Below are 144,179 nucleotides of genomic sequence, written 5' to 3' on the forward strand. Positions count from 1 at the left end.
TCCATACCAAAGATATTACTCCTCCCTGAGCACCCCATACACCCCTTTGTGTAGTTAAGCTGATCAAAAGAGATACTATTTGGGAAGTACTTACCAAGATTGAACTTGGTCCATACAAAGCCAGAACTAGAGGTGCTGGGTCACAATTATATACTTATCTTTGAACAAGACTTGGTGCTACATCATCCAAGAAGCCTTCCCCAAGAGTTAGTATTCTCTCTTTCCTAAAATTCCTTCTTTATTTGTGTTCATTTTGGATCTCCCCTTAAACCCTCAGCAAAATAAAGGGAAAAGACTCTTTTTTGGGGTTTCTTTATGTGAGATTCTTGAGATCAGGGACTATCTTTTTTTTTTAACCCTTACCTCCTGTCTTAGAATTGATACTAAGTATTGCTTCCAAAGCAGAAGAGCAGTATGGGCCAGGGAACAGGAGTTAAGCGATTTTTCTAGGGTTACACAACTAGGAAGTATCTCAGGCCAGACTTGAACCTGGAATCTTTCTCCAGGCCTGGTTCTCTAATCATTGTGACAACTAGCTGTCTCTCGGGGACTATCTTTTACCTTTATTGCTATCTCTAGTGCTTATCACAGTGTCTGGCATCTAATAGTCAATGAATAAATGTTCATCTACTAACTAATTGACATAATAAATGCTTATTGAATTGAAAGGACTATTCTATCCTCCCTATCTTTCCACTACTGTGACCAGAGCTGTGGGGTGATAAATAGCTGTTTTGTTATGATAACAATACTGCAAGGACAAACCTTGGGGCTTGTTTTCATTTTAAGTTGTGTAGGGAAATGGGGCTGGAAAACCATAGGATGTAGAAAGCTGGCAGCCTTGGCAGCTCTTGGTTTGAGGCTATTGTGTGATAAGAAGAGAAAGGACAACAATAAGGCTCCAGCTGTCCTCTTCCAGAGCCCTTTCATAGAAGATATAACTTTTTAACCTCTCTAGGGTTTAAATCTCCAAAATTCTCCCCAGGGAATAATAGAATTTAGAGTTGGAAGGATCTTAATAATCATCCAATTCTGGGGCAGCTGGGTAGCTCAGTGGATTGAGAGCCAGGCCTAGAGAAGTGAGGTCCTAGGTTCAAATTTTTCCTCAGACACTTCTCAGCTGTGAGACCCTGGGCAAGTCACTTAACCCCCATTGCCTAGCCCTTACCATTCTTCTGTTTTGGAAGCAATACTTAGTATCAATTCTAAGAGAGGAGGTAAGGCTTAAAAAAAAAATCGTCCAATTTAACCTCTTCAGGGGCAGTATGAATAGTGAATGGGTTGTATTCTGCCCCTGTAATCACAAAGACCTAGGTTCAATTCTAGCCTAGGTCATTTATTGATTGTGTCATCATAGGAAAGTTGCTTGACCTCTAGGTGGCTCAGACAGTTCCCAGGATTTATTGACTATGCCCAATTATCTTATAAAATGCTTTATGACCTCATTTGAAACATTCAACAACCCTTCGATTTTGTTACAAAGATATTTTATTTTACCAATTACATGTAATAAAATTTCCATATAAGTTTTACAAAGTTATATGATCCAAATCATCTCCTTACTTCCCCCCTCCTGGAGTTGGCAAACAATTCAATCTGGGTCATACATGTATTATCATGTAAAACATATTTCCATATTATTCATTTTTATAAGAGAATAATCATATAAAACAAAAACCCCAAAACAAAAACCCAAATAAACTAAAGTGAAAAATCATATTCTTTGAACTGCATTCTGAATCCCAACAGTTCTTTCTCTGGAGGTGAACAGTATTCTTTGTCACAAGTCCCTCAGAGTTGTTGTTGATAGTAGCTAGGTCTATTACAGCTGATCATTCCACAATATTGCTGTTACTGTCTACAATGTTCTCCTGGTTCTGCTTATTTCACTCTGCATCAGTTCCTGTAGGTCTTTTCAGATCTTTCTGAAATCATCTTGTTCATCATTTCTTACAGTTTCACCATCATATACCATAATTTATTTAATCATTCCCCAATTGATGGACATCTCTTCAATTTCTAATTCTTTGCCAACACATAAAAATGCCGCTATAAAAATTTTTGTAAAAGTAGGTCCTTTCCTCCTTTTTTTGATCTCTTTGGGATATAAATCTAGCAGTGACCAGATCAGAGGGTATGCAATGTTTTATAGTCCTTTGGATATAGTTCCAAATTGCTCCACAGAATGGTTCAATCAGTTCACAGCTCCACTAGCAATGCATTAGTATCCCAATTTTGCCTTAACTCCTCCAACACTTATCACTTTCCTTTCCTGTCATATCGATCACTTTGCTAGGCATGAAGTAGTACCTCAGAGTTGTTTTATTTTGCCTTTCTCTGATCAAGATTGATTTAGAACATTTTTTCATATTGATAGCTTTGATTTCTTCATCTGAAAACTCATCCTATGACCATTTGTCAAATGGGGAATGGCTTGTATTCTTGTATATTTGACTTACCTCTGTATGTGTTTAAGAAATGAGACCTTTATCAGATAAATTTGTTATAAAATTTTTTCCAGTTTATTATTTCCCTTTTGATCTTGCCTACATTGGGTTTGTTTGTTTGCAGTCCTTTAAGGTAGATACCATCAAATTTCTCCCAGTTTACAGATAAATAAACAGATCAATTTTACTTGGGGCTTCTCTGACTTCTCCACTATACTGTAAGAAAATCATCATCTTGTAAGATCGCTACAGCCTTGCTACTCTATCTCATCACTACTTTCTGCCTCACTGATGGAACCACGGACTTCTCTGACTGACCACCATTTTTTCCCATGATCAGTTTATGGGGAACCTTCCCCCACCTTTTATTTCCCACTCCCTTCCCCTTATACTTTTTAGTTTCCTTTTGTGTTTTGCCTTCCTGTATTAGACTAAATTCTTTGAGGTCATGGACTGTCTTTTCATATTTATATTCAGTGCTTAGCACAGTGTCTGGCACAATGTCTATTTAATGAATGTTTATTAACTATTCACTGTTGATTACAAGAACAGTATTCTTCTAACACATGCTGTTAGTGCTGGTTAAAGTCACAAAGATGATAGTAATGACAGAATTTGAACTCAGATCTTTAGTTTCAAAATAAAGTATTCTTTCATGCATTACATTGTGTCTCTAATGTTTTATAAGAAATAAATTTTTAAATTTCATTTTGAGGCATCAATGATAAAGGAACCCCAAACAAAATAATTTAATAAACATTTTTGGAAGACATTCTGAACAAAAAGAACCCCATACTGAATGAGGTTATAGGATATTCAGGATGATCTAAATCTAAATCTAAATCTAAATTATATCAATTTTATGTTGGTAAGAATCTGAATGATATAGTACAAAAGTATTTTGTTTTTGAAGACTGAAAAGGTACAATCACTAGAGTAAAACCTATTGGTCAAGTAGAATTTCTGGGACCCTGCAAAGTAGAATAAGAAGGAAAGTAGGAGGGCCTTTTGGGGACTCTTTGGTCCAGAAGAGAGATAGTGAGGAGTGTGTGTGTGTGTGTGTGTGTGTGTGTGTGTGTGTGTGTGTGTGTGTGTGATTTTGAATAGTCAATGGTCCAAAATGTACAAACAGCATTCAGGTCATTGTCATCTTCCTTTTCATACTTGAAGAGAACTAAAATTACATCACAGTGTTGGAGTCAAGGAACAGTGTGTTTGAAGCTGAACAGATCAATACGAGCTCAGAAGACTCTACCACAGATCAGGTATAAATAGTCCATTTGAAGATTTGGGCTGGAGATGTCTCTAAATTTGTGCATCTCATGTTTCTTTTGAGCTGCTATAATTCTGCCTTGCTAATAGTGCCTTCTCTGATACAGTACTTTATGTTGGATGGTCTTGTACCAGTGTCTTCCATGTCTCACAACTGATATAAAAGTTCTTCAGAGAGACCTTGAGAGTGTCTTTGTATCACTTCTTTTGACTTCTGTGTGAGCATTTGCCTTATGTGAGTTCTCTGCAAAATAGTCTTAGATATTTCCCTAATTGAAAAATGGTCAAAGGATACGAACAGGCAATTCTCAGAGGAAGAAATTAAAACAATCCATGGTTATATGAAAAAACATTCCCAATCACTATTGATTCAAGAAATGCAAATTAAAATAACTCTGAGATGCCACCTTGTATCTATCAGATTGGCTAATATGATGAAAAAGGAAAATGATAAATGTTGGAGGGGATGTGGGAAAATTGAAGTACTAATACCTTGGTGGTAGAATTGTGAACTGATACATCTGGAGAACAATATGAACCAGGCTCAAATGACCACAAACCTTTGACCCAGCAATACCATGCCTGTATCTGTATCCCAAAGAGATGAGAGATAAAGGAAAAGGACTTGTCTATACCACAATATTTTTAGCAGCTCTTTTTATAGTAGTAAAGAAGTAGAAACTGAAGGGTTGGCCATCACTTGGGGAAGGGATGAACAAGTTTTAGTATATGGTTGTAACAATACTTTTGTGCCCTAAGAAATGATGAACATGATGATTTTAGAAAAAAAAACACATGGATTTATATCAACTGATACAATATGAAGGGAGCAGAACCAGGAGAACAATATATTTAGTAACAGAGATATATTATATGATGATCATCTGTGAAGGACTAAACCATTATCAGCAAAGCAAGTTTCCAAGACAGCCACAAGGGACTCATGATGAAAATGTTATCCACAGCCAAAGAAGGAACTGCTGGAGTCTGAGGGCATATCAAAGCATACCATCTTACACTATATTTCCTTCATGAAATTTCTATTGTATATGTGATATGCATCTTCTACCATGACACAAGCAATATGGAAATACATATTAAATGAAATATAGGTATAATGCAAATCAGACTAATCACGACCTCAGGAAAAGGAGATGGAGGGGAGAGAGGGAGACAATCTGAATTCTAAAATGTTAAAAAAAATTGTCAAAAATTATGTCTACATATAATTGAAAAAAATGAAAAAATTGGGAAAATAGTCAGGAAAATATACATTTGGCATTTAAAGGCTGTACACATAGGACTGATGGGATTGACATACTTGAAGGTCTACAGAGCCATTGTGCTGACTTCACTTGTATCACTGCAAAACCTGGACAGTCTACCAATGTCCTGCCAGAAAACTGAGCTGCTTCTATTTGAATTGTCTTAGGAAGATTCTGAGAATTACCTGGCAAGATGAAGTACCACATACTGAGGTTCTTTCTTGGGATGAACTGTCAAGCATTCATACTCTACTATAGAGAGTACAATTCTAATGAACTTGAAGTAGGTCAACTGCAATAACCCTATGAGATCCTAGCCTAGACTATTTCCACTCTTCTACTCCCTTCCATTTTCTTAGTTACCTTCTGCTTCTTGGTATCCTCTTTGGGCTCTGTTATTTTAGGGTTTTATTGAGAGGCTAATATTTATGTCCATTCCCAAAGCTTGGGCAAACTAGCCTTAAATATATAATATACTCAGTACAAGGATGGAAATAGCTTTGTCCATGAAGAAAGAATCATTTCAAGATGAGCTCTGTTTAGTATTATCATACTCATTTAACCCTCCATAATTTTTCTTCCCCAAACCCACTATGGGATAACGATGAACATGTGGGAATAGAAAAGAATATAAAATATTCAAGCAAAGAAAATATTACTCAAATAGGTTTATACCCAGAAATACATATTTCCAAATAAAATAACTTTTCCATGTGTCTAAATGCACAAAAAGAGTGCTAGCATATGCTATTTAAAAAGGAAAGAAAATAAACAATTTAGATATAACCTCAGGATAATAAGCATGTTAGCAATGATCACTGGTGTAGAAGAAGCTGCATAAAAGCCTTCTGATATGTACCTAATGTGGAAAAGAAGAATGGGTTCTTGAAATACTAACTGGGCAAGAGGAAACTCTTCAGGATAAATTTTCTTCTCAGGTCTTTGGGGAAAACAGAAAAAAAAAATTACACAGAAGGGTGAGATGGAGGAGGGTTGCAATTTGCAGTGGACATGCCAATAAAAATCATCGATTCATCCCAAGAATAAGCAATTTAGCATAATTACCACTTTGAGTTTCTTACTTTCTTTAATGATTTAAAAACTTCATATCTTTTGTTAAAAAGCTTTACTTAATCTAGATGAAGGCATGATGCAAAATTGCTAGGTGTGCCTAGAGATGATGAAAGACTCTCCTCAAAGATGAATCCTTATTTAGAAAGCTTTAACTGCTTGAGAAGAGCAAAATGTTCAATATCTATTGGGCAAAACATCCAGATGTTGGCTAATTTACTCAGATTTTACCTAGATAGTCAGGCATCACACAGCTTTTATTTTTCAGAGGCAAAGACATTACAAAATGTCAAGGCACAGGACTGTGGTTAAGATGGAAGAGAGAGAACTTGGCAACTCTAAAAGCAATTTCAAATTATTTGATAACAAACTCAACTCAATGATTGTCACAGCTATTAATTTTCTCCATTTGTGTCACAAGAGTTAATTCTCCTTAACTTAGATCATAAAGGATTATATGAACTTGTAATCTTAGTAGTGTAAGAAATCTCAGAGGCCATTTAGGACTCAACCTCATCATTTAAAATATGTTGAAACAAGTTAGAGATGTTCTAATCTCTCCAGAGCTATATCTGTTCTCATGTTGATGTAGTAATTTATTCTGTCCTCATTTCTTTTTAAGATCTTTTCTTTCTTTACATTTTTCCCATGTATGTGGACATGTATATATGAGTGTGCATGTGTGTGTGTTTTTGTGGTGTGTGTGTGTGTGTGTGTGTGTGTGTGTGTGTGAGAGAGAGAGAGAGAGAGAGAGAGAGAGAGAATTAATTTAAACTGCTCTGGCTCAGCCTGAGCCAGGCAGTAGTTAAAGACCTTGGTCAAAGTGGTCTCCCTGAGCCTAAGGGAAAGGGAGTTAGTCTTATCACTCACCATGAGACCATCTCCAAGCTGGGTTCCAGTCCTCCACTGAACTCAATCTCCTGAACTGAGTTCAGAATCCTGAACTGACTTTTAGCCTCCTTTTTTAAAGAGAATTTTCTCTTATGTCACCTCCCCTAAATTTTTATGTCTACCAATCACAGTAGATGCTTTTTTCCAGGACTGCCCATTCTTAGTTCTCACCACTCTTTAGTTCTCACCTTCTCTGGTTAGATTATATCTTTTGAGGTACTTCACACTTCTTTGTTAAGTTTACCTTTTGTTAGTTACTTGACCTTTTTGTGATTAATTTAACCTTTATAGGTACTTAACACCTTTTTGTATTAAATCTAAAAATAGACTTAGCTTAAGTGCTAGCTTCACTATAAGATATTAGTTAAGTACTTTCATTGTTCAATCAGGAGTTTACAACTTTATCTTCCCTAAAGTATGTCTAATTAGGGTGGAGTAGTTTGAAAATTCACCAATGCCACATAGTTGTAATCAGTGGCAGTGTTAGAATGAACACATCCTTTTCCTTTTCTCAGATTACATGACTTTACAATTTTCAGGGATCATTTTCTGACATTTTGAAACCCATGTTGTTTCCCTCTCTCTTACACCTCCCCACCTTCCCAAGAGGGTGGGTAGTGCCATATGGGTTATGCAATACATATTTCCATGTTTATCATGTGAAAGAAAGCACATACCACTCACAGTGGAGAAAAATTCATGGAAGAAATAAAACAAAAAATGGTATGCTCCAATCTGCATTCAGGTTCCATCAATTCCTTCTAGGTTGATAGATAGCCTTTTTTGTTGAGAGTTGTCCTGGATTCTTAGATTGTGGGTTTTTTCCCTTTTTTTTTAAACCTTACCTTCCATCTTGGAATCAATACTGTGTACTGGTTCCAAGGCAGATGAGTGGTAAGGGCTAGGCAATGGGGGTCAAGTGACTTGCCCAGGGTCACACAGCTGGGAAGTGTCTGAGGCCAGGTTTGAGCCTAGGACCTCCAGTCTCTAGGCCTGGTTCTCAATCCACTGAGCTACCCAGCTGCCCCCTTACATTGTTGATAACAGTTAAGTCATTCACAGATGTAGATCCTCCCACCCCCCCAGCTGAGTGCCCTCTCTATTCCAACAGCACCCAATTATCAACTATAAATTGTATTGGTGTTCTAGTCATTATCAGTTATGTCTGATTTAATAATCCTGCTTCCTTGGCAAAGATGACGGGTTGGCCATTTCCTTCTCCAGTTCATTTTATAGATAAGGAAACTTAGGCAAACAGGGAAAGGATATACCTGCCGTCACTCAGCTAGTAAATATCTGAAGCCAAATTTGAACTCAGGCCTTCCTGACTCCAGGGTCTTGTACCACCTCACCACTGTCCACTAGTATGTCACTAGCATTCATTCTAGCCATTGTTTACTCTTACCACAAAGCATTTTGTAAGGAATGGGAAATGAAGAGATGAAATATATGCTTTAAGCAGACAAGTTTCATCACTATTCTTTTCAATGTATCTGTATATTGACATTCCCATTTTTTTGAAAGTGAAAAGAAAACAGTATTGCTAGTGACAGGGTTGCCTTGTTTCAGGGCCTGGTGTTAAAATAGGGTGAGCCCTAATTGCTGTGGAGACAGGCCAAGACTTTGGAAATGTCACTTATTTATGACATTGATATTATTATTTATATATATATTATTTATGACATCTGATTATTTTAATTAATTTATTTATTTTTAACCCTTACCTTCTGTCTTGGAGTCAATACTGTGTATTGGCTCCAAGGCAGAAGAGTGGTAAGGGCTAGGCAATGGGAGTCAAGTGACTTGCCCAGGGTCACACCCTAGATCACTATTGATGGCTAATAGATCAAGATATTTCCTACCATCCACCCACGCCCTCCTGCCTCCCTCCCCCCCCCCCCCCCCCCCCCCCCCCCCGTCCCCGTTAGTCAGCCACCCTTCTAAGTAATTCAAAGGTGAGCTGTGAGGTTGAGAGAAGATATTTTTTCCCTCTTTCTCAGGTAGGGAGGTTTATTGGGAAAAACAGGACTAGGATGGAAATTGAGTCATCTAGGTGAGGATATTTCTTGTGGCAAGATTAGAGCAACTAGACCAAAGAGAGTAACTGACCCACCCAAAGAGTCAGAATGAACCATCTTTATTGCTGAGTCACTTCTATTGTCTCTGTTCATGGAGTTTTTGTTTTTAATTTTTAAATTTTATTTTACTGATCAAGAAAATTTTCCCACAGTTCCATGATTCATTTTCCCTCCTGCCCCCCTCCCACAGCTAACACACAATTCCGCTGGGTTTTACATGTGTCATTGATCAAGATGTAGAGTTTTCTTGACAAAGATCCTGGAGTCCTTTGCCATTTCCCTCTCCATTGATTAACAGAAATGAAGTGACTTACCCATGGTCACACAGCGCGAAGTTTCTAGGCTAGGTGGTCCTGACTTCAAGGCCAGTCTCTAACCACTCTGCCATCAGCTTTCTTTGATCATTATATGACCCAATAAATAAACAGAAATCATGAAATATGAAGGTGTGGAACATCTGATTAAGGAAGGAGCTTGTGCTAGGTATTAGATCATAACTGCTTCTACTCAGAAAATGAGAGTTGGTTATGCCCACAAATACTGTGTTCTCCCCCATACCGAAATCGTGTACAATAACATGACTGGACTATATCTTACTGCATCCAGGCCTTGGAAATGCGTTCTTGCAACAGTTATTTATTAAATACCTACTTAGTATAAGGCAATGAAGGTCATATATGATTATGGATGTAGAACTGGAAGGAACCTCTGAAATCCTCAAGTCCAATCCCTTCATTTTACAGATGAAGGAACTGAGGCCCAGAGAGAGGGGAAATGACTCATCTGGAGTCACACAGTAAGTTTTGATAGGATTTGAAAAAATGTCTTCCTGATTCTATGCCCGTTACAATACTTCCCTGCCTTCTCCTACCTGCCACTCTCCTAGCCTGGATCGGGTCAATCTCCTCTCTACAGAGAGCCTGCTATGTTCTTTGTGATGAGTGAGATAAATACACACGGGAGGATAATATAGTGGAGGGAGTGAAACCTGAAAGGAGGAATCTACGTGTCCAAGGAATATTTGAGGAATGGGAGACTCCCAATACTCGAAGGGATGATAGAAGGTTTCCTGGAGGAGATGGTACCTGAGCTGGGCCTCACAGAAGATAAGTATTCTGAAAAGTTGAGAGGAGGAGGAAATGTATTCTATGCATGGGGAAAGGCCTGTTTGAATTGAGAAAGGCAAGAGATGACATACTGAATTTGGGGAGATGTAGGAGTCCCACTTGGCTCTAATGTCACCTGAAATAAAGCTGGAGAAGACTAAAAACCAGGTTAAGACGTTTACATTTTTTTTAACCCTTTCCTTCCCTCTTAGAATCAATACTGTGTATTGGCTGCAAGGCAGAAGAGCTGTAAGGGCTAGGCAATGGGGGTTAACTGACTTGCTCAGTCAGATTTGAACCTAGAACCTCCCATCTCTGGGCCTGGCTCTCAATCCACTGAGACACCCAGCTGTCCATAGAAGTTTGCATTTGATAATATTAGTAATAGGGGAGCTACTTGAAAGTTTTGAGGTAGGGAAGTGCCAGAGTTAGATCTGTGCTTTAAGAATATCATTTTAATAGTGGTGGTAGAAACAAGACAGATTAATTATATTTTACATATAATTATAATTATATATTATATATATAAATAAATAATAAGAAATAATAATATCATTTATAATATGTATAATATATAATAAATAATAAGAAGCTGTTAAAAACAGTGTAAGTTCTAGGTACTGAGGGCCTGAATAGAGGTGGTGGCCTTGTGAACGGAGAGAAAGTAAAAACTGGAGGGCCATTTAATCTAACCTGAGAATGGTAGCATGGCCTCGTGAAGAAATAGTTCTGAGTTCAAGTATGACTTCTAACCCATTTTGATCCTGAATGAATCACTCAGGGCCTTGGGCAGCTCTCTGACTAAATTGCAGAGCAAGAGCAGCTGTGTATTGGTAGAGAGGGTCTTGCTGTCTGGAGTTCCCTATGCCAATCATATCACAGGTCTGTTAAAAAAAATCTTTCCACTGATAATATTTCTTGCTGTCTTCAAAACTTGGTTAACAACTTGTCAAATTCCAAGACTTCACACACTTGTCCTCTCTGCTCAAACTAAATTTCAACTCCATCTACTTGGGCCAGGTAGGTGACTCCGTGGATTGAGAGCCAGGCTTTCAAGATGGGAGGTCCTGGATTCAAACAGGACTTCAGATACTTCCTAGTTGTGTGACCCTGGACAAGCCGTAGTAGTCTCTCGGTGACCGAGGATGACTATTGTCTTTGTGCAGTTTCATCTACGGTGTACCCTCAGGTGGCTTCTGGAGTCCAAAGGCTGAGGCGCACAGTTTGTGGCACATGGGGCATGGGACGCCAGTTGTTACAGGAGGTGCGGTTGTGGCCTGGTGTCGGCGTTCACGCGCAGCGGCAAGACGTCGACATCGCTCATCTTCAAAGGTGGCGGCGGCATGGTGAATGTGGGTTCGCCAGCTGCTTCTGTCAGAGGCAGCGAGTTCTAGTTGCTTTGGTGTCATGCCAGCCCAGTTCAAGTTGGACTTTAGCTGATCCTTGAATCTTTTCTTTGGTCGGCCTTGTTTCCTGAGTCCAGCTGACAGTTCACCATAGAATACCTGTCTTGGTATTCGCTGTGGGTCCATGCGGATGACGTGTCCAGACCATCGTAGCTGGGTTCTGAGGACCAGGACTTCGATGCTGGTGGAGTTGGCTCTGTCGAGGACTTCCTGATTGGTGATTCGGTCCTGCCATCGGATCCTCATGATTGACCAGAGGGACCGTTGGTGGAATTGCTCCAGCTGTTTCATGTGCTTCCAGTACAGTGTCCATGTCTCACAACCGTACAGGAGCGAGCTGAGGACCACTGCGTTGTACACTTTGAGCTTCGTCGCAGTGCTTACACCTCTGTGTTGGAGGACTTTGCAGCGCAGCCGCCCGAGTGCCTGCCTGGCCTTTTGGATCCTGGCATTGATCTCATGGTCTAGGGACCCGTCGTTGGCGATGGTGCTGCCCAGGTACTTGAAAGTGTTGATGTTAGAAAGCTGCGTGCCGTCGATTGTAATGCACGGCTGGTTCGTTGGCCTCCCTGGTGCGGGTTGGAACAGCACCTCTGTTTTGCTGAGGCTGATAGTCAGGCCAAACAGTTTTGTTGCAGTAGAGAACCTGTCCACAATGGTTTGGAGATGATTTTCTTGGTGGGCCATGAGAGCACAGTCATCTGCAAAGAGAGCTTCCAGGATGAGTCTCTCTGTTGTCTTTGTTTTTGCAGTCAGGCAACGAAGGTCGAATAGTGAGCCATCCAGTCGGTATTTGATGTAGACGCCCAGGTCTAGATCCATCACAGCATGTCGTAATATTTGGGTGAAGGATAGGTTGAATAGCACCGGAGCAAGGACGCAGCCTTGTTTCACGCCATTGGAGATGTTGAAGTGATCGGAAGTCTCTCCACTAGATAGGACTTCCCCTGTCATGTCGAAATGAAAGAGCTGGATCAGTTTGACGAATTTTGCTGGGCAACCGAGCTTGCTGAGGATCACCTACAATGTGTCCTTGTTCACTGCGTCGAACGCCTTTGTCAGGTCTATGAAGACAATGTAGAGACTCAGGTTCTGCTCAAGGCATTTTTCCTGCATTTGCCTCACCATGAAGACCATGTCGATGGTGCTGCAATCTGGTCGGAAGCCACATTGTGATTCAGGCAGGTTCTGCTCTGAAACAGATGACAGGAGTCTGTTGAGTATAACACGAGCGAGGATCTTTCCAGCAGTGGAGAGTAGTGAGATTCCTCTGTAGTTGTCACAGGCTGCTCGTGCACCTTTGTTCTTGTATAGGGCTACGATGGAGGCATCTCTGAGTTCTGGGGGCATGTCTTCCTCTTCCCATATGCTGGTCAGCACTATTTGGAATGCCTGAAGCGCCTTTCCATTTAAGGCCTTGGACACCTCGGTTGGGATCCCGTCTTTACTGGGTGCCTTGCCTGCACTCATTTGTTTAATGGCTTTTTGGACTTCCTTTATTGAAGGAGGGACATCAAGTTGTTCAATGGTGTGGTTTTGGGGGATCTGGTCAAGGGCGCTTTGGTCGACTGAAGAGGGTCGGTTGAGAAGCTGACTGAAGTGTTCTTTCCACCTGTTGCTGATGCCTTTTTTATCTTTTATGAGAGTGTCACCGTCAGAGGATAGCAAGGGAGTGGTGGTGGGTTTTAATGGCCCATAGACAGTCTTGAGGGCACTGAAAAATTGTTTGTAGTTTTTCGTATCAGCAAAGCGCTGGATTTCTTCTGCCTTTTTTTCCCACCATCGGTCTTGCATCTTCCTGATCTCACGCTGTGCCGGTGGCTTGAAGAGACTTGAATGTGTCCTTTTTAGGAGCAGAGTTTGGGTTATTTTGCCACTCCATAAAGGCTGGACAAGTCACTTAACCTTAATTGCCTAGCTCTTACTGCTCTTCTGCCTTGGAACCAATGCTGTAAGGTTTTTTTAAAGTTTAAAATTTAAATTTAAAAAGATTTTAATATTTATGATGTGAGCCTCCATTTATTGGCATGGAGGGAAGAATCAAAGAAGAAACAGTCATAGGTTTATTAGTCATTTTCTAACCCTTTGAAGCACCTTTTGAGTAGGGTGTTTCCTAGTTTATTTAAACACCTTCCCTTCCCTCCACCCCTTCAGCCAGCACAAGGTGTGACTAATGTTCCCCCTACGGGGCAGGTGGGGCCCATTGGGATGACCGTGGGCATTATCAGGCCACATTGAATGCTCCCTCCCCCTCCCCCACTCCCACATGGCTTCAGCAGGCCCTTCCCCCAAAGAGCCTCTCTCCAACTCAGGTACAGGGTGGTCTTGTTAGTTGTCTCAGTGCTGTGAGTGGCAGCGGAATGACCTCATTTGAAGTGGGTGCTGAACTCGGCTCCAGGATCATTGGGGGCGGAGCAGAGCTGGGTATGTCGGGTAATCCTCGGAGTTCTTCCGGAATGGCACAATTGGGTCCAGCTCTGCCTAAGCCTGAGCAGTAACTCCGATGCAGCAGCTGGGCAAAGATGCTATGACTAACGGACTCCCTGGTGCGCTGTGGCTCGCATCTACACAATCAGTCTAGAACATCCCCCACCTTCCCCAGAGAAACCCTTCGCTCCTGCCTTCAAGTTGCATAGCATCCTTTGGTGAGTATTGTTCCTGTTTAAAGCTGCCTCCAGCAGCTGACTCTGTACTGAGTCAGTTCTGCCTTACCAGCCTACTGGAGAAATTTCCTGTCCTGCGAGCTCCCCATTCCCACCTTCCTGGCTCTACCAGTCTCTTTCTGGGGAACAAAAATGAATTTACCAAGGAGAATCTGGCAAGGAACCATGCTTTTTTTTTTTTTAAATAACCTTCCTTTCCACATTAGAATCTAAGGCAGAAGAGTGGTAAGGAGAAGGCCATGGGGGTTAAGTGACTCGCTCAGAGTCATGCCGCTAGGGCGTGTCTGAGAACTTCCCATCTCTAGGTTTGGTTCTCAATCCACTGAAACCACCTGTCCCCAGGGACCATACATTTTAAGGTCTAAACTGACCACTATATAGAACAAGCCCATCTCTAATATGTTACATGTAAATAAAAAGTACTTAGAATAAATAACAAAAACAAAAGAAAACAAAAAAATTAAATAACAAAGTAAATGACAAATATTATGATCCAAGATGGGGGCAGCTGGGTGGCTCAGTGGATGGAGAGCCAGGCCCAGAGATGGGAGGTCATGAGTTCAAATCTGGATTCAGACAGGTTCTAGCTGTGTGACCTTGTGGCAAGTCACTTAACTCCCTTACTGCTCTTCAGCCTTAGAACCAATATACAGTAGTGATTCTAAGGAGGAAGGTAAGGGTTAAAACAGACACTCTCTCTCTCTCTCTCTTTCTCTCTCTCTCTCTCTCTCTCTCTCTCTCTCTCTCTCTCTCTCTCTCTCTCTCTCTCTCTCTCTCTCTCTCTCTCCCTCTCTCTCTCTCTCTCTCCAAGAGAGAAGAATCCCCAAATCCTAAGTTCAAGTTCACAACTCTTCTTGGGCCCTAAGTTGGGGTCCTTGCCTTCATGAAAGGCAGGGGCCAGAGCTATTTAGATGATATTATAGAATTATTAACATATTTCACTAAATTCAGATGGCTCTAGGTCTGTGTTGAACCTATGGCAGGCATGGCAATGGGGGCTGCTCCCTTCCTACTGTAAAGATTAAAATTTAGGGGAACTGAGGCAGGTAGAAATTAGTTTCTGTCTGCAAGGAGTATTATATTTTTTAGAGGCTTATTAAAGGTTGAGAATTTAAGAAAAATACAAGTAAGAAAGGCACGTGCCAGGTGGGCTGAAAGGCTCAATTCAATTTCACTTACATCATGAGATGTGTCTGTTTGCCGGTGGAGACAGGAAGAGAAGAGCGCGGATACCCTTTAAATAATGATTTTGCTCTCAACCCAGGCGAGAATTCAGTGAAATTACAAAGCATTTTGGGGAAGTGGAGCAAGGACTTCTGGGGATTGAAGTCCTGGATTCGAGTCCATTTTTACACTCCTCTCCACCATGCATAAGGACATCACCAGCCCTCTGCCCAGCAGCCCAATGGGAATGCTTTTTCCATCCCCTACTTAGGGGAAGGTGGTGGCTCACATGCAGCTTGAGGGTTGCAGTTTGGGCACTCTGTCTCTAAAAGGTTTGCCACCACTGCTCTAGGTGGTACATACAGTGGGTAGAGTGGAGTCAGGAAAGAACTGAGTTCAAATCCTACACCAGTTACTTATTAGCTATAGGATCCTGGATAAGTCACTTAACCTCTGACTACTTCAGTTGGTAAATCTATAAATTGGGGTTAATAATAACATCTACCTCTTAGGATTATTATATGGATCAAATGATATAGTATTGGTAAAGTGCTTGCAAGCCTTAAAGTGCTATATAAATACTTGCTCTCATATACAGCAGGACCTCATTTTATGCCACCAATAGTTCCAAGATCCTTTGTCTAAATTGAGAATCAGGCATAATAGTGAAACTCGTTATTTAACAAGCATTTCTTAACTGAACATAGCTAGGCACATTATGACTTTTCTTGGGCTTATCAGAGCTCCTAGCATCACTCCTCTAGTACTTTGGGGCTATTATTAATAACTAAATAGTGCTGACAAACCAAAGAGAAGCAGTGCTCTGTGGGGACACTTGTTACAAGAGACAAAGATTGATGTGGGAGCCAGTGTTTGGTGCAAAGTCATGGAATGACTCACATGAATGTTTTTCAGTGAGAATAAGTAGAATTGGGTGAACTACTACTATGAGACTTCATACCGCTTGGGAAAATGGCACAAATTTAACACATAATTAAACATTTATTAATTGTTTTTTATTTATTTTTTAAAAATCCATTACCTTCTGTCTTAGAATTAATACTGTTTATTGGCTCCAAGGCTAGGCAGTGGGGGTTAAGTGACTTGCCCAGGGTCACATAGCTAGGAGGTGTTGTAAGTCAAATTTGAACCCAGGACCTCCCATCTCTAGGCCTGGCTCTCAATCCATTAAGCACCTAGCTTCCCCCAACATTTTTATTTTATAGATTTTTCTGCCTTTATTTTTTTTTCCTATGGCCTATACCTGAATTGGTACTATGGAGTTTACATAAAATGAGGCCTGCTGTATTATAAATATACACATACATATCTATATCTAAATCTAGCTATTGTCATTATATTCAAAGGGGCATTCCTTCTTTCCATTGATTCAGAGATTGAAATCAATTTAATCAAACAAGCATTTATAGGAGTTGCGGATATCAAGACAAAGGAAACTTTATAATACTTATACAATACATAAATAGATCCTTAGATGCAAGTGTAAAAATGGAGATTTGAACTCCGGACTCCATTTCCCAGGAGTCCTTGCTAGCTCCCAGAATGCCCTCTAATCTCACTGAGATTTCCACCTGGACGAGGTTAAAATTTCTATTTAACCTGGCTGTAAAAGCTACTGGGCCCTCTTCCCTACTTCCGCTTCTCTCCACCTAGCAGGCAAGATGTGAGTGGTCGTGAACAGGCTCTCTGGGCCTAGCACATGCCTTCCTTACTTGTATTTTCCTAAATTCCTTATCTTAAATAAACCTCTAAAAATATAATACTGCTTGAGAGAAACTAATTTCTACCTGCCTCAGTTTCCCCAAAATTTTAATCTTTACACAAGATAATTTGAAGAGAGAGATGGGTAGGTAAGGAGGATTGGGGAAAGCTCTATAGAGAATGTGGCACCTGAGCTGAACCTCAACAGAAAATAGATTTCCAGAGGAGATGATAAAGATACGTGGGCAGAGGAAGGACTAGTGGGAGATGCTCTATTCAGGTTTTGGTGATTAATTGTGTCCAACTCTTTGTGACCCCATTTGGAGTTTTCTTGGCAAAGATACTGGAGTGGTTTGCCATTTTCTTCTCCAGCTCATTTTACAGATGAGGACACTGAGGCAAACAGGGTCACACAGCTAGTAAATGTCTGAGGCCAGATTTGACCTCCAGAAGAGGAGTCTTTCTGATTCTAGTCCTGGAACTCTATGCACTGGGCCACCGAGTCACCCCCATGTTCAGGCAACAGACAGTAGTCCAGTTTCTATGGAAAACAGTGTCAAGTATTTGAGAAAAGACTTGAAAGCTACATGCTGGAAGACCTTAAATGCCAAGCTGAGAAGTCTGCATTCGATCCTAGAAGCAATAGGAACCCACTGAAAATTTTTAAGTAGGGGGAAGGGCATAGCGCAAATTGTGTTAACCTGAAGAGTTTGTGTAATATCCTAGAGGCATTTGGGAGCTAAGGAAGGCTTTTGAAGAGTCCAGCAATCCGGACATCCCTGTGCTTTAGGAAGAATATTTCTGCTAGTAAGTGAAGTCTGAATTAGAAAGGGGAAGAGATTGGAATTAGAAGGATTAGGAGGCTAGGATTACTAGTCCAGGTGAGACTAGTGAGAGTGCCTGAACTAAGATGTTCACTGAATGATTGGAGAAGAGGATAAATGTGAGAGAGGTTGTAGAGGTAGAATGGTTTGAGAGGATTCCCAGAGCCAGTCCAGCTTTTGCTGCTACTAGGAGATAGAAAAGGAACAATTAGGTGAGAAGAGAACCAAGCCAGTGTAGTATCATGGGAGCTAAGGAAAGGCAGGAGGTAGTAGTGGTTAACAGTGTCAAAAACATGAAGGTCCAATTCTGGAGGGCAATCTGGGATTATGCCCAAAGCCCTAGAAAACAATGCATATCCTTTGATCCAGTAATACCACTACTAGGTCTGTATCCCAGGTTGTTGTTTTTTTTTTTCAAATGGGAAAGAACTTGCTTGTACCAAAATATTTATAGCTACTCTTTTGTGATGGCAAAGAATTAAAAACTAAAGGGATGTCCCTCAATTGGGGAATGAGCTGAACAAGTGTGGCATATGATGATGATGGAATACTGTTATCCTATAAGGAATGATGAACAGGATGATTTCAGAAAGAACTGCAAAGAACTACATGAGCAGATGCAAAGGGAAATAATCAGTACCAGGAAAACACTGTACACAGTAACTACAATACTGTGGAATGATCAACTGTGATGGACTTAGCTACTAACAGCAATGCAGTGATAGAGAAAAAGAATACTATTCACCTCCAGAGAAAGAATTATTGGGAGTAGGAATGCAGATGGATGAATATGGATTTATCACTTGTTTATTTGGGTATATGTCTTGGGATTTTGGTTGTATAAGATTATTCACTTACAAAAATATTTATCCCACACTAGAAGGCTCTCCTGTTAAGAAATACTCCTGAAATTCAGGAATAATTTCTGCCCCTCCTCGTCTCTATATATAGATGGTATCCACATGTCAAGAATCCCATCCCACAGATCATTCCCATCATCTCTTAATAAAGACTTTTAGGTCTTGCTTTGGAAACTTAGCTACTTCCAAGGAACATTTCTTCCTAGCGACCCTCCTCTCTATTTCTACATTAGAAATTCTGACTTCAGTGAAGTTTTCTCTTACCCTCTGAGGATCTAGATCTTAAGCTCCTTGTTGGCAGGGACTGAATCTCAGGTGATACTCCTGTTCCTTCCACAGGATCACAGAACAGTGTTTTGAAGTAAGGCTACTCAATCCCTATTGATTGATTGGAAATCTGTTAAATAAAAAGCTCCTCTATTGATTCAATAACACATTTTTGTTCTGCATAATGCTATTATCCAGATAATTACACCAATTTCACACTTCATTTTGCCTGTGTAAACCCAGCTTTCCAGGGCCAGCTTCTCTGTGGGAGTCAGTCTGTCATGTAAGTGTGCTGGTAGAAAGAGGCATCAAACAGAGCCCTGGCCCTCTCCTTTTCCCTGTACTCAGCTGGACCTTGGCACCAAATGGCTGATTGGCCTTAGAATACATCTGCCTTTAATTTTTTGGGTCCACCTCCAAGGATATGTAAAAGGCTACAAGGAAAATTGAGAGAAAGTGGAAGTGCTTATGGTAAGAAGAAAAAAGAATGCTTTCTTATGGGTTCCTGGTAGAGGAGGCAGGAAATACTATTTTTTTTTTTAAAAGCTGTAGCTACTAGCAGACTATAAGAGAAACTTCAAGCACTGAAGCCATTTATATTTTGGAAGCTGAAGCAAAAGATTTGAAATTCTTAAAGGAACCTCGAGGGAAAGTTTAAGAGGTGTATGGTAATCTTCCAGATGCTCCTTCCCCCCACCTCCATAATTCTTACATTTCAAAAGTCAAGGTCCAGTGCCAAAATTTGCTTTAATATCCTAATTTGGCTTAATATGCCTTCTTAAAGATTACTTTCCCTCCTAATACCTTGCCAAATTTTTTTTCCCTAAGACCCAAAGGGATTGTGGTGACAACCCTTCCTCCCCCAAATTCCTTCTCTCACCCTAAATTCATTTTCCACTGATTAATTTTGAGTCACATAATGCTCCCTTATGTATAGTATTTGTCGTATTTTAAAGTGCCAGCCTTATTCTCCATGGAGGAAGCTTTCACAGTAGTCAAACAATATCCATTATCATCACACTTAGGGATCCTCTAGCCCAGGGGTTCTTAACCTGGGATCTGTGTAGGTGGCTTGTTTTGTTTACAATATTTTGATCATTGTGTTTCATAACTGGTTTCCTTTGTTATGCTATGAGTTTTAGTTTATGTAATTAAAAACACTAGAGAATAGGTCTGTAGGCTTCCTCAGAATGCCAAAACAATTGAAAACACAAGAAAGGTAAAGAAGCCTTGCTCCAGTTGGGATTTCTTTACACGTGATTTTAAAAAAGAGGCCCAAAGGCCTGGGGTGGGGGGGAGTATCTTAATATGCCACATATAAGGAAAAGTTTTAATATGTTTAATGTTTAATTAAATTAATTTAATGTTTAAAAAGTTTTTATTAAAAAGTCTAATATGAAACCCTTTCTTTCTCTTTTTTTAAAAACCCTTACTTTGTGTCTTATAATCAATACTGTTTATTGGTTCCAAGGAAGAAGGGCAGAAAGGGATAGGCAGTGAGGGTTAAGTGACTTGCCTAAGGCCACACAACTGGGAAGTGTCTGAAGTATTATTAGGTGGTTGTTTCTTTAGATGGATTATGGTAATGTAAGATTGCTGGGCAAACCTTCAGACCAATGAGGTAAGGTGGAATCAGACTGTCTCCCTCCCACTTCACTTAGTCTCTTCCCTTGGAGTCAAACTGGGATTCAGACTGAGTAAGTTGCCTGCATATCTGATAGATAACTCTCTAAAGTTGTTGGAACAAGGATTTGTTTTAAGGAAGGGGAAAGGTAAGGGAAATTGGATAGGAGAGAGGGGTTAAGACTTTCTGAGCTTAAGTAAATCCTGAATTGAGTAATAAATTTATAGTCTTAGATGAGGGATGTGGCTAACAGTTTTAAGGCTCTTCTGAGTAAATTCTTGATAATGTAGAGAGAAAAATCAGTAATCAACAAGGAAAAGATCTTCTCAGTTCTTCCTCCTTCAAGTGCCAGGAGAAAGAGTCCCCCAAAGCAGTTTTGTGTTCCTGTTTAACTGACTTCTCCAGGTCCCATTCTTCCCTGGAATTCTTCCTTGATGGACAGATAGATCTCCAAGCTTCTATTTATTGCATCTGTTTCTCCTGGTTTTCTGCAATCTTATTATTTTACAATCTTTTACACAGAAGCCAGATTTAAACCTAATCCCTTCCCCAGGCCCTGCTACCATTCCACTGAGCCACCCAGCCGCCCACTATACCACCCTTTCTTTTTTTTTTAAACCCTTACCTTCCGTCTGGAATCAATACTGTGTATTGGTTCCAAGGCAGAAGAGTGGTAAGGGCTAGGCAATGGGGGTTAAGTGACTTGCCCAGGGTCACACAGCTGGGAAGTATCTGAGGCCAAATTTGAACCCAGGACTTCCCATCTCTAGGCCTGGTTCTCAATCCACTGAGCTACCCAGCTTCCCCCTCTACCACCCTTTCTGAAGGGTTGTTGAATGTCTGTTGATTTTTATCAGCCCTTCTGAGAGACCCCTAACATGCTTTTTACATAGTGACACAGAGAGAGTCCCATTATTTTGTTTTATTATCTTCTCAAGTACCATGTAACAGAGAACTGTAGGCACAAAACATAACTGATTTATCTGCAGTTCTATGCTTTATTACCTGAGATCTGCATTATTAAAAAAAATAGAAATTTAATTATTGTTGCATATGTCACAGGAGAATTAGGTGTCAGCTCCCCCTACTCCCTCCCTCCCCCAACATTCAGACCTTCTTTTGAAACTTGATTGTATTTTTAGAAAGAAACCAACCAGTAGACAAAGCAAACACCCAACCTGGTGAAAGATATGTGGATTAAAGTGGGGGAGGGCACACACTTAAGTTGAACCACCCCTCAGGTCCCACCCAGAAGGGAGTTAGGAACAATAAACATGGGACACTGAAAGTAAGCTGTTAAAGGTCTTCTATCCTCCCAGAAACCCATCTTGAAGTACAATGTTTCCAGAAAGGCAGGCTGGTGGCTGTCCACAGCAGCAGCAGCAGCACTTCCTTCCATCCTTCCTTTGGTCACTTCTCGTCATCACGTCCATAGTTAATAGTCTGTATTGCCTGAGCTATGAGCATAGCCATTTCCCTGGTACCAGCAGCAACCACTCTGCATGACATGAGATCAAGAGGTCCCCCTGAAGAAAGAAGAAGGGAAAAAAGAGCCTGAAGCTTCCCGGGTCACTCAGCCATGTTGGAACAATGGAAGAACAAACCCTCCCTCCTTCCTCCCTTCCTTCCTCCTTCCCTCCCTTTCTTCCTCCTTCCCTCCCTTCCTTCCTTCCTTCCTTCCTTCCTTCCTTCCTTCCTTCCTTCCTTCCTTCCTTCCTTCCTTCCTTCCTTCCTTCCTTCCTTCCTTCCTTCCTTCCTTCCTTATTTCCTTATTCCCTCCCTCCCTTTCTTTCTCAAACTTTATCTTCCCTGCCTTGAAATCAATACTAAATATCTCTTCCAAAGCAGAAGAGCAGTAAGGGCTAAGCAACTGGGATTAAATGACTTTCCCAGGGTCACATGGCAGAGAAGTACTGGACCAAATTTGAACCCAGGACTCCCCTCTCCAGACCTGATTTTTTTTAATCCACTGAGCCACTTAGCCATCCCTTTGTATTGCTTTCTTAAACCTAAATAATAAATCAAGCTCTGACTTATACTATTTGCTCATTTCTGAGATGTAAATACACACACTGAAAATTCAATAATCATCTTACTCCAGCACATCCCTAAAGTTATCCCTGCCTTCAAGGCACTTGTCTTAATGTCTGACCTGGGATAAGTTTTTTTTGGACAAGAGAGACAAAAATTCACGATTATGAAGTTCAAGCTTTAACTAGAGAAGTTAGTATGAGGGAGGAGAGTGGGGGAAGAGGGATGACCATGTACAAGAACAAGGTGGCTGTGTTGGTCAGGATCAACCCCAGCCTTTGCCTATTTATTACCCCCTATCCAGGATGGAGACCTCCTTTTTCTCTTTTCCTCCCACCAGCCCCTGAGAAGACAGCTTACCCATTTCCTAAAACTAATCCTAACTGGTGACCTGAGGTCATGATCTCCCAGTCTTATTTTGTTAGTTCATGGGGAGAGACCAGGCAGCTGAATCCTGGAGAGGAAGTCAGCTGAGATGGCTCTTTGATGGCAGAGAAGAGCCAGCATGCCCTGTGCAGTGGAGGGGGGAGTGTGGAGTCTTTTCATTTTTTTAAGCATTTTTATCTTGGTTGGGAGAGATATTGGTGGATGCAAGTAAGACTGGATTCTAGCAAAGACACATGACACATTATCTTGATACCATATCTTATCTTTGCTGTTTGCATTGTATATGGTCTGCTGGTATGCTGAGGGGCCTGAAAGGCAGAAGCAGCTAGGCTTGAGAGCCAGACCTAGAGAGGGGAGGTTGAGGGTTTAAGTCTGCCTTTGAGGGTTTAAATCTGCCTTCAGACACTTCCTAGCTATGTGACTCTGGGCAAGTCACTTAACTCCCATTGCCTTGCCCTTACTGTTCTTCTGCCTTAGAACTGCTAATTAGGAACTGATCCAACCATTCTGGAGGGCAACTTGGAACTCTACCTACATCAAAGGGGCCAGTCACTACTCACCTGAAGTGTCTATCACAATACCACCTGCTTCCCTAATTATGACAGTGGCCGCTGCTAAGTCCCAGCAATGCAAGCCAAATTGATAATATGCATCTGCCGCACCAGAGGCTAGGTGGCACAAAGCCAATGTAGAGCTTCCAATCACACGCACCCTGAATCATCATGAGAAGAGATACAGAATTATTTCCAATTCTGGGAATACACACACACAGACAAACCTCATCATTAATGAAAACAAGGTTCAAACTGGATTTTTTCTCAACTAGTTTGTGTTCTGCTTTAATTAGATGCCATCTGTTTTCCTGCAATATGCACCCAATAGTTAAGAATGAGTCATAATATGTCTGTTAATAAGCCCTAGATCATAATGCACTGGGTTTGGAATCAGGAAGTGCCCGCTTCAGTACTATTATTGGCAGCCTGCCAAATTAACTCAGATTTGATTTAGGTATTTTTTTTTAGTATTAGGGTTCTCTGAATATATGTCCGGGCTCCTTGAGGGCAAAAATTGTTTCATTTTTTAATAGGATCCTGGCACACTGTAGGCACTTAATGAATGCTTATTATTATTGAATAATTAATATCTTATACCCTTGGCACTTATGAGCTGTACAACCTAGTTGGTAAGTTATTTTACCCGTTTAAAACCAATTTCTCCATCTGTAAAATGGGACTAATAATACCCTTAGTGTCTATTTCACAGGCTAAAACTGGGGGGGTAATACATGTAAGGTGCTTTGCAAATCTTTAAGTGCTAAATATACACATTAGCTACTATTATTAAAAGTTTGGGGTTTAAAATCAGAATGGAAGAATGGAGAAGAATTCCTTCAACCTCTAAGCTATTTTCCTTAAGTGATCATGAGGTTAATAGTCTGATTAAAATTTAGATCTAGCAATAAATCCCATTTCACAAAACTATGGAAACCAGACCAAGAAGGAAAAGAAATCATCAAATATATCTTCCTTCTGACACTGGGCAGAGATGGCTTAAGTAATCCCTGTCCTTATTTATGGATCTTCAGGGAGAAATCACCTATGCCCCAGTGCTTCTCTGCATTATTCTCGTATAACCCTTTTGTAGTTTTCCCAATGGAAACCTCAGGGAGTTCAGCAAGATTGGGCAACTGGTATCTTTCTGCTAGATCACACAAGGCATTCTAGGAATTAAAAGTTCAGCCCTAGAACTAAAAATTCATACCCATGAGCTTTGGCATGAAGTAACCTCTCCATGTTACTGAAGAACAATTTCAGAGTATCGGGATCACGCTTTGGGCCAATTTCCGTTAAAACCAAGGCCTTTGAGAGATCTGTAATAATAATAATAAAAAAATAAAAATAAAATCATATCTAGATTTAGACAAGCTGATGTAGAATAAAAAATGGACTGATTCAGAAGATTAAAATAAAATGTAAAAAGGATAAAAAAATTTTAAAAACCCTATAATAATTACAACATAAAAAGCAGAACTCTTGAGTAATTGAAAAGCCAATAATGATCCCAGAGTAGAAAATGAAACCATATATTTCTCTTCTGGGCAGAGGTTGGGGACTAGAAAGTCAGGAGATTCCATACTTTGCCAGATGTAATTACTGTATCAGGTTTGTTGATATTATGATATGAGGTTTCAGTTTTAGATTATGGATAATGTATATTCACAAATGGCATCATTAAAACTTCATTTTTTTAAAAGCCCAACCAAATAATTAGAAAAATCATTGAGGACCATGACAATTTCTTCTAAGTGACATTTTTTCTCTTCTTTCTCAAACTTAACCAGCATCTCAAAATTTTCAGCCTCTTATTCTTTGGAAGAATAAATCTCACTCATTCTAGAATAAGAAATTTAGAACCAGGAACTCACTTTCTCCAAGCATCTGTGTCAAGGAAGTTCATCCCCTCCCCCTCCTGAGTAGCCTGACCTGTCCATCAAACATTCCTTACATAACACAGTTGTACCAGGTTTGTGTTCCTGTACATGCTGTACATCAATAAAAGTCAAGGCTCTGGGTTTGGGGGTGGGAGGGAGAAGTGAGAAGAGAAGGGAACAGAGAAGAGACGAGGGAATGGAGAAGGAGAGTAAGGGGGAAGGAGGAAGAGACTCGTAGGCTAGGGACCAGGTGGTCAGGTTACTTATAGGAATGATGAGATTTAAACTGAGTGTCTACCCTTTCTAATAAACTTTATAAAATATATATCTGGGTAGAAATATTATTTCAATTCTTAGAATGGCAACCACTTTGGCTTAAAATGAACCTTTAATTTTCTTCTGATATAAAATGGAGATTGGAACCCTGGACTTCAATCCCCAGAAGTCCTTGGTACTTCCCAGAATTCCCTATAATCTCACCTGAGTCCTCACCTGAGTTCAAGAACACAATTTAGTATTTAAAGGGCTCTCTGCCTCCCAAGAGGTCTCTTCTTTTGCTTCTAAGCACACTCGTCTCTCTACTTGGCATGCAAGATGTAAGTGAATTGTGAATGGATTGATCTGCCCTAGGCATGTGCTTTTTCTTATTTTGTATTTTCTTATTTCTAATAAGCTTTAATAAACCTCATAAAATATAATACTTTTATTACAAGAGACTAATTTAACTGTTACACTGAGAAGTTTTAAATAAATGCTTAGGTCAGCATAGATTAATAGAAACTCAGTTGTGCCTGCCTGCATAAATGAAACTTGCTGAGAAAGAGAAGCAGAACCATCTAAAGCAGCTCTTTGGATGGATTGGTGAGAAAACTCCCTCCCATGTGTTTCCCACTCCTGTTGCTTTACCGTAGTTCAGGGTTGGTCAGTAAAGTCCTGGCCAGAGCACAGGAACCCAACCCAGCTCAGCCCCTGAATTCCCCAGGCAAGCAAAACTGCTGGCACGTACTGCCCCTTTGCTCAGTGAGGTGCTGTGCTGAGCAAGGAGACACCCCTTAAATTAATCCTGGGGGGTCCTTCTGTGCTGTGGATTAGAGTTAGGGGCTCCCTGGGACACTGGGACAGAAGTCCTGGCTTTTTGCCCAAACAGAACTGGGGGGGGCCTTTAGGACCCAGGTGGGGGAGTGGCTTTTCCCTCCCTGATTGTTAAGGACTCTCCCCATGTAGTTACCCACCTCCCACCCCACCTGAACTGTTTTGGACAAGAGTGGGGTGGTAGAGGATGAGGCAGGATCCTGCATGCCCCCTGACAGTATGACTTTCCTAGATGTGAAAAACACAGATTCCTGTTTCTTCCCAGCCTTTGCACTCTCCCCAGGTGCTAAATACAGGGGAAACTGAAAAGGGCTCCCCCCAATCTACCTCTCTACCCTTCCTTAACATCCTACCACTTGTACCCTCCTAACTATGCCCACTTGTACCATCCCTACTTCAATCTTTTTCTGTACCTTCCCTCTCACGCACCTTACTATGACTCCTCTAGATCTCATCCATCCTACTCCTCTCCACCCCCATTCCTTTTTGCCCTGCCCCCAGCTCTGCCCCTGATCTTTTTGCTCTGCCTCCCCACCTGCTGACCAACTCCATTCCACTACCCCAACCCTTTCCCCTACCAGCTTCACTGCAGCCCCCCTCCATTGAACTCCAGAACAGAGGCCAAGCAGCAGTTGCCACAGATGATTCAAATAAAGGTCTTTTCCCTCTAAGAGATGTCCCTACATATAAAAGACGAGGAGATTTAGTGAACATTAGACATCATACACCTTTTTTTTTTCCACAGGACAATGAGAGATTCAAAGAAAAAACACCTCCCTATGAAGCTGAGCCTGTGGTGGTGACAAATAAGTTTGAAATCATTTTTTGCACATATAATCCCACATGACTTGATATAAAAGATTTGCCCCAGGCCTTGCTAACAGAAAGGAAAAGGAATAAGATTCTTTCTCTTGTTAATCAGGCCCAGGAAGAGGGAACAGCTCATTGGCCAGCTGAAGATCCTAAATGGGACCCAAATTCAGAGCAAGATTACTTACAACTATGCCAGCCTAGAAATGCTTTGCTAAAAGCTATGAGAGCCTTTTCTGATAGGTCTGGTACATGGACTAAATTTGAAAAATCTTAAGCAAGAAGACAACGAAAATTCCTCCCAGTTTATGGGTACTTATTGAGCTGGGAGGCAGATATATTGAGCTCAATCTTGATAGAGAATGGGACCTTAGACAAATCAGAATACAATTTGTGAAAAACAGTTGTAAGGTAGTTAGGAATTATTTCATAACTAGCTGTTCAAACTGGCCTAATATGGACCTTGAAGACTTAAAAAGAGTGTCAGTTTATGCTTTTGAGGGTCATAAGGAAAAGGAGAAGAACACTGATTTAGTGGAAACATTAAGGAAGGAAATAAAGGAATTGAATTCTAAAAAGGGTGAGAAGGATAAAGAGAATGCTACTTTTAGTAGAGACATCGATGAAGGAAATAAAAGAATTAACTGAAACAGTTGTAAAGGCAAAGCAAGAAGAGATCATAGCTCCCTTACAAGAATCCACAAAACTTCTAACATATTATTTTTGTGGAAAAGTGGGTCATGTAATTATGAATTGTAAAAAGAGGAATCAGGAAAATAGGAATAGAAAGTTCAGGAATAATGATAATAATAGGAGGAATAGTTATTCAAATGAGGCAAATCAGAACTCACACCCAAATATCTGTACTCAGTGTGGGAACTCCCCTCAGTTTGGGGGACCCCAGAGGTGTGGACAAAGAAGTTGTGATGACTGATGGTACTTGGGAGGGGAAGGAACCTCAAAGAGCCTGGAAGTGAATTTTAAGCCTTTTCAAACTTCATTGCCTTATTGATGTTAACTGTTTCAGTCTGTTCCCTTCCCCAGAATGAAGAAGTCTCTGTAACACAATTCTAAATACAAGATTGTATATAATTTACTGTTAACCACTTCATGAGTTATCAAAATTGAGATTTTCTGTTGTCTTTATTTGTACCTCCCCTATGATTGTACTGAAGAATATCATTGTAAAAAGCCCATAAACAGGATTTTGTTCCTTCATTGCCTTTGTTAATTGTCACAAAAGCTGATGGATGGATTCCATCACATTGGTTTCAATCTGTATACAAGTTTTGGGAAGTTAATTGTCTAATAACTTAATTTGATTTTAATGGGTCTTCAGAAGTGATTTTTAGATATCTGGGAGCATCCCTACCTCTGATCATTTATTTGCTTGCCTCCGAGTTGTTTGAAACAAAAGGTAAGGGTCTATTTGTAGTTGAAGTAAAGCGAAATGGCATTGTTGTATTTTCCCATGTCTGAATTTATTGTAAATGTAACAGATGACATACCTGAAGTGATTTTCGCTTTTTAGTCCTTGGCTCCCCATGAAAATGGGTGGGACATATTGGAGACAATTCTGTTACACTGTTACAGTCTCATATCAAGAGGGAGGGAGGTGCCCAAGTAGCTTAATTACTCTGTGATGTGTTATAATCTCATCTAGGAGGTGGGAATGATTTTTCTTGTGAAGCCTAGTAGCTTTGAAATGGATTTATTATATTTGTAACTTTTCATCAACTGTACAGGTTTTCCTGTATTTCTCTCCTACAAATTTTTGGAATGATGATAATAATAGACTTTGTTAATAATGTCTTTGCCAAGGTTGAAAGATTTCCTAACTCTGTAGAACTTGTGACAAATATCATGATTTCAAAGGTTTTTTAAATGTCATGCAGGAAGTATAGAAACTCATGTAAATCCTAATGATAGTTGGTTTGTTTGCTGTTATCATTAAATGGGCTCTTATAATTGTGGGGATTTTGGTACTTTTTAGAATCTGTATTAGTTGTTGTACTACTGTTTTTAAAAGGCTTTTACCTGGTAAAAAAATTATGTACACTCACACTGTGGGTCCTGGCCAAGTTAAGAGTGATATAAATTTCATTTTTGAGTGAGCACCTTTTGTGTTGTGCCTATGCTTGGCTAACACATTGTCACATGGAATGTGAACTGTGAAATTATGATTTTTTAAAATTATTTTTTTCTCTTTATGTTTGCAATAGGATATTTGATTTTTTTTCTTTCTTTTTTCCTAACCTTGGTGATACTTGAAGTACATGACATCAGAATTAATGTGTTTTTTTTTAACATGAAGGATAAAGTTTACAGTATAAGTTTACAGTATCTATTAGCCCTAGTAACTAGGCATGCCCAAAATGCTTTCGACTATGGCAACCTGCCATTTATTTATAAATGTTATGGGACTTTGTTTAATGATTATGTCTGATTCCAGGAGAAGGGAACATAAGAGCCACTATACAGTACCAAGTAGCACAGTGTCAAAAAGGGCCAAAACCAATCCAGGGAGGATTGTTGAACTTCTGTGCCAATACAAAAGGACTTGAACCTAGTGTGAGAATCAAAGTTGGGGCGCTCCACATATATTAAGATGCAGGACTCCCTTGTACCACACTCCATGTGCAATATTCTGAGTCAAGTACCTCAGGTTGGCTATCATCCTGGTTCCCCTTATCTCTGACAGTGATGGTAAAATCAGAGCAGGGAATGATTTTTTTCCCATTTACTGCTGAAACTTAGTCCTTTCTCTCTTATAGTTTGGCAATTTTCTGTAGTCCTGGCTGCAAATGAGTAAAATGCTGTATTGCTGCTTGTCCTACAGGCTTGTGGGACACAAGTCACTTTACTTGGTCCTTTCTGTGATTCGGGAACCTGTTACAGGTTGATGTTTTTTACTCAGAATTTTATATACATAAGATTTTTTTTTTTATCATTTCTGTACTTTTCATTTTTTTACTCTTATTTGGGATTTTTTTGGGTGGTTTGTTTTTGTTTTGTTTTTCTTTTGACAATTGTTTCATATACCTCATAACTCAGTCATGTATAGCAGTGTGATTCTGGTTTTTGTCAACACCCTCCTCAGAGGGGATTGTTTAATTATCCTAAAAATCCAAGATTTAAAATTTTTTGGAGAAATTTCAGGAAAAGAAACTTGCCAACACCTTGAATTAAAGTAGTGGATCCTTCTGGAGAAGGTGCTGTAAAGATGCCTGAAGAAGCTATGCCTGAAGAAGCCACACACTGCATCAAAGATCCAGAATGAACTTTGGGATATAATGAACTCAATTGAAGGAGGTTGAACATACTTATTCTGAATGTAAACTTTTATGCCAAAGGGGACTGCTCCCTAATTGGCATTTTGTCAATGAGTCTATCAATAAGTTTTTGTATTTTACTCTCGTCTCTAACTATTTTAACTTCCTCTTAGAAAAATGCAATATTGTATGTACTTTTAGCTAGAAGGTATTTAGAGTTATAAGATAGTTATATTTAAATGATCCATCGGGGAGACAGTGTCCCAAAGGATCACTGAGGGAATATTGTGTCAAGGAAGTTCATCCCCTCCCCCTCCTGAGTAGCGTGACCTGTCCATCAAACATTCCTGACATAACACAGTTGCATCAGGTTTGCATCCCTGTACGTGCTGTACATCAATAAAAGTCAAGGCTTTGGGTTTGGGGGTGGGAGGGAGAAGTGAGAAGAGAAGGGAACAGAGAAGAGACGAGGGAATGGAGAAGGAGAGTAAGGGGGAAGGAGGAAGAGACTCGTAGGCTAGGGACCAGGTGGTCAGGTTACTTATAGGAATGATGAGATTTAAACTGATTGTCTACCCTTTCTAGTAAACTTTATAAAATATATATCTGGGTAGAAATATTATTTCAATTCTTACACATCGATATACTTAATTGCCTAGCTTAAGAACATATGAGATATGGTGAGAATAAATGAGATAAGAGAAAAAGCTGCATTTCCTGCATTGTCAGTTTAGTTACTGCCTTCATTATTATTAATGATTTCAAAAGCTGCTTTCTTTTTTTAGATTGCAAGGGCAACTGTTACTGCATTCTTTTCAAGGGATAATAATAGCACCTACCTCCCATGGTTGTCCGGAGGATTAAATGACATAATAATTGCAAAGTGTCTGTGATATAGTAAGTGCTATAAAACATTAGCTTCTTCCTATTATTGTTATTACTACTTCATTTAACAGATTATGAACAAAAATACTGCAAACTTTGACAGTGAATTAAAAAAAAAATCACTCAACTTCCCACCTTGTGAAACTCTGGATGAGCCTGTTCTCCTCACTGGACCTTAATTTCCTTATAGGCAAAAAATGAAAGTTTGGATGAGGGGACCTCTAAATTTAATTTTCTTCTAGTTTGAAATCTATGTTCCTTCTTCTAGATACCCTTTCCTCTTTCTTTTTATGGAACTTGTGGCATGTAGACGAAAAATGATTCCAAACTGGTGTAGAAAATTAATGCTGAATTGTGATATTTTTGTGAAATAATTTTTCCTCATAGTCTTCCCTTCCACCCACCCCCAAAGAAGGCTAAAACAGTCTTGACTCTAAGCTAAGGTTATACCCAGTTTCTCCCCCAGGCTATGAAAACAGGTTGGGATCATTTGTCTGGGTTAAGGATAAAATGATTAATGGCAGGGCTGGTCGACTGTGGTGAACTCTGAGCCAGCTAAAAGACTAAGAGTTGGCCAAGCAACTATGTTGAACTCACTTAGGTACAGTGTGGTCTGGTTATGTGGCAGAGACCCAACCCTTCTGTGATGAAATAATGAGGGAAGAGTTGAGGTCTCCTAAGTCCACCTCCTCAGTGGCTATCCACCAATTAGAGATGTCTTGGGATGCCCAGGGGAGGGACTGAATGGTGAGCTCACAAGAGTTATATATAGACCTGTGCCAAAGGAGTGTGCGCCTCTTTTCTTTTTGGATGGTGGAGACAACTGACCTGATTAAAAAGTCCTGCCCAGTCAATTAATAAATTTAAAGTTAAGAAAAAGTGCCACTTAAGAATCTCAACTGTTACACTGACCAATGTTTGAGCAAATCCTAAGTCCTCACAATGAGGAGAGCTACCTGTAGACTTTCTATTTGCAATGTTCCTGGAGGTGGAAATATCTTTTTTTTAAAAAACCTTACCTTCTTCCATTTTAGAATCCATACTGTGTACTCATTCCAAGGCAGAAGTTGGTAAGGGCTAGGCAATGGAGATTAAGTGACTTGCCCAAGGTCACATGGCTAGGAAGTGTCAGAGGCCAGTTTTGAACCCAGGACCACCCATCTTTAGGCCTGGCTTTCAACCCACTGAGCCACCCAGCTGCTCTAAGAAATGTTGTTTCTCATAGAAAAGGCAGCTTTCTTTCTTCTTGAACACTTTTTTTTTTACAGTCACTTTTTAAGTCAGTGTCCTAATCTAAAATATCTTAAGGCTTACATATTTATATCTAAATTTAAATTATCTTAAGGCTTATATATTTACTCAATATAATTAAATGCAACAAATTCAAGCGACCATTTTTTGGAAAGAGCATGTTTTTGAAGGTTTATATTCAAGATTTGTCCTTCAGATCAGGCAATGACTATAGCCAATCACATTAAGTGCATTTACTCCCTTTAAAAGAAGGGACAGATGCCATCAAGGTTAGAGAGCTGGACTGATAGAAGAGATTGTAGATGGATGGCACCTAAGGTATTACTTGATATGGTTCTGCAGTGATCTGTGAGTATGAAGCCCCCAACCCCTTTTTATGATTATAGTAGTATTAGCCTTTATGTTTATTTTTATAACACAATCATTAGTTTTGAGTCAAATAATCTAGTTTGCTTTATAAAAATTATAAACATTAGCTAAGAAAAATACAGTTTAGGGTGGTATCAAATCTTGTTTACATCTTGACCTTAAGCCTATAACTCAAAAATTTCCATTAATCCTACTATACTCTTCTTGGGTGTATGACAAGATGGTCAGACAATAAGAGGAAGGCTGGTCTAGTGTGTATGACAAGATGGCCAAGAGGAGGTGGAGGGCTACTCTTGTTTGCACATATCCGTTACCCAACTGCTGCTTACTCCTAATATTACACTATAATCTAAGCACCAAGACCCTGACTGAGTATTGCAAAAGCCTTGGAAAGGTCAGCTATAGACATAAGTTGCCACCCATAGTGATCTTTTTTACACTTTCTAGTTTAATCAGCACTTGCATCATTAATTAAGAACTGCCCATGTGAAAGATTTTGCATCCATTCTATTTTAGTTTTGATTGTATTTTCTCTCACTAAGTCACCAGATTTCTTGGCATAAAAAAGGCTATTGCCTAAGGTTCATGGTCTTTGGGTCTGATCTTGACCAGAGTCTGGCTTTATTGTGAGACTAGTCACCTCTCAATAAACCTATCATTCAGCTTGGAAACTGTATTGGTGTGATGAATTTTCGCCACAGATCAAAAAGCAGTTTGTCCTTGGCTTTTCTCAAACCTACACCCAAAAGCAAGGGAATTGAGCACACACTGCAAGTCCCATCATGCCTAATTACTCAGGCACAATGTAGGCTAACCAGGTGTGTGTTTAGATTATAATAAAATTGACTTGCTGCTCCATGAAAAATGAATGCAATTATGCTTAATTTGATAAACTCAATTATATTTCAGCATTACAAAGTAACTCAACAAGGGAGCAGACAAGCCTAAGAAGATCCTCTCAGCCCACCCTGGGATTTTGCTCCCTCTGGAATTTCAGGGACTTCCATTTTCTCAAGCCTTTCTATAAAATGCTTTCTCCTGCCTGAGATGCCAGCTGCCTTCAGGGGCTCTGAGTTATTTAATGCCAGGCACACCCAGAATTTTCTTGGATTCATATTCTGTAAAAATCCAGCTCCAAGAAACCTGGTAGCTCAATCGGCCAATGCAAAAACACACAATAGAAAAGACTAGATCTAGGAGCTGATTTTAATCTTCAAAGGCTCCATCTAGATAGAATCTCAGTTAATTTATAGACACCTCACCCTACACTCACATGGCATGAAGCTATGTTGACATTTTCTTAGAAAAAGGCCTCCTTTCAAATCTCATTCCTCTTTTTTCCTATGGTCCAGTTCAGTTCATGGTTACCTCCACCCCCCCAAGGGCATGGTACTAAGCCCATATTTTTGGTAATGTTTTTAGTCTAAAGCTTGTAAATCAGCTAGACCCATTTCTCCAACTATTCTAGATGATCTTTAATCAACAAGTCTTAGCTCATGTCTTGGCAGGAGTTACTCTAGCTACAGAGGTAGCGGAGTGGCCCTAGGAGAATGAGGGAAGGGAAGATGGGGAAAGAGAGGGATGGGCATTGAAAACCCATTTGGGTCTGCAATAGAACACCAGTGCCATACTGGACATAGAGAACAGGTGCAATGCTTGGTAGAAATATCATGGTTCTACAAATAGGTTCTGTCCAATTTATGCTCAATTTGCAAAAACCGCACTCAGTATATCTGGATGCATATGGCTTCCCTCTTCCTCCATCCTGCTGAGAGAACCCCTAGTATCTTTCCCAACCATTTCTAAATCACTTCTGATAACAGCCCAGATGCCTTGGGCATACAACACAACCTGGGGACTGTAGTAAACTCACATTCTGTGCCCCCCACCCACACATACTGTCTCCTTCTCCATGAAGGAAATGGCATTTGCCAAGATCCTCCCTTTTCCTCTAATGAATTTTGGCTTAGTTAATTCATCCTCAGTCAGTCAATAAGTTTGTTCTTCAGTTTCTCTTTCAGATATACACAAACCTTTTCCCTTTTCTTCCTTTATCCATTTCAATTCTTGGTTAGTTATGTCAGGAAAACCTATTTTTCTCTTCCCTATCTTTCTTCATTCCATTTGTGACCCCCAAATTATCCTAAGCTAAGTGTATAAACAGTTCTAGTGATACAATTTTATCAGGTAAAAGTTGTCATTTTTTAAAAAAACCTTTCTGACTTGGAATCGATAATAAGTATCAGTTTTAAGGCAGAAAAGTGCTAAGGGATAGGCAATTGGGGTTAAGTGACCTGTCCAGGGTCATATAGTTAGTAAATGTCCATCTATCTCTCCGCAAGTCACATATTTTCAAGTTAAATTAGACATTAAAAATGAATGTCCCCAAAGTTTTAGTGCAGTTTTAAGTTATTAAACCTTTAATATAATATTCTAAATTCTTAGAGCTAGAAGAGACCACAGAGGTCACGTAGGCTAGTCTATACCCAAACAGAAATTGTCTACAATGTCCCTGATAAGTAGTCATCCAAATTCTTCTTGAAAGTCTCCAGAGTTGACAGCTAGTTCTACTTTTAAACACTTCTAATTATTAGACATTTATTGCTAGATTCCATCTCTCTATGATAGCCATCTCTTGCTCCCATTCTTGTCCTAATTCCTTATGCCAAATAAAACTAATTTCATACTTTGAGTCAAGAAATCCTGAATTCAAATCTAGTCCCAAGATACTCACTAGCTGTATGACCCTAGACAATTTACTTAACCTCTGCCTCAGTTTCTTAAACTATAAAAAGAGGATAATACCCACCTCTCAGGGTTGATGGAAGTTTCAAATGAGATAATATTATAAAAAAGAGCTTAACAGAGTTCCTGGCACATAGTAGGCACTGAATAAATGCTTGTTCCTTTTACCATCCCTTTATACCTCTTCCAATTAAACAAATATATATTAGGCACCTAGTATGTATGAGATACTGTAATCACTAAGTGCTGAAATGATAGATAAAACTCAAATCCTGATCTTAATGTGTTTATAATCAAATGGGGAGGGATGCAACTTAATATGATTCATGGGAGAGGCAGATCAGTGTCAAAGAGAGGTATAAGCAAAAGTAGCATAAGAAATTTGAGGAGAGAAAGATCTCTAATGCCTGGGGATGGAGAAATAGCAAGTTATCAGAGAACACTAGAGAAATGGTGGTAACACTGAGAGAGAGAAAGAGAGAGAAAGAGAGAGAGAGAGAGAGAGAGAGAGAGAGAGAGAGAGAGAGAGAGAGAGAGAGAGAGAGAGAGAGAGAGAGAGAGCGCGACAGAGTTGAGTGGGGAGAGAGGTAGAAGCATGACAATACAGTGTTGTCATTCAGTAGTTTCAGACATGTCTGACTCTTTGTGATCCCATTTGGGAATTTCTTGGCAGTTACTATAGTGATTTGTCTTTTCCTTCTCCAGTTCACGTTATAGATGAGGAAACTTCGGTACACAGAGTCAAATGACTTGCCCAGGGTCAGGAAGCTGGTATCTAAGGCCAGATTTGAACTCAGAAAGGAGAGTCTTCCTGACTCTAATCCCAGAGCTCTATTCATCATGTCACCTAGCTGCCTTTGATAGTATAATATCAAGTGCAATAAGGAAAGATAGAAGGTCAAGAAGGGGACGCCTACCTCTTTTTCTAGGAATTGAGACCTAGGATAAAAAAGGAGCTGGGTTCTAACACAGTATCAACAGGGTAGCTCCTTCCTTTCTATAGTGGGAGTCATCTCTCTACTTTCCTGAAAAATCAAGATTCGTCAGAGCAGAGGTGTGCTGGAGCCAATAAGCATCTCAAAAATTGGCAAATACTGTAAATCAGGGCTTAATTTTTTGTTTTATTGATTGTCTAGACTTAAAGTGATGGAGGAAATATTAATAATGCAAACTAAACTTTCAAATTTGTCCTGAATACTTTTTTTTGGATGAGCTGTTTGTTAAACTAGGTTCAAATCTGGCCTCAGACATTTCCCAGCTGTGTGACCCTGGGCAAGTCACTTGACCCCCATTGCCTAGCTCTTACCACTCTTCTGCCTTGGAGCCAATACACAGTAACACACAGTGACATTTAGCTGAGATGCCTGACAGAAGAGGAGTTTTAATGTGGTTAGAGTAAAGGGAAAAGCAAGAATAAATGTTTGTTGCTTAGTATCTATAAGAGATATCAGATTTGAGGGGCTGACGTAGTGGATGCTTTTGTACAACCAGGCTAGACAACAGGTATGAGAGTCCTGAGTATGTCTAGGGGAGAGAAAAGAAAATGTGAAGCAGGAGAGGTTAATTAGGCATTCTACTAGCCTTTTTGAAGTTTCTACACTGTGCTAAGCTCTAGGAAATCCAGAAAAGGCAAAATTGATCCATACTCTCAAGGATCTTACAGTCTAATGTGGGAGAAAACATGTAGACAACTATGTACAAATAAGATTCAACATGCAAGAAAAACTGGGGGTAATCTCAGAGGGAAGACCCTAAGATTTAAAGAGGCCTGGGAAAGACTTCTTGGGGAAGGTGGGACTTTTGCTGAGACTTGAAGGAAGCCAAGAGGTGGAAAGATGAGGAAGGAGAGTTCCAAGGTTTGGGGGACAGTCAGGGAAAATGCCTGCAGTCAGGGGTGGAGTCCTGTGTGTAAGGAATATAAAGGAGGAAGTCTGGAAAGGTAGGAATGGGGTGAGTCCCTAGAAAACAGGGTAGTAAGGAATGAAGAAAAGGAATAGGCCCATAAGGGGAATGTGAATCATATCCTAGGCAAGTATGGGAAAGGAAAGGAGTAGTGTTACTACCCTGACATGAAAGGTAGGAAATTCTGCCCTGCAGGAAATGAAAATGAACCAACAAGTATTTATTTACTGCATCAGCAATGGTAGTCTGCTGCTGCTGGTTTAAAGAGAACAGAACACTAATTATCAAAGCTATTTGGGACTGGCTAAGAAATAGAAAAGTAGATCAGTGGAACCAAATAGACCTACAATAAATAGTAGCGATAAGATTCTAGTAACTTTGTGTTTGACAAAAGTCAAGATCCAAGCTCTGGGGATAAGAACACGATTTGGGAAAAAAAATCATTGGGAAAACTGGAAAGCAATACACCTTAAGTCTGTGTTCCCAAGAGATTGGGGAGTTGCATTTGCCTTAAAGTACTTAGGGGGTTGCAGCAGAATGGAAGCTTCTGGATACTCCCTCCCCCCAATATCAGACCAGGGGATCAGGTGTAGCAACCATACACCTAAGTCTCCGGATACAGTCTCCTTAGGAAGGTGGGTGCTAGAAGTTCCTATAGGTATTTCTGCCTGGGGCCGAAGGAAAGAAGAAAACAACAGGAATAAACGAAAAGGTATGGAAATGGAAATGCTGAAAGGGAGAGTGCTTATTTTTATGTAGAATGTCTATAACAAAGAGAAGCCCTAGCTAGCCCCTCTAAGAGCTCCAGGAAAGCAGAGTGTCTAGGACCCCTTTGGACTTTGGATGAAGTCTACAGAGCCCTTTTCCAAATATCATTTTTAAAGCCTGCAAAAAACCATAGGATCACAAAGGAAACCAATTAGGATTGTGGCACAGTCTATGGTCTCCTGCTACGGGTAGGCAGAGGCTGGTGGCTTGCTTGAGACCTGCAGCAGAGTCAAACGTGATCATCAGGTGTCTGCCCTTGGTCCACAATCAATATAGTGAACCCTTGGGAACTGATGGCAATATCATGCTGCCCAAGGATGGGCAAACCAGCCCTGGCTGGAAAAACAGAGCAGGTTAAAACTTCCATGCTGGTCTGCACATGGTCACTGTGTTCTCAGTACTCTCAGACAGAGAGACCCAATCTTAAAAACAATAGCCACAACAAAGAAAACCAATTATATTGAAATATAGTTAGCAAAAAAGCAATTTTTAAAAGCTCATGGACTCCTTGGGAGAGGGGCTGCTAAGCAGCTGAGTGAAGAGGTCTGGAGAGAGGAGGTCCTGACTTCAAATCTCACCTCAAATATTTCCTTAGCTATGTGACCCTGGACAAGTCACTTAACCCCAATTGCCTAAGCCTTTACTGCTCTTCTGCCTTAGAACTGATACATATTACGGATTCCAAGACAGAAGGTAAGGGTTAGGAAAAAAAATAGAACCCTGGGAGAGTAGCTCCATGGAGCTGTGCCCGGAGTGGAGTTCTTTCTGAAATCTTATTTGACCTGCTTATTTCTAGGGTGCCAAGTATGCTGGATCAAAGCTGAAAGATATGGTACTTTGAGATGGTATAGTAAACCCTGGATGATTCTTTGGTCCCTGATAAGAGCATCTAGTGGAGGTAGCTGCTCCAGAGAATTGATCACTAAGCTAGAAAGAACCATCCATTCACTTGACGATATACCCATCCTCTAGACTCGTGATGGTGAACCTATGGCACATGTACCAGAGGGGGGCTGCTCCCTTCCCCCTCTCTATGCAAACCTAAGGACATTTATCTCATCACCCAGTTTTCTGCCTTGCAGCCCAAGGGGAGCACTTCCTCCCTTCCCTGTCTGGGGTAAAGTAGGAGGCTTACATGGAGCATGAGAGTTGTAGTTTGGGCACTTGGTCTCTAAAAAGGTTCACCACCACTGCTCTAGACATTTCTCTCTTCCTATTTGCAGAACATGTTAGGACTCTTCAAGTCTTTCCATGGAGAGGGTGGGAACCTTCCCAAATCCTAGCAGGAATGACAAACTGATCACCCATGATGGCTAGCATATTTAATGGTGGAGGTGAGCCTGAAACTGGATCTCCCAGCCCTAATTGATTCTTTTACTTTGTGTTTCTTTCCTGAGCATAGGGGATTGAATAGCAACCATAAGGTGGACATTTCTAGCCTTGTAGGAAACCCTCTAAGTTAAAGAGGGTGAGAGCACAACTTTATGAGTTCCCACAAAATGTTTCATGGCTTAAAGTTTTAGTCATCCCCCTTGCATAGAGTAACATAGTTATGTTACTACTTCATAGTTTTGTTATTGTGAGTTTGAGGGTTTGTGTTTTTAGCATTTCTTTTGTTTGGAGGAAATAAAATGTTCCCTTGACCTGATTAATATTATAGGGTGAGCACCTTTCCAATCCCTTTTTTGGGAGACTTATCTAGATGATTCGAACCTGAGCTTTTAAAGTGATTCTCTCCAGTTTGGGGTATGGAACATAAAGAGCCAGAAAATAGATAGACGAGAGCTCAGTCTTTCTCGTCAAAGACCAACCTTCTTCAGATTAAACATGGCCCATGTCCCCAAGTCCAGACTGAGAGACCTGCTGGAGAAAGAATGGGTGTTCTAGTCTTTCTGAGCCATAATAGTAGCTCTCTGTGTTCTTACACATGTATATACTACTTTGAGGTTCTAAAGGCAACCTCTCCTTTTAAATAAGTAGAGGCATCCCTTTCACATTGTGGGGGTTAGGGGTGGGCACACCCCTCAATCTAGAGAATCTGAGTATGACTTTTTAGCTTTTGCAGTCTTTTCATAAGTGGAATTTTATGTGGCATAAGAAATGTGGAATGTGCCAGATTCAGAGAAAAGAGAAAAAATTTATATGAACTAATGCAGAGCAAAGTGAACAGAACCAGAATTGGTTCCAGGAAAATCTTAACAATATAAAGGGAAATTACTCTGAAAGATTTCAGAATCTGGATCAAATGAAATAATATTTGTAAACTATGTAACATAGTTTCTGGCATCCAAAAGGTGCTTAATGAATAGCTGTTCCTTCCCTCTCTTCCCTAAAGCAGCCAGTTAATAGTCATGATTTCAGAGGACTGATGATGAAATACATCTTGTATCTCATGACAATGAGATAGAGAAATAGGTGTGTATTCTCAGATATGGCCAATGTTTTGATGTGAGGATCAAATGAGATGTATAAATGGAGATTTTGAACCCTAGACTTCAATCCCCAGAAGTCCTTGATATTTCCCAGAATTCCCTATAATCTCACCTGAGTCTCCACCTGGGAGAGATCACAATTAGTATTTAACTGGCAGTAATGCCTCCCACGCTCTCTCTGCCATTACAATGATGTAGGAAGTATAGTGGTAAGCTAAGCTAAGCACAGGGATTTTGAATGGGCTAATCAGCCATGGGCATGGGTTTTTTATTTGTATCTTCTTTATTTTTTGATTTCTAATAATCCTTAATAAACCTCAAAAAATAATATTTTTATTACTAGAGATAAAGTTAATTTTTACAGATAGTATTTATAAAGTGAGTATGCCTGGCACATAGTAGGCGCTTAATAAAGGCTTACTCTTCCCCCAATAGTGTACTGCTGTTGGAGTGTTAAACTGGATCAACCATTCTGGAAAACAATTTGGAATAATACTGCACATTTTACTAAATTGTTTCCCTTGACTAGATATGTGTGTGTGTGTGTGTGAGATAGGAAAAGGTTTCTACTTGCAGCTAGGTGATGAAGTGGATAGAGTGCCTGAGGTCAAATTCAGCCTCAGACATTTACTAGTTGTATGACCCCGGGCAAGTCACTTAATCCTGTTTGCCTCAGTTTCCTCAGCTATAAAATGAGCTGGAGAAGGAAGTGGCAAACTACTCCAGTATCTTTACCAAGAAACACCAAATGCCATTCTGAAGAGCTGGGCATGATTTAAAAATGACTCAGCAACAAAAAGCTTCTAATTCAAGGAGAGGATTGGAGGGAAGGGGTCAGAAAGAAATCAAAGTAGGTTAGATCCATGTAAAGCCGGTTGGCAAAACTCTATTGAAAATATAGAACTGGCCTGTTCACCAGCTTATCAGAGAAAAGCCAATTCACAAAATAGCTGAACCATCCAGCCACAGAAGAAATTTCAGTTACTATAATGAAGCCCATTTTCTATGAGAGATTTCAAATTAAGCATGTTCTTTCCCATTTTCTCTATCAAAATATAAATTCAATGAACAAAGCCCAGACCTACCTGTCTCTTTGGAGACTCGAAGCCTTTGTTTATTACAAAAGGCCCCCTGACCCCGTCTGCCTGTGTATAATCGCTCTTCAGTGCAATGGTAAATCACTCCAAATTCAAGCTGTGATTTTTTAAAAGAAAAAAAAAGGGAAGGTTAGTCAAATTATATCTTATGAGAATAAGTGGAAAATTAATGATGGTGTTATAAAGATAGGGTTAGAAATAATGCTATGATAAATAAAATACAAACTGGAGCTTTCATAAATGCCAGTAGGGACTCAAAAATTAAGAGGGCAGTCATGGAGACAAAAAAGTTTCTAGAGCTCTTTCACATTTAAAATATTTTATACTCAAATCAGGCCTCACACTTCCTAGCTGTGTGAACCTGGACAAGTCACTTAACCCCCATTTGCCTAGCTCTTACCACTCTTCTGCCTTGAAACTGATACTCCATATTGATTCTAAGACAGAAGGTAAGGGTTTTTTAAAAATGTTTTGCAAAGACAAAATTAGACCACTTTTGGCCTAATCCTCTATTAGACTGAGAGTTCCTTGAAAGCAAGGTCTATTATTTGCCTTTCTTTTTATCCCCGTTGTTTAAGACAGTGCCTGGCACATGGTAGGCGCTTAATAAATATTTCCTGACTTCTAATTGCCAAAATAACCAATAATTGGTAAATAAATTTCTTGCAAAGTTTTCATTCTTCAGAAAGGCCTCAAGTTTTTTTCTTTTAAAAAGAAAATTGCTGACTAGATGCCCTTAGAATTGCTGAAGTGTGAAGAATGTACACCAATGGCCAACCATAACATAGAAAATGTTATTGAAATGCCAACAAAGTCACAGAAGTACAAAGGCAGCTTTATGAAGGTGTTGGGGGTGGGGTGAGAGTAAGGGCAAAGAGGGAGAAGCAAGAAGATACAAATGGCACATCTAGTCAAAGGGCTAAAAATCAAGACATATTTTTAAAAATAAAATTGTACCAATGAGGAAAAACCTGCTGATGATCTGAAAAGAAACAGAAAATGACCAAGAGTTGCATTACAGTTTTCATGCTTTCTGGACATGTTTTCTCCCTTTGTTTTCAAAGTGGAGGCATTGGTAAGGCAAGTGAAAGGGAAGGCAGGAAAGTCTGTCCCACCCTAAGGGGAAACAGGTATGTCTAAGTCTAACGTCTGGTGAGAGGTCAACAGACCCTAGAAGTCTTTCTGGCTTTTGCCCAGTTGTACATGAGAACAAACACTTCTTCTGTCCAAGTCTTGGTTTGGGGTCCCCACAGGAAATCACTTTTATGCTACAGCTACAGTTGATCCATGGAGTTCAATCTAGAGTGGGTCTGACCCAATCCCAGGGGTGCTAAATGTTAGCTGTCGCTCGGTTTTGCACCCCAGCAAACTCCCAAGCACAGATTAAGCCTAGACTTGATTTGGCTTCTTGGGAAACCACTGGAACTTGACTCCAATTCCATGGCTCCTCTGGATCCAAGGAAATGGCTTAGTCATACTATCTGCAGTCAAGCCTGAACAAGATTCATTTAAATATCTCAATACTTTACAATGCTTGATGTGGGGCTTTTTTGGAAAATCATTAACAACTGCTTTCAAAGTCTTTGAGAATATTAAGAAAGTAGCAATGTTTTCTGAAAAATAGCTGTGAAAAGTCATCCATCCGGCAACACTTTCAAGTCTGGGATATTTTCACTGCTCCTCTAACACTTAAATTGTATCATAGCAAAATACTTTTTAATGAATGGCGAGACCTGGCTGACCCCTTGTCTTTACTATGAGTATTTAGTACATCATACTTCATTTTGTTTATTGAAATTGCACACTATGCTGTTTAGTCTCAAGTAGGATCTTTAAAATGCCCATAATTGATTCTATTTTTCTTTTTCGATTTCAATATTGACATTCTTTCTTTTCTTGACAGCATGGCACAGTGAACAGAGAGCCAGTCTTAGACCAGAGAGACCAGAAAGGCTTCCCTCTGAGATATACTCCTTGTAAGAGCTTCACATTTTCAGTTTGTTGCTTTCCTCAAAGAGAGGCTTTTCCTTCCATTCTCATTCTCCTTGACCTCTTTTTTGAAATGCTCTGGATACTATCTACTCTCTGATTTCATGACATTTTTGTCTCTGGGTTATCCTCCTACCTCTGACATGTCTCCTGTGTCTTATTCACAGACTTAAAATTAGAAGGGATCTCACAGAAGCCATTTAGTCTAACCCATACCTTTAACATATTTTTTAATTTAATTAACATTTTTAATTTGAAAAATTATTTAACAGTTTTTAAATTTGAAAATTCTGAATACCTCTATTACACAGACAACAGGGCTTTGTAACCTCTTCTGTGTCACTAACCTCTTAAGCAGTATAATTAAGCCTATGAATCCTTTCTCAGAAATGTTTTTAAATTAACAAGATAAAATCCATAAGCTTATGAAGGAAACCATTTTTTTAAATATAGTGATCAAAATTTTAAAAAATAACTTCATGGGTCCCAAATTAAGAAATATGGATTCAGCCCATGTTTCTTCCAAAGGTTATTGTGCTTTTACTGAAGAGACCTTAAGTAAGGAGGGAAACACCACCTCCTATGCCAGACTAATTCCACTTTAGGATTGTTGAATCTCCCCTTAGATTAGTCTTAAATCCACCTCTCTGTGACTGCTAACCATAAGCTTTTCATTCCACCCTCTAAAGCAAAAAAGATCAAGTGTAATCGTTCTTCTATATGGTTTAGAAATCATTGTTCTTTCAGTACACTAGAGTTATTTAGGATTATATTATTTAAATTGCATAAATCTGAAATCTTCAAATTACCATTTTTTGTTCAGTTTTTGTTGCATTGTGGTCAGTAAAGAATTTCTATTTTCTACAATTATTCATTAATTTTCAAATAACTTTGTACATGGTTGATTTCTATAAATGTACTATGTAAAGTTTAGAAAATGTGTATACTTTGTTTCTTATTCAGAAGTGATCAGAAGTCTGTCGCATGTAACTTTTCTAAAATTTTATTCATATTTTTCTGAATTTATTATTTATGTTTTTATATTCATCTAAATCTGAAAGGGACATATTAGCATCCTCTGCAATTGTTTTTTCCTACTGTACATTTCTCCCTGTAGTTCAACTAATTTTTCATTTAGATATTAACCATTTTGTACACATATTCAATATTGATATTCTTTCATCTATTTTGTGTGCCTTTAAACATAATAATTTCCCTGCTCATCTCTTTTAACCACATCTGTTTTTATTATTACATGGTTGCCACCTATATTTTTGGTTTTACCTGAAGCATAATAAATTCTACTCTACTTTGTTATCTTAACTCCAAATGAATCTTTATGCTTCAGGGATATTTTTGTAAACATATTGTAAATTTTACTTTGGCTCCTTATCTTGACTTCATATGAATATGTTTCAGGTATATTTTTGCAAACCCATATTACAGAGGTGGATTTAGGCTTATCTAAGAGACTAAACAATGCTAACACATTATGGACAAACCTATTTTGCAAACACAAAGGCTCTGCTTCTTCCATTTCATAGGTGAATTTTATGCAATTTATATTCAGAAATGATTATGACATGTTTTTCCTTCCACAATATAATATTACCTTTTCTATTTACTTCTTGCACTTCTCCTTTTACCAAGAAAATGGAGGTAAAAGAAAGGAACTGCAATCAACATTAGTTACCTACAATTAGAGTGGTCTGACCCTATACCTTTTTCATTCATCTCACCTAGCACAGATCTATGTTCCCAGGTCTTAACCTTTCCCCCATATTTATTTTTTTTAAATAAAAAGTTGTAAAACCCTTATCTTCTGAATTAGAATTAATACTAACTATTGGTTCCAAGGTAAAAGAGCAATAAGGGATAGGCACCTGGGGTTAAATGCTTAAGAACTTAATCTTTATTTAGTCACTTCAAACTGACCCAGGCTTCTCTTGTCTCTTGTATTTGCATTTCAACTATTCCACCCAGCTCTCTTTTCTCAACAGAAATGCTTTGAAAATTCTTTATTCTATTTTCTATTCTATTTATATCCATTTTCTCTTGTAGAATTATACTTAGTTTTGCAATGGAAGAATATTATTCTTCATTGTATTTTTCTTTTACCTTTTGTTTATGATAATTGCTACTAAAATGTATATGATCCTGCCTATAGTTCTTTGGTACTTGACATTTTGTGGCATATAAATTTAACATATGTTTTAATTTGAAAATTCTGAATTTCTTGAGCTAAGATATTTCTTAATTTTGAGATTAAATTGAACCAAAAGAAGATGATACTTAAAAATTCCTTGGTCTCTTCCAAGTAAGACAAATAAAACATCACTTCATCAAAGAGAAAGCAATGGCTATACATGTCAAAAAATTTTACTACCATTATAAAACCAAAATTTAACAGAAAGAACACATTTAAAGAAATCAAAATCTAAATGATTCTAGTTTGGGTATACAATTTTTGGATCTTCAAAATGAACTACAACAGATTTGAGGAAGTAAACTGTCAAGATACTATACAATACTAACAAAACAAAGAACTTATCAACCTAAGGTGACTATGCAAAAGATTAATCTTTTCTCATCAGAAAGGAGGCAGAGTATTGATAGGTGTCAGAAAGTGAGTAATGCTCATTTTGGAGTGTGATGAACCTACACAACACTTGTAGCTCTTCAGAATCATAACAAAGATAACACAGCTAATTGAGCAGAAAAATGAAGTAATATAGAAAGATACCAACTTAGTAGCAACCTTGTGCAATTGTCCCAAGATCTCTACTCACTGAAAACATCTTTTGGAAACTAGCAAACTAGGCCATAGAGATGATTTGTTTTTCATTCCAATTCTACATGGTTTTCATTTCTTCTGTTGAGTCTCTATATTTTAAGCTATCTTTTTAATAAATGAAAATCTACCTTTTTATTTCTGCTAATGCCAAGAAAAACAAATCCCCTATTGTAAATCTATAAAATCAAGAAAAAAAAATCCTTCATTAGCCATGTTAAGAAAAATGTCTCAATATGCACTGTGTTCATCACCTATTTGTCAGGAAATGGCATGTTTGATAATGTTTTGAATCCTCTCAAATTGTGGTTGGTCATTACATTGCTCAGAGTTAAAAAGTTAAGAGTTCCAAGTTGCCTGTTTTTATATTATACTTTTCTTTTTTATTATACAAAGTGTTCTCCTGGTTCTGCTCCCTTCACCAATTCAAGGAAAATTTCCTAGGTTTCTCTAAAACAATCCCCTTCATCATTTCTTATGGCATATTAGTATTCTGTTCCATTCACATATTATCCTTATTCAAACATTTCCCAATTAATGGGTACCCAATTAGTTCCTAATTCTATGCTGACAAAAAAGTTGCTGCAAATATATTTATATATATGATTCCTTTTCCTATTTTTCTGATCAATTGGGAGTATAGATCAAGTAGTAGTATTTCTTGGTATTCACAGTTTAATCACTTTTGAGGCATAATTCTAAATTGCTTTCCAGAATGCCTATGCCAATTGATGACTCAACCAAAAGTACATCAATGTACCAGTTGTCCCACAGCTACATTAGTATTTGTTATCTTCTTTCTTTGCCAGTGTTGTTAATCTGACAAGTGTGATGTAGAACTTCAGAGCTGTTTTAATCTGAAATCATGTAATTATTAGTGATTGAGAACATTTTTTTTATGTTACAATTGAGAGCTTAAGATTTCTTTTTCAGAAAAGTAACTATTTAAATCCTTTGACCAGTAATCAGTTGGGGAATGGCTCATTCTTATAAATTTGAATCAGCTTTCATTATACCTTAAAAATGAAAGTCTATATTTTATGTATTAATGCTATATCTGAATGACTGTGGGCAACAACTCTAGTACAGTGATCCCTCACCTATTGTAGGAGTTATGTTCCAGAGACCACCACCCCCAATAGGTGAAATTCTGCAAAGGACCAGGGTTATATTTATTTTATTATTTATATATACTCTAAGGCTTTATAAACCCTTCCCACTCTCCTATAAACCCTTTCCACACTCTTATTAATCTACTGTCACAGAGCCAATCAGCACCCAGGATACAGAACACAGCACTGTGATTGGTCGCCTTTAATTCCATCAGCCAAGAGTGCTGCAATAAGTGTAACTTCACAATACAGAATTAGAGCTGTACAATGAAGCCAAGATAAGTGAAGGATGACGGTAAAGTATGTTTGTTGAATATTAAAGGTAATTTTGAGGTTTGTATTTGCAGTATGGAGATTTGTCACCTCTCATTCCATGAAAGATAGCGAGCTCCTAATGTATAATTGGAACCACAAGATTATGTCTTGCTAAGAATTAAAGGACTAAATCTCTGCTATTTGTAGTATATTTACCATTTCCTTGTATAATTGGTATTGAACAATAAATTCAGACTCCTTAAAGATATATCCTTTATTGTTGGTAGTGATAACTGTGTCCTAAATGACCATCAGAAATCCCTGCATTTCTAAAAATAAATCCATGACAGGTATTTATTCAACCTTCTTTGTTGAAATATTTCATTGAGTTTATGTTTGAATTCATGTGAATATTGCTCATGGTGGACTTTTTGATTCCACTCCAATATCTAAATCTATGAAAGAGCTACGACGTGACAGCCTCTACTATTGCTAAGTGATGCAATAGCTGCTTATTCCAATAGTATTTCTGTGAGGTTTTAAATGGTTTATCACAAGCTTTTAGAAAATTTATCAATCTTCTACTTCCATTTTAGTGAGGAAGTTTTTAATCTTTTGCATAGCCACCTTAGGTTGATGAGTCCTTTGTCTTGTTAATAGTGTATGGCACTGGGGGCAGCTGGGTGGTTCAGTGGATTGAGAGCCAAGCTTAGAGATGGGATTCAAATCTGGCCTGACACTTCCTAGATGTGTGACCCTGGACAAGTCACTTAACCCCCATTTTGCCTAGCCCTTACTGCTCTTCTACCTTGGAACCAATACACAGAATTGATTCTAAGACAGAAGGTGAGGGTGGTATGGGATTTTAATACTACACTTTCTAAATCTGTTATAGTCTATTTTGAAGCTCCAAAAATATATACCTAAAATAGAATCATATAAATGTTAATCTACCTTAAATATGTTCTTTCCATTAAGTTTTGATTTTATGCTGGGAGTAAGTCTCCTGACATATAGCACAGCTTTCTCTGTGACAAAGAGACAATGTATTTGTCTTACCTGGAGGAGACAAATGTGTTTTAAAGTATCACCTAGGTCCTCTGGTTCAATTTAACCTTTAGATTCAAGCTCAGTGAATTCAGAATCTACTTTAGTATACATTAAGAATTTTATACTTGCCAATTCAAAACACATTTTATGTCCAGGGAGAAAGCTTTCACAAGATGAAGAAAATTATTTTTCAGTAGAGCCATATAAATTTAGGACATCTAAGTACAGCAAGTGACTAATAAGATGTTTTGATGTAATGTGATGATTAACAACCATAAAAGAATGCTCTGAATCACTAAATAATGAGAAATGCAAATCAAAACAACTGAGGATTCATTCATTCACTCAGGAAACTGGCAAAGATGACAAATTAAAGAAACAGTCAATGGGAAAATACTAATGTAGTGGTGCTTACTATGTGAATTGGCACAACTATTCTGAAAAGCAATTTGGAGTTATGAAAAGAAAGTGACAAATTTCCACGCCCTTTGATCCAGAAATTCCACTGTTCAGCACATATCCCAAGTAGGTCAACACGTAAAGAAAGGTTTGAAATATACCAAAACTTTTATAGCTATTTTTGTTGTAAAAAAGAACTATAAACACAGAAGATCCTACTGACCGAGGACTGGCTAAACAAGTTGTAATACATATGTGACTGTAATAGAATATTATTGTGCTGTCAAAAAAATGATGAACATGATATATACAGAAACATAGGGGAAGACATAAATTTGTGCAGAGGGAAGCAAACAGGATCAGCAAAACAATACATGCAACTACAGTATAGACTGAAAGAATAAGAACAACAAAACAATTGATACAGAATGCTGTGAAATTATGGTGACCTAGCTTGGTGCCAAAGAAGAGATATGAGAATGCAATCAATCTCCTTCTTTTTATGCCAGCATCTCCTTTTGGGACCATGAATGTGGAACACTCAAGATAATGTCTGTCTTGTTTTATGGGTTGGTTAATTTTGTTGAACTGGTTTCTTTCCCTGCCCCACTCCTCTTTTTTCCCCCTTTATTCTTTGTTTTAAGGCACAGCTTTCTGAGAGGGAAAAGAGAATAGAATTTTTTTTTAAACCCTTACCTTCCATCTTGGAGTCAATATTGACTCCAAAGCAGAAGAGCGTTAAGGGCTAGGCAATGGGGGTCAAGTGACTTGCCCAGAGTCACACAGCGGGGAAGTGTCAGAGACCAGATTTGAACCTAGGACCTCCCATATCTAGGCCTGGCTCTCAATCTACTGAGCCACCCAGCTGCCCCCAGGATAGAATTTCTTATCCTGGGAAATGTAGGTGATACAAAAACAAAAGCAAGGAAAAGGACTGCACCCATGGTTTCACTGATATAGGAAAGTCCAGGATGATGAAACTTCCTCTAATGCAGGTCTGCATATTTTCTGCAACTTACTGCCTTAAGGAGTTATCTAGAACACAGAGGTTAAGTGACTTGTCCAAAATCATAGTGACAATACATGTCAGAAATAGGACTGGACCCTAGGTCTTCTTATTTCTCAGATGAGCTCTTTATCTAATATACCAGGCTGCCTCTCTCCATAAAATTAAAAAACAAACAAACAGATCTTTTGGAATGAATTACTCCATTTTTAAATTGGAAGCCATACTCATTTCCATTTAGGAATAACAGTAATATAATACTGATCGGTTTAAGACTAGTTAGAACCATAAGGGATTTAACTGTCTCTCTTAAAGGTGCTATTTTTATAGTGTTTATTTTCAACATTATTGTGTTAGTGGTGTGTTTAAATGAACAGGAGTTTTTTATGGGGACAACAAACATCCTCACCATAGTTAAGTCTATTTTATATTTTTGCAATGTAGGAACAAACCATGAGTGTAAAACTAAATCAAAAGCTTTATAATAACCTATGAAGAATAAATGTTATGGTGCTTTCAGGTAACTTGTTCAATAATTACTAGATTATAAATTGTTCTTTATAGTTCTGGGACTTTATGGCACAGCTTTTTTGTTCTTTGGTCAATAAAATATATTAATTGTAATATATAATTATAAATTCTTAGTTTATAGATTTCTTAAATTACAGAATGCACTATATAACATTCATAAACAAGTAATTAGCCTATATTTGTAGGGATTTTATTATTATTTGCAATATGTGATATTGGCCAAGTTATTTATGTTTTCTAAGCTTTAGTTTCCTTATCTTTAATACAAGGGTAATAAAATTGTATATGATAAGACAAAGGAAGCCAGGAAGGGGAAAATCTATAGCAATAATGATGGTAAAGATGGTAATGATGGTATTTATATAGAATGTAAAATTTTGCAAAGTGCTTTATTGATCTCTCATTTTATCCTCACAATAACCCTATTAGGTAGAAGCTATTCCTATTCCTATTTTAAAGATGAGGCAATTGAGGCAGACAGAGATCTTGCTCAGGGTCACAGAGCTAGTAAATTGCTGTGACTGGATTTAAACTTAGGTCTTCTTCACTCCATTTTCAGCATTTTATCTGCTATGCCACCTAGGTCTCTACTGATTCAATTTGCTTATTAAATATATAATAATTCTATACTACAGTTTTTACACTCTCTCTACCTTTCATAAGTTTGTTGTGGGGAAATCAGAGAACATATATGAAATACTATATAAATTACTATCTAGAAATGCAGATCTACTGCTTTCTACATAAAACTTTTTCTTTCCCTAGCTACTAGTAACTTAATTCTTCCAAATTACAAGTATAATCTTAATATTATCATATATGCACATATTCATGTGTCTACATGTGTGTGTTCATGCATACACATCTTTTCCAATAGAATGTAAGGTCCTTGACCATGGCAACTGTTTCATATGTCTTTGTATTTTTGGTGCCCAGCACATAATTCACATTTAAATTCTTGGCAACTGAATAATTTATGTAAAATTTTTTATTTGCTGCCAGCCAATCATGAGTTTCTTTTCACTGGTCTCATAAATATTATTTTCCCACCAGGGCTACCATATAACCCAGATAAAAACAGAAGGGAGCCACTCACTAGCAAGTAGGAATAAAAGGCAAACTGAAAAACCACAGGTATTCTCTGCTTTCTCTCATCCTCTCCCACCCTGCCTCCAACAGGTTTAGATTCATTTGCAGTGCTGGATTTAATTTGCAAGCTAAGAGATACATATAGAATGTCCCTAGGGGAAGACTGAAGCAAGGGTCCCAGAAGCAGTGACTACACAAAGCTTTCAAGAAAGGAAGATCAAACAATCAGATGTTGCTCCTCCTTTGTTTCTGAAGAGGGTCAATGGCATCCCAGGATGATGTCTTGCCTTGGACATGAATTCGATTTCTGTGAGGCAGAGAGGCAAGAAGTCATGGGTCTTCTTCTTCCAAAGGCAACAAAATTCAGCGGTAGCATAAAAGTAGAGATGACTAGCAATGGCCTGGGAGGCAGAAGATGACCTTAGCATCTTTACCATCTGACTAAGGTCTAAATGCTCCCCAGTGCCTGCTTCAGCTGCCTTTACGGCTGCTGGAACAAATTGTTCTTGTCTGCCCATTCCTCCATGCTTGAGGTAGACGTCCTCCTGGACTCATCGACGGGTTGGAGGCTCATTGGCTACCATCTTTGTGGTTTAGCCCATATGCTGAGACAAGTTTTTCCAGGGAGAGCCAGTCGCTGAACATCCTTCTTGGATCCAGAGGTGAGAGCTGGGTGATTATTCAGGAAGGACCAGAGTGCTACTCACCCCAACAGATTCAGACATGACTACCTCTGTCTTTTTTACTCTTGGATCATTCTGAGCCAATTCTAGGGGGGCCCCTTTATATAACACATTCTATAGACACATACATCACACACATTATATATACCTCTTTGTTAACAGCAAATCCAATGCTAACTGCCACTGTTGGAAATCTGCAAAGAAAATCAAACACAATAATTTTGTATACAAAGAAACCCTAAAGATCTTTATAAATGTGCAGACCTCTAACCGTTGCTATAGGGTGTTGTGAGAAAGGAATCCAAGCACTTTACTGTTACTTTTTATTTTTTTTCCCCTTCTAGAATCTTGGAAACTACCTCCATAACAAACATGCTCAGCTGATCATGTTATAATCTGCTAATAATATGAAAGAAAACAAGTCATCTGAGCAGGGCAGTGGTAATATGGAGTCAATACTTGGAATCAAGGAAGACCTGGTTCCATTTCCATTCTCGATCATGGGCAACTCTATGGATGAATCATGTATCCTCCAAAGTCTCTCTCTGCCTTCACATCTTTAATATCTACAACACTTACCTTACTGAGTTATTGGAAGGATCAAATAGAATAATTTAGGTAAAGGGCTTTACAAACATTATATGTCAGGTATTACTATCAAACTACTCAAATTATATATTATATAATAAATAACTGATTGATTGATCCTATGTGGGCTAGTGTTTGTCACAAGAACCAAAAAAAACCACGATTAGAGTAAATAGTGTGTGTATATATATATATATATATATATATATATATATATATACATATATATATATTTTAAAATGTAATAAAATATAAAATTAGAAATTGCTTATTTAAATCTCCCAGTTTTGGATCATGTCCTACCTAATGCAATGCCAGAACGGATTCTCAACCACAAAAAAAGACATACTCTCCAAATTCTTCAAATGGATGGGAAATTGAAGGAAGAGGTTCTCTGGGTGAGGAGGGCCAGATAGAAGAAGAGACCTGCTGTGTGTCAGTCACTACCCAGCCACAACAATGGTGATAAAATGCCAGCCTGACTCCTTCTGTCAACAAGAACTTCCTTGAGATGAGTCAATGGTTACTAGCTCTACACTATTTAAAACTGTGCCAGGATCCTAGGAAGGCCAGAAACCTAAGCTACATCTCACATGTGGTCTGAATACCAGCAAAAGTTATGTGTTATTAACCCTTATTGTATATTGTGGACTTTTGTTTTTAAGGTCTTTGAATAATGATCGACATACATGAATTTCACAAATTAAAATTATATTATCTATTTTTCACTTCTTATTGGACCTTAGGAATTCAAAACCTAATTTCTGTCTAATTTAGGACTGCAAGGCTAGGAAAGATTGTGAGTAATTCCATTACATGAAAAAAAAAAACCACCCTTATTTGGGAGTTATAAACCTTTTGCCAATAAAAAAAATAGTATATCTTTCCAAAAGAACGTTGAAAGCTAAAACCATTATTTCAATGCCAATGCTCAGAAACATGCCTATCCATGTCTCAAGGCCCATTAAAAAGGATGGAAATCTTGCATATGAATCATCAAAAGTCTCTGAAAAGTCTTTGGATAATTCATGGAGCCATTGCTTTAATTTCCTTTTAGTTCTCTGCAAATCCCTAAATTCTATTTATGTTTGGATTTTTAAGCTCTATACTCCTCCAAGTTAGTCCCTTAGGGGGGCAGCTGGGTAGCTCAGTGGATTGAGAGCTAGGCCTAGAGACAGGAGATCCTAGGTTTAAATCTGACCTCAGACACTTCCCAGCTGTGTGACCCTGGGCAAGTCACTTGACCCCCACTGCCTAGCCTCTTATGCCTTGGAGCCAATACACAGTATTGACTCCAAGACAGAAGGTAAGGGTTTTAAAAAAAAAGTTAGTTCCTTAGTCACAATTCTGAGGTCTAAAAGCCTGGAGAATGGAATACAGAGACCTCTAAATGTATCTTCAATCTTCAGCCCTGTATGTTGAGTAAAAATGTAAACTACTTGGAGGCAGCATTTTTTCATGGCACCGAGAATGAGCACAGGAAGAGCTTAATAAATGTTTGCTAAATTGATTTGAATTGTGAGTATTTACTACAACACAGCTCCTTTATGTAAATTGTAAAGATGCCTATGGATTAAAGGATAGTTGAACCATTTAATGATACTCCACTCACTTTTTCATTAAAGTGATGCTCAGAATTTGATTTGTGACTCACTTTATGAAAACTGCAGAATGAGTAGAATAGCGTCCTAGTCTTAGGAAGTAGCCTAGAATACTGAAAGGTTAAATGGTCTGCCTAGTTTCACATAGTCAGTGTATGTCAGAGGTAGGGTTCCTTGCCTCTAAGGCTACAGCATCTACTATGCTTTTAAACTTGGGTCAAATAACTACATTTAACACACATGTATATGAAAAGTTACAAATGTCATTTAAATTATTCTTTTCCAAATTACCTATTTTCCACATTTAATATTTATTTCTCTAATTAGATATTACATGCTCAATGTCAATGACATTTTCATTTTTCAACATTGTTGCTGTTTTTTCCTTTTTCATTTAAACATTTTTCTTATGAAATTCATCATCACCATCAATCATGAATGCAAACATCAAAATGGATGATTTATTATAATGATTGGTTTTCTTTTAAATACCTTAACACAATGGGTTTTAAACAATCATGCATAGCATTTCCCTCATACCACTAAGGTCACACAACATAATAGCAAATGCTCCTTTAAGTATATTACATCAATTACATTCAGACTGACATTTATTAATTTTTATATATGTATATACACTTCAATCTAAAATAATGCTGCTTCTGGAAGAATAAACCCCTATCATAAAAAGGAATTATAAACTAGAATTTGAGATTCCTCATGAACTTATGCGTACCTGTGTACAAAGTTGCAAGTACCATCAATAGGGTCAATGATCCAGGTAGGGCTGTCTGTGAGGACACACTTTTCTCCAGCCGCAGTAGATTCTTCTGCAATGAACCTGTGATTAAAATGGAATAGCCTATGACTTAAAAGGAAACCACCACTATTCAGAAAATTCCCCACTTCATTTTCTTAACTGACCCAATAATAGGATATTAGAAGGGACAACTAATCACCGGATCCAAAATGCTCATTTTACAAAACTTGAGAGATTAATGGCCAGCCTTCATTAGAGTCACACTAATTTGCAGCAGTTAGGAATTTGTCCAAATGACTTAAAATCTTCAACATTGTATAATAATTGTTCCAAATTGCTTTGGGTCCTAATTTTAAAAGGGATAGAACTGTTCATACTGTTTAGGATTTTAAGGTGTTTAATGTGGAAAAGGGAAGACTAAGAGGGGAACAGAACAGTTTTCTAACTATTTGAAAAAATATGATCTGGAAGAAGGATTAGGTTTGCTATGTATATCCCTGGACAACAGATCTAGAAGCAGTGGTTGGAAGATAAAAGGAGGCAAATGGACTGATTAAGGAAAAACGTCCTAACAGAGTATTTGTGAGAGGAATTGTAGTGAGTTCTCCTCAGGAGCTCTTTGGTATGTTATTAGTGAGGATTCTTGTTCTGATTTGGGTTGCACTAGATGTCCTCTGAGACGCTTCTAACTCTGAGGTTTTGACATACTGTGATATTAGTAAAAATATGTCTAAATCTCCCCATCTTTGAAAAAAAAAAACTTTCACACATTTTCCTCAATTCTCACTTTCTTTAACAATCTCCTAAAAAAAAAAACTAACAAAATTCATTGCCTTCATTTTCTCATACCACATTCACTTCTTCCAACCTCATCACTTAACAGAAACTACTTTCCTCAAGGTTAGAAATGATTTGTCAGAGAAAAATATTTTCTCAGTCTTGCCTTTTCTGTAGCATCTGATCCTGCTGACAGTTCTTCTTGGATACTCTCTCCCCTCTCAGTTTTCACTATGGTGCTCTCTCTTGATTCTGCTCCTATTTGTCTGTCCTTTCCTTCTTGGTCTTCTTTGCTGGGTAATCCTCTTTATGTAACACTACATGGTTCTCTGTCCTGGGCTCTTTTCTCTACTCTCTTCTTTGTTTCCCCCTCTCTTCTCCCTTACCCCCCCCCCAAATCTTAGCTCCCATCAGCTCTACACAGCTGAATCCCCAATTTATATATTGATTTCCAACCTATCTTCTGAACTTCAGACATCTCCAATGATGTGACCTTCATTCAGTCTGGCAATAAACATTTATTGAATGCCAATGCTGCTGAATGCTGGAGATTTAAGAAGCAAAAGGCAGTTCCTACTCTTAAGAAGTTCAAAATATAATATGGGAGACAAGAAGAAATAAAATATGTACAAACAGGATATATTAAGGATAAATAGAAAGTCATTATGAGCAGAAAAGCATTCATTATAAGCAGGAAAGCTTTCAAATTAATATGAGTTGGGAAAGGTTTCCTATAAATGATGATTTTAGTTGGAATGTACAAGAAATCTAGGGAAACCAGTATACAGAGATGAGGGGAAGTTTTCCAAGCCTGAGAGATAATAAGAGAAAAGTTCTTGTAGCTAAGAGATAGAATATCTTATTCGTGCAACAGCAAAGATACTAAATTCAACCCAAACTTAATACATATAAACAGAATCCCTCCCCAATCCACTTTCTTCCTAGCTTCTGGTTTACCCTATCCTTCAAGTCACCCATTTTCATAAGGTTAGTCAAGAGTCAACCATGACCCTTCACCCTCCCTGACCCTTATATACCATCAGTTTCCAAGTTTTATTATTCTATGTCCCCAATGTATTCCCTATCCATTTCCTTCTCTCCATCTGCATAGCCATAATCCTTATTTAGGCCCCATAAGCTCTCTCTTGGACTAATGCAATAGTCTTATAATTGACCTTCTTGTCTCAAACCTCTGCCCTTCCAATGCACACTCTAAACTGATAACAGAGTAATATTCCAAAAACACTAGCCTGACCATGACACTACCCAGTTCAGGTAACTCCTATAGCATTCTCATGCTTCTAGATTAAAGCATAAGCTCTACTCTTTGGGTTTATTTGTTTTTCTTTTCTTTTTAATTTGTATTTTAATAACAAATTTCAACATAAGTTTTCCAAAGTTATATAATCCAAATTATCTCCCTTCCTTCTTCCCTTCCTACTCCCAGAGCTAGCAAGCAATTCAATCTGAGTTATACATGTATTACCACACAAAACATGTTTCCAAATTATTCATTTTCATAAGTGAATAAACAAGTGAAAAATTATATGCTTCCATCTGCATTTTTATTCCAATAGCTTTCTCTGGAGATTATCACTTAATCATTGATTGAAAATACTTTTGACTACACCTATCAAAAGTATCTAAACAGTTTTGAACCTGTATTGGTATAATTTTCTCATCTATTTTTATAATTCACCCTTATTATTTTTACAAGGTGGACAGCATTTTTTTTTCATAAGTCCCTCAGAATTGTTCTGGATCACTGTGTTGCTTCTATAAGCCATTCTTTTCACCTTTTAATTTTTTTGCCTCATTTTTGAGCTGATCAATTCTGGCTTTTAAAACACTATTTTCTTATTTTACTTCACTTCAGTCAAAATACTATAGATTTCTATTGTGAGGTGGTTGGCTTAAAATAATGGAGTTCTACTCTGCCTTTTTCTCATACTGAGCCCCACAGAGTTATACAATCTTGTTCACTTTTATACTCAACCCTGTTGCTTGTTATTTTTCAACTTCTATTATTGTGGCCAAATAAGTGACAATGGAAAATCAAAGCAGGATTCATTCATTTGTTTGGGACCAGGACAGAAATGGTGAATCATAAGACTGAATCTTCTTTTGGTGTATTTTTAATATTTTGAGTTGTTGCTGCAAAGTGTTATTAAAGAATACTATTATTTTTGCACTTTGAAAAATTGTATTTTAGTTCGTATGCTTCTGTTTCCAGATGACCTATTTTGCTTTTTAAGTTCGCCTTTTTCCCAATTTTCTTCAACCTATCTTTTTTGATTTTTTAATTCTTTTTTGAGCTCTTCCAGAGCTTGAGTCCAATTCACTGGACTTTTTTAGGTTTTGCTTGATGTTCCTTGGTCCTCCTCTAGTTCATCTGTTCTTTGTCCAAATAGAAGCTTTCAATTATAATTTCCTTTTTTTCCTTTTTTTTCTTCTGTTGTTTACTCATATTTTTTCTTTTTTCCCCCCCTCCTTGTGGGCTATATACTTGATCCTCTGTTTATTTGCTGGATCTGTGAATTTGAGCTTTTTTTTTGCTCTGCTGGGGCTTCTTCTCTGCTTTACTGGCATACTAGATTAGACCAGTTGAGCTGACCTACTGAGCTAATCTGTCCTGAGGCCAAATCTTCCCCAGCTGCCCATAGAGGGTGAAGGTGTGGAGGCAGAAGGCATGTCACCAGCAGGTCCTCCCCTTTGCTCCTCCCAGACTTCAGAGCCCTGAGCTTCGCTTAGTGGGGTAGTACCAAGGTACTCCCTCACAGATGCAGCCTTCACCTCCCCTCAGAATCAGTTTTACTGCAGGTCTTAGCACCGCAGTAGGTGGGGGAGGGGTGTTGGGTCTTTCCCTTCAACTTTCTCTGTGTACCTTTCAGGTCGTCTTGAGAAGGAGAGTGTTGTGGCTCCATCTTGCTGTTGGGTTTGAATTTCTTTTTTGAAGCACTTTTTTTTTTGTCTTGGAAGGACAGTCAGAGAAGATTCAGTTGCTGTTGCTTCTAAGTGCCATCTTGACTCCCCATTGTATTGCTGATGGAAGCCAAGTCTATCACATTTGATCATTCCATAATATTGCTGTTACTGTGTACAATGTTCCCCTGGTTCTGCTTATTTCACTCTGCATCAATCCATGAAGGTCTTTCCAGCTCTTTCTGAAATCATTATGTTTATCATTCCTTATAGCACAATAGTATTCCACCACCATCATATTCCACGATTTTTTCTGCCATTCCCCAGTTGATGGACATCCCTTTAGTTTCTAATTCTTTGCCACCACAAAGAGAGCAGCTATAAATATTTTTGTACAAACAGGTGCTATCGCATTTTTTTAAACCTCTTTGGGATACAGATCTAGTAGTAGTATTACTGGATCAAAGGATATGCACAATTTTAATGCCCTTTAAACATAATTCCAAATTGCCCTCCAAAATGGTTGGATCAGTTCACAACTCTACCAGCAATGTATTAGTGTTCCAATTTTGTCATATTTGCTCTAACACTTTACTGTCATATTGGCTCATCTGATAGATGTGAGGTAGCATCTCAGAGTTTTTTAAATGTGAATTTCTCTAATCAAGAGGTACTTAGAACTTTTTTATAGTTATCCCCATTTTATTATTTTTAATCGAACATTTTATTTAATTAATTAATTTAGAATATTTTTCCATGGTTACATGATTCATTTTCTTTCCCTCCCTTCCCCCCATAGCCGACATGCAATTCCACTGAATTTTACTTGTGTCATTGATCAAGACCTATTAGAACATTTTTTCATATGATTATTGATAGCTTTGATTTCTTCATCTGAAAACTGCCTATTCATATCCTTTGACAACTTGGAGAAATGCCTTGGATTCTGATCAATTTGACTTAGTTCTGAGAAGATTAAATTTAACTCTCCCCTGATTATAAAAATGATTAAATTTAACTTTCCCCTGATTTTAAAAATTAAATTAACTCCCCCGTCCATTTTTAGATTTAATCACCAAAGGTATAAACACTCTATTCACACTTGAGTGGGAAAGGTCTGTGATCGATGTGTGCAATAGTGGGTGACGAATCAAGAATTAAACTGACTGTCCTTGGGCAGTCCTAAAGCAAAGCTTCAATTGTGATTGGTAGATGTAAAAGTAGGGGAAGGCACAGGAAGTGACACAAAATAAAGTGTCTTTTAAAAGGAGTTACAACTTCCTGAGTAAGTTTTTACTTGGAGTTGAGACTGGAGAAGAATCTGCTTACTGGACCTGAGACCCTATTCCTGCTGAGGCCATTCTTAAATCTCTCCCTTTTGGCTGATGTGGTGAGTGAAAAGGCTGACTCCTTTCCTGAATATTTTCTGAAGAAACTAGCCTCAGGAGAAACCTACCTCTTGAGAGTTTTCACCAGGTCCTTGGCTTTGCCGAGGCCGGCTGAAACTAACTCTCCCTGCCCAGGTTGAGCCAGGGACCAGGAGTAAATTACTTAGTGCTCAAGCTAGATATCTTACCCTATCTTCTCTCTGATTTTCTAACTTTACTCTTTTCTAAATTATATAAATAAATTATAAATAAATCTCTTTAGAATTAATATAAATTCCTGGCAACCCTATTTTAAATATAATCCAGTCTGACCCTTTTATGTAATTAATCCCATTTTCCCCCTTACAGTTCTTTATATATTTGAGAAATGAGACCTTTATCAGAGAAATTTGTTATAATTTTTTCCCCAGTTTGTCACTTCCCTTCTATTCTTGGTTGCATTGGTTCTATTTGTACAAATCCTTTTTCATTTAATATAATCAAAATTATTCATTTTGCTGTTTTTTTTTCTTAACCCTTATGTTCTGTCTTTTAATGGATACAAGGCAGAAAAACAATAAGGGCTAGGCAATTGAAGTGTCTGAGGCCTGATTGGAATCCAGGTCTTCCTGTCTCTGAGCCTGTCTCTCTATCCACTGAGTCACCTAGCTGCCAGTGAAGGTTAGTTTCCTGAAGGCATTTTTCATTTTGTCTTTGTAATACTAATGCTTGGTATAGTGTCAGTCACAGAATAGGTCCTTAATATTTTCTTAAGGATTTGAAAGATCTCATTCTGATTTTTCTGAATGCTAATGAGGGGAAGAGTTCTTCAAAAGAATATAGTCTGTGATCTCTGATAACTAGTTGTCTTTGGGAAAATCACAATTCTCTGGGCTTCAATTTCCTCATATAGACTATAAGACAATTGGTCTAGATGGTCTCAGAAATTCTTTCCAACTATAAGATCTTATGAACCTTTGTAGGATGTAGCCTACATACAGTGGTATGGCAGATCAAGAAGGAATGGGCTTATAGCAGAACAGATTTCATTGAGTTACTGGAAAGGATTTCCTGTTTGTAAGAGTTATATGATCTCTAGAGAGTATTTAGAACCTATATTTTTGATAAAGACCTGTAGGAAGTTCACTTGTTGCAGTTTTATCCTTTTTCTTCTCTCTCAGTGAGACATTCCACCCCTATTTCCCTCTCTAGCTATTATTTATTTTTTTTTTTTGCTAGCAAACTATAAGCATAATGTGGGTTTGAGGTAGGGGAACAAGGCCCTAAATAAATGCATTTCTAGGAAATCCTCCTATTCTAGATTGTAATAAAATAATTGTTTTATATCCCCAGAGTTCTGATCATCCCAACTTTTCAACAAAATGAAATGGTATCATCATCATCATAGATTATTTATTTCCCATAAGAAAGGTTGGCATTTATGTTCAGTACAAACTAAATCCCTGCCAACAAATTATACCTTTACCTCTACCTCTACATATGTAAAATATAAGAGTATGTCTAGATTAATCAAACTATAGTTAATCAATAAACACTTATTAAGTTCCCCTTAAAGGTTATGCACTATTCCTCAGTGGTAGGAATAAATGAAGTAATAGAAGTAAAGAATCCAAAGAGATGAAATAACTTGTTCAAATTCACATGATCAGTTTGTTGGAGAGAGAAAAATAGAACTCAGGCCAGCAGAATCCCAGTCCAATGCTTACTAATTACCAGGGAGATAACAAAGGCTGAAGTTACAAAAACAAATGTTCCCTGACCTCCAAGACCTTCTATTCTCCTGGGAGACAGAATATATAGGGACATTAAAAAAAAAACCCATAAAGATCTCTTAAATGAGCACAAATCTATTATAAACATAATACAAGGGTCTCCGTACACTATAAAGTATACATAAAACACATAAAAGTACAACTCTGGGATGTCGTAAATTTGGCTTATTTTGTGATGTCAGTAATAGACTTTAATGATTTAGAAAACACTAATTTTGTTTGCCTTCTTGGAATTTAGGAGGTCCTTTGAAGAATAATTTGGAGAGCTTAAATCTCTCAAAAAATAGCCAAGTGGGATTTAAACTTGTCTTCTTTTTTTCTTCTCAAACTTCCCTGAAGCAAGCAGCTCTCTTAAAAAGTTAATTAGTTAATTAATTTCCATGGTTATATGATTCATGTTCTTTCCCTCCCCCTCCCCTAGCCAACAAGCAATTCCACTGGGTTTTACGTGTCATTGATCAAGATCTATTTCTATATTATTAATATTTGCAATAGAGTGATCGTTTGGAGTCTATATCCACAATCATATCTCCATTGAACCATGTTATTAAAATATAGGAAAGGGAAAAGTTTGAAAAGGGCAGAGGCTTGCTTTTGTGATCCAGGTGGCTCATGCAACAGAACAACGTTCCAAGGAATGTTAGGGATTTTTATAAAGAGGACCAGAGTACTAGAGGGAGCTCTCTTAGGTTCCTGTCTCTCTGGAGCTGAGAGAGATCATTTCCTGTTAGGGGGACTAACTGACTTTCTGGGGGAAGCCGTTGGACCCTGCCTCTGAGGTTCCTCTCATCATCCATTTGGTCTATAAGGAAAGATTTATTCACTGGATTTCATCTGTTCCCATCACCTGTGTTCCTGAGTTCCAGTTTCTTAATTATACCTGAGTTACTGAGAAGAAGCCAACTTGAGAAAGATAATACCTGTCTGTCATCAAGGAAAGCTGCAGCCTCTTGGTTGGAGCCCTTGAGGGTGACTTTATCATTCCGTCATCCTCCTATCAAAGCAACTTGAACTATTATTTCTCTACCAAATTATTTTGGAGAGGCCATAATCAGAAAAAGCCAGATAGGGAAACTTTGAGATAACAGACAGAAAGAGTAGAGTTGCAGATAGCTTCAAGACCAGAAGAAAAGATTCATGACAATCTATTAGAGAAAGGGAATTTCCCTTGACCCTCCTTCCTTTCCTGGTTTAAACCCTTTTTAAATAAACCTTTTGATATTAAGAATAAGTCAGATGTTTTGTCATAGAGTTAGGCCTAAGGTCTGCCAGTCTGGCCTACCAGCCTGACACAGACAGAGAACATCACGTTTCTAAGCTACCATCTTTATAAGTGAAATAACTAACATATTTCAATGTGATCAAGCAAATGTTTTCCTTCTGTGTTTCTGCTCCCACAGTTCTTTCTCTGGGTGTGGATAGTGTTCCTTCTCATAAGTCCCTCAGAATTGTCCTGGGTCATTGCACTGCTGTGAAGCAAGTACTTATTGAAAACAATTCCACTAAAAAAACACATCCTCTTCCATTCTTTGCAGAAGAGACAAGGTATAAGTTATTAGATCATGAAATATACACACACAGACATTGTGTGTGTGTGTGTGTGTGTGTGTGTGTGATATGAATGCCCCTACTTATGCTTACTAGCTTCCCTGCCTTCCATGTAGATAAGTTTTGGCCATCTGGCAAAGGAAAGGGGGCAGGGCATTCAAGGATGGAAGGCTGGCCAAGGCAAAGGCATAGAAAGATGGAACACCACATTTGAGGAATTCCAAATAGGCCAGTCTACCTGGCCTAGAGAGGAATAAAGCCTAGAAAGATGAGAAAGTTAAGAAGGATCCAGGTTATAAAGAGATTTAAATGTCAGAAAACTGTATATTTGATCCTGGAACCAATAGGACAGCTCAAAGCATGGTCTCAGTTTGAAAGCTTACTTCTATAAATACTTAAATTTTCCTGGTCTTAAATGCTTTGCTATTACATTTTAAAAGAATAAAGGTCTTTGCCCTAAGGGGGAAATATATACATGAATATAAAAGGAGCAGATTAACTACTAACTGGTATGGTAAATGCTGTTTGTCTTTAAGAAACAAGTCAAAGTCAAAGCATATAATGCTTTGAAAACAAATCAAGCAGGATTATGAAGGGCAGAGCAATGACTCAGTGCATCTAAAGGTAATAAGGGAGAGATGTTGGTTCTGAAAGTTACTCTCTTCCATTTAGGAAGCCAATGTCTACAAGGCAAACAGGGGAAAGACCCAAATAAAATTCCCAGGCATTCTCCCTTCAGGTATTAATAAGGCTATATAAACATGCTTGGGAGAAATGACACATTTAAGAGTTTCATAAAATTAAGTGAGATATTTAAATAAGACCTACACAAAGTAAGAGGTAACATGTAGCTATAATTTGCTTAGAGTATTGCCAGCAAGCCTTTCTAATGCCATGACCCTGCAATACAGTTCCTCATGTTGCAGTGACCCCAAACCAAAAAATTATTTTGGGGGCTACTTCAAAACTGTACTTTTGCTACAGTTATGATTCGGAATGTAAATACCTGATATGCATTATGTATTCTCATTGCTGCAAATTGAGAGGCTGAGAACCACTGGGCCCATAAAATAAAAGCATTTACAACAGAAAAGAGCTTAGTTAAGGTGATAAATTTAGCAAGTCACTTGCATGATAGATACTGCTAAGCTATTCATTCCATTCACTTTCACTCATCAAAAATTCATTAAGAGGGGAAATCTAGATAGCACAGTAGAGAAAGCACCAGGCCTGGAGTCAGGAGGACCTGGGTTCAAATTTGACCTCAGGCACTTCCTAGCTGTGTGATCCTGGGCAAGTCACTTAACAACCTTGATTACCTAGCTCTTGCCACTCTTCTGTCTTAAAATGGATACTCAGACAGAATGTAAGGTTTTTAAAAATTTCATTAAGAAAATTCCCATCTGCAAAGCACTATGTTAGGTACTATCTAGAGGCAGCTAGGTGGTGCCATGGATAGAGGGCTAGAGGAAGGAAGACCTGAATTCAAACCTATCCTCCAACACTTACTAGCTATGTGACCCTGGACAAATTGCTTACCCTGTCTGCTCCTGTTTCCTCATTCCTAAAATGTAGATAATCTTAGCTCTTACCTTTTAACATTTTAAAGCTCCATATAAACAATCCTTACTATATGAATATAACAGGGTCCCTGCCCTTTGCAACTAAAGAGTCAAGTTTATGATATTTACTGAGTATTTTCTGCATACCAAAAAGAAAGTTAAGAGTTGAAGGCAATTAAAAAGTTCTTTAGACACACAGAATCCTAGACTTTTAGAGATTCTCACCCCACCTCTCTTCCTTCTATTGGGATCTTTTTTTTACTCCATTTCTTAAACCTGGTCAAATAGTTCCTGTTTGAACACATCCCAAGGATCAAGAAGTTCCTATCTCACTTACAAAGAAGTCCCACTTCATTTTTGGAATGCTCCAAGTGTCTTTTTTTATGTCTATTGATTCAAAAGCTGCTTACTGGAAACATTAACCTAGTTTTTGGTGTTGCCCTCTGAGTGCAGCCTGCAGTCCTGGGTATGCCCTATACCTGAGATGGTGAACCTTTTGAGACCACATGCCATACTCAGTCCCCCACCTCTACCCCCTCCCCCCAGTACCAGACACATCTCCCACCTCCTTACCCCACACAGAGGGAGAAAGCACTCCTATTAGGCTGCTGGGTGGAGGGGTAGGTGTTATGAAAAATGTCACCAGGCATAGTGGAGAGAGGGGGAAAGGCGCAGCTCCACCTGAGTCCCTCTACCTTTCTATGCTTCAGTTTCCCCACCTATGAAGTAGATGATCTCTAAAGTCCTTTTTGTTCTAAATCCTAGGATTCAAAGCCCAACATCTCTTCATCTCCAAAGATAATGTTAAGATTCCATATTGTTGTTCAGTTGTCCCTGACTCTTTGTCTAACTCCATTGAGGGATTTCTTGGCAAAGATGCTAATGTGATTTGCTGTTTCCTTCATTTATAAGGTGCCTCCTCCATGGAGAGTGCTGTGCTATAAGCAGGAAGTGATGAAAAGGCACAGTCCCTATACACACATGCATAATATAGAATATTACATGACAAATACAAGTAAAATCCTGAAGAAAGACCCAGGAGGAATTGAGACGAGCAGAATCAGAGAAGTCTTCACAGAAAAGGTAGCACCTGAGTTGCCTTTAAACAGTGGACTCAAGAGAGCTGGAGGCTCCTGTGGCAGAATGTTATATACATGTTATCACATGTGATCACATGATCACACGCTGTTAGGTATTTTCACTTAGTGACTCTTCTTTGTTATTAGGAAAGGTTAAATGGGAAAGGAGAAAGAAGTCTTCTTAGAAATGATTGTGATGCAAAGACAAGAGGCATCAATAAAATTATCCTTAAAAAAAAAAAGGAGGCACAAAAGAATGGGTTGAGATTCTAACAGTTGAAAAGGGGTAAGAGAATATTCCTGGCCTAGGAAATGGCATGAGCCAAGACACAAATTCAGTATTTTTCTGGAGACAGAGAAGAGTTTTGGTTACAAGATGCAGTACATGAAGAGCATGGAGAGGTAGAGTGTCACCAAACTGTGAATGCCAAAGAATTCTGAATTGTATCAAGCTGATAATTGAAAGGTACTGGAAATTTCTGAATGGAAAAGAGATAGATCTAGACCTGTAAATAAGGAAGATTAGGTTGGCAGCAGCATGAGAAATATATTGGAGAAAAGGAGAGTAAAGATAGAAAGATGTATTGCAATAGCCCAGGTAGGTGGTAGTGAGGGTCAGTGTGAATAATGAAGCTCTACTATGGACAGAAATTGAAGAGGACTTGGTAACTGATTCTATAGGAAAAGTGAAGGAGAGGGAAAAGTCAGAAATAATAAATGCTCTCTAATCTGATCCTTCCTACTATCATCCTATGTCTTCTCCTTTTTGGCTAAATGCTTTGTGAAAGGTGCTTCTATATTCTCTCCTCTCATTTGATTATAACTTCTTTGCAATTTGACTGTCAATCATCAGCATCTTCCCCTTCTCTCTAGTTTTTTTTTTTTTGGACACTACTCTCACTTGGTTCTCCTACTTGTCTGACCACTTTTTGGTTCTTTTTACTAGATCTTCAATTTCAGTGGAAAGCTCTTTTATCAATGACCTCAGAATGGACTAATCTAATAACCAAATGTATGCATATCTTTCAGGCTCTGCCCTGGGGACTTTTCTCTTCTCTTTGTTCATTATCTTGCTTGGTAATCTCACCAGCGTCATGAATTTAACTATGTCTACAAAGATGATTCTAAGATTCCATGTTGCTGTTGTTCAGTTTTTCTGACTCTTTGTGACTATATTTGTAGTTTCCTTGGCAAAGACACTGAGGTGGTTCACTATTTCCTTCTCAAACTCATTTTGCAGATGAGGATACTGATGCAAATGAGGGATAAGTGCCTTGCATGGAGTCACACAGCTTAATTGTGTCTGAGACAGATTTGAATGAGTCTTCCTAATTCCATATCTAGTGCTCTATATCCACAGTGCCACCTAGAAGCTTTTTGAATTAAGCCGGTCTATTAAGTAAATCTTAAAGTATCATGTAAACATAATTATTATTATTATTTGGTTCTACCATTCAACTCTGTGGTTGACTCTTGTTTGACACTTCGTTGCCCCATTCCAGGCTTTCTTGGCAAAGATACTAGTGGTTTGCTATTTCCTGTTCCAATTCATTTTAGAGATGAGGAAACTGAGGGAAACGGAATTAAATGACTTGTCCAGAGTTACACAATCAGTGTCTGAGGCCAGAATTGAACTCAGGAAGATGAGGCCAGATACTCTTATCAATTGCACTAGCAAGATTGCAGATCTAGCTCTAATCTCCCTACTGAGTTCCAAGCATCTTTAACTAAGTGCCTTTTTAGATATCACAAAATGGATATGCCGTAGGCATCTAAACTCAACATGTCTAAACTGGAATTCATTATCTTTCTCCCTAAACATTCTTTTCATCCCCAATTTACAATTCTTACTGAGGAAAGTCACCCAGGCATTTAACCTTAGTGTCTGTCATCCTTGACTCCTTACTCTCACTCATTCACATATGCAATTAAAAGTGGTCCTTTGGTGCCCATGATTTGTATAATTTTTAACATAAACAGGTCTTGTACTTAGTAATTTTTCTACACCTATTGATGTAATCATGTGGTTTTTAAATGTTATTGTTTTTAGTATGATTATTTTGCTTTGCCAATCTTGAGTCACCAATGTATCCCTTTTATAAATCTAAATTAGTCAGAGTGAATGACTTTTTCGATATATTGCTATTGCCTTTTTGCTATAATTTTACTTATAATTTTTGTATTCACATTCACTGGTGATACTGATTTACAGTTTTCTTTATCCTACCATATTTTAGGTTTTAGGGTTACTTTTGTCTGATAAAAGGAGTTAGACTATTGCAAAAATGAATAATATGGAAATATGTATCAAGTGATAACATTTGTACAACCCAGTGGAATTGCTTGTTGGCTCTGGGAGGGAAGAGGGAAGAGTGAAGGGAGAGAAAATGAATCATAGAAACATGGAAAATTGTTTTTAAAAAATAAAAATTTAAAATAAAAAAGGAGTTAGAATAGATTTTTTCTTTTTGAAAATAATTTGAGAATAATATCATCTTAAGTCTTTTCTTGGATCTTTTGGCCCCCTTACTTTGATAACTGTTTTGTATTGGTTAAACTCTTTTAAGAAATAGTGACAGGGGGCAGCTGAGTAGCTCAGTGGATTGAGCGCCAGGCCTAGAGACAGGAGGTCCTAGGTTCAAATCTGGCCTCAGATACTTCCCAGCTGTGTGACCCCGAGCAAGTCACTTAACCCCATTACCTAGCTAATACACAAGTATTGATTCCAAGATGGAAGGTATGGGTTTAAAAAAAAAAAGAAAAGAAAAAGAAATAGTGACAATTAAGGGACAGGTAGGTGGCTCAGTGTATTGAGAGCCAGGCCTAGAGATGGAGGTCCTGGGTTCAAATCTGACCTTTGACACTTCCTAGCTTTGTGATCTTGGGCAAGTCACTTAATCCAGGGGACTAGCCCTTTGCCTACATGTTACCATTCTTCTGCCTTGGAACTAATAAACAATATTGATTCTAAAGCAGAAGGCAAAGGTTTTTTTTTTTTAAAGGAAATAGTAATAATTGCAGGTAATATCTTTTTATCCATTTTCCATTTTTCTAAGACAACAGCTTGTTCAAATCAGGTTGACATGTTTCATCAATCAATCAAAGATTTATTAAGCATTTATTATGATAGTCAATGTGCTAAGTACCGGTCATACAAAAAGATATAAAAGACAGTCCTTATCCTCAAGGAGTTCCCAGCCTAATGGAGAAGGCAATAAACAAAGAAATGTATACATTTTCTTTCTCCTTTTTCTCCTCATATTTCTATCCCAGCCATCTCTTGTGATATGTTCTGCCTGCCATAGTCTGGTACAGGAAAACCAGACCTCCTAAGACATGAGCTCTAGGATCAAATATAAAGTCCTCTGTTTGTCATTCAAGCCTTAATAACCTGCATCCTTCTTACCTGCCTCATCATCCCACACTTACTCCCTTCCATGCCAGGTACACTAGCCTACTCAAACATGATGTCCCATCTTTTTATGTTTTACATTGGCTGTCTCTCAATCCTTGAATGCTCTGCCCCCTCACCTATACCTTTTGATTTCCCCAGTTTCCATCAGAACTCTATGTGGAAGCCAAGAAAAACAAATGTATATGTACTACATTATGTATGTTTATGTGTAGGTTGTGCACCTAATAATTTATAACTTGCCTCCTCAAATAGAAAGTGTGTTCCTTGAAGGCAGGAAATGCTTTTTGTCTTTCTTTGTATTTCTAGTACTTAGCAGAGTTCCTCACACATAGAAGGTACTTATTATCAATTGATTAATGATTGAATTACCTAGTCCACAACAAAGTCACTCTCAGTCATACTCCACATTTGCCCTCAACTATCTTCTTGACTTGTGACTTGACACTCCATGTGTATTTTCTCCTTCCTTTTCCCAACCAAATCAATACTTCAATCACTTTTGGTAAGGGCAAGCTCACCGACTCCCCTATTTGTGCTGTTTCCTTCTATTATAATTCTATTCTATTCTAATGTAACCTCCTTGAGAACAGATTGTATTATTTTTGTATCTGTATCCCAGAATAGCACAGTGCTTGGCACGTAACAATTGCTTAACAAATGCATTTTCACTCACTTGTTCATTTGTCCTTTCTTCTAATATATTGTACATGTTTATCTTTGCTCTAATTAACTGAGGAAATGAATGCAAAAAGTCTTCCAAAAAGACTGAAGCCATTAATTGGTCACTTCCTATCTGGGAAGCTTTTGAAAAAGTGTTTGGCATGCCTACTGCCTTCTGATTCTCTTCTTGAAGAAAGTAGACAGACAGTACTTAGATAATGAATACTTTCATTTCTTTGTCTTGAAACATATGCATGGTGTGGTGTTTTCTTTTCTTAATTTTTTTTTTGCCATCTTCCCAGTGCCTGTTTTCTATCAAAGTGCATATTGACTAAGTCAGGAGGACTTTAGCTCTGGAAGGATCTCAGACCAACACATTTCTCATTATTAGTTCATAACAGAAAAATAAAACTTAAAAATGCAATGATTAAAAAAAAAACAAACCTCACATTCCTTCTTAGAATCAATACCATGGATTGGTTCCAAGGCAGAAGATTGGTAAGGGCTATGTCAGCGATGACTAACCTTTTAGAAACTCAGTGTCCAAACTGCGACCCTCACACTGCATGTGAGCTGACCCCTCACCCAGACAGGGGAGGGAGGAAGCACTCCTATTGGGCTGCTGGGCAGAGGGGCAGCCTCCTCTGGCACACATTCCATAGGTTTGCCAACATGGGGCTAGGCAATGAGGGTTAAGTGACTTGCCCTGGTTCACTAAGCTGGGAAGTATCTGAGGCCAGATTTGACCCTAGGACCTCCCATCTCTAGGAAATGCCATGATTTTTAAACATCATTTTGCTTAAGTTCATCGTAAGCACAGTAAAGCACGAGAAATAAGAAATGTTATCTCTTATTACCTTTGTGACCACAGTAAAACTAATTGCCAGCTTTTTTAAAAAATCTACCATAGGAGGACCTGATACTTAGCTGCCACTTATTCCTTCAAGTCTCATTTATAATGGGAAAGTCAAAGGAAAATAATTCAGATCTTTTAGTACTACTCCTTAATCTCTAGATAAAGACATAACATTTACAGAATGAAAAGTTGCTGTCTGTGGCCATTAAAAAAAAATCAACAACTCTGATACTTAGAATCCTCTGCCTCCTTCCTTTCCAGTCCTTGTTCCATGATCACTATCCGTGAGGAGCGCATTTAAGGGGGATGGACAAGACTGAGGATCATTTGGTATCTTTATCAGTTTCATATGTTGTCTCAGGCAAAGACTTCATTCAGTGGGAGCCTGTTAGTGATAAGCTTCCTTTTACTTAGCTCAAGAGCACTGGCACAGTTCCAGTTCATCACCAGGGCCATGCTCTATACCTTCCAAACTTGGCAAAATGTGCCAGGGCTCTTAATTTGCTGGCTACAAAACCAAAACTGGGACAGTCCTTGCTCTCAATGAGCTTACGTTCTATCAAGAGAGACGACACCTAAATTTTTAAGTAGATGCAGAATAAATACAAAATAAATAATAAATAGTAACTAAATATATGGTGGTTTAGGAAGAAAAGGCACTAGCAGTTGGGGAGATTAGGAAAGGTTTTTTGGTAGAAGATTGAACTTGAACTAAATCTTGACAGAAGGGAATCCATAAGGTGGGTATGAGGAGGAAAAGCATTCCAAGCATGAGGGACAAACAATGCAACCATAGAGAAGGGAGGTACAATGTGTGAAGACAACAAAAAGGCCAGTTGGCTAGGACAGAGTACTAGAAGAGGAATAATGATAAGGCTGGAAAGGTAAGTTGGGGCCAGGTTGTGAAGGACTCTAAATGACAGAGGAGTCTTAATACCATCAGCTAAAGAACAGAATTTTCCTATTATTGTAATGACTATTTAAAAAATTTATTATTATCCCATTCTGGATCTGCCCATTTTTATAATAGATCATAGAATCTCAGTTGGAGAAACAGAGGCTCAGGAGGGTAAAGACTAGTCCAAAGGTAGTGGTTAGAGGATGAATAACAATAAACAAAAAGAATAAGAATAAGAGCTAATATTTGCAAAGCACTTTAAAACTTGCAAAGTATTTCACTGGATCCCCGTGGAGGTAGGTGCTGTTATTACCCTCCTTTTACAGATGAGGACAGATGAAGCAAAAAGAGATTAAATGTCCAGAGTATGACAGCTAATCAGTGTCCGAGTTAGAATTTGAACTTGTCTTCCCGTCTCCAAATCCCACACTATTACCAACTATTCCACTTAGCTGCCTATCATTAGCAGACCCAAATGTTTTAACTTATTCTATGCCTCTGCTTCGCTCCCACAGATGAAATATCTCCCTATCTAAAACATTAAATCTGATATTATACAGTAATAGATACTTGCCTGAGCAGACTATAGACTTATTGTAGATTTACAGAGCCTCAAACAAAATAATGCTTATATTATCTGTTGCCAAAACACCTACTCGGCCATGCAATTTCAAATACAGATTTATCAAAGTAAATTGATTTTTGAAAATCCAGAAGCAACACTAATTTAATCACACTCTGCCTCACAGTGACCTCAGAATCTTAGACTAGTATTCTAAATAGCTTGGCAATGTCCCATTTTAATTACACCTAGGTTTCATGAATCATTTCTTTCCCATATCTCTACAGAAATGTCAAGTAGTAGGATAGATACAAAAGCAATCCAAAATAGCATTTGGTTGACTTACTAATTCAAGAATAAAAGCATTTGAGATGATTTAAGATGGTTGCCCTTGCCAAATGACCCAAAACAATATAACAATTTTTAAAAGCTTATGAATTTTTAAAGAAATGTTGGGCATCCCAGTTTAATAATAAATAGGAAAGGCAGGCAAAGCAAGACTGGAGTTAGGGCATAAAAGGATAGAGCCAAGAACACGGTGCCTTTTCAAGGAGTAATAGGACCTATAAAAAAGAAAATATATCCAGAACATGATTATTACTTTGCATTTGTATATTTCTGCTTGCTGCCTGCTTTCTGGCCACCAGAGGGAGAGGCATAGGCATATTTAAGAATGAAGTTAAAAAATGCTTGTCATTTCACCTTTAAGCTCTTTCAATCACACCCCAGTCACACTAATAGGAGTCATAACAGAACTTCACCCACCAAAAAAATGCCACCAACATACCCATTGAGAGAGAGGGCAGTTCATGAAGAAAAGTTGGTAATCCCTCAGACAACCAAAGGAATCCAAGAGGAAATGAGTACAGGGTAAAGTCAGGAAGAAAGACAGCTGAGAAATTGATGTTCTCACACACACACACACACACACACACACACACACACACACACACACACACCCCTGATCATTTATTTCATGATGGAATGGCTAATGAAAACTAGTTATACGTAAAGATCAGTGAAAATTATTTCTTTACATTTCTAATGTAAGGGGAAATATAAAAAATTGTTATAATTCTTTTTATTTTCTATTTATTTTTTATTTATATATATTTATATATAAAATTCTATTTAAGAAATTTGGGAATTGTAAAATTGTAACTACAGGATTCTGGAAGATCCTTGATCTCATCAAAAGGTGTGGCTCTAGCCTGACTCCTAATTACTCTGCTGTTCCTTTGGGTCTACAAAGTTCCTGCAAGGTCCCTGGCTCTTTGGATAAGGAAGTGTTAGATCATCTAATGAAATGACATCTGCCCTTGGCTTAAATGTATCCAGAACTAGTCTTTCAGGCATTGCCCTCATGCTTCTCCTGAAGGTTTCTCTAGCTCTAGCTTCCTGAGACTCAGGTCTCAGTTTCTTTCTTTCTGGCCTATGAATATTTACTTGTTGGTTGTATGTATGGGAACTTTAGCTTCTTCCACTTATGGCAGGGAGTTCTTTAACCATTTTTGTATCATGGACACCTTTGGTAGTCAGGTGAAGTCTAGGGAATCTATTCTCATAATGGTTTTGTTGTGTTGTTTTTTTTTTAAACCCTGACTTTCCATCTTAGAATCAATATTGCATATTGGTTCCAAGGCAGAAGAGTGGTAAGGGCCAAGCAATGGGAGTTAAGGGACTTGTCCAGAGTCACACAGCTAGGAAGTGTCTGAGGCCAGATTTGGATCTCCCATCTCTAGGCCTGGCTCTCAATCCACTGAACCACTCAGCTGCCCTCTCTGATGTTTTAAAAGCTCTCTCTCTCCCTCCCTCTCTCTCTCTGTCTTCCTCTATGTCTTGTCTGTCTGTCTGTCTGTCTGTCTGTCTGTCTGTCTGTCTGTCTGTCTCTCTCTCTCTCTCTCTCTCTCTCTCTCTATATATATATATATATATATATATATATATATATATATATTTACATGGGAATGTATATAATTACAAAGGAAAGCAATTCTATTGAAATACAGTTATCAAAATATAAATTCATAGACCCCCAAATCACCTGACTTTTTGTGTTTAAGCTAATGAATGGAAATAATAGTAACAGTAATAATAACAATAACTATAGCTAGGATTTATATAGTGCTTTAGTTTTTTAATAAAGCACTTTACAAATATTAGTTCATCTAATCCTCACAGCAACCCTGGAAGTAGGTGCTATTATTATATACACTTTACATATAAGAAAACTGAAGCAAAGAGAGTTTTAAGTGACCTGCCCAGAGTCACAAAGTTTGGAAGTATTGAGGCTAGTTTCAAACTCGGGTCTTTTTTAACTCCAGGTTCATAACTCTATTCACTATGTCATCTAACTACCAAATGGCTATATGGCTCGTATAATCAACTCAGCACTTCTGCATTGAATCAGTTTTCTCTGGTGGCCATAGTCCTTACTACTACCTGTTTCGAAGTTCACATTTCTTAGAGCTGGAAACTGATGCAGAGTGAAATAAGCAGAACCAGGAAACCATTGTACACAGTTGCAGCAATATTGTGAAATCATCAACTGTGACAGACTTAGCTATTTGTGGCACTATAATGATCTAGGACAATTCTGAGGAACTGATGACAAAGAATGCTGTCCACCTTCGGAGAAAGAACTGTTGTTGTCAGAACACAAATGAAAGCCTATAATTTTTTTATTTGTTTATTTGGGTTTATGTTTGGGGTTTTAGTTTTATAAGATTAATCACTGACAAAAACGAACAGTATGGAAATTTTTTTGCATGATAATGCACATATAATAATCCTGATCAAGTTGCCTGTTGACACAGGGAGAGGGAAGGGAAGTAGATAAGTTCAATTATATAACTTAAGAAAACTTCAGGGGGCAGCTGGGTAGCTCAGTGGATTGAGAGCAGGCCTGGAGACGGGAGGTCCTAGGTTCAAATCTGACCTCAGACACATCCCAGCTGTGTGACCCTGGGCAAGTCACTTGACCCCCATTGCCTAGACCTTACACTCTTCTGCCTTGGAGCCAATACACAGTATTGACTCCAAGACGGAAGGTAAGGGTTTAAAAAAAAAAGAAAAGAAAACTTCTGTGGAAATTTCTATAACATGTAATTGAAGGATATGAACAGGCATTTCTCAGAGGAAGAAATCAAAGATATCTACAGTCATATAATAATACTTTAAATCACTCAATTAGAGAAATAAAAATTAAAATAACTGAAAAAACATGTAATTCATAATAAATAGATATATATGGGTGTGTATATATATGTATATATACATATATATATATATATTATATATATTTTAAGTTCACATTTCTTTTTGAGCCACCTTGTTTCCTCTCTGAGGAGGACCAATTGATCTCAGTTCATTTATAGAATAATTTAAATTACTAATCAAGTTTCCTACACCTCAGGTTATCAGTGATTGTCATATCCCCGAGTTCTTTTTAAGAATTTCTTTTCATTCAAATAATGTCTCTCCCTACCTCCTCACTCTCAAATTCCAGTGCAATGTTTTTCTAGAATCATTATTAATTTTATATTTAAAAATAAACCACAGTTTAACACTTACATTGAATAATAGTCATTACCTCCATTAGGTAAAGAAAGAAAAAGAGGAAAATGGTTCCCTAGTACATATCCTTCTGGACACAATAGAAAAAGGATTTCTTACAATCATTCCATGAAGTATAACTTTATAGTGAATAGAAAGAAGAATGGAATAATAGCTATTAGTAAAGAAATACATGACTGTGCACCCAGGGATAGAATACAGCTATTGGCTCTATTCTGGGCCAAACTTTTCTTGAGAAAACGTGCCTGAGACAGCAAAACAGGTAACAGAGGCCATGGAACTCTGCCTCTGCCTAACAGTCATTATCCCCCCCTCTCCCATAATGCCCTTACCTGTGAGAAGGGAACTTCTTCCTTAGTTCAGAAATAATTAAATCTTCCACAAGATGATCTGTTTCTGTCACAAGATCTGCAGCTGATGTTTTTGTGGACACCCGTTTTTCCTCAGTAAGGGCTTTTTTGATAATCTAAAACAAAATGTAGATGACAAATTAAACTCATTCTCATCATCTATTAAAATCTATTCCTCCCCTTGTTGAGTGTCTTCTTTGGAATAAAGATAGGAAAGCATACCAGTAAATTTTTATAGAACATATTTATTATTTATTATATATATAGTAATTTACCTATCAATATACATATATGAATTATATGACTACAACTGTAAGGCACACTTTGAGAAATAAAGACAAATAATTAGAGAGGTATTAATTGGTCATGTTTGAGCCATGATGAAATAATTTAAATGATGATACTAACCAATTTAATTTATAGATTTCATGTCACACCAAATTACCAAGTACTTATTTTTTAGAACTAGAAATATAACAGGATATATCTAGGAGAGCAAAAGGTTAAGCAATCAGGAATGAAGGGAAATTAGCAGTATCAGATCTTAAACTATACCACAAAGCAGTAATCATGAAGATTATATGCGATTGGTTAAAAAATATGAAAGCTTTTCATTTGGACTCCAATGGATTTGGAAGATATATAAGAAATGATGAGAAGGACAGATTCATAGAAACCTGGGAGGACTTGTATGAACTGATGCAGAGTGAAATGAGCAGAACCAAGAAAACAATTTCTATAATGACAATGATTCTTTAAAGGAAAACAACTTCAAAAGACTTTAAGAACTCTGTTTAATGCAATGATCAGTTATACTGATTGATGGATGAATCTTGGCAAAGTGATAATAGAGAAAGTACAGAATGAGACATATATTTTCAGACATGACCAATGTGTGGATTTGTTTTATTACATCTATTTGTACAAGGAGGAATGATCCTTCTTTCAGGCTCATGTTATGGTGAACAAGGGTCAGAAAGACATGGGCAAGGACTGGTTTATGTCCAAGGAAGCAAAGCTTATTACCTGGGTCTCTTTTCTTAAAAGACAATTATATGGTAATTCTTCCTCTGGTCTCCAAACCCAACCTTATTTGGTAAGAGATGTGACTATAATCCATGCATGGATTGACCACTGGTTATCTGGCTAATAAATGTTTCACCTATACTTGGTGAAGGAGATATAAAATCTCCCCAAAGCAGCCAAAGCTAGAAAAAGAAAGGAACAAACAGGTGATAGAAGGCCTCAGTATCACATACATTATTAACTTCCTCTTTACTTAGTTGTAAAGCAAATCAGATTGCCTCTTGTTACTTTGGTCTACAACCCTGAGGCTGCCATCTTATCCCTTTTATTTTATTAAAACATTTTTTGTTTGTTTCATTAAACTTCTTGGTTGCACTGGAGAAAGCATCATTTGACAAAAAGATATATGTATGTACAAAACTATGTCTTGCTTGTCTCTATTCATCACTTCCTTCCCTGGAGATGGACACAAACAAGTTATTCTTCAAACAATATTTCTGTTGCTCTATACAATGTTAACTTTTTGGTAATTTAATTGGGATGTCATTGAATAAGTAGATTAGTTTGAGTAGGGTTGTCATTTTAATTGTATTGGCTCTTCCCATTCATCAATAATAAATATTACTCTATTTAAATCTGACTTTATTTATATAAAAATGTTTTATAATTGTTTTGGCGGGTATACTCTTGGGTATTTTACTCTGCCTCCAATTACTTCAAATGGGTTACCTCTTCCTGCAGAACTTTTTTGGTGATATATAGAAATGCTGATGATTTATGTGGGTTTATTTCATATTCTGCTATTTTGCTAAAATTATTGCTTCTGTCCCTTTTAAAGCTATCTTCACCTGTATAAAAATGTGTTGTTCTTGAATGGTAAGAGGGGTGCTGTAAAAAATAGACTCGAATACAGGACTACAATCCCCATGAGCCTTTGCTCCACTTCCCCAGAATGCCTTGTAATCTCACCTGGGCCGAGATCGAGAAGGTATTTAAGTGGATTCAAAGGCTTTTGAAGAGGGGGCTTGGCTTTTTTTGGACTTCCGTTTTGGAGCAGAGGCGTCTCTTCCATGATGTGAGGTTATTTTGTCTAGGCCTCTGGCCTAGGCACATGTTTCTTACTTGTATATTCTTAATCTTTAACCTTTAATAAACCTCTAAAAAATATAATACTCCTTGCAGAGAGAAACTAATTTCTGCCTCAGATGCCTCAGTCTCCCCATATTCCATAAATTTTAATCTTTACAGTGCCCCTAGTTTTATTTTTCCTATCCCAATCCTCTAAAACTGATCAAAAGTAAAAGGTATCCGTGGTGATGCATAATCTAGAAAATTGTAAAGATAATTTATGAAATCTTGCTTGCAGTTTTCCACATATGCAAGAATTATACAAATAAGCTTCTTTCTAGGTAACAAAGTACTAGGAGAGCAACTCTAGAAAACTTTGCAGAAACTGCATTAGGACCGTATAAAATAATGTAACTGAAAAGTCCCTTACCAGCAGACTATAATTCCTAGTTTCACCATATGTCCAGTTCAAAAGGGTTCCCAATATTGATATTGGATGTCCTAATAATTATTTATATGTAAGTTTAAGTTACACATAATGAATGATTTTCAAGATTTAAAAAGTTTAAAACCCAGTATAAATAATATTGTTCCCATAGAACCTTAATTACTTAATATTTTAAAAATTATTAATTTTCAAAATTCTAAAGGTAAGGGGATTCTATATTGGTAGTCTAAATGATTATGGAATGTTTTAAACATAAGCCAAGTGTTTTATTTACAGAGTAACTATTAGGCTCATGCAAACTTGCTTTTTTGGATAGACTTGTATCCACAAGTAAAATGGCCAGAAAAATTCATCTACTGGTATTTGTTCCCACAGTTATTTCCTCTTAGTCTACTTAGGGATTCTAAACATTCCATTAGGCTAGTGTGTGTCCTACTTTATCAACATTACTAAGCTACTCAGTTACTAAGTACGCATGCAAGTTCACAGACCTCCTGCACTGGGTCTTTACCACTAATTAGTATTCTGTAAATGTTTAATGAGTTATATTTGGTACATTGACCCAAGTCATCAAAATCTGGAGTTGAAAGAAAAAATACTAAATTGGCAGGTAGGTGGTTCAGTGGTTAAAGCACCAGGTCTGGAGATGGAAGGTCCTGGATTCAAATAGGAACAAGAATACTTTCTACCTTTGTGACCCTGAGCAAGTCACTTAACCCCAATTATCTAACCCTTACTGCTCTTTTGTCTTGGAATGGATACTTAGTAAGGTCTTACCTCTGCCTTAGAACTAATACTAAGTATCATTTCCAAAAAGAAGAATACTAACAATTTCCTACTTCAGAGTAGAGAAGAGACTAGGAAGCCAAAGTACTCCTAAAGACCTGTTTCAGAAGTTTCTCTTCCAATGCCTTGGAAATTTATTCTTGTCCAACCGTGAGCAACACTAGAAAATTCCTGATTGTGTATTACTGTTCCCTTTAATGCTATTAAAGTATAGACACTCCAGAACCTGGACTTTGAATAACCACTTATCCTATAAGTATTTGGGCCTGAATGTGAGAAACCAAAGTCCCAGAATCATAGAGTTTAAAAAGAACCGTGGAGACCATTTCATCCAGTTTGCCCCTAAACAAGACCACCTTCTACATTCAACCTAACAAGTGGTCAATGAACTTTCCATGAAGATTCCTGGAAAATGAGACTCAATTACCTCCTAAAGCAGCCCACATTTCACTTTTGTATGAGCTTAATTTTAATAATAATAATAAAATAAAAGCTAATAATCATTTCCTATGCTCAAGGAATTCACAGTTTAACAGGGAAGACAATGTAAAAACAACTTGATATAAATAAGATATATACAGGATAAATGGGGGCACTCTCAAAGGGAAGGTACCAAGATTAAGAATTGGGAAAGGCTTCTTGCATAAAGTGGAATTTTAGCTAAGACTTGAAGGAAGTCAGGGAAGCCAGGAATGCTGTTATACCACAAGAAATGATGAAAAGGAAGGTTTCAGCAAAGCTTGGAGAGATTTAACTGAGCTGGGACAGAGTTAAGTGAGTAGAACAAAGAGAACAATTTATAAATTAATAACAACACTGTAAAACAAACAATTTCTAAAGACTTAAAAACTCTGATGCAAATATCAATAATATGGAAATAGGTCTTAATGGTCTTTACACATGTAAAACCCAGTGGAATTGCACAACAGCTGCGAAAGGGGGTTAGGGGGAGGAAGGAAAAGAACATGAATCTTGTAACCATGGAAAATATCCTAAATTAACTAATTAAATAAAAATTTCCAATAAAAAATAAAAATAAAAATTCTGATCAATGCAATAGCCAATCATGATCAATAAGACTGATGATGAAGAATACTATTGACCTTGGTAATGAGACGATGGGCTCAGGTGCAACATGAGACATTAGTTTTTTTGGATGTGGCCAATGTCAAAATTTGTGTTGTTTGCTTATGAATACTTGCTATAAGGATTTTGTGGGTTTTTTGCTTTTCTTCTTTTATTTTCCAATAGGAGAGCAGAAGAGGAAGAAAATTGACTTTTGTTTATTTTTTAAATTATTTTAAAAGACTCTTTCCCAAAATAGCTTTTCTTTTTGTACCAGCAAAGCTTGAGAACAGTCTATATGTCTAACAACCAAATGGTGCTTTGGATAAATCACTGACCTGATGTCTAGAAGACTTGAATTAATAGTAAAAAGAACTAACATTTATATAGCACTTTCTATTTAGCCAAGTGCTTAAGTAATTTACAAATATTACCTCATTTGATCTTCACAACAACCTGGTAGGTAGGTGCTATTATAATCCCTATACAAACAGAGGTGAAGTGACTTACCAGGGTCACACAGCTAGAAAGTGTCTGAAGCCAAATTTGAACTTGGGTCTTTCTGACTTCAGTCCCAGTGCCATTTTTACTGTGTCACCTAGGGGCCCCAAATTCAAATCAAGTAATTTAAACTCCTTGCCTTAGCTCTCTCAATTGTAAAATGGGAATAATGGGACCTATCTCTTGGGGTTGTTGTGAAGTTCAAATGAGGTAATATATGTAAAGTGCTTTAGCACAATGCCTTCTTCCCAATTCTTTCCCCTTCCTCTATGCTTTCAAAGGAGAGGAAATGGACTACATGTATGGAATGTTACATTCGCCATTCAAATGAATCACTGTGTCAATGTTTTACCTAAGTTTCTTTATCACACAGAAAGACTCACTGGGGTGAGGGAGGGGTATATCCATAAATGAGATATAGGAACACAAAAGGCATTATTAATAAAGATTTTTTTTTTTAGGAAAAGAATATGAGGATGCCAAAAAAAGCAATAACTAGGAAGTATATAAAGAAAGCCGGTAAGATCATTGTGAAGTGATACAGAAGGAAATGAGATGGAGTAACTAGATGGCTCAATGGATAGAGCACCAGGCCTGGAGATGAGAGGTTCAAACCTGGCCTCAGGCATGAAAACTGAAATGGACAAAAACTGATATCAACGAAAACCAAGGTATTACTGTACTTCCTAACTGTATGACCCTGGGCGAGTCACTTACCCCAACTGCCTAGTCCTTACCTCTCTTCTGTCTTGCAACTAACTGATACTTAGTTTTTATTCTAAGTCATGTCATTTAAAAATTTTTTTAAAAGAAGGAAATTAGCAAAACCTGAAACTATATAAACACTGACTATCACTACATATTTTTTAAAAAGAAAGAAAAGGGACTTAAAGGAAAGAGACCTCTATGTAGGCCCTGAAGAAAATACAGAATATTTTCTTTACTTGTTTGTTCATTCATTTGGTATTTCAAGCCTAGAGCCTAGGAGTTTGGGGCAAGATCTTGCCTCTTGTTTTATATATTTATTTGACTGATTTTGTTGTGATGGAAGAGAAATTCTCTACTAGCCACCTCATAATTTAATTTTAATTATTACAATTGATGGCTACTAAGTTGCAACAATTTTTTTTAAACCCTTTACCTTCCATCTTGGAGTCAATACTGTGTATTTGTTCCAAGGCAGAAGAGTGGTAAGGGCTAGGCAATGGGAGTTAAGTGACTTGCCCAGGGTCACACAGCTGGGAGGTGTCTGAGGCGACATTTGAATCTAGGACCTCCCATCTCTAGGCCTGACTCTCAATCCACTGAGATACCCAGCTGTCCCCAGTTGCAACAATTTTTTAAAAATTTATCTTATTGAACTTGGGCCACGGTTCTATCTAGGCTTGTCAAGGTATTTTTGGATCCTAACTCTGTCATATAAAGTGTTAGCTTCCCTTCCTATCTTCCTATGTCAGTGATGGTGAACTTTTAGAACCGAGTGCCCAAACTGTACCCTCATGCCCATGGAAGCCCCTGACCTTACTCCAGACAGGGGAGGGAGGAAGCACTCCCACTGAGCAGCTGAGCAGAGGGGTAAGTGACGAGAGAAATGTCCTTAGACGCACACAGAGAGAGGAAGGGGAGCAGCCCTCTCCAGCACATGTGCCATAGATTTGCCAACACAGTCCTATGTCATCTGCAGATCTGATAAGCATGCCTTTTTCTAAGTTACCTTTAAAAATCTGAAACAGTATGGGGCCAAGAAGAGATCTTCAGGGCACTTCACTACAGATTTCATGCTAATATGATAAAGCACTATTTATGACTAAATGCTAGGAGGCATAGGGAACAGACTTGAGTGTAAATTCTTCAGACATTTACCAACTATGTCCCTAATTAAGGCACTTAGCCTCTCTCATACTTAATTTCCTCATCTGTAAAATGGGGGATAATAATAGCACCTACCTTTCAGAGCTTTTGTGAGGATCAAATAAGATGATGTCTACAAAGCACTCTGGAAGCCTTGAAGTACCATATAAATATACTATTATTATTATTATTTAGTTCTACTATTCATCTCCATTGTTCAGTTGTTTCATTTGTGTCTAACTCTTCATGACCCCATTTGGCATTTTCTTGGCAAAGATACTGGAATGGTTTGTCAGTTCCTTCTCCAGCTCATTTTACAGATGAGGAAATGGAGGAAAACAGGTTTAAATGACTCCCCTATGTCACACAGCTACTAAGTATCTGAACTCAGGAAGACTAGTCTTCCTGATTCCAGACCCAGCACACTATCCACCGACCACCTAGCTGCCTTCATTCAACTCTACCAAACTACTATATACTAACTAATACCCATTCTTGTTTTTTTTGAAAAATTTTATTTAATTGCTAATATCCATTCTAAATCTACCAAATTCATATCATCTTGCTATGGGTTCTTGGGATCCATGAACTTGTTTCTCTAAAACAAATATTTTGATAAGTGTTTTAACTGACTTGATTTCCTTTGTAATCCTATTTATTTTATTTCATGCATTTAAAAACATTATTCCTAGAAAGGGTCCATATTTCTCTGGACTGCCAAAGGGGTCCATGTCACAAAAACTGGTAAGAACTCCAAAAATAGCCCCATTTATCTAACTCACTTTTTTTTAACTTTTCCATAAGAAAAACAAGGAATATTTTGTCAAGAACTTTACTGAAATCTGGGTAAATTGTATTTACAACAAAGCAGTTAATAACTATGTTAAAAAAGTAAATGAGTATAACTGTTCTTGGTATAGCTTGTTCTTGATGAAAGTATGCTGGGCTGTTGTGATCAATGCTTCCTTTTCTAGATTGTTCACTAATTATCTCTTCAAAAATACACTCTATAATTTTGCCAGGAATTAAAGCCAAACTCTTTGGCTTAGATTTTGCATGCTCTGCCTTCCCTTTTGTTGAAAATGGGGGCAACATTTGCCTTGCTCCAGTATTTCCAAGATTCTTGACAGTGGTCTAGTAATCATATCAAGCAGGGTCCCCCCCCACCCCACCCCCGGCCAAGCGTATACCAGGACAGCTCTCTTATCAACTCCTTTTTCAATTGGGTATAGGCCTCATTTTTGTACTTTTAAAATTTTCTAGTTAAAAAACCTTTCTTCTTGCTGAAAGATAGTCAGAGTTGAGAAATTCTAATTCTATTCTCCATTGTCTTTCCTTACACTCTAAGAATGGCGTATCCCTATTTTGATTTTCTTTTTTAAAAATTTATCTTTTAAAATATTTTAAAAAGTGATTTCATAAGCGTGCCACCTGTGTCTCAGGTTCAAGTCATTCTCAGATTTAGGTAGGCAGGGAGGCTATACAATGGATAGAGTACGAAGCTTGAAGTCAAGAGGACTTGAGTTTGAATCTTGATTCAGAGACTTACTAATTATTTGACCTTTGGAAAATCACATAGCCTCTCAGTGCCTCAGTTTCCTCATCTGTAAAATGGGTATAACAACAGCACCTACCTCACAGAGTTATTGTGACAATCAAATGAGTTAACATGTAAAGTACTTTGCAATCCTTAAAGTGCTATATAAATGGTAGCTATTATTTAGTCTCACATGACTATGCTGCACTTCTTATTAGTCTCCCTGACTCAAATCTCCCTCTCTAATCAATCCACCACATAGCTGACAAAATTATTTTTCCTAAAGCTTAGACTTCTCTAAGTTACCCTTTTACTCAAAAAACTCCAATAGTTTCCTATTACTTCTAGGATTAAATACAGGGTCTTCTCTTTGCAATTAAAGCCCTTTGCAACCCAGCTTCAACTTACCTTCCTAGATTTATTATTCATTTTCCCCTCTTCTTAAATTCTGTGATCTAGCTGTTCTTCATAGAGGAAGTCCATCTTTTAATTCCATTTCCTTGGCAGTACCCTGTGGCTGGAACAGACTTCCTCTTAAGTGCCACCTCTTAAAATCTCATTTTTCTCATTCCAAGCTCAGCTTCCCTTTTATGGGAAGCCATTCCTGATCTCTCTTGATGCTGTATTTCTCCCCCCAACTATTTCCCTTGTGCTTATTTTGAGTGCATTTCTATCCATATTTATATCTATATCTAGAAGTTGTGTCCTCTAATAGAATGTAAGGCCCATCTAAGAGGACAGGGATTATTTTATTTTTGTCTTTGTTTTCCCAGTGTATATAGCACTTGGGCAATGAATAAGTTCTTGTTAATTCACTGAGACATATTCATAGCTTGGCCTCTCTTGACTCTGGTTTTATATTCATCCTGTTGCCTGCCCCTTGCTCATATTTTCTGCATAAATTAAAAAAAAAACCCTAATGGGGAACACCTGGATTCAAATCTAATCTCAGACACTTTCTAGCTCGGTGACCCTGGGCAAGTCACTTAACCTCCTTAGCCAGTCTTTCCTAAGGATGTGGAAAGTAAGGGTTTAAAAAAAACTAAAGTATTTAGTTTCATGTGCATTTAGATGAGTCTCTATATAAAAACTACCCTCCTTTCCTCTTCATTTGCAACTATTTTGCTTTGTACTTCAGAATTTCACCTTGAGATTTCCATCTCTCCAGGCTAACTTCCCACACACAGTTATAGTCCATGCAATTCTATCATTTCTCAGAAACCTTTGAAATTTGTTCTCCAAAAATGTAGGGTACATGTCAAACTATATATGGCTGTCTGCTCCTCTTATCACAAATTATAAAATGGAGCTGTCATAGTCTCTCAAGACTCCTCTCATTTCTCTTGTAGCAGCCCATTTTTTTGTTGTTGTTAGCAATGTTTGCAATAATCAAGACCAGTTAGCAGGTCTTTTCTATGCTTCCTACAAAGATGAAATGAAAGATGAAAGATGAAATTCTTAAGGCACACTGAAAAATTATTAACTGCTCTGTTTGGGGCAGAGAGAGCTCCAGTAGATGCCAAGATAATTGAAATTTTATGTGAGCAAGGGGGTGCATATATGTATCCATCTATATCTCTGTGTGTGTATATATAGAGAGAGACAGACAGACAGAGACATAGAGACAGAGAGGGAGGGAAGGAAAGAGAGAAAGACAGAGAGACAGAGGGAGGGAGGGAAAGAGACAGACAGGGGGAGAGACAGACAGACAGACAGGGAGGGGAGAGAGAGAGAGAGAGAGAGAGAGAGAGAGAGAGAGAGAGAGAGAGAGAGAGAAAGAGAGATCAGGTAGTTTAGCATCATAAACACACTCACACATTCAATATTTACAGGATAAAGAGCTATTCTGACAACTCCTCCTTCCTACCACCACCACTCATCTTTTTCTTACCCTGTAATTTTTAAAGTAGTATCTTTCCATTTTATCCTAAAAAACCAATCTGGCCATGTTTCTCCCCTACTCAATAATCTCCACTGGTTCCATATTGCTTCTGGGATCAAATGTTTGTTTGAGGTTTAAAACCCTTTACTCTCTACCTATAAACAATGCTCCCAGTCTCATTTCACACTACTTCTGGCTGTATATACTTTCAATTATTATTATATTATATATCATATTACATTAATATACATTATGATGATGATAATTATTAATTAAAAGGTCAACTTGGCCTTCCCCCCCCCCCCAATATATACCATCTTCTAATTTCCTGCATTTTTTTATGCTCGCCATTCTCCATTCCTGGAATGCTTGTCCTTTCCCCCCTCTGTGAGGGTCCCTTACTCCCTCTGGTTGGAGAGCCCCTCTCAGACCCTTTATTTAAAGAGGGCAACCAGGGAATTTATCTCATCATTTTCCACTTGGCTGTCTTCCCAGATTTCAGGATCTCCAGAAATTCATCATTTTGTAAGATGAAAGCAACTCTGAAACTCAAACCACTTCAGTACTATGCAAGTACCTGTCTTTGATTAGATGGTAGAGACTGGACAATGAACACTACTCCGTGATCTTTCTTTCTTTATCTTATTTTTTAAAATCCTTTCCTTTCCCCTTAGAATCAATACTAAGTATTATTTAAATTAACTGGTTAGTTACATTAAAATTCTCAGGTGTCCCCCTTCCTTCCTTTCTTTCCTTCCCTCATTAGAGAAGGCATCATCTGACAGAAAGATATATATATAAAACTATATCTTCCTTGCTCCTATTTATCAGTTCTTTCTCTGGAGGTGGACATAACACAAGAGTGAAATGAGCAGAACCAAGAGAATTTATACTCTCCATAATTTCATGTAATTCCTTTTATGTTTTCCAAAAAATTATTCTGCTCATCATTTCTTATAGGGCAGTAGTATTCCACCACGATCATTTGCCACAACTTGTTTAAGCATTCCAATTGATGGGCATCCCTTCAATGTCCAGTTCTTTGACACCACAAAGAGAACTGTTATTTTAGAACATATAGGTCAGTGGCGGCAAACCTTTTAGGGATGGAGTGCCACCCCCCCCCAGACCAAGTGCCATGCCTAGCCCCCCACCTCATCCCCTGGTTTCCCCCCTTATCCCAGAGAGGAGAGGAAGGAAGAGCTCCCATTGGACTGCTGGACAAAAGGTATACAGATTTTTAATCCTTTGGGCATAATTCCAGATTGCTTTCCAAAATGGCTAAATCAGTTCAGTCCCACCAACAATGTATCAGTGTCCACATATTTCAATATCCCCTTCAACATTTGTTATTTTGCCCTTTTATCATTTTAGTCAATCTATTAGGTGCAAGGAGCTTGGATTCTAACAGGGGGTATGGGGAGACATAAAAGGAAGCTTGAAGGAGAGGGGACATGGTAGACAAGGTCCAGAGTACAACCTGGAGAGGAATGAGACATGACTGGTCTACTTAATGGAGCTTCTGAGAGGTTCATCCATTCATAGGGAAAGGCCACAAAGCCAAAGGATACTTTCAAAGGGTGAATTTAGGACTAGAGTGAGGCTTCAGGATGAAGAGCTGGGGTATAATAAAGTAGGTCTGAAGGGTAACCTGGAAACTTATCTCACTGGTTTGTTGTAGGAATCAAAAGAGGTAATTCATGCACAGAATTTGCAAAACTTAAAGAGATATATAAATTTCAGTTTATAGGATAATAAACCTAGAACTAGAAAGAACCTGAGGCCATCTAGTCTAAATCTATTCATTTCTACAGATGAGGAAACTGAGATGCAAGGATTTAAATGACTTACCCACCTCTTTACACCCCCAATCTTGCCTTTCTCTCCTAGAGCCACTCCCCTTAATTGATGGCAATAATGGTAACACCATATTTGCTACTCAGGTCTTCAATTTCTTGCCAGCTTCTTGTTTTCTATATTCTTTCTGGCATGCATTATTTATGTCCACATGAGTCACTAGATGTTTGAAATGGTCATCAAGTTTAACAAGTCTTGGGTAGTTTTCTGGTACATTCTTTGACAACACACAGCCAACCTTGCTATTGTTATTGTCAAGTGAACAGTTACGTCAGAATCCCTCAGAAGAGTCAACCACAATTACTCAGCATTTTTTCTGACCTTTCCTGGATTATCTCTCACATGACGGTACCTGTGAATCCACCTCATCATTCCACAGAGACTTCTTCCTTTTAGATCAGCTAACTTCCTCTTATTTGAAGAGCCTCATTCATTGCTTAACTCCAAATAGTCAGTGGTCCTTCTAATTCCATTCTTCCTTTACAAATATCATTTGCAAGATCCTGGCATATCAGCATCCCTTTCATATAGATTTTTAAAAATAGGGGTTCATTTCATTTTAAAAGATATTTTTATTCTCTTTGGTAACCTGAAGAGCTAAGAGATTAAGTCAACAAGCATTTAATAAGCAGTTCCAGTGAGCCAGGAACTAAGCTAAGTACTAAGGATTCAAAGAAAGGCATGCAGTCCTAGTTTCAATGAGCTCATCCAATGGGGAAGGCAATATGCAAACAACTAGGTACTAATAAGTTATACACAGAGTAAATGGAAGGTAGTCTCAGAGGGAAGGAACTAAGATTAAGGAGAATTGTGAAAGGCTTCTCGAGAAGATAGTATTTTCTCAGACTTGAAAGAATTTAGGGAAGTTATTGGAAGAGTGAGAGTTCTATATATGGCAGACAACCAGTGAATATGCTCAGGAGCAAGAGATGGAATGTAGTGTGCTACAAGTTGTAAGGAGGCAGGTGATTGTCACTTAATCCCAGAGTACATGGCAGAGGAGTAAGAAAGAAGGAGACTAGAAGGTAATGGAGCTTTTAAAAGCCAAAGAAGGATTTTATATTTGATGCTGGCAGTAATAAGAAGCAAGTGGAATTTATTGATTTTTAAGAAGATGGTTTTGACAAGTGAGAAGAGGGTGGTATGGAATGAGGGAGAGACCAAGAAGGGAGATCAACCAAAAAGCTGTTACAGTAGTCCAGGCATAAGGTGACAAGGGCCTGCACCAAGGTTTGGAGAATGATGATGACATGATCAGACCTGTGCTTGAGGAAGATTAATTCAGTAGCTGAGTGGAGGATGGATTGGAGTAGGGAGAAACCACAGGTAGAGAGATCAACCATCATGCTAATGCAATAGAATAAGGTAGAAATGCTAGGACTTGGGAACTCATTGACTATGGGAGAGAGGGGGGAGGATACAGAGAGACAGAGAGGGTGAAAGTGGGAGGGAGGGAGGGAAGGAGGGAGGAGGGGAGGGAGAGAGAGGGAGAGAGAAAGAGAGAGAGAGAGAGAGAAAGAGAGAGAGAGAGAAAGAGAGAGAGAGAGAGAGAGAGAAGAGTTAAGGATGGCAACTAGGTTCCTAGGTGAATGAGAGGATGTTGGTTCCTTTGATACTAATAGCATCTTTAAAAGGAGGGGGAGGCATAGGGGAAATAAAATTACTTCAGTTATGGACATTTTGAGTTTGAGCCCATTTACCATTTTTTGCTAGATGGGACCATGCTACACTTTCAAGGTAGTTAATATTTACTTAGTCATGACAGAAAAGTAAATATTACGCATTGTATGTAGGTGACTATAAAATTTTCTCTGATCTCCACTTTTGGAGAGAGGGAAAAGATGCTGAGTTCTTTGTCATTCTTATTAGTAGCTCTTCTGACCAACTCCTGAAAAATTCTGGCAACCACTTATGGGGGTCTTCAACTTCTGAGCTGTTATGTTCTTCCTCACTTCATCTATTTTCCTTTCTTATTAGCACAGTGTACCTGGCCAACAAGAGTTATATAGTTGGAAAATAGACAAGATCTAGAATCAGACGACCTGGGTTATAATCCAGACTTTGTCACTAACTATCTGTGTTACCATGGGTAGGTCATTTAACTTCTCTGGGTCTCCATTTCCTCAGTTATAAAATAAGGGGTTTAGACAAGATTACATTTCAGTTTCCTTCCAATTCTATATTTATGATCCTCTGATACTATGAACTTCTTTTCCCTTTTCTTACCAATTTTCTTGATCTTCTTTTCCTTCTACTTTACCTATTTCTTTTTTGGATCCTTATCCTTGAGTCTTTCTCCTCCACCTCCTAGATTTCCAATTCTGGCCTTCTTCATAACTCTAAAACTTCTAAATGTCTTTCTTTATAATCCTTTTTCCTATGCTATAAATTTGTTATATAATCTCAACTGGAACCTCACTTAGCTAGTTATTCCTTATACACCTTCCTAATTGATTCACTATACCACTTACTACTATTCTAAACCTTTTCCTTCCCATATTTCACATGAAAAGGTGACTCTTCTCTTTGCCTACACAAATATGTACTCATTCTAACTTATCTTCTCAATCTTTGACTAATCTTCATTCTCTCCCAAACTACCTATTTTCCTTTTCCTACAGATACACCTCTATCTCCCACCATGTTTAAAAAACCTTCACTTGATGTGACCATTCTCCCTAGGTACCATTTCATATTTCCTTGCCCTTTTATGGCTAAACTCCTTGAGAAAGCCATCTACAATTAATACTTCCACTTCCTCTCCTCTCATTCTTTTCTTAACTGTTGGCAGTCTGGCTTTCAACCTCATCAAATGAAATAGTATTTGTAAAGCACTTAGCACAGTGCCTGGCACATAGTCATTGCTATATAAATGCTTATTACCTTCCTTTCTCCCCATCGTCATTCGACTCACACTGATCTTTCTAAAGTTACCAATGATGTCTTTATTTTCATTTCTAAAGGTCTTTTCTTAATCTTTATCCTTTTTAATGTCTCTTCAGCTTCTGACATTGCTGATCAACTTCTTTTGAAAGAGAGGTCTTTTCTCTAGGTTTTCATGACATTGCTCTTTTCTTCATCCTCCTAACTACTGACCTTTCTTTTTATTTCCTTTTTTTCTTCCCCCCCCACCCCCAACTCTTACCTTCTGTCTTAGAATCAATACTAAGTGTTGGTTCTAAAGCAGAAGGACAGTAAGGGCCAAGCAATGGGGGTTAAGTGACTTTCCCAGGGTCACACAACTGGGAAGTGTCTGAGGTCATATTTGAACCCAACATTTCCTATCTCTGGGTCTGGCTCTCAATCTACTGAGCTAACTATCTGCCAAACAACCCCTTCTCAATGCAGATGGGATCAAGAGATCTGTGAACTAACTGCAAAGAAGTAATTATTGAACTCAGAGAGGTTAATGAGATTGCCAAATTTGAGAGCATACAGTGAGATAAGAAGAAAGCCCAGCTTAGTCTTAGGAGACATCCAGTAATTAGGCATGACCCAGAAGAAGGTCCAGCAAAATGGACTATTCTCTCCATCTTATCAAATTCATTTTTTAACCCAACCATAAAAACTTACATTTATTATTAAATTTCAACTTATTAACTCTGACCCATTTTAAGCTATTGGGATCTTTTGGGATTGTGACTATATTATTTAATAGGTTATATAACCCTCTTGGTTCCTTACTTTTTAAGTAAAAATCTGCTCCTTTTAAGCTTTTGAGTCAAGCAAAATAAGTTCAAAATGTCAGCCCTTCAAATACTCAAAAATAACTATGGTTTCTTCTATAAGTCTATTCTTCTCTAGTCTAAACAACTCAGCTTCATTTAATCTAATCTTGTAGTGGGGATCACTAGATCAAGGTGTAGGTTTTTAGTCCTCTTACCCTATCCTGGAAGCTTTACTCTGGATGTGCCTCAATTTGTCACTGTCTTCATTAAAAATTTCCCTGGATGGAATGCAAGACCTGGTGTCAAGAAGTCCTTGGTTCAAATTTGGCCTCAGATACTTATTAGCTGTGTGACCTTAGGCATGTCATGTAACCCTATTTGCCTCAGTTTCTTCATCTGTAAAATGAGATGAAGAAGGAAATGGCAAACTAATCCAGTATCTTTGCCAAGAAAACCCCAAATGAGGTCATGAAGAATTAGGACACAACTGAAAACAAATAAACAACACAAACCTTAGATGTTGATATGTCTCAAAACTGTAGGCAATGGCTTCCAAGTTCAGGAACTTTGTGATTCTACATTATTTATACCCAAACTATTCTCTTTTTACTTCTCATACTCCTTGATTCACCCTGAAATCTACTTTTCTCTCTTACTGTGATTTTCTTGAATCCTTCTCTTCTATTTTCCCTCATTCTTATTTGTCATTATACTTAAACTTATCTGTTGATAATTTGCCACATTAAGATCTCTTACTAGCAGCTTTCTTAGAATCTATCTTTCCTCTTTCCACATTTTGCCTTCCCATTAGCTCAGCTAATCCTATTGTGTCAGTCTACCCATTTCTGAGCGCTACCACAATTTTGTTTTTCTTCTTTTCCTCAAGGCTGGAGCATCACTGGAAAAAAAAATGCAATATTTAGCTGATTTCACTCACTACCAATTTGTCATACATAGTCCCAGTGGGGCTGTCACAGCTGCTCAGAAATCAAACTTTATCCTTATCTCATGAGCCATAGTCGTATTTCAAAACTTTTCTTCTCACCATTAATCCCAGTCATATCCTCACAAATATAGCAGGTAACTAATGGGGGGTTGTACTTTGCTGAGAAGACAAGCCAATCAGACACGAGCTCTCTTACTCTCATTCCTCCATGATTAAAACCTCAGGATCTTCACCTCCTCTTTTAACCTCCTATCACAATAGAAGAACTCAATGTGTTACTGGCTAAATCTACCCTTGATCTGATATTTTATCACTTCTTTCAGAGCTTTGCTCTAAGTATCATCACTTCCTTCTCATATCCTCAATTTCTCCTTCCCCATCAACTTCTTCCTATGTACGTGCAAACATGCTCAGGTCTCCCCACTGCTTTTATTTTTCTAAAGTTTCCCTTTGACCCTGTAGCTCATTCTATCCCTCCTCTTCTCTTAACTGCTAAACTTAGAAAAGTTGTTTGTATTGAATGCTTCTGCTTCCTCACTCCCCACTCTAAACTTCTTAGAACTGAATTGGGTTTCTGGAATTAACATTCTAATACACTCTGAAGTCATGGATCATCTTCCAATCACCTTATCTTTGACCTCTCAGGGGTCTTTGATAATGTTAGCTATCCCTTGCACTTTCTCCGTGTTCATCTTCAGAAACCACATTCCCCTGGTTTTCTTCCTAGCTCTCTAGTTGCCCTTTTATTTTTATGGGTAGGGGAGGTATTCTTCACTGATTCTCTGTTCCTATCCTGACTACTTAATATTAATATTCCTCAAGATTTCATTTTTGGTCTTTTTTTCTTCTCTCTTCCTCTGTCTCACTTCTTTCTCCTCTCCCCGTCTCTTCCTTTCTTCTTCCTCCCCATCTCCCACTTTCCTTCCCTTTCATCCTCTCTTCCTCCTCATTTCTCTTTCCTCTCTTTCTCAGCAATCCCATTCCTTTTCAGTTTCAAAATCAATCTCTATCCAGATAACTTCCAAATCTATATCTCTAGTTCTAGTGTCTCTGCTGAACTTGACTGCCATTTCCATGTGGACATGCTGCTGGCACTTCTAACTCATAATGTCTAAAACGTGGAATTTTCCTTAAGCTGTTCATTTCACTCATCATTTCAGTGCCCTGCTCAATATACTCTAATGGCTCCCTATTACCTCTAGGATCAAATATGAATTCTTCTGTTTGGCTTTTTTTAACCTTTCACAACTTGACTCTTCTCTTTCTAACCTCATTTTGTATATCATTCTTCTTAAAATCTATTGGTCTTACTCACTCCCCAATATAATACTTCATTTCCTTTCTCTGACTCTTTGCACCAGCTCTTCCCTATGGGGGTAGGGGGGAATTCCTAATTTCTTTCAAGACTTAGCTTAAACAATACTTTCTACATGAATTCTTTCCTAAATCCCACCAACTGCTGTTTTCCTTCCCCAAAGCACTTGGTTTTTATTCTTTTTTTTGTATTTATTATTCTTTATATATGTATACAACCTTACTACCCTGATAGTTAGCTCTTTGAGAACAAGGATTATTTCATTTTTGTGTGTTTGTATTCCCAGCACCTACCACAACATCTTATAAATTTGTTGATTGACAATGTATTATGGAGAGGATTGTATTGCCAAATCATTTTTTTTGTCTCTGCTTTCTCAGTACCTTCCAGAATGTTGTATATTTAGTAGTGCTTAATAAATGTGTTAAATTGAATTAAATTTTTTAATGATGGAAACAGAAGGGACAAGAATTTAACTCATCAGTTGCTTGTTGGAGTGAGGGCAGAGAGAACAGCTCAAGTCTATAAAGATGAGGAACTTCAGTGCTCTTTTCCAGGGACTGATATAGGAGTAAAGACAGTAAAGCTATAAAGTACCTTGGAAATAATTTAGTCCAATCCACTCATTTTACAGTTTAGGAAATCAGAACCCAGAGGACCCAAAGCAAATTATCATTGTCTCTTGGTGGCAGAGAATGAGACTAGAACTAGTGTCCTCTCTCCTATTATGGTCTCTCCTACTCTATCATGATGCTTCTTAGCTATATTTCAAAAATCAATAGTACTCAGGTTACATTTTTCCATTTTCCATAGGGCACATGCACAACTTGGTGGGGGCCATTATACTTGTAAAAATTACTTTGAAGCCAACCCAATTTTTAAAAATCCATTATTTTTAAACCCTAAATGGGCTAAGTATCTAGACTAAGATTTTTCATTAGCCTTATGATGATTGAAGATTATTTAGGAAAACGGTTTGTACTTCTTCCAGTTAGGGTCACACTGACCTTGTGTGGCTTTAGTTTTCCACAGCCATGGTCCGCTGTACTACATCCCATCCGCCAAGCAGGATGCATCAGCATAATGCTCAAGAGAGAGCTCCTAGAAACCAGGGATTCCATGACTAGACTCCTAATTGCAAAATCTTTGCTCCACCTCCCTCCTTTTCCCCAGCTTTTCTTGTAAGTATGTTATAAAAATAAATTTGCCTTCTGTTTCTTCAACCATTTAGGAACTTTTTCCCTTGTTATTCTCCCCACCTAACCTAGCAGAGTCCAAATAGTAGCTTCTGAATCAGGTTTTTCCAAAAGCATTTTAGAAATGAAAGGTTTATATAAGTCTTTAAAAATACAATGGTGACACACTTTTATAAATGAAGGCTTAGACAGAGGAAAAGATAAGAAAGGCAGAAGGTTGCATTCTTGGAGAAAACCATGCTACCCAGGAAGATCTACCAACCTTTTTTCTTTCCTTACCGTCCAAGGGTTTTAAAAGGCCTTTACCTTTCAGGATTAAGAAAGAGACAATGATGAACAGGTAGGATTGTTTGCCCTATAGTTATAACATCATTGACATAGAAAGGTTTGGGATCCCTCCTTTTCCACAGTGGAGAAGGTAATAAAGATGAAGTCAAAGGAAAGTGTTTTTATAGTACTCATTATGTAATATGTTATCCTTAACTGAATGGTTTTAATCATTAGAACCAAAGTAACTTCTATGCTACCTTCACCCAGTCACTGTTATCCCTTTTCAGCTTTCCTTTATATGTTGTCTTCCTGCAAAAAAAAAATAATATATATGTATATATATATATATATATATATATATATATATATATATAAGCTCCTTGAGGGCAGAGATGATCTGGCTTGCTTGCAGTTGTTTCCTTAACACTTGTCTGTGTCAGGGATATAGTAACTGTTTAATAAACATCAATATCAATCCACCTCATATGTACAACATATCCACTCATATTCAGGGTCATAGAACTGTTAATGCTAACATGGATATTAGAAATCAGCCAGCCTAACTCATTTTGCAGATGACTAAACTGAGGAGGCTCAGAGGAATTAAGTCATTTACTTGCCCAAGGTCACACAGGTGACCTTGATGGTAATGATGAAATGAGAAATACATTGTTTATCAACTTCCTCTTTATTCTAATATCTTTCAAGTCCAGAATTACTCCAATATACCAATCCAAAAACTTATAATCTTCCTTCACAACTGTGGTTAGGCTTGGAAAAAAATGACCTCTTCCCACTTCTAAAATGAAATCTATTTAAGTCTATCATCTTCCACTACTTCCAGTAAGAGCCTTAAGCAAGTAGTATATAATTAAACTATGATCCTTCTCAATTGATGGACTTCTCATAAGAGATTCTCTCCCTTCCCCACCAAACCAAATTGAAAATGCCCTTAAAAGAGAGAAGATGGTATTTAATTTATTTAACCTATTTAGTTTTTATTAGCTCTGCTGCTTGAACTCTAGGTTTAATTCTATAAATATTTAGGGAGCACCTACTATGTTCCTGTATCCAATGACAATATGGCAATTTAAAATTCTGGGCTCCTAAATAAAAACTTTAAAAAAAAAAAGTTCCAGCTCTGCTAATTATTCTCTTTGTGAGTTAGGGGAGTCCTCTTTTTTTTCAGCTTCTTCTTGTATGAAGTGTAGTTGAACTAAATAATCTTTAAAGTGGTTTGTCCAATCCTAAGGATACTTTATTCATTGCAAATTGCTGATGACTTCAAAGAAAGAGCTGTTTGGATAGTATATTATCAAGGTTCTTGGTGTGTGGGTTTGTGCTCTCTTGTATAGCTTCTGTATCCTTGCCTTGTGCCCTTTCTTTTTGGGGCCTAGACTTGGGAACCTGAGCTCATATTGCCAGGACCAAGAAATTCGAACTCAGCTTTCAAAAAAAGAAGCCATGTAGACTACAGTTAGCCAGAGCACCGTCAAAGGTCAAAAGCCTATGTCACTTTAAACTCCACATCACTAGGGCACCATGAGGGACAGCAGAGTGAGGGTGATGCACAGAGGACAAAAGAGAGTGCACCCCTTCTTGCTAAATGAAGAAAGCAAAGGTTCGGAACAGGAAACAAAAAACAAAGGGCCTCTTTGACAATATCTCACCCTAGCACTGTAGAGAAAGTAGGCAGGAACTAGGCACCGAGATAGTTTATCTGACAGCGCCACCAATCCAAAAGATTACCAGGCCAGAAGAACACAAGCATTCTGTCACCTCTAGGCTCGGACGGGGGGTGGGGGGTGGGAGGGTGGAATTGGAGGGGGGGGCAAGGACGCGAGGTGGGGTAGGGAACGAGTAAGAGCACGAGATAGGAGGTAAGGCCAGATGGCTCCAACCTATCCCAAACACCTTTCCACAAGCTGTTAGGCACTCAAAGGACCTCATCATCTCCAGCCTAAAACAACCCACATCTTCTCCTTTCTATCTAAGCTAGGCGACAGATGCAGTTTTAAGTTTGTTTGTTTTTGTAAATAATTTTTTTTAAGTTAAAAGGAACTCTAGTGATCTGGTTTGAACCAGTCTGTTTCCAGCTCCTTGTAGAGAGGATATTGGGGGGGGGGGGGGGAAGGGAAGCGTGCTCCCGCGTTTGGGAACCAGGTGTCCCGGGTGCCCGAACTCACCGAGCCAGCTCCTCCTTCGCTCATTCCATCTCCTGCTGCCCTGGGGAGCATCACTCCGGAAAGCTGAGGGGGAAGGGGACGGGGGGAGGGGGGGTAAGACAGGAAACCTGGAGCCCTAGTCAATTACGCGGTTGGGGAAGAGGGTGAACGGGCGGGAGGGGCGGGGGGGGGGGGAGGTCGCACCCGTGGCTAGAGCCTGGGGAACAAGAAGGCTGCTGACCTGTCCGGCCCGGAGCGCCAGCTGCACCGCCACCTCCGCACACTCCTTCCAGGGGTCTGCGCCGCCACCACTGCCATCCTCCATGGCAGCTTGTGCCGCCACAGCCTCCTCTTCTTTGCCGGGCTTCATCGATCGCTGTTCCTCCCTGGCCCCAATCTATCCCTCCCTCCAGGCTTCCTCCTTCTGGGTGCCCCGGCTTGGCTAGCCTAGGAACCCGCGGGCGTGAGGGCGGGGAGTAGAACCACGAGGGAGGGGGCCGACAGACCCCGGCTTGCACCAGTCTCTAACTGCCCTGTAAGAGTCAGAAACTTCTCTTTTTCCTCGGGCGGGAGATCTGGGCCTTGCTTGCTAGTGCAGCTGGTGCTGGGGATGGGGGGAGGTATGGGAAGCGGGACCAGGACAGCTCAGTTCGCAGCTGGAGGAGTGTCTGCAGCTGCTGTGGCTGCTGCTGCCGCGTCCAGTTCTCACTCCTCTACCTCTCCTCCTTCTTTCCCTCCCCCTGGTGCACAGCCCAGGGAGGGACTCCCCCGTCTCTCGGAGCCCCGCCTCTTGCCTCTCTCTCACCCTAAGGGGAGCCCCTTTCCCCTTCGGCGGCCCGCAGCGGCTTCTGCCTTCTAGCTTAGAGAACTAGAGGGGGTGGGGTGGAGTGGGGCGGGGTGGGAGGGAGCTTGATAAAGTCCTAGGGTGCCTGAGGGGTGGCGGTTGTCCCGATTCTCATCTTAGGGCAAAGGAGAACAGAGGAGCTCACGTAGCTCAGACACACACATCCACATCCACACATCCACACCCTATTTATTAAGTGCTGCAGCTCTTGGGACATTTTGGTGGGCAGTCCGACAGCCAGAATTGTTGAGTGGTTTAGAGGCAGAGAGGACTCAGGTAGTGATACCGGACGTGGCGGCGGGAAGTGACTAACTTGACTTATTGCTGCTTTTCTCTGCTTCATCCAATACCTGCTTAGCTACTACCGTTCTTTGGCAGCTTCCAGGCTGCTGAAGGCGTGGGCTGGAGGCGGGGTATGGGACGGGTGGGGGTGGGGGTGGGGGTGGTGGTGGGGGGAAAGAGTCTAGGGTGGGAGGCTGGCCCACGTTTCTGCCTGGACACATTCTTTCGTCTCCCCACTTGTTAGAGTCTAGCTGCTGACTGCAGCTAACTTTGCGTGACAAAATTAGCATGGATGTTTGCAGATAAAATAATGACTTTCATCATGAATCCTGATGTTGTACCCTTTTTCATTTCAATTAAATTCTTTATCTCATCTGTTTTCCTCAATGTATTCCATTTGCTTTCTAGAAGCTTTCCATTTGAACAATACAAACAGTCCAATCGTTTTTTGTTTTGTTTTGTTTTTTTCCTTTAGCTTCTCAGGCATCCAGAGTGGCCAGCACAATGCTCCTATGTTCAGGCTGACGAGAAGTTGGGGGTGGGGTGGGGACAAAAACACCTTTTTTTGTTTAGATGTTTAAATCTAAACAAAAAAGGGGCGTTTTTCCCTCCCTGTGATCTTAAAAAAAGAGATAAGAACCAACATTTGACTATATTAACTTTAACTCAAGCCCAAATTTGCCTTTATTAATTTTTAAATATTTTAAATACATTTCCACATGTTTTCCAAAGTCATATGATCCATATTGTCTCCTTCCCTTTCCCTCCCCCATCATGGAGCTGACAAACAATCTAATCAGGGTTATATATGTATTATCACTCATGGAACCTAAAAATATGTGCTGAGACTTTGTCATACTCAGTGAGTGGCCTTTTCAACCTTAAATTCTTTAACACTAGTAAATGCTGCTACCACCATCTAAGCATAAATACAAGGCCCTTCCCCCTGGAGAACCTGACTTCATGGCCTCTAATACTTTAATTTAATCAGCTGCCCTCTTTTATGGAAGATGCTGAGCCACATAAAAATCATACCATAGTGTTAGTTTTCAGAGTTTGAGAAAACAACAGTATTGCTTTCCAAAAGAAACCTGAAAAGAACACTGGATGTGTAGCTAGGTTTGCCTAGATTTAAATCTCAGCTCTGCCACTTAATTAGTTCTTTAGTTTAGTCAGTCAATAAACATTTATCATTTATTATGGGCCAAGCACTGTTCTGGGACACAAAGACACTGGGACACAAAGAAGGGGGAAAATCAGTGCCTGCTGCCCTCAAGGAACTAATATTCTAATAACCACTCTGAGCCTTTGTTTCCACATCAGTAAATTGGGAATAATTATATTCCTAACACTCTCTACCTCCTGTGGTTGTTGTAACCATAAGTATAAATACATATAAATAAATAATAAATACAAGGTATTATTATTGCTTATATGAACCCTAGTGAGCCCTAAAAACATAGCTATATTTCTTTTTAAAGTGCTGATCTAGTAATAACATTAAACCATTTTTGTTGTAAATACTGTACTGAATATTGAATCTGTAAATCCATTACTCAGAAAATGTGTGTTGGAGAAGACAAATTATGAGTGGCACATTATTAAGATGTTCAGCAGAGTGATTCTGAGGGTTCTGAGTTCTATCAGTCAGCACCTATGGAATAATTAATTATCTGGCATTTGCATTCTATTCCCCCACATTGTATTTACTTGTCTTTCTCTCCCTCTCACCCCACCCCCTAAACAAAAGAGCCAATGCACTGGGCAGCCATGCCTCTTATTGGAAGTCCCACAATGAGTGACACATGCTGAAATTATAATGTGAGTATCATTTATCCCCTCAGCTTCCAATTACCTCTCTTTCCAGTCCTTGAGTGTTGTATTGTGAATAGAGTACTATTTCAAATTCCATCTTTGGTGTTAATTGCTGTTTGCTTACTGGGCAAGTCACTTAACTTGTTTGAATCTCTATTTCCTGCTTTGTAAAAAACTGGGATTAGACTAAATGCCTTTACATTTCTTTCTAATCAGTAATTTCTCCATTTCAAAGATTAAAAAAAGGGAGTGCTAAATCTGTCCATTCCTTTTATTTATTTATTAAAACCTTTACCTTTCATTTTAGAATCAATACTGGGTATTGGTTCCAAGGCAGAAGAGTGGTAAGGGCTAGGCAATGGGGGTGAAGTAACTTGTCCAGGGTCACACAGCTAGGAAGTGCCTGAAGCCATATTTGAACCTAGGACCTCCCGTCTCTAGGCCTGGCTCTCAATCCACTGAGGAACCCAGCTGCCCCCTGTCCATTCCTTTTATAGGCCAGCATGAAAGGGCATCTCTGTCTAGTGCAATCTATCTCCCAAGAGTCCCAGTCATGGAATCCACCTTACAGGAGGTACAAATTAAAACCATACCCCATATAGAGAGATGCAATTAAAAGTCCAACACAAAATTTCACACTCACATCATCATTTACCACATGTCACATCATCATTTACCACATGGTGTCCCTGGTGATATTCTGAGGTCATAGGGGTGTCAACATGGAATCTAGAAAACTCCAAACTTGTAGCCTAGTAAGATCTGATGAACCCCAAGTTTTAGGATTAGCTTGTAAAAGCTTGTACTTGTTCCCATGAGAATCCACCCTGAAGGGAATCTCAGGCTAGCAGTTTCAGACTGGATAATGGACCCTAAGGTAAATGACAGCGAAGTGACTCTTCTTGTCTCCAGAAGCCCCTCCCACTGTATCACACCCTCCTTTGGAGGATCAAACTCAGGACCTTCAGCTTACAAGACTGTCGTGCTGCCTACTGCGCTAAAGAGTGCATTTTGTGTCTTGTTAAAGTATCAGATCACTTGTCTAATTATCATTCTCCCTTCCCCCTATACTGTTGTAGCCCCAATAAAAACACCAGTATGTCAGCTAAGAGCTAAGCTCTACGCCAACAGAGCTCTATTCCAACAGAGCTAACTCGATGTCTGACTACTTCAGGTTGGAACTTTCTTTGTCTTTGTGTCTTTCTTCTCACCTTTAGACTTTAACCCGCCCCCCATTTTCCTATCAGTTCCTGTTTCTCCTTTCTGTGTGTTTTACCCACTAGGGACTTTTGTGAAGTCAGTGGAAGGCTTCATGTCTTGACTTACATGTGAATTGAGTTGAAGTGGAGCAGAGTTGCATAAAATCTTCAGCCTTACTCTTTCAGTCATTGAAGTCTAGTGGCAAGGCAAAAGTAAAGATGACTGGTGATGGCGTGGGAGGTCACGGAGGACCTTGCCATCTCTGATGTTCCACCCCCCCTCCCACCCCCAGCACCTGCTTCAGCTGCCTTCATGGCCATTAAAACAAATTGTTCTCATCCACTCATTCTACCAGGGGAAGTCTTCATATACCTAGGATAAACATCTCCCTACCTTTTAATGTTTCTTTTTTTTACACATAAATATAATTTTTAATAATCATTTTCTGACATTTTTGATCCATGTTCTCTCCTAACTTCCTATCCTTTTTCCCTCCCTCAGATGGAGGGGAATATGATATAGGCTATACATGTGATATTATATAATAATGATCTATATTTGTTATGTTGAGAAAGAAGACACGTGTGGCTTATACAAGAAAAAAAAACTTTATAAAGGACATAAAGGGAAAAATGGTATGCTCAACACATTTGCATTCAGATTCCATCCATTCTTTTTATGATGGTGGATTACCTTTTTCAAGATGAGTCTCAAATGCTTTTTTTTAGGATCATTTAGCCCTGGGGGGCAGCTGGGTAGCTCAGTGGATTGAGAGCCAAGCCTAGAGATGGGAGGTCCTGGGTTCAAATGTGGCCTCAGATACTTCCCAGCTGTGTGACCCTGGGTAAATCACTTAATCCCTATTGCCTGACCCTTGCCACTCTTCTGTCTTGGAACCAATATGCAGTATTGATTCTAAGATGGAAGGTAAGGGTTTAAAAAAAATCAGCCCTTTTCAGGTACTATTTTTTTTTGATGGATTTCAATTATTCTGGATGCTATATTTTATGACCTTAATCATTCCCTTACTCATACTCAGAAATTTTTCCTTACTTTTCAGGTACAAAAATATTCTCCATGGAAAACATTGGTGTTGTGATAGGAAAGTTTACTGGCTCTGAAAAGGCAGTAGTAGCAATGAAGTGAGACTGTTCTGTGTTCTGAGTAATACTAGAAATGAAATAACAGTGATAGTTCTCATTTATATGGCACTTGACCATTTATGAAACTCTTTCCAACAGCAACAGTTACTTAAAGAAGAAACTGAGGCTCTAAGAGCTGGGATCTGAACTCCACCCATCAGTTCCAAATTCAATTCTATTTCCACTACTTTATACTCTTTTCATAGTTTGGGAGAAAATAAGATATCCCATGAATGTCAGAAGAGGAGGAAATGACCCTAACTCCTTTAGAGTTTTAAAAGTTGAAATCTTTTAACACTATGATGACTCAGAAAGTTGGATAACAATTTTATCATTAATAAAATAAATTCACCTAGCAATTTTGCTGACATCATTAATTTATAATTCATGACAAATTGGGCAGGGACCAAGGTGAGGTTTTCCTTGTCTTGACAAAATCTTTTTTCATAGAAATTAATTACCATAGCATATAAACAATGTAAGTTACTTTAGGAGAAATTATTAAGATGTATAATAGGAAAAAAGCTTATTTAATTTCCTTTTATATGTACAAGTACTCAATTACATAAGCAAGAACAAAATCAATCAAGAAATACAAATGAACAAAAAAAAGCAAAAAATGATTGTGCACATGCTCATAAATTTATTAGCAAAGCAAAAGCTGCATATGATGACTAATAAGATTTTAACAGTATCATTCTACCTGATACCATGATATTTTTATGAGAAATTATGATAAGACTTATTGTTATTATTTTCTTTGATTGTATCAGTAGTAGATATGCATTTTGTCTCGATAGTTTGTATATTTGTATATTTTTCTCTCCTATCTTCATTGTGAGTCTTTGTATACATTTTCTCATATTTCTTTGAATTCTTCATATTTAACATTTTATGATGAAATAACATTGTTGTTCAGTCATTTGTAGCCCCATTTGGGGTTTTCTTGGCAAAGATACTGGATTGGTTTGCCATTTCCTTTTCCAGCTCATTTTACAGATAAGAAATTGAGGCAAACAAGAGTTAAGGGACTTACCCAAGTTCATATAGCTAATAAGAATCTGAGGCCAGATTTGAAGTTAAGGAGATGAGCCTTCTGCACATCAAGCTCAGCACTTTATCCTCGGTGACACTTGGCTGTCCCAAAATGTATGCTTCACTAGAACAATGCATATAAAAGGACAAAAATCCCTCAACTATGTAATCATAATGACATCTTTTTCAGTTGGTTAATTCTGCTTTTTGAGGTATTTTCTTCTTCCCCATTTTTCCTCTTCTTATATTATCTGAATTTCAAAATCTTTTTTTTAACTCTTCCAGAACCTGAGACCATTTTCTATGAAGTTTTGCATGTGACTGCTTTGATTTCATTGTCTCCTTCTGAGTTTGTACCTTGTTATTTGTCTCCATAATAATTTTCTATGGGGAGGTGTTTGCTTTTTATGTTTGCTCATTTTCCTAGCCTTTTTCTAGACCTTTATTTTTATCTTAAAGGTGGCCTCTATTCTCAGAGTAGAGGATGTAGTCTCTTACACTTCAGTTTTTCCTTGCTAATATCCTCAGCTCTAGTTCTGGGTTTTTGCAAATTTCAGTTCTTCCAAGGTAGTTTGATGGTCTATGGGAACTCTGAAAGCCACCTCCCACTGCTGATTCAGTCTCCTACAGAGTCCACTGATGGCTCATAGGGCTCAGAGCACTGTAAGCTTCCTTGTGCTAGGGTTCAGGGTCTCACCTTGGGCTTGGACAAGGGCTCCTGATCTTACTCTGGGCTTACACTAGTCAGGTACATTGAAGACTGCCTTGTACTGGGCTTCAGGTCCTGACTGCATGCTTGGGCAGGGGCTCTGGACCTCTCTTTGGCTTGCACTGGTCAGGTACAGAGTGAACTGCTTCTGCCAGGGCTTGGTGCCTCACTGCAGGCTTGTACTAGAGCTTGGGACTTCCAGCTTTGGGTGTGGGGTGCTCTGCTTTTGACTTAAGCAGGGTTTCAGGTTCTTGTTGGCTTGGGCCCAGGTTTACAACCTTGATCTGTAAGGGTGGGATGGGGGGCCTTGCTGCAGGCTGTTCTCCCCTCTCACCCAAGTGAAACAGACCCTCTCTGCCTAGCTTCCAAGTTGTTTTCCACAGGAAAATTGCTTCTCTACATTCTCTTATTGGTTCTGTCACTCCATTTTGATGAGTTTTTATTTTATTTTAAGGTTGGTTGGAGAAGATTCTCAGAGAGGTCTGAGCTTACCATGCCTGTATTCTGCCATCTTGGCCAGGTCTGATCCTGGGGATAAGTTGAGAAAATAAAATTCCTTCCTTTCTTTGCAGAGTGGGAGATAGTCTCAGATTTAGGTGATGTGTTGCTACCTTTTCTGTAATTACTTCTTTCTTCTTTCTTTTTTATTCCTGGCAATATGGGATGACTCCATGTATTGGGAAGTGGGATGGTTTTATCTGGAAATGGAGGTGATATAAAAGCAAAAGTTACAAATAAAATATTTCTTAAGCAGATGAAATAAAATAAATTATAACTGCAATATAGCAGTTTTCAGATGCAGAAATCAAAACTGTCAATAATCACATGAAAAAGTGTCCTAAATCCCTCCTCATTAGAGAAATGCAAATCAAAACAACTCTGAGGTACTACCTCACACCTAGCAAACTGTCCAATATGGCAGCAAAGGAAAGTGATAAATGTTGGAGGGGATGTGGCAAAGTCGGTACATTAATTCATTGCTGGTGGAGTTGTGAATTGATCCAACCATTCTGGAGGGCAATTTGGAAATATGCCCAAAGGGCTTTAAAAGACTGCCTGCCCTTTGATCCAGCCATAGCACTGCTGGGTTTGTACCCCAGAGATAATAAGGAAAAAATATGTGTACAAAAATATTTATAGCCTCACTCCTTGTGGTGTCAAAAAATTGGAAAATGAGGGGATGCCCTTCAATTGGGGAATGGCTTAACAAATTGTGGTATATGTTGGTGATGGAATACTATTGTGCTCAAAGGGATAACGAACTGGAGGAATTCCACGTGAACTGGAACAACCTCCAGGAATTGATGCAGAGTGAGAGGAGCAGAACCAGGAGAACATTATGCACAGAAAGTGAAACATTGTGAAATGATCCAATGTAATCAACTTTATAATTAATAGCAATGCTGCAATGATCCAGTACAATCCTGAGGGACTTATGAGAAACAATGCTATCCACATCAAGAGAAAGACCTATGGGAGTAGAAATGCAGAAGAAAAAACATATGCTTTATTATTTGTTTATATAGATATAGGATGTGGATGGTTTGGTTTTTAAAAGATTCCTCTATTACAAAAATGAATAATATAGAAATAGATATTGAGTGATAATACATGTATAACCCAGTGGAATTGCTTATTGTCTATGGGAAGGAGGAAGGAAAAGGAAAAGGAAAAGACATGAATCATGTAATAATGGAAAAATACTTTAAAACAAATGTTTTTAAAATTGCAATGCGATAACATTCTTTTTTCAGTTTATTCATCTTTAAATTTTTTTTACACCATTATTCTTTCAGGCATCAGATCTCTAGTTTGTTTCTGGTTATTTGCCAGACTAAATAGTGCTTCTAGAATTCCTTTTGTACAAATAATATCCTTAAAATATAATCCCATATTACCTACTTCCTGACAGAGAGGTGATGGATCAACACTGCAGATTGAGACTTTTTATTCTCAATTTTTTGGATGTGATCAATGCAGGAATTTGTTTTGCTTGACTACACAAAGATTTTATTTTTCTTTCTCAGTAGGGAAGGAGAGAGAGATTTTCATCAATTTTAAAAAATTTTAAATAAAAAGGAATATAATCTTAGTGCTGAATGTAAGTATTTTAAGATTCTTCCACATAAATTTATGTTGCTTTCCAAAACGTATGAACCAATTTGCATCTGCAAGAACCTTATGTTAGTATGCCAGTTTTTAACCACAGATATAGCCAGCATTGACTTTTATTATCTTTTATAAACTTTGCCAGAGTTACTTTAGAATTTAAAGATGAATAAAACACTTTAATAGCACATGGTAAGATATATAGATGTTTTAGAAATAGATTTGCATACATATACATTTCAAATAGTTATCTTTTATTTAAACTCTTACCTTCTGTTTTAGAATTGATACTAAGCACTGGTTCCAAAGCAGAAGAGTAGTAAGAGCTAGGCAATTAGGTTGTGACTTGCCTAGGGTTATGCAGCTAAGAAGTATATAAGGTCACATTTGAACCCAGGATCTCCCATCTCTAGGCCTGGCACTCTATCCACTAAGCCACTTAGCTTGCTCAAAATGGTTTTCTTCTTCTTTTTTAACTCTTATGTTCTGTCCTGGAATCAATACTATGTATTAGTTCTAAGGCAGAAGAGTGGTAAGGGCTAGGCAATGGCAATTAAGTGACTTGCCCAGGATCACACAGCTAAAAATAGTTTTCTTATTTTATGTGGATCCTTTAGGGATCTTTCCTAAGTTATAATTTTTCAGCACAGTTTAAGCCACTAAGCTTTCAAAAACAATGAACTATATTTCATTTAAGACACTTCAAATAGCAAGACTGAAGACAGATATATTAAAACACCATTGTTGGAGGTGTGAATCAGTCCAACCATTCTGGAAAAGTATTTGGAATTTAAAAAATGTGATCAAAATGAATATTCACTTGAATTCACCCACTTGAATAAGAGATCCCAGTACTAGACCTCAAGGAAGTCAAAGCAGAGGTTAGAAGTTCCATAAGTATACATTAAATTAAAAGGGTTTTGCATAAACAAAACCAATGCAACCAAGATTAGGAGGGAAGCAACAAACTGGGGGGGGGGGGCAAGTTTATAGCAAGTGTCTTTGAAAAAGGCCTCAAAAGCATTCCCTGATTGATAAACAGCTAAAGTATATGAACTGACAATTCTCAGATGAAGAAACTAGAACTATCTTTAGTCATATGAAAGAATGCTCCAAATCACTATTCTTTAGAGAAATGCAAATTAAAATATCTCACACCTCATACCTATCAGTCTGGCCTATATGACAAAAAAAGGAATATGATAAATGTTGGCCGGAATGTTGTGAACTTTAAATTACTCCACCCTGCTTAGATCTTATTTTATGGTGAAGATAAAATTGTAATCTCCTGATAACAATGAAGGTACTTTGTTCTTACTTTATAGTGAAGCTAGAACTTTAAGCTAAGTCTCTTTTAAGATCTTAATACAAAAAGGTGTTAAGTTATTATAAAGGTTAAATTAATCACAAAAAGGTTAAGTAACTAACAAAAGGTGAACTTAACAAAGAAGTGTTAAGTAACTCAAAATATATAATCTAATCAAAGAAGATGAGAACTAAAGAATGGGCAGTCCTGGAGGAAAGCCTCTGATGTGATTGGTAAATGTGAAAATTTAGAGGAGACACAAGAGTAAAAGGTCTATATATTTGGCTCACTTCCTCTCTCTGTTACCTTTTGCGGGGGAGAGGTGGCTGGTGGCATCGTGCTGGGCCTTTTGGCATCTTGGCATGGCTACAGCTATTGTCTGGTTCAGTGGTGAGTTTCTGCCTGAGTTTTTCCTCCTTTACTTTCCAAACTTTATCCTCTTAGAAGCCTCTAATCTCCTCCAGAGACCTAACAGCAGAGATATTGAACTTCCTGGCACAGGCCAGGTGGGAGAAATCCTATATCCTCTTCCCTCTTTCTCCTTAAATCCTTCCCTCTATATTAATTAAAATTACCATAAATTTCCAAACTGACTTGGGTATTTTATTTGGGATTGTTTCCTGGTGATCAATTTTAAGTCACAACCCTAAAATTATCTTTACAATGTAGAATAATTAGAACACTAATACACTTTTGGTGGAGCTATGAATTTACCCAATAATTCTGGAGAGCAATTTGGAATCATGCCCAAAGGGTCTTAAACTGGGCATACCTTTTGACTCAGCAACACCATTACCAGGCTTGTATCCCAAAGAGATCAAAGATAGAGAAAAAAGGACCTATTTATACAAAAACATTTGTAGCAGCTGTTTTTGTGGTGGCAAAAACCTGGAAACTGAAGGGATGTCCATTAATTAGGGAGTGGCTAAACAAGTTGTAGTATATGATTGCACTGGAATGCTATTGCACCTTAAGAAGTGATGAACAAGTTGGTCACCAAAAAATATGGAATGACTTATATGAAGTGATACAAAGTGAAGCAAGCAGAACCAGGAGACCACTATACACAGTAACAGCAATAATGTACATTGATCAACTGTGAATTATTTAACTGTTATTAGCAATACAAAGATCCAGGACAACTCCAAAGGACTCATGACGGAAAGGACTACCCACCACCATGAAATGAACTGATCATGTCTGAATACAAATTAAAGCATGGTATTCTTCACTTTACTTCCTACATGAATTTTTCTCTAGTTTAAGTGATATGTCTTACATAATGAACATTTAAATGTATATTATATGATAATATTTATACATATATATGTATATATATAAAACCTGATTTCTTGGTGGAGGGGAAGAAGTGGGAGAAAGGGAGAGAATGTGGATCACAAAATGTCAGAAAACAATTTTTGAAAATTGTATTGACTTGTAATCTGGGGAAAAAAAGTTCTATATACACCAAAATATTTATAGAAATATTTTTGTGGTAGTGAAGAAATAGTATCAAGATGATTGCCCATGGCTTGGGAAATGAATAAACAAATTGTAGTATTGTATGACGAACCATTACTGCATCATTAGAAACAAAGAATACAAGGAATTTAGAAAAGCATGGAAAGACATGAATTAGTGTAGAATGAAGTAAGCAGACCTAAAACAAAATATATACCTTCACTAGAACAATGCATGTTAAAGGACAAAAATGTCTGAACTCTATATAATCAAAATAACCAAGTTTGACTCTGGAGATGAGTTGAGAAAATACAGTTCCCTCTATTCTTTGCAGAACATGGAACATGCTTTCAATTACAGGTGATGTAGTTTGATTTTGTGTAATTCCTTCTTTCCTCTTTCCTTCTTATTCCAGGTTACTCATTGAAAAGCTTCATGTGTTTGGAAGGGGTAGAATGGACATATTTGGAAATGGGAGCACTATAAAAACAAAAGTTATGAAGAAATTATTTTTAAAATAAAATAATAAATAAACTTGAGTGAATCTGTGGTTTTATCAATATAGAAATTCTCTCCATCAGTACATATAATTCACTCATACTTTCTCATCCTATAAAATTCTTGTCTATATTTTCACAATTGACTATTCTACAACTCATCATCTATTATCCCTTAATTTTTCTACATGGAAATCCCTCTTCCTTTTCTAATAATATATTTTCTAGATGATATCCTTCAAATCTTTTGTTGTTTTTAGGTTATCTTTCTATTTTCTAATTTCTATTATGTCCCCTTCATTCCTCCCTTCCCCTCCCTTCCATCCAATATTATTTCAATTCATCTACAATTTTTGGTGTGTAGCAAGACTTTGGATTCACTCTCGAAGAGCACAGGTTACTTTTCCCCTTCAGGGTTCTATTGTACTCCAAAGAGATTATGGAGTATCTTCCTCTCATGCTATTGGCTTGAGTTCCCATTCTGGTGTGTTCTCAGTCCTATGTGTTCCCTCTGCTCCTCAGCTGCCAGTAATTAATGACCCAGTTCCAGTTAATCAATTGACATTGGTTAGTTTTTACAAAAGGGATATTTACTTCATATATAAAAAAGAAAGAGAATACAAATATTTTCTCCTAACTCTTGAGGTTATGTTCTCCCCTTTTCTATCTTGGACCCTGAGGAGGATGGGCTCATATAATGCAGTTTCTCCATAACATTTACCATACCAAGTTCATTTCCATTCTATTTTTCAAGGAGTCTGTTACTTGGGTAAAGTTTTGTAAGTTCTGAACTAATCCCTTAATTCTTTTTTCAAATCTTTCATGCAAAACTCATTTATTTTCCACTTTTTTCTCTTAATGCCCTCATTTTATTTGTGTCATTTTAGTGCTTCTAAAAAACCCCTCTTGTTTTATTCCTTTCAAGTTGAATTTTTCTTTGAAGCTTTGCTTCTGGTGTCTTGGAGTGATTTTCTTTTGAATTGGTGCCCCAGCATCCCTGGAATCATAGTAGTTCTTCATATATATATATATATATATATATGAAATATGCATATATATATGCATATTTCTATATATAAATTTTTTTTTAGTCTACTCATTCTTCCAGTTTGACTTCCAGCTTGGGGACTTTGCATTAGGGTCATGCTCTGCATACTTTCAGTGGGTCATTATGTCCTTTATAGCCCCGACCTGTCTTATCTGGGGTCCGGCTACTATATTCTTTAGGTACTGAATGCTGTATTCTTGTCTTTTCTTTTCACCTGAACATGCCAGCCAGGAAAAAGCCAGAGCCAAGAGATTAACCTGAGATGACTACTGCCTTTTGAATGTACCTCCATTCTAGCTGTGCAGCTAATCAATAATCCATTTCACCACATGTTGAGCTGACCAGAAACAACTAAAGGACCTTTATGAATGCTCCTAACTGGGGAACAATATGCATGTATTTTCTATATGATCTTGACTTTCTAGATCTGGATTTGTTAGCCTCTTTCGTGTGGAAGATTGCATCAACCCTCTCCTCTCATTACATATCTATTTGGGAAAAATGCTCTCTTTCTGTACGTGTCTCTGTCTGTCAGGCATGCGTGTTCTCCCCACTCCCAATCTTTGACCTACAAATCACAACACCTAGGCTTCCAACCCAACTCAGGTGAGACAAGGGAAGCAATGGAGCTGTTTGTTGTCCCTCCTGTCCTTCATCAACCTCCCTCCCAACCCTGTCCCAGAGTCCTCAACCAACCAAAAGGTAACAAACTAACTTTTATGAGCTAAATGTTCTTTCTGAGAAAAGCACACTGAATTCTGTCCTATGTACTTGTTATCCAGACCATGATATACAAGTGATGGACAGCCCATCAAGACATATCTCGAGGGACTGCTAGGTAGTAGAGTGGACAGAATGCCAGACCTTACCACTCTAAAATGTCTTGAACTCAATACTTAGTATTGATTCTAAGACAGAAGGTAAAAATTTGTTTTTTTGGTTTTTTAAGACATATATCTTGTACAGTCATTTTAAATCAACAATGAGCTGAGCCCAATTTGGAGATGAGTGGCTGGGCTTCCTTTGGGAGATTGAATAGTATTATACATCATACATACAAGCGATGCAAACAAGAATAAAGGAACTACACGAAATGGGTGTGATCCAATAAGCTACACCATTGGATTATTCATTACATAACATCAAACCAGGAGATAAAGCGTATGTAAGAAATTTTAGCAAAAAGTCAGCTACAGACACAAAGTGGGTTGATCCATTTCAAATTGTATTAACTACTCCGACAGCATTTACAGTAGCAGAGAAGAATTCATGGCTCCATTGTTCTCACACAAAACTTTACAAACCTTATACCACAAATAAAAATCACAGTGACACTGAAAGTAATAGACAAAATGCTGAAAATGAATATCAAGAAGAAACAGTAGAAATAAGTGCTAATAAGTCATAGTTCCAGAAAACAACTCCAATAAAAGAAAAGATCATCAGTCAAGTACAGATTACCGTCAAGTCTAGACAACAAGCAAAAATATGCACAAAGGGGAAGAAACAACTAAAGAAAGAAAAAACAGCCCAGAAGAAAAGACAAGAAAGAGCAAAATAAGCAAGACAAGAGAGAAGAAAAGCTTTGAATACATAACAGAGACAGTAAAATTGCTCTGAACTTTGTAAATTTGTATATATTAAAAAGTGGACAGATGATAAAACAGACAATTACATAAGATAGTGCGGTAATAGCATAAAAATAGAAATTAACTTCACACATTAGGGAAAACATGCAACGCACACATAACTTGGAAGAAATGAAGACAGCCATCAGTTAACAACGAAGAGGAGACAAGAAGGAAGATGTACGTTTTCATGCAACAGTACATAAAAAAGGACACATACACAATACAAAACTGACTATTTGTTGATCTCATGTAGATAAACAGGAGTCCATGATTGCAAAGAAATGTATAATGTATAAATAATTAGCTAAAATGCATAAAATTTTAAACAAAAAACCCCAAAATTTTTCTGTTTAACACCAAAGTTTAAAAAATAACATAATTGCTGCACGTGTGTGTATTGTTGTACAATTGTACATCATTGTACATGTACAAATTGATATAAAAGTGTACATATGTAAATACATGTAACATAGGGTTGCAAATACTGCATCATACCTTATACATAGTATATAAGCCACAAAAAAAAAAATGTACAGAATAGCTAGGGAAGTTAGAATAACTTAGAGTAACAACAAATAGGTAGAGTTACTAGATACTTAGTTTAGATTAGCACATAGGATAACCATAGGATTTGAAACTAGAGAAGTAGAATAGTTATCTTTAGAGACATTATATCCATTATCTGGAAATTATGTTAATGTAAATGTTATAATTGAGTTGATTTTGCATACTGATAAATAAGATAGGAAATTGTTGTATTAGTATAAAAATTGCAAAGATAGAAAAGAGCAATAGTAATGGTTATTGATTTTTGCTTATGTTATTGTATTGCAACAATTGTTCTTATTTTTCTGTATTCATTTTGTAAACCTCAATTCCCATTCCAAACCTTCTCAAAACACCTTAGCTTAGGGTAGATAGAAATCTGGCATAACAGTGTAAGATATGGATTTTATTATTTTGGGGGGAGTTTAGTTTAGCAAATAGCAAAGGATAATTAAGGCTAAGTATAATAGCTCCTGGAAGGAGCTGTCCCTGCCTCTCAGAATAGAAACCACCTCTATTCCTGGATTTTTCCCAGCTGTGTGCTCTACCTGGATTCTTGTGGATCTTGTCATTGAACAAAAGGGTTTTATGGGTGTGGCTTGAACCGTATGGCTGGTCTTTAGGGGTGTCAGCCCAAAGAGACAAGCCCAACCAGCTCTGAAAGTCAGAACCTTTTCTTCCTCTTGCTGTCTACTGCTAAAACTTTGAACTTAAGAAAACTAGCACAGATTAGCATAGACAGGAATAAAAGAAACCCTCTACAAGCCTATGAGGCCTGGCTTCAGCTCAAAAGCTGAGAGAGTCTTGATCTGGAGAAAAGTATAGGTCAGATCCCTATTCCCTCTACCCCGATACCTTCCCAATTTGAATTTGTTATTAAATCATTTTTTGTTAAATAAATGCATTCAGATAATCTTTGTAAGGGTGAAGGGACCCTGAAGAGAGAAAGGGTTTCTTAGGGTAGAAGGTTTTCTGTAACCTGAAGAACACTAACTCTTGAGGTACCTGTCTGTGCCTCTCCCCCCTTTCACCCTAATATAATATCTATAAGAAGAGTATTTTCTTACAAAATGAAGGTTTTTTTTAAAAAATAATATTCCTCTATTAAAGCTGTGTAATGTAATGTCCTTGAATGCTATCATCTCCAAAGAATTGGATTTGATGATCTAATTAAAAAAAACCTAACAAACTAGATCCAATATGTAATAGGAGATACATATAGCCATAAAAATCACAAGACTCAAAGATTACTTTTATGGATGAATAGATGAATGTGGGAATGAACAATTGGGCTGAAATTCCTTCTAGCTTTCGGTTTTTTTATTTTGCCATTTGTTGAAAGGCCCCTGAGAGGTCACCTTATTTAACTATATCTGAATAAGAATCATGGCCAAAGTTTCATCCAGCATGTTTGTATGGCCACTGTTGGAAAATTCACTACTTCCCATTCCACTTTCAGGTAGCTCAACTGGTAGAGAAATGTTCTACAAATCAAGTCTAAATCTGCCTCTTTGCCACTTCCACTCATAGCTTCTAATTCTGTCCTTTGGGGACATGCAGAATTATTTTAATCTCTTTCCTACCTGATAGTCTTTCAGATATTAGAGGTCATAACTGTCATGTCTGTCCTAGGTCTTCTTTTATTTAGACTAAACACAAAAGAGAGTTCTCTCAACTAATCCTTACAGGACATACTTTCAGTCGCTTCATCATCTGGGTCACCTTGTGACAGAGGCTGGCACTAGAGAAAAAGTGCCAGACTGAAGAGTATGTGGAATTGATAACCTTGATGGTGGAGGGGCCCAAGGAGTGGAATTGAGAGGAAGAGGAGACTCTGGCTTATAGAACAGTGAGAGTCTCTTGGTCTTGAGAAGCTGAAGATAGAAGGTGAGGAAGGTGAGAAAAATACTTTCTCCTGAGGGTTACCCATTTTTTCCTGCTGGTGACTGGAAATCTTTCCCCCCCAACACTTTCCAATTGAAGGAGACTTTCTGAAGAGAAACCTGAGCAGACTTTACCTCAGCTCCTGTTGCCCAGGGGTGAGTCAACCTGACTTTTGTAAACCTTAAAATTTCTTAGACTTATAAATTTCACCATTGGGAAATTTCATACTTGAAAAATTTCCTATTGATAATGGGAACTCTATTGGAATGTGAACCCCATTGGCATGGGAGGTTCCTCTTCCTCCCTTCTTAAGATTACTTTAGGACAGAAACCTTTTGCTGAACAATGGAAAGGGCTTTGACCTATGCTTAAGCATAGAACAGGAATTTCTTTGAGTCATGATTGATTTTAGAATTGATACAATGGAGATACTTGGAATGACAGAACCAGGTCTTGGAAATTGCAATCTCCACCCTACTCAGTCCTAACAGGATTTAGGAAGGGCTGCAGCATAGATCAAAATTTAATTATTCCAATCTCTACCCTACTCAGGGTAACAGGATTTAGGAAGGGCTGTAGCAAAGGCTGAGTGGTTGGAGAGGTGCTCTGAGAAGCTTGCTCTGAAGGAAGCTGGAGGTGGAGGCCCCTGAGACTGTTTCTCCATTTTGGACATGTGAGTAATAGGGACTGATCTCCTTTCTTTGCCCCAGCTATCTAAGGGCTTGGGCCTTTTGGCCCAGCCTAAACAGAAGGGGTATTTAAGCCCTATTCCCTTCTCTCCCCTTTCTCTCTCCCTCTCTTTCTCTATCTCTAATACCTTTCTTCATCCTGTTTGTAATTAAACTTTATAAAGGGTTGACTGCTGACTTGAGTTTTCATTTAGGAATTACATAGCTGAATTCCTTGGCGACCTTAAATTAATATATATCAGTCTTTTAAAGTGATTTCCTTGTCACACTTTCTCTCGGGGGCTCAGGCTGCCAAGGCCTGAGTTCCCCCCAAACTTGAGGAGGGAGGGAAAAGGGTTTAGATAGAGATTTTTCCCCACATTTTCCCACATTTCTTTTCCCATTCTTCCTTGCTCATTATTGCTTTTGTATTACCTGATTGAGTTAACATTAAAAGTTATCTGTTCCCCAAGCTGAATGTGAGTGAATGGATCAAGGGGAGGCCTTTTGGTCTTGAGTAGTGGAGGGTGGACAAGAAGGACAAGAGCAAATTGGGGAGAGCAGCTTTAGCTAAGGAGGGAAGGCAGAAGGGGGAAAATCTTCAAACCCCCTATCCTCTCTTTGAGCCAACCCATTACATCTTCTGTCTCCCCTGAACCCCTCTTTGAGAAGGGGGTTCTCCTCTCTTTCTCCCTCTCCATACCTCGGGGGACAAACTTCCCTCAGATATGAAACTTCCCCTCATTTATCTTTTTTTAAGACAACCTTTGCTGATGTCTTTTCTAAGACAGGGTGAACAGCATGAGCACAAGAATCTAGATATGATGGGTGGAGTCCAACAGGACTATTGCCTCTCTTACTTAGGATACCAGGTTTCTCTCATGGAAGTCCAAGATCACTTGAACTCTTTGAACTTCTATGACATATTGTTGACCCATATTGAGCAGTTCAGTGAAAACCCTAAATCAGTTTCCCATGCATAGTTTTTAGCTTAAAGTTTCTGCATTTGGTACTTGGACATTGGAGGTCTAGAAACCATTTTGTACTTCACCATTATCCCACCTTAATTTCATTTTATGATAGTCAACTCATAGTTCTAGCCTGAAAAGATCTTTCTGGACTCCGAATAGAATAGTTATACTATGAATGAGCTAAGCCTTCCAGCTTTATGTAGTCTGAAAATTTCATAAATATGCTATCTACACTTTTGTTCTAATCATTGAAAAAAATGTTGAAGAATATAGAAAAGAGAAATCCCTGGAATAGTTCACTGGCAACTTCCTCAGAACTTGGCATCATCTTAAAAAATACAACCCCAAAACCAAAACTCTTTGAATTGAATCATTCAATTAAAAAAAATCCAAATCCTGGTATCTGTATTATTTGTTAGCCCAAATAGCTCCATTTGACCACAATTTAGAATGAGAAAATGGGCTAAATCTGGCCATATTCCTCATTTCTCTCACATGGGAACATCAGTCCTGTTCCTGGGACCTTGGGTTCTGATAGATAAACTTTCACTTGATCTTGCTCAGAACCAGGCCTTCCTGTTCCTTCTTAGTCAATTGGAAATCATATTTCTAGGTCTATACAGCATACCTTCTAGCTCCCCTTTATGAGTTCAGTGTTCCCCATTAGAAGTAAGTTTTTTGAGAGAAGGAACTCTCTTGCTCCTGTGTATTTGTATCCCTAGGACCTAGCACTGGATTTAGACTAAAATCAGCACTTAATAAATGCTTTTTTATCCAACCATTCATTTAAATATCAGATCTCTAACAGTATCCCCCTGATCTTCCAGGCTAGAAAGAAAGGTAATAAAGCCAGTCTGACATGACATTGTCTTGATGAAATCATGTTGACTTTTGGTCAACCCAGCTCCCACTTCTAAGTTCCCAAATCATCCTTTAAATAAAATGTTTCAGAATGTTGGGAAAACCCAGTCTAACTGACTGATTTATACCTTCAAATCCCTATTTCCTTTTCCTTTTTGAAAAAGAGAACATTTGTTCATTTCTGCATCATCTCATCTATCTACATGAATTTTTAAAGTCCCTGACCGGCACCTCTGCAATCTTATGTGTGACCTTCAGCATTCCATCCCTCAGTTCCTATTTAGATCCTTTGATTTATATTCACTGAAAGCAGTTAGGTGAGATCTTGTCAACTTATCTATCTTGGACTTCAAATCTTTCTTAAGCATTTTTTTCTATGTCCCCTGGTCCAAAGACCACTAGCCTTGGCAGAGAGAACAGAAGCAACATATAAGTTGATTAGTGCTACCTTCTCTCCATCAACTGACTGAAAGTTTCATTTACACAAAGTAGCAGTTCTACTCATTCTTTAATTAGAAAATAGTAGATCCCATCCACCATTATATATTGTATTTTATATATATAGTGCCAGATTGGTGACATTTCTCCAGACTCCTTACCTATATTTTCCTTTTCTCCAGGTAATTCTTAGTAAAATCCCATGACATACATTTTATTAGCACTCTATCCCTGGCCAAGAAAAAATAATGTCTACATTTTAAGCTATGGCCCTGAATCTCAAATTCTATTCTGGGCATGGTCTTCGTAGTCAGACATTCCCTTCCTCAGTAAAAAAATTTCTTCTGAAGAAGCCCAGACTTCAAATGACAGCAGTGATGAAAGTCACCTGGATATTTAAGGCATTCAGTTTATACCTCAGGATTTCTGTTTTCCTGGCAACTATAATAAGGTGATATCATTTGTACACAAATAAATCACCAGTGGGTATAGAATTCAGATATGACATTTCTCAAGAGGTTCTCTGTGTCCTAAAAATGTGTCCTAGGAAAACAACAGTTCGTTTTTCTGTTGTTTATGTCAGGTTGATAAATGGCTACCTCTTTACTCTTCAATTGGGAGTCACCAACCATTGCTACCCTCTTCTTTATGAAAGATACTTTATTGATGTCCTCTGTCTGGCTGTCCCCCAAGCCTGGAACACCCCTTCCTCTGACTACTGACCTCTAGTTTCCTTTAAATCTTAACTAAAATCCTACCTTCTATAAGAAGTCTTGACCAATCCCTCTTAATTCCAGTGCCTTCCCTCTGTTAATTACTTCCTGATTATCCTGTATATAGTTTGCTTTGTATAAATGTTTCAATATTGTCTCCCCTATTCCATTGTAAACTCTTTGAGGGCAGAGACTTCCTTTTGACTCTTTTTCTATCCCTAATGCTTAGCACAGTGCCTGGCATACAGTAGATGCTTAATAAATGTTTCTTGATTGATTAGTTAATTGTCTTTACATTGTATAGGGTAGCTGGGTGATGCAGTAGATAGAGTGCTGGGCCTGAGGTCAGGAAAACCTGAGTTTAAATCTGGTCTCAGATACTTATTGTGTGATCCTACGCAAGTCACTTAACTCCGTTTGCCTCAGTTTCCCCATCTGTAAAATGAGCTAGAGAAGGAAATGGCAAATCATTACAGTATCTTTGCCAAGAAAATCCCAAAAGAGGTCATGAAGAGTCAGAGGTGACTGAAACAACTAAACAACACATTATATAATTTCCTTCTCCTCTCTACATTAGCCCTTTCCTTGTGATAAAAAATCAAGAATATGATTATCATTAAGAATGAAGAAGTCTTTGATATAGAGATCATATCTGATGATATATACATATTTACTTATGTGAAACATTCTCTTTTAGTAATGTTCTCTACCTCTCTGTCATAAAGTAAGAAGGAATTTCATTATATATTTTCTGGGAGATTAATTTTTTTTTTCATTATTCAGAGTTCAATTTCCTTTTACTGATCTTTGCATTTTCATAGTCATTGTTTTATATTACTCTCTTGATTATTTTCACATCAGTTTATATGTATCCTCACACATTTCTCTAGATTCCTAATCTGCCTCATTTCTTCCATAATGCTATTCCCTTTACTTACCATATTTAAAAAATTAATTCCCCAACTGTTGAGTAGTGACTTTACTTGCAGTTTTTTTTGGGTACTATGAAGATTAAATTTAACACTCCCCTGATTATAACAATGGAAATACTTAACTCTCCCCTGATTGTGAAGATTAAATTGTAATCCCTGTCTATTTTTAAAACATGGTACTTAAAAGTTAAGTATGGAGATCTACCCATTTTTAGATTTAATCATGAAAGGTATAAACACCCCATTTCACACATTGAGTGGGGAAGGCCTGTGACTCAAATATGTGATAGTGGATGATAAATCAGAATCAACTGACTGCTCCAGAGCGTCAACTGTGATTGGTAGACATAGAATTAGGGGAAGGCATAGGAAGTAATGCAAGAGAAAATGTCTTTAAAAAGACCTGTTACTTCCTGTGAGAATTCAGTTCTTCATGCTTTTGAGTTGAGGCTGGTGAAGAGGGGAAAAAGGATCTCTTGAATGGAACTGAGACCCTGTTTTCTTGGTGAGCCTGATAAAGAATCTGCTGACTGGACTGACATGTGGTAAGTGAAAGGCTGACTCTTAACTGCTGATTTTTCTCAGAAGAGACTGGCCTCAGAAAAGACCTACTCTTGAGAGAGGCTTCCCTGGGTCCTTGGCTCTGCTGAGGCTGGCTGAAACTCATTCTCCCTGCCCAGAGGGGCCAGGAGCAAATTACTTAGGATATGGCAAGATATCTAGCCAGATAGATCTTGCTTCACTCTTTCTACATTTTGTAAATAAATTGTAAATAAAATCTCTTTGAAATTAATTAAATTCCTGGTGACCACACTCTTAAATAATCAAGTCCAACCCTTTAAAAATTAACCCCATTTCCCCTTTACAGTACCATGAAGAGTACTGCTCTGACCACCTATCTGTTCTTGTTTTGACCCTTCCCTGATAGCCTCTATCCTGATGGCACTTTTGTATCCATATCATCATCCATGGAACACAAAAAGCTTCTTCATCCTGAGAAAGTCCAGTTCTCCCCCTCCAAGAAAAAAATCTTCATTATATAGATCCAAATGTTCAGAAGTTCTTCCTCCTTTTCTGTTTCATATTCTTCCATCCTCTAACATTTTGACACTGGATTAAAGAGGAAGTAAATTGGTTGGTTTAGATTTTCTTGATTAATAAACTAACTTAAAAATTAAAAAATTCTTGAGAATTCAATCGTTACACCTGGGAAGATATAATCTTCTCTTCATCTTCTCAGTCTCTGGAAAGAGAGGGAAGATTGTGCTCATAGTTTAACTCAGTTTCTATATAATGTAGTGCTACCAAGTTCTAAGTCCAAAGCACCTCCTGAATTTGTATCTCGGCACACTTGTTTCTCAGGATTTTCTTGCTGAGCTGGCAGCAATATCTGATCTGGAATCCTGGCTCTAAGGTCACTATGAACTGAACTCTGGGGACTCCACCTCCTATACCTAGAAATGAAATGGATAAACAAAACAGATCAAAAACCAATTTACTTTTAAAAAACCTTTACCTTCTGTTTTACTATAAATTCTAAGACAGAAGAGCAGTAAAGGCGAGGCAGTTGAAGTTAAAGTGACTTGCCCAGGGTCATACAGGAATGTTTAAGGCCAGATTTGAACCTAGGTCCACCCGATTCCTAGCTTGGCATTATATATATATATATATATATATATTTTTAATTGAATTGAAACATTTTATTTAATTAATTAATTTAGAATATTTTTCCATGGTCACATGATTCATGTTCTTTCCCCTCTCCCTCCCCCCCCCATAGCCAACATACAATTCCACTGGATTTTACATGTATCATTGATTTGGCACTTTATTCACTGTGCTACCAAGTTGCTCCCAAAACTCAATTCTTAGGGCCACAGAGCATTTGGGGCAGGGGAAATAGACCTTCCCCATATACCCAGATTAATATCTGGGGCCCTTGGTTTGGGTGAAGAGGATTTTCACCCCTTGGATGCTACCAAAAAGAAAAACTGTCCCCATCTATTAGCTTTAAAGAAACACCTTGTCCTGGCTATGTGGGAGATGGAAAGACACTGCTTCTACTCTTGTGGCAGGGGAACATAGAATGTCTTCTCCAAGAAGCAGTTCCTTGCTAGCTCTGACATATATGCACCCATCTTGACTCATCTGGGCATATGTGAAAACCCAGCTGCATATCTGATCAAAAACATTATCATGAGAAGGCCTACATGACACCAGACTGCCAAAGGGCTCAATGAATTAAAAAACAATGTTAAGAACCTCTGCTTTAAGTAACCATTAAATGGTATGACTCATAACCTATAAACTCCCTCCTTTGGATACTTTATAACTTCAATTTCTTCTCCTAAAATGTGGTTTCCAGAATGGAACATTGTATTGCAGATCTCACATGACTAGCTCTTCACAACTCGCTCAGTTTGGATATCATTATGTCTCAAACTAGCCAAGTCTAAGGAACTGATAGAAACATTCACAAAAGGCACCCAGCTTCCAATACCAAAATAATTCACCTAACCAACTAACCAATAAAAATGACAACATGAATCCTTTATCAAAATAGGTGCTAATCCCCATTTACTATATGCTAACAATAAAATACCGTCAAGTCAAAGGGGTCACCTTTGCTAGGATATACGTGCACTGTAAATGTCATGTGCTCTGTTTCCAAGAGATCAAAGAACAATGGGCTACAGGTTCCTGGAAGAAATTAGCCACCAAATGGAAACACGAAAACGAAAGTGCTAATACAGTTTGCTGTTAGCAAAACAAGACGCAATTCTGACAAAAATGATGTCCCCAAACCACTGGTTCATCAGCCACTCGTAAACAGGGAAGTATTTTGTTTTTATGAGTTTAGAAAATTTAGATCACAAAGCTTGGGCGATTCCCGGAGTCTAAGAGGAATAGCATCACATGGGGCATTAGAACAATTATACTAATATCGAGTTGATTGCAATGTGGTTCAGACAAGCCACCAAAATGTAATTCCTGACTTTAAATCATTGTCCTTAGATCCTTGGAGAGTTTCCAGTGGAGGAGACCACTGAACTTGCTGGTGCCCTTCTTTCCAGGACTACTTTGTATTCATTTTGTATATAATCTGTACATGTTTGTATATGTACCTGTTGTCTCCCCTGGTAGACCTTTGAGGGCAAAGGAAGTTTTATTTTTGTCTTTATATCCCCAGTAATTAGGATGTTGCTTGGCACAGAATAGACCTTTATAAATGTTTATTGATTAATCTTTGCTGACGTCTATGTAGATACAATATACAAAGAAGTCATGTAGATTTCTTTTTTTAGCACACAGCAAACACTGCCTATAACTACATGAAATGATTCAGAATAGTCAGTTGACTATAATGTATACACCAAACCAACCAAACCAGCAGCTTAGTGACAGAATAAACCACTAGAAGAATAGTAAAGGAGCTGAATTTGGCTTTTATGTCCTTAGGATCATAACAGAAACAACTGGCTAAGTGCTTTACATACATCACTTCACTTGACCTCCCAAGAATCTTGTGAGGTTGGTGCTACAGCTATTATTAGCCTCATCTTACAAATGAGGAAACTAGGTAGGTTAAGGGACTTGTCAGTGGTCACACAGCTAGTGTCACATAGGATTTGGACCTAGGACTTTTTGAATCCAAATTTAGCACTCTATCCATTATACCCCACTTTTGAGTTTATTTTTTAACTTAATTTAAAAAAAATTTTTTTGGCACAGCAGGCAAGCCTCAAGTTATTATTTGAACATGGTTAATGTTTCCCCTCATTTCCCACCAACTCAAAGTCATTGTTATAGAACAATTGCTCCTTCTGCTTGATAAAAAGGTTTGTCAAGCACTGTTTTGTGTAGCAAAAGGGGGAGGTACAAATGTTAAACTGACAAAAAATATAGTTCTCTTATTTAGCACTAATTTATGCAATGTTGCAAACTTTTGTACCAGGATGACTAGTTTCAAAAACTGCTGGTTGATTAAATATACATATACATATGTATCAAAATTAATGTCAACATTCGCTGTTTTGGATGTGAAAACGATAAAATGTAATTCTAAGTAATTGTGCATTTGCCATAGAGTTCTTGTTAAAGGGACCATAAAAATAATTTTTGTAATTTAAAAAATCTCATTTTTATTGAGTTTGGTTTTAGCCTCCAATCTGTTAAGTTCAGAGCAAATGTACTGAGTAAGCAGAATTCTGATGCATTCTTAAACAAGGGCTTGGAAGTCTTGAATTGAGTTCTTCTCAATGGTGTGTGGAGGGAACCTAGCATCTGTTTACTTAGCATTGTGTTGTTAATATTCCAATGCTTTGCAGCTGATTAACCAATTAGAACTAAAGATTGAGTAGGCCCTTCAAGATTCAGTCCTGCCTCAGCCATGTGCTTCCTGAGCAGACTTGGTGGCTCTCCAATTCCCTGCCCAAAGCTTTGCTGATACACAGATGTATCTAGGCTGTGGTTCTTTCTGAGCTACCTGACAAGGTATTAAGACTGGAGGCACATGGGGTGCAACCATAAATCTGTGGTCAGAGTTAGTTCAAAACACCCCACACCAAGCCAATGCTGACGTGTCATCCTGGAAACTATCAACTCTGCTCAGATTTAGAATGAGGAAAGGGGCATTTCGGTTCTACAGAAGATAGCTGTGCAATAAGGGAAAGTGCATTTGAAGGTAGCATAAAACCAGATTCAAATTAAATTGCCACCCAGAAACCAGAAGAATCCCTTTTGCTTCTTCCCCTCCCCCCTCCCTGGTCAGCCGCATCTCTTGAGTTCTGTGGGTGGCACTGGTGCATCCTCTTGGTAGGAGACTGGCACATGCTCTCGCCTGCTTCTGGCAGGTACACAATTCTGATCGACTGGAATCTTTTCTGGCAAGTTCAATTTTTCTTGGTTTTTGTTCTGCACGGTTCGCGGTCACCGGAATTCATGGATGGAGGCTCTGTGTTTAGGAACATAATCAGATTTAGGGACTGATACCACTCTGAACTCCTGTGGTACTCATAGCCCACCACGGCGGCTGCGGATTTCTTTGATTGTGTGAACTGGGACTAGGAACTGTTCTTTCCGCCTCATGGAGACATCATCCCATTCTTCAGTTCTTCATAATCAAAGTCATCGAAGTTAAATGATTTTGCATACTGATAAAAAGTCCGGAATTGGCCCCAGTGTTTACGAGGGGAGGGGAGAGGAGAGTGGGAGGGGAAGGGAGGGGAGAGGGAAGGGAAAACCAGGGAAGGGGGGAAGCCGCTGCGGCCACTGTTCGGGAGCGGGAGGAAGGAGGGCAGACAGAGCAATTTATTTTTATTTTTGCTAATTACATGTAATAACAAATTTCCTTTCTTCCCTCCACCCTCCCAGAGCTGGCAAACAATCTAATCTGGGTTATACATGTATTGTCATGCATAATATATTTCCATATTGTACATATTCATAAGTGAATAATCTTATAAAGCCAAAACCCAAAATACATATGCAAATAAGCAAACAAAAAAATCATATGTTTTCATCTGCATTCCTACTTCCAATAGTTCTTTCTCTGGGGGTGGGCAGCGTTCTTTGTCATAAGCCCCTCAGAATTGTCCTGGATCATTGTATTGCTGAGAGTAGCTAAGTTTATCATAGTTGATCATTCCACAATATTGCTGTTACTATTTACAATGTTTTCCTGGTTCTGCTTATTTCACTCTACTTCAGTTCATGTAGGTCTTTCTAGCTCTTTCTGAAATCATCCTGTTCATCATTCTTATAGCCCAAGAGTATCCCATCACCATTATATACCACAATTTGTTCAGCCATTCCCCAATTGATGGACATCCCTTTAGTTTCCAATTCTTTGCCACCAAAAAAAGAGCAGCTAGAAATATTTTGTATAAGTAGGTCCTTTTCCAATTTAAAAAAAAATCTCTTTTGCATACAGACCTAGTTCCCCTCTTGAATTTAAATATTATAAAATAAAATAAAATATTTTTATTCCAGAAGTAAATATTACATCTTTTAAATTATACAGGTACACTGTATAGTTTATATATCCAAGGCCCATGATCTAAAGAAATTCAGGCTAAAATTATTTCTAGATGGGGCAGTACTTCTCTTGTTAGAAGAGGTGGGAGGGACTCCCATACTGATGAAAATATAGATCTGTGACTTATTAAGTTATCATTTCTATGCTACCTTTGGAAATTTCAGAAAATTTATTACTTTCTAGGCCCCCCACTCCTGACTTTCTGGGTTTTCTCTGCCATGCCACAAAAATCTCTTAATCCTGGAAATTCACTCTACTCTTGGACTTCCCCTAATGGAAGTACCCTCTTCCCTTGTAGCCGCATATCTAATTGGTTAATTCTTCCCAACACTTCCATTTTAAGGAGGATGTCCAAGTCAGCAACGCCTTCATTCCTCTCCAAGCTATACTCCTGACTCTCCAGATTTTTTCTATTGCCTCACTTCTAGGTACCATCCCTCTCCCAACTCCACTTGTCAACTTCCTTGTATGGGTTATCTTCCAGCTTTAGAAGATAAGCTCTCTGAGAGCAGGGCTATCTTTCTTCATAATTATATTTGTGTTCCAAACATTTAGGACAGCGCCTGGCACTGGTGAATACATAATAAATGTTTCTAACAATCCATATTTAAATTATCTATTAATATTAAATATTAACTGTTGGAAAGAAATCAGATCTGCAACCTAATAATCAACCATCTTACAAATTCCATGATATGATTTACATATATATAATTTCACATATATTTTAATATTAAAGGTATAATATTAAGATATTTAATATTTCAATAAAATATAATTATATATATTTACATATAATTTTTACAGTCCAACTGCTATTGGAGATTAAATGTTTTAAAATGCAATAATAAAAGAGATGCAAATGGGATGACACTAATAAGAAAAATGGCACTTATTGATTATCATATTTTGATCAGCCTACATAGAATTACATATAAGAAGCTCCTCAAAAGCCAAACAAAAAGGTAAAAATTATTTTTTAAATACCTACTCTCTAGGAATATGGATTTGAATTCTCATACAGGATATGTCTGTCAGACCTAGCTGATGGGGTGTGACCCAGACTAATGAGACAGAGATTGAGTAACGCAGCAAGGCTTTATTGTGGGCAAAGGGGTGGTGGTGGTGAGGAAAGGGGAGCAATGGAGGAGCCCAGTCTGTAGAAATCTAGGGGTATCCACTGGGGTAGAGAAGGGGACAATCTTTTATAGAGTCGAGGTCTGGGATAAGGTAATTTGGGTTGGCTCTATTGGCCAAAGTTGGGGTCCTTGTGTCCAGATGATTGGATGGCCCTAAGGGGGTGTGGAACCTCCAGTCTCTGGGGATGGGGGTGGGAAGTTCTTAGGCCTGATTGTCAGTGATGTAGGAAGTCTTTGTCTGGACCTAACAGGGAATTCTTGGAGTCCTACCAGGTTTTACTATTGTGGCAGTTTCTCTTCCAGGCTCAGGCAGGTGCTGAGGGAAGGGGGAAGGGGGGGTGCCTTTGGTCTTCAGCAGGGATTGGGCAGAGGTCCTTGGTCCCACAATGTCCTTGTCTGTTATCTATGGGAGTTGTTATAGAACCATTTCTATCAGAGAGAAGGAAAAAGTCACAGGATCATTAATTTAAAGCTGAAGGCATCTTAAAGTATGTGAATACAATTTTCTTATTTTTTTTTAAGATGTGGAAACAGAGGCTTAAGAAGGTTAAATGACTTGTCTAATGTTACAGTTATTAAGTGTCAGGGTGATATATGTGGGCTGAATTCAAACCTAGCATACTTTGCAGTATATACAAGTGGATCACAGAATAAGACTGGGACCATAATTCCTCTGTCACAAATACTAATCTCTGCTGCTTGTAATTCCTGGCTTTGCTATGAACAGCAGCAGTTAAGATGGGGAGAAGAGCCAAAGGATGCCCTGTGGACCTCTTCCTTAATGGTAATTGCTATGATTTGCAAGACTAGTTTCTGAAGGTCTTTTGACTCTCTACTACCATCCCCTCAGGATTTATAGGGAATGACTTTAAGAGTGACTTACACCTATATATCCGTGCCTCATCACAGAAAAAAATAATAACCATTAAGAGATGGTTTTTAATAAATACATTTCAGTAAAAATCAACTTTGGGCCAAATCTCACACACCGTTGACAAATAGATTTTCATCTATATCACTGAGAATCCAAGAAGAAATGGCATTTTCTTCGGTAAAGAATTCTGTTGGCCTGAACTCAATGTATACATTCAAATACTTCTTTAAAATAAAGAGGAAATCTCCTTCCTGAAGTCTCCACAAAAACAAAAAGGAAAAAAGAAACAAAATTACCAGAAGTTCTCAAAAGAAAAAATTTAAGTTACTCAAAAAATTTGGTAATTTAAAGAACAGTTCAATGTAAAAGGCAAAAAATATAAAAATAAAAATGTTATGGATAAAAGAAACAAAATGCCAAAAGACCTTTTTTGGTTCAATGAATTGTAAAAGTGTAGGAATAAATGATTTGTTCCTTAATGTGATAAATAGTATGTGTCTGAGACCTGACAACCATCAGATTGGTGAAGATCATAAAAACTGGAAAATGACAATTATTGGAGGGGCTGTGGGAGGACAGGCACATGAATGCACTTTTGGTGGAATTGTAAAGTAACCCAACCATTCTGGAAAGCAATTGTAATTATACTCAAAAAAGCACTAAACTGTGCCTACCTTTGACCCAATGATACCACTACAAAAAGATTAAAGAAAAAGAGAAAGGACTCATATGTAAAAAAGGAAACATATATATATATGCTTCATTTTAGCAAAGAACTAGAGATGAAGCAGGTGCTCATAAATTGGGAATGACTAAACAAACTATGTTATATGAATGTAATAGAATATTTTTATTCCATAAGAAATCATGAATGGAGCAGATTCAGAGAAGCTTGAGAAGATTAATATGAGTTAACCCAGAGTTAAATGAGCAGAACCAGAAGAACAATTTATACTATGACTATAATTTTATGAAGGAAGGCGACCTAGAAAGATTCAAGAACTATGATTGCTATATTGAATAACTCAGGAAGATTGATGGATAGATAAAGCTACCTATCTCATGGCAGAGAGGTGATGATTTAGAGATGTAGAATGAGACAAACATTTTTAGATATAGCCAGTGTGGGAGTTGATTTTGTATAGCTATACCTATTTGTTACAAAGGAAAGCTTGTTTTATTGTTTCTTGGGGAGGAGAGGTAAGAGAGTTAAGGGAAGTAATGATAATTATATTTTTTTAAAAGTAAAAAAATACCATCAAAGAATCATCAAAATTTAATAGGAGATAGAAGAAAGTTGAGAAGAGAACACAGTCTAGCAAGGACAATTTGGAGAAACTATTTTAAATTTGAGTTACATTTGTGCCCCAATATCTGCTGAGGGAAGATGATTGACACTATTATGGTTACAAGGAAATGGGAGTGTTCAAAGTATACTAACAGAATACAATCAAGCTTGGGAAAAGAATCATAGCTAGAGGCTAGGGTATAAGGGAGGGAGCTGCTTACAGTGGATACTAAAAGGGTGGTCCCTGCCCAGGTTTGGGTCTTCTTGGGAAAGGGTCTCTGATACAATAGGGTCCATTATACAGTCTGAAACTGCTAGCCTGAGATTCCCTTCAGGGTGGATTCTCAAAGGAACAGGGAACAAGTGCAAACTTTGTGGTCTCCAATTTATAATCTAGTCCTGAAACTTGGGGTTCATCAGATCTTACTAGGCTACAAGTTTGGGGTTTCTAGAATCCATGTTGACACTATCATCATTTTCATTGTTGCCTATTCAAACTGAAAGTATAGCTCTCATTTTGGGAAAATCCTTTCATAAATAATAGGAATATTACTTATAATAAAGATAATAAATAATACAATATTGTTTATAACAAGTATAAATAATAGGAATAGCTAACATTTGCATAGCACTTTAAGATTTACAAAGCACTTGGGGGCAGCTGGGTAGTTCAGTGGATTAAGAGTCAGCCCTAGAGAGGGGAGGTCCTAGGTTCAAATCTGGCCTCAGCCACTTCCTAGCTGTGTGACCCTGGGCAAGTCACTTGACCCCCATTGCCTAGCCCTTACCACTCTTCTGCCTTGGAGCCAATACCCAGTATTGACTCCAAGACGGAAGGTAAGGGTTCTAAAAAAAAAAAAAGATTTACAAAGCACTTTACACATATCTCATTTTTTTACCTCCTAACACTACTGTGAGGTAGGTGCTATTATTGTCTCATTTAAAGATAGGGAAACAAGCTGAGAGAGATATTAAATAATTTACCCAGCATTACACAACTAGTACCTAAGGTGGAATCTGACTTCAGGCCATTCTGATGTTAAATTCAGGTCTCTCTCCACTAACTTTCTGGAGAGGCATTTCTCATGAGGTCAGAACCAGCTTAAAATATAATTGGAAAATATTTAAGAAAATGTACTCTAGAATATAATGTTAATATGTGGTTTTCTAATATTTCTATTTAAGTCCGTCACCACTGTACTATGCCAAACTGTCTCCAAAATAGAAGAAACTATCCTTTTTGCAGATACACTTGGAATAGTTTTCTTTGAAGCACGGCCACTTATTTGTTTGTTTTTAATAAATTTGCTTGTCAAAAATTCTACAGTTTTTTGCCAAAGGGTTCCTAAATGCACACTTTAAAATTAGCTTCCATCAAGATCATTCTCAGAATGCTTATTAGTACTTAAACTGAGGAGATTGCCCATCCAGAGATAATCTCCCCCCCCCCCCCCCCCCCACCAAATATCATTGTCTATAGATCAATCTTAGGCTACTTATGGGAATCAGCCTAGAAAAAAATTTCCCCATACACAATACAGATCTGGATCTTGTTAAAATTAGATTTAGTTTATCTACTAAAAGTATTACATTTTATGAGGTTTATTAAAGATTAGTAGAATTAAGAATTAAAGAAAATACAAAATAAGAAAAGCACGTGCAACCTACATCTTGTCTGCCTGGTAGAGAGACATGTGTGCTTAGAAGCGGAAGCAGAGAGAGCAAGTAGGTAGTACAGTCAGTTTAAATACTCATTTTGTTCTCGGACCAGGTGGGAATTCAGGTGATATTTTAGGGAATTCTGGGAACTAGCAAGGACTTCTGGGAATTGAAGTCCGAGGTTCAAATCTCCATTTTTACAATCTGAAGTCGCTGAGCATCTTGACTGTATTTCAAATCTATTTCCCCAACCCCAACCAGCCATGAGTGCAGAAAAGACAATCCACAACTATGTATATACCCTGGAGAGTTAGTACTTGTACATCTTCATGAATGCTTGAATAATACAGATAAAGAACAAGGTCAAATGTAGAACATTTTCTCTAAGTAAACAGGAATAATACAACCTCAGATGATATCTAGGCTAGTCCTATGTTAGATGAATAGGCAGACAGGCAGAGCATTCATTTAGTGGTTACTATGTGCTAAACCAGTAATGGGGTGTATGGGGTGCTCAGGGAGGAGTAATATCTTTGGTATGGAGGGCTTGTCGTGCCCTCCTAGGGCAGCTCTCCAGCCTCTGACCCTCACCTGACACCCAGCTCTCACTTGTGGCTCCTAATAGCTGCTAGCATGTGCAGTGGCCACACTCCGGGCAACGGCTTTGACAGGCCGGCTAAACCTTCTGAGGGTAGCCATCGGGTCGTAGACCCCTGGTGAACCAGGGCTTTGCTCACCCAGCCTGTGAAGACTATTTCGGTGGAACAGGCGGAAGAAACCAACAAGAAGGTTCAACGGCTGAGAGGGCGACACAGCAAAGCACCGTGGAGTGCTTAGGGCGTGTTGGAGCACAAAGGACAACACGGCCATCCAATACAGCTGAGGAAGTCTCCAGGTGTAACGACTTTTCGTGCCAATGGACCCAGGCTTCCAACGCCGAGAGAGTGGGACTGTCTCTGTGCATCGACTTTTCCACTTAAATCTTCATGCACAAGTGTCTTTGTGCACAAAAACACACAAAGACAATCGTCATCCTCGGTTACCGAGAGACTACTACCACCAAACCAGTAATGGCAAACTTTTGAGACTGAGTGCCCAAACTGCATCCTCACACATGTGAGCCGTCCCCTTTCCCCAGACAGGAGAGGGAGAAAGCGCTCCCATTGGGCCACTGGGCAGAGGGGTGGGTGATCTGAAAAATGTCCTCAGGTGAGGCAGAGGGGGGGAAGGGAGCAGCACCTTCCAGCTCATCTGCCATAGATTCCCCAAATGGTGCTAGAGAAAAAGAAGGCAAAGATTTCTTCTTAGTCTGATGATCTAGAGTGTAGAATGCTTGCTTTCCTTACTGAAAGAACTGAAATTTTAGCTTCTGGGATCTAAGAGGAAAGAGATAAGGCAGAGACTAGTCTTTCTTTTATGAGGAAAATGTAGCTCCTCAGCTCAAGCATAGAGAATGTCCAGAATTATATGCCCAGCTGGGTCTGGCGGACACTATAGAGGAGACCAGAAGGGAACAGGCTCCGTAGGAGTATGAGAATTTTCAAAGAAGTTACCAAAAGCACAGCAGTGTCAGAGGTTTACCCTTCTATGCATGTATTCTTGTTTGACTTTCATACATGTGCTCTTTCACACAGTCACCCAGGCTACATGAATTCCCCCATGTGTGTTTGTCTATAGGTGAGCTCTGTGTGCCAACTCTTCCCACTGATGGGGAAGTGTTCTACCTCTACATTTCTTACCATGCTTTTTCATTGAATATCTTTGTTGCACCTTTCTTACCTCTTACTCCCCAACAAATACTCTTTTGATCCACTGACCCTGCCCCGTTGCTGTTCCTTGAATGAAATATCCCATTTCCATTCCAGATATTTCCATTCCAGAATGTTTTCCTCCTCACCTGTATTTACTGAATTCCCTGGCCTCCTTTAAGTCCTAACTAAAATCTCATTCTTTTCTTGAAACTTTTCTCAATTCCTCTTAATTTGAATGCTATTTTTTTTCTGTTAATTATTTCCTACTTATCCTACATGTGACTTGTTTGTTTATATTTTTTGCCTTCCCCATTAGATTATGAGTCCCTTGAGGTCCTTCACTCTTTTTGTATCCTCAGGGATTAGCACAGTGCCTGGCACATAGTGTAGATACTGAATAAATGTTCATTGACAGCTTTTTTTTAATTGAAAATTTTTATTTAATTAATTAATTTAGAATATCTTTCCATCATTACATGATTCATGTTCTTTCCCTCCCACCCCACCCCCAACTGACATGCAATTCCACTGGGTTTTACATGTGTCATTGATCAAGACCTATTTCCATATTATTGATAATTGCACAGGGGTGATTGCTTAGAGTCTACATCACCCATCATATTCCCCTGACCCATGTGATCAAGGAGGTGTTTTTCTTCTGCATTTCTGCTCCCACAGTTCTTTCTCTGGATATGGATAGTGTTCTTTCTCATAAGTCCCTCAGAATTGTCCTGGATCATTTCATTGCTGCTGGTAGAGAAGCCCATTACAGTGGATTGTTCTACAGTGTTTTCACTTTCTGTGTTCTCCTGGTTCGGCTCCTTTCACTCTGCATCAATTCCTGGAGCTTGTTCCAGTTCCCATGGAATTCCTCCACTTTATTATTCCTTTTAGCATAATAGTATTCCATCACCAACATATAGCACAATTTGTTCAGCCATTCCTCAATTGAAGGGCATCCCCTCATTTTCCAATTTTTTACCACAAAGAGTGCAGCTATAAATATTTTCGTACAAGTATTGACTGCTATTTTGAATGAATTCTGTCCTCTGACTGTTATAAAGGGCTATACATTGGTCATGGCTTGTGAGCTACAATTTGTTTAGTAAATTCAAACTAGAGAGAACCTTGGGGTCCCCACTTGCAAGTAGAATCAGGGGAAAGAGAGGGAGTTAAGTGTTATGTACTTTTCCCACTTTCTTTGTGGTTGACATGGAGAGTTTCCCCTGATATTATCCACCATTAATTTAAACATCTTCATTAAGTTAAGATATAAACATTCACCTAGAGAAAAGGGGTTTACTCCACAATAGCTTTGCCTATCTTCCTGTAGCCTCTGGCGTGGGCATTGTAACCCCAGAAATTTAGGCAAACTATTATCAGGGAAATTCCTTTGCTCCCTCAGGCTCTCCTGACTCCCAACCCAAAACAACTGACCTAGAGGATTACCTACCTTTGAGAGTCCCATAGATTTGAGAAGGACAAAGAAACACAACCTCATCCATCTGCACTCCAAATCCGGAGAACCACCCCCATGCCTTAGGGCAAACCTTCCCCCTTCCCCCAACACCTTGCTCCAGAGTCCGGTCCTCACAGTAGTAAAGAGTACAAAATCCCCAGAATCGATGGCATCTGGGGGATGGCTTTTCCATCCATGCTTTCCTCCTAAGGATCAGCATTCCACCCATGCTATTCCACCTATGCTGTCCTCCTGGCCAGATTCAACATTACCTTTCTAATTAGTAAATTTCTCTTTTTATTTTTAGGCTAAGTTTCCATCTTGCATTCTTGCAAAAGGTACCTTTTCCAAACCCCAGGGGCTCACCTCTAGCACCCCCCACAATAGCCTCCTTACCCCCAGGGTCTAGGGCTGAGCTTCCTCGTTCTCCCACTCTGTCATACCTCTCTTAAAATTCTTCCTCCTTCCAACTACACTCCTGGGTCCTTTTGTAGCCTCTCCTTATTATTGTCTCCCTCTTCCAGATCTCCAGATCTTCCAGATGTGGGGTGTCCTCTGTGCAACAAGAAGCAGATACAATTACCTTGCCTGGGTGGGTGACCACCGGATGGGCATACTGGAGTCAGAGAAAGGTAGACATGGGCCTGAAGGGGTAACAGAGGGGTGAAAAGAGAGTTGAGAGGAAATGAGCTTTGAATTTCTGGAATTTTCAAGTCTTGGGGTTCATGGAAGGGGGGAGGGGAGGGAAGATAAAGAAAAGAGTAAGTCCAGAACTCAATTGTCCTTTGTGAGCCGACCTTAAAATGGTTTAAAAGAATTCAGGAGGATACAGAGTTCCCCCCAAAAATGAAGGGGATGGAAATTACCGAGGAGGAGCAGAAAACAGACGCCCTGTTATTTTCACGGGGACACAGAGAAAGCCAAGTTGTACGCGAAGGTACTTCATGTCCTGCTTTGTGGGAACTATGGCTGACATTGCCTTTTTTCTTTACCCACAGTGTTTTAAATAAGTAGGCTTTCAGACCATCCTAAATGCCCCACTGTTTGGAATTTCTCTAGGGGCGAGGGCTCCAAAGAGAAATGTTAGGCAAGTCTTCTGGCTTAATGGTGCTACCTCTCGGGAAGCCATTCATCTATTTTTCTCTCCGCAGTTTAGTTACTAAGTGTAGTGAGGATTAAAGCTCTTCAGCCCTTCCCCCAAGCCATGTAAGTGTGGCTCTGCTTGAAGTGGGGTAAAGTTCATGAGACAAAAATAAAACCACATCACTATGGCAGCTCTGGACTTTGAATTTTGCGGCAAGAGGTTTTCCTAACGAACACTTGCTGCCCCCTAGTGTTCTTCCTTTATATTTATATCTGAGGAAAATCCTTTTTGCATTTAAGCAAAATGAGATCGGTTATTTGTTCAGTTGCGTCCAACTCTGTCCAAGTGACCCCATCGACCATTGCACATGAGGCTTTTCTGTCCTCCATTACCTTCTGAAATCGTGTCCATGACAGTGTCCCTCCATCTCACTCCTCTGTTGCCCCCTTCTCCTTTTGTCTCCAATCTTTTCCAACACCCGAGTCTTTCCCAGGGAGTCCAGTCTTATTATGGGGCCAAATAATTTAAGCTTCAGCTCCAGTATTTGTCCTTCCAAAGAGTAGTCTGAATTAATTGCTTTAACCATTGACTCATTTGATCTCACGGTCCCAGGGACGCTTAAAAGTTTTCTCCAGCACCACAACTTGAAAGCTTCAGCTCTGGAGGGCTCAGTTCTTCTTGTAGCCCAACTTTAACACCCACACCCTTATAAACTGGAAAAAAACATAGATTTGACTAGACAGACTTTTGTCAGCAAGGTGATGTCTCTGCTTTTTAGTATGCTGCCCAGATTTTCCATAGTTTTCCTTCCAAGGAGCAAAGGCTTTTAATTTCATGGCTACAATTGCTATCAGCAGTGATTGTTGAGCCTAAGAATATAAAAATCTAACAGTGCTATTATTCATAAATAGATTTCTTAGTGAAATGTTCAGTTTTTAAAAATTAATGAATTATTTTAATATTTTTCCCCAATGGTTACATGATTCACGCTGTCTCCCCCTCTTCTTCCCTCCTGCCTCCTAGAGTTGACAAGCAATTCCACTGGATTATACATATATTCTCACTCAAAACCCATTTCTATAGTATTCATTTTTATTATAGAGAAATCTTTTAAAACCAACCCCCCAAACACATACCCATATAAACAAATAATAAACTATATGTTTTTCTTCTGTGTTTCTACTCCAACAGTTCTTTCTTTGTCTGTCTCTGTCGATTTGGGTTTTTTTTTCATAAGTCTCTCAGAGTTGTCCTGGATCAATGCATTGCTCCTATTAGCAAAGTCAGTTACATTTGATTGTCCCACAATATTTCAGTTTCTGTGCATGATGTTCTCCTGGCTCTGTTTATTTCACTCCGCATCAGTTCATGGAGGTCTTTCCAGAAACATCCAGTTTTAAAGCATATATTTATTTATTCATTTATTACTAATTACATGTTATAACAAATTTTCATAGAAGTTTTCTCAAGTTATATGAAGGCACTTATCTCCCTCTGTTCTCTTCCCCATCCCAGTGCTGATGGACAGTTCCATCTGGGTTATACATGTATTATCATGCAAAACATATTTCCATATTTTTAAATTTTTATTTAATTAATTTAAAATATTTTTCCATGGTTATAAGATTCATGTTCTTTCCCTGCCTTCCCCTAACTCCCTCCTGTAGCCGAAGTGCAATTCCTCTGGTTTTTACATGTGTCATTGATCAAGACCCATTTCTATACCATTAATATTTGGACTAGTATGATCAGTTAGAGTCTATATCCCCAATCATATCCCCATCAACCCTTGTGATCCAGCAGTTGTTTTTCTTCTGTGTTTCTATTCCCACAGTTCAAAACACATTTCCATATTGTGAAACAGTATATAACTTTAGAGGGAAAAGTTTTACTACTCTGTTCTATAATACTTTGAGTCAGAGAAAGTTTCCTACTTTATATGTAGGTCCTTAATGTTTGAAATGCCTTTGCCTTCATTCTCCTCCTCCAAGGATTCTTCATTATGACTGCTTTCCCAGGAAAGGCCTTCATGCCTTGATGATATCCTTGTTTGGGGTTCCATCTCTTCCTTTCCATAGTCAGAAGCATCAAAGCAAAAACATCCAAAGCTCTTTGTAACCTAGCCCTCTTCTACATTTCTGGGCTTCTCACACTTTACTTACCAAGATAGTCCAGTGACATTGGCCTCCTACCTATTCCACAAATAAGACACTCCATCTGAGGACAAAGTAGGTGGCTCAGTGGACAGAGAGCCAGGCTAGGAGACAAGAAGTCCTGGGTTCATATCTGACCTCAGATACTTCCTAGCTTTGTAGCCCTGGGCAAGTCACTTAAACCCAACTGTATAGCCCTTACCTCTCTTCTACTTTGGTACTAATACTTAGTATTGATTCTAAGACAGATGATAATGGATTAAAAAAAAAAGATAAGTGCCAAGGGCGGGATCCAGCCTTAATCAGGACTCCAGGGTTCCCGACTGGTGGCAATCAATCAAAATAAATTACAAATGGAAGACAGCTTAATCATAACAGCCACAGGATTGCTTTGTATCTGACAGCTGCTCCACCATTCCCAGTCTTGGTTTTTATTTTTATGCCCATTTTCTTGGCATGCAGATTACATTACCTAACACACATGTTTAAAGAGAGATAATTGGAAAAGTGATACATTAACTTTTAACAGATCACTTGATTTCTTGTATTGTGATTAAAGACAGAATAAAGGGTGCACACAAGATAAATGATTTTGTCACAGGTGGCTTAATTTTCTCATTACCCTGGGAGAAGTTTTGAACTTACAAACAATCAAGGAAAATTATTTATTGCTTTTTAAAAAATGGAATAATTAATCAGCAGTTCTTAAAAGACAATTCAACAATCATATCATTGAGGTTGAGGGGTACTGGGGACATAATTCAAATTTAGACTGATCATTTCTCAGGGTTCTTACTAGGGAGTTTCCCACTAGCAAGTTACTGGTTTGTGAAGTCGAGTCACTGAGGCATATTGAAGTTTGATGTACTTGTACTTATTGTATGAACCTCTATGATTGATTTGTGTGTTGGCTTCATGAGAATAGACTTCTGTGAGAGGGAAAGTTTTGGGCTTGGCCTGTAGCTGTGGTTTTGCTGGGAACTATGTACCTAAATAAAAGTTAACCCATGATAGTCTTTTTGGGATTGGGTTTAAGAGTCTGATCTTTTGGTGATGTTTTGGGGAATTAGGGTACAGGTGTTTTGCTCTTGCATTATTTCTTTTGAGACTAGGGGGGAATAATAATCATGTCAATTCATAGGTAAGGGGCACTGATGAAAGAGGTCATGTAAAGGGGATAGAGTTGGCAATCACATCTTGCCAAGGACCACTCTGTGGTCTCCTCAGCTACCACACATGACTCTGTCAAGGCATCATGGTCTGATGGCTCCCAGCAGATAAGGTCTTCCATCTCTGATCTGTGGTCATTCTCTCTGGCTGACCCCTATGCCTGGAATGCTCTCTCTCCTCCACTCTGCCTACAGGCTTTCCTGGCTTCCTTTAATACTCAAGTAAAATCCTACAGGAAGTTTTCTGCAACTCCTGTGAATTCTAGTGCCTTCTCTTCTCTTCTCCCACTTATTCTGTATATAACTTGCTTTTTGAGAGATGACATTAAAAAAAGTGACATAATGGAGAGAGAAATTTTCTTCCAACATTTGGAACTCATCATTCATTAAATCAAGTGACCATCTAGCTTCCATCTAATCCAAAAATTAGATAATGCTAATTTCATTATCAGATGTTAGCCATTGTTGTTATTATATTCATCATATATACCATGAAAGAAGCAGTTAGATAGCACAGTGGATAGAGTGCTAGATCCAGAATGGAAGGCTTGTGTTCCAATATAGTTTGACTCAGGGCAAGCCACTTAACCTCTGTCTACCTCAGTTTTCTCATTTCTAAAATGGGGATAATAGCATCTTGTTGTTAAGATAATACTTACCACAGTGCTTAGCACAAAGTAGGCACTTAATAAATGCTAGTTTCAGGGGAAGTTTGGTAGCATTGTGGATAGAGTACCAGTCCTGGAGGTGACTAGTTCTGGGTTCAAGTCAGGCCTCAGATCCTAGTTTTGTGACCCTAGGCAACTTACTATGCCAGTTGCCTAGCCCTTGCCACTCTTCTATGGGACCAATACACAATATTGATTCTAATACAGAAGGTAAGGATTTTAAAAAATTAATGAAGGGAAAATGACCTACTTATATGAAAATATTTATAGCAGCTCCTTTTGTGGTGGAAAAGAATTAGAAATTGAGAGGATATACATAGATTGGGGAATAGTCAAACAAACTGTGGTATGTAATGGTTATGGAATATTATTGTGCTGTAAGGAATGATGAACAAGATGATTTCAGAAAGAGCTGGAAAGACCTACATGAACTGATACAGAGTGAAATAAACAGAGACAGGAGAATATAATACATGGTAACTGAAATATTGTGGAATGATCAAATGTGATAGACTTAGCTATTATTGGCAATACAATGATCCAGGACAATTCTGAGGGACTTATGACAGTGAATGCTATCTACCTCCAGAGAAAGAACTGTTAGAGCAAGACTGCAGATGAAAGCATATAATTTTTCAATTGTTTATTTGGGTTTATTTTTTGGGGTTTCAGTTTTATGAGATTACTCACAACAATGAATAATCTGGAAATATGTTATACCTGATAATACATGTATAACCCAGATCGAATTGCCTGCCAGCACTGGGAGGGGGAGGAGGAGGGAAGGAGGGAGAGAGCTATAAGTTCAATCATATAACTTAGGAAAACTTATGGGAAATTTTGTTATAACATGTAATTGTTAATAAATAAATAAATGAATAAACAAAAGATTTAAAAATAAATAGTTTGCCTTTTTTCATTAAAGAGGTTTAGAATGAGAATAATCCCATTCTATATCATATTTAACTCTCTGAAGCACATTTAACAAAATTTAACAAAATATTTGGTCTAAATTTTACTGATTTTCCTCTCCCTTTCCTAAATTAGTTTTTGCTCTTAAGCCCCTCCTCCTTTTTTTAAACAATAGATCCTCTTCCATCATTTGTATTTGAAATCATGAAGTCATCTGATTTCTTCCTTGTCTTTGCCTTTCATCTCCAATCCATCATCAATTCATCATAAAGCCTCTGGTAACTGTTCCCTTTTCCATCTCCTGCAACAACTGTTCAAATCCCCAGCTACTTGTTTAAAGATTATAGCAGTAATCTTTGCCTTCAATTTCTTCTCATTCCGGGTTATTTTATATCCCTCTTTCAGACAAGTCACTCTTTTATTATGTCATTGACCTTCAGTTAAATTAAATTAAGTTTAAGTTAAGGGTAAAGTCTAATCTTTAGGCATGGAATTTTCAGTCATCCATAATCTGTCTACCTTTACTAATTTATTTCACCTTATTCTCAAACATAAGCCCTCCATTCCAAACAAACTAGTCAATTACTCCTTGATCCCTAAACTCAACTTGCATTGCTCTCTCTCTCTCTCTCTCTCTCTTTATCTATATCTATATCAATATATATCTATATCAATATATATATCAATATCTATCTATATATATATACCTTAGAATTGATACTGTGTATTGGTTCTAAGGCAGAAGAGTGATAAGGGTTAGGCAATGGGGGTTAAGTGACTTGCCCAGGGTCACACAGCTAGGAAGTATCTGAGGTCAAATTTGAACCCAGGACCTCCCATCTCTGGGCCTGGCTTGCAATCTGCTGAGCCACCCAGCTCTCTCCTTTGCTCTATATTTTTGACCATGCCATATATCCCCACTTGGAAGGCCTTTCTTCTTTTTTTCCACCTATCCAAATCCCCCACATCCTTTTCAGGTATGGCTAAAGCATCACTTCCTCAGTGAAATCTTTCCTCACCACTCTGACATAATATCAGCAGTCTTTCTTCTGGATTTTTATGTGACAGGAGAAAATGGCCAAAGAGGGATGATACATAGGGAGTTTTCTGCCTTTTATCAATCCATGGGAATGTTTGGTGAACTTACTTGTTTCTGGAAAAAAATGAAGACATGGAGTGGGGGAGCTCTGCTGAATCCATAGGAATTCAGCTAATAAATTGAATCCCCAGAGTTCAACTGCCTACATCTAACCCTGAGTTCTAGGGGTACCACTGAGAGAAAATGGAACTATTCTAATACTATTAACTTGAGCCTCTATTTTGGTGTGTTCTCTCCAATGTCATCATCAGTATTCATTAATATCTTCTCAGAATTGTTGATAATTAATAAACATCTATTAGCTAGGGGCAGCTGTGACTCAGTGGATAGAAAGCCAAGCCTAGAGATGAGAGAACCTGAGTTCAAATCTGACCTCAGATACTTCTTAGTTCCATGACCCTGGGCAAGTAACTTAATCCTTGTTGCTAGCCTGTATTGCTCTTCTGCCTTGGAACTGTACTTAGTACTGATTCTAAGGCAGAAAGTAAAGGTTAAAAAAACCAAGTAGCTGGTACAAAAGGATATTTACTGAAAAAAATAGAAATATCCTATTGAACCAGGGCATACTCTCCTCTCTACCATGTCAGATTTTGGGGAAAGTGGGACCAAACTTAAAATGGTTGCTATACTCAGCCCACTAAGTTCAGTTCTGAATGTAGAACAGTTATTGGACAAACTTGCTCCCTTATTCTCAGGATAGTGCCTCAGAGCTCACAAATTATTCTTTGTAGTTGTACTACCCATTGGACTAAGGTACCAACAAATTCTGCTATGGACTGCTGTTCCTGAATCTCTTTGGCTCTTCCAACATTTAGAAGCTCATAAGGTTCCACCAACGTGAAGTTTCATAGAGGGTATGGGAACATGAATTTATCACCCAAAGCCCTGAGTCCCCAAAGTATATCCTGGGCTCAGTCCTGAACTCAGTTCAAGGAGAATAGTTAGCTCCTAGATCTCCAGATCTAGAGCCACTTGCAAACAAACACTGGGCTCTCTATCCATTTGAGCCTCTTTGCTGCCCTAATGAATATCTCTTGAAGCAGCATTAAGGGGCATATCTGCTGTGTTGCCTAGACCCAAGCCAGAGGCTTCAGCCTGGAAAGTTGTAGAAGGCAGTGATCAGACCATTCCCCTGATTGGACTACATGGAGCCCACTGAAATTTTGCAGCCCATATAGCAGTAGGATTTCAAAATAGGACCATAAAAGGTCACCACAAGCCCACCAGATGTGTGCAGATTTTGGTCCCAACACAAGTCTTAATCTGGGAAGCAAGTATGGATTTATAACCCAAAAAAGATAAAGTGCTAATATAATGCCAGAAATATCCAAAAGATAAATGCAGGAAAAAATAACTTCCAAATATCTATAAACAAAGCCTCAAAGAAAAAGCATAACCTTGCCACAAAAAATTTTGAGTTAAAAATTATATCATTAATTAAATGAAAGTCATAAAGGAAAATCGCAAAACAAATGAGTTTTAAAAGAAAACTTGTAAAGAAAATGAATAGTTTAGCACAAATGTCACAAAACTTAACCAAGTATCAAATTGTTTGAAAATTGTTGTGGTTGTTCAGTCATTTCAGTCATATCTGACTCTTTGTGACCCTATTTGGGGTTTTCTTGGCAAAGATACTGGAATGATTTGTCATTTCTTTCTCCAGCTCATTTTACATATGAGGAAACCATAGCAAATAGGATTAAGTGACTTGCCCAGGTTCACACAGCTGGTTTATAAAGCCAGTTTTGAATTTAGGAGAATACAGAAGATAAAATAGACAATTCTTATAAAATAAAATTTAAAAAAAATTTATACAACAATTTCCAAGATATATAAGGGACTGATTTATATTTTTAAGAATCA

At 38.2% G+C, this 144,179-nt stretch overlaps 1 protein-coding gene across 2 annotated transcripts; it reads right to left on the bottom strand.

Moving 5' to 3' along the window:
* Window positions 1-21,567: 21,567 nt before the first annotated feature.
* Window positions 21,568-99,904, bottom strand: IMPA2 (inositol monophosphatase 2). Of its 2 annotated transcripts, none has more exons than XM_056823630.1 (8): window positions 99,174-99,904; window positions 77,334-77,467; window positions 55,963-56,067; window positions 53,186-53,231; window positions 42,121-42,229; window positions 24,840-24,948; window positions 23,639-23,790; window positions 21,568-22,186 (listed from the first exon to the last, which is right to left on the bottom strand). In XM_056823630.1, the coding sequence occupies exons 1-8, from the start codon at window positions 99,300-99,302 to the stop codon at window positions 22,071-22,073; spliced, it is 900 nt and encodes a 299-aa protein (XP_056679608.1). In that variant the 5' UTR covers window positions 99,303-99,904; the 3' UTR covers window positions 21,568-22,070. The 2 variants fall into 2 exon arrangements, with proteins under 2 accessions (XP_056679608.1, XP_056679609.1); XM_056823631.1 differs by lacking the exon at window positions 99,174-99,904 and adding an exon at window positions 98,954-99,115.
* Between the last annotated feature and the right edge of the window lie 44,275 nt (window positions 99,905-144,179).

This window comes from Monodelphis domestica, chromosome 3, assembly GCF_027887165.1.
Source record: "Monodelphis domestica isolate mMonDom1 chromosome 3, mMonDom1.pri, whole genome shotgun sequence".
Taxonomy (NCBI): domain Eukaryota; kingdom Metazoa; phylum Chordata; class Mammalia; order Didelphimorphia; family Didelphidae; genus Monodelphis; species Monodelphis domestica.

What these genes read in the sequence shown, in the direction of transcription:
- IMPA2 (XM_056823630.1), bottom strand. Translation starts at nt 99,302, where the DNA reads ATGAAGCCCGGCAAAGAAGAGGAGGCTGTGGCGGCACAAGCTGCCATG. An exon ending in ACTTGCAACTTTGTACACAG is followed by an intron (nt 53,232 to 55,962) that starts GTACGCATAAGT and finishes TTTTCTTTGCAG; the next exon opens with ATTTCCAACAGTGGCAGTTA. An exon ending in TATTGTGATAGACACTTCAG is followed by an intron (nt 22,187 to 23,638) that starts GTGAGTAGTGAC and finishes TTCTTTCTTCAG; the next exon opens with GGGGACCTCTTGATCTCATG.